Source organism: Athene noctua, chromosome 3 (assembly GCF_965140245.1).
Source record: "Athene noctua chromosome 3, bAthNoc1.hap1.1, whole genome shotgun sequence".
NCBI lineage: Eukaryota > Metazoa > Chordata > Aves > Strigiformes > Strigidae > Athene > Athene noctua.
Window position 1 is genome coordinate 25,339,852 of NC_134039.1, and position 121,896 is coordinate 25,461,747.

The window sequence follows — 121,896 nt, forward strand, 5'->3', positions numbered from 1 at the left end:
TTAGTATGTGCCTAACTTCAATGACCCAGGAAAATGTAATCTTTAAATTGATGGTATCCTTTTAAAAGAATTTAACCAAATATATGTCTTATGCAAATTGCACAGTGTATTACAGTTATATCCACCTTGAAATGACTGAACAGTTTGCCTCCAGATTATAGGAGATTTACATTTTTTAAAGATACAGCACAATAGCACAATGTTCTATAGAACAACAGCTCCAACCTTCCCCTTTCATTGCTTCATATATCATAAGGGTTGTTTGGGTTCACATTCCCCCTCTGGGGTATTTTGCTGCTAAATAGTTTAAAAATGTAATTTTGGAGTTACGTACTGTAAATTCACTTAGCCATTCTTACTGCTGCACAAACAGCACTGCCCATTTAAGGGCCATAAAACTGCCATCAGTCACAGCGTGGGACTCATGTGAGTCCCGCTTCTGGAAGCATTTGGTCCTGAGCATGCTACAGGTTGCAGGAAACTCCTAACAGATCCCTTTCTGTGTATCGATGTAAATTTGTCAACCAGTAACTGGTATAATGGTGTTTGAGGAACATGCCATTCATTTGTTAGGTCTTTTTAGTTCACTGGAGTCAATGAAGGAGTTTAATTTTTCATAGCCTTCGTTAAAAGAGACCACAAGGAGGAGAAATTATGAGTAAGCAGAGCCATAAATATATTACAGATGTGTGGAGTTTTCTTCGGGAACTCTAATCAGAAATCATTTGGCCAGAGCTGTCTGACACTCACACTAGTTTCATGTCATAGCTGTTACACAGACGGATTTCTCCGTTACTTGGAGGTAAGGCCACAAGAGGTGCATGCACAAGACAGATACAAAGGGTACCTGATTGTACCAACAGACTTTGCCTGTATCAGAGGAAAGCAGGTATTTTCTCTCAACAGCTTTGAAAACTAATGCTGGTCTGGGGCACTTCTGTGTCTACACAGATTAGGAAGATGGAAACACATAAATTCACTCAGCAGAAAGCAGAGAGTTTTGATAACATTCTAGGTATTTTCATGATACTGAGTGAAAAACATTTCCTTGACATCCCAGATGATGTCCTGCATTAGCCTGCCATGTAACAAAACAAATCATCACGTGCTGGGGCTCTGAAACTACTGCCAAACCCTGAAGAAAGAGTAGAGAAGGTGAAATTGGCCCCTTCATTTCCTGAAGGCCAACGTGATAACCGTACACTGTCTCAGCCCTCAGATAACAAGGCCTATGAAGTGTCATGCATTGAACATGGGACTTGCAGAACAGGCCACTACTTCACATCCCTCAGCCCCTTGGCTTCTCTCTCACACATTTATAACACAGGTCCCTGGCCTCTCTTCTTCTTTGGGACAATGCCAAGGATAGCTGTTTGTCCTGAGGTACTATCACCCAGCGGTCGGCACCTAGTCCAAGAGGCCATAAACCAGGGGAATGCCTGGGGCAATGAACCACAGGACACCTACCAAGGCTTCACAGGGACAAGAGCCCTGCTCTGAGGCACACTCCTCAGTTGTAATCTATCTGTGCAGGCATCTCCCATGGGATGAACAATAGCAGCACTCATTCACCCACTTGGAAAGCAAATACTGACCATGAGAAAACAAATTAAAAAGGAATACTTGCTCAGATATGCAAATGCAACCTGCCCTCTCTGTCAGTACCACACAAAAAATGAGTCTTCTGAGAAGTCTTTACACTCCATTCCTTTTCATGGAAGAGATGACAGGCTAGTCCTGAGGATGCTGGGTCTCGTGGGTATCTAAAAATTACTTATGCTGGGGGTAAAAAAAACCCAAAACATCAAAACCATCTCAGATGTTTTGTTGTAGCATTTCTGAAATAAAGCATTGATTTTTCAAAGCAATGTTTGGTTTTGCAATTTTTGTCGAAGTTATTAAACACTTAAAACTGGTGGAGAGAAAAACACACCTTATTTGTCCCAAAATTATTTAGAACCTTGTTTTCATGGTGAGTCTCTTGGACAGCTTTGAAAGATGAAATATTCACACAGTGCTAGGCATAAATAGGTGTATGGCTTTGCCAAACTCCCCAAAAGTTTGGTGTGAAACAGGGATGGATACATTGTTTTAGGAAGAGTGCCTCTGGATGAAAAAAAAAAAAAAAACAAAAACTCAGAAAAATAAAGGTAGTTCCACAGCAGGGCATAACTGGCAAATAACAAACAGCATCATCTTCATAACTCTCTCACTATTAAGAAACAAAACTGTGTCTAATCCAATTTCCTTATAGTCAGCCTGCTTTTCTCAAGTAACAAGGCCCTGTTATTGCCGTCTTTCATTTTACAGCCTACAGGAACTATTCTTGCTTGCCCTAAGTGCCTCTGTTTTCAACACCAGCCTGTGTAAGGGAAGCTGAGATGGAGCAGACTCCCAACTCCTATAATTAGAGGCAGCCAAGAAGGTATTGATTAACAGGAAAGACTTGGGGGGGCTTTGTCAGAAAATATCTGTTAATCTGAAAATGTATGTTTCAACACAACTTCCGTCAGGGCTCCTCAGGTGTGGCATGCTTAAAATCAGAGAACCCCAAAATGAGCAAGAAGCCCAACGGTGGTGATTCAGAGCAAGGTTCATCCTCACTCTAAGTGCAGAAGCAAAACAGGGCATTGGCCCCTTGATGCCTTTCTCACTGTGAGCCAGCCCACTTGTCGGCAGGGAAATGAGGGTAGGCTGAGGCAAGAATGAACTAACTGCACCCCTGCAAACTGATGATGGGCAGAGTCAAAAAGACACCTTCTGGTATTCCTGCTCTGAAAGAAAAAAAGCAAGGAGCTTTATTCTGCCTTCCTCTTGTCCTTTCCTGAGGAACGGGGATGCACACTCCAGTATTCATGTGTTATAAGTTTCACTAGACTGTAGGAAAAATTTGCTGATGTTTCTAAAATATTCACTGGACCATCTGGAAAACCATTTCCCACCTGAATCTAGGCAAGAAACTCTTCTGAATCTGGAGATCTGCAAATCATCTCAGAGAGATACCTGTATCATCTGTGTTAACTAAGTGCAAAGGTCTTATTACTTTACAAGCAGTGTTTGTACAGCACAGATAAACATAATTATTATCTTATAGCAGCTTGCCTCTTCGTTTGTTTCTCTCTTTGGTTGAAAGGCTGTCTCATTACTTGAGAAACCCTTTTCTGCTACAATACCTTAAAAAAGTCAATCTTACTCAAGACCTTCTGTTTTTTCAGCTTTCCTTAGTATTACTATCCTTATAACTCTGCCATCTGTAAGCACAGCTCCTAGAAAACAAATTAAAATGACCCCCAGAAAAAAAGACCATTCCATCTTCTTATTTAGGCATGACACAGAGTGACATGAAAAAGCAAACAAACAGCAGAAGTAGTCATGGATGGATTAGTAAAACAGAGAGCTGAGAGGTTACTTAATATTGCTTGAAAGAATAAAAATTGGCCTAAATCAATTTACTGTGTGTTTACTGCTTTCCCACTTGGCACACTGTTTGCCTTTACTTGCTCACGAGATCCTTGAAAGCAGCTTGGAGCTGTGATTTTACAGCAATGAAGAAGAATACATCCAGTATCGATCCAGTTAGTGTCAGAGGGCTGTGCTTGCATTACTTACACCTCCAGTGCTTACACTTCAATTGAACGTTTTAGTGCACAAATGAAATGATGTCTCTGTGTTGGAAATTTCTACCATGTCACATAACAGATTCCTTTACAGCTGAGTTCTTTAGAAAAACATCAATAATTAAACAAAACTATATTGCTGGGTTTTGACCACCTATACTTAATACTATTTTTTTCGCTGACATTTAGCATTACAGCTCCTTTCCTGCTTTTCCACCCCTTTCATTCTCTCTTGAGGAACTATGCTGGTGGACTGTCTGACATAAAAGATATAATAAAGAAAAAGGTGCATCAATAATCAGATTTCAAGAAAATTCACTTATGTAGCAGACTACCAGGCAAGTGTAGGTACTTAAAAAAACAAACGGAGCCATTCTCTCTAAAGCTGTTACTTTTTCTCTTCCTCTGCTTCCTCTAAAAAGAAATTTAAATCCATCATGTTCAGAACATTGGAATATTCATCATTCTGTTCACTGGAGGGTTGTGCTTCAGGCTATAAGGAGCAGTGGGGAAAAAACTGAAACCAGTGATCATTTTTACTTGGTATATAAAATTATAGACCAGATCCTCATTTAGTATAAATCACTGTAGGTCTTTTTGAAGCAAGGCTGAGAATGCGGCCCTGGACACAAAATTAAAATTACACTTCTCCAGCCATTACAGTTATATACATGAACATTTTCAGAGTTTTTGAAGTTTTATTTTCACATATGAGCATGATATTTTATCTTGGAAAAAAACCCACATTATTGTAGATCTGAGCTCACCTGTGGATTTATATTGACGAGAAGGTGCCACTTGCCTTTAGCCACCAGCAGACGGTCAGACCATCAGAAAGTTCCCTCCTACCAGAACTCTGCTCTTCTTCTAGGAATACCCCAGAGGACCTGTGTACTCTGTAAGATGAAGCCCTACTTCTTTGCTATAGGGGTGTAGAGTCCTTACCACAAAGGGACCTTAAGTGGGTGTTTAGGTAACCACCACCGTGTTGGAGTATTAGTAGCAACAATGCCCCTTCTGATAGCTCTGTGCAGTTCACAGATCCTTCCCAGCTACAAAATGATGCGGCTTTGTGGAGCTGCAAAAAGGGAACTGGCTGGGCCAGAATGGGCTTGCTATTCAGCAACAGAGCTGCAGTTTTAAATAACTTTTATAAAATACTTCCCTAGTATAGAAAAGAGTACATTGTGTTCAGCTTATTTCCCGGAAAGGGAGATTAGCTTGGCCTGATCTCAGGTCAGACCTGACCTTATAACGCCACTGTTACAGCTATTTTGTAATGGGATCTCTCTACCATGCTTCAGTCCCTGCCATGAGCACATCCATACCCTAATCCTCAGCTAGCCTGGGTGATACTTTCTCCCTTATATCAAGATGCTGGAAAATGCACCTTTCTTACGCTTCTGTGAGACTGAGTGTTGGCTGTGCAGAAAACAGACTGTGGAAAGAAGTGCCAGTCTGCTTCTTCAGAGATGTACAGTCGAGCAGAGCTTCATCAGGCATCTAGAGCTGCAACTCTGGTTGTAGAGTTACTCTGGTTGTGGAGCGGCCCAGTGCTGTCTAGCTGTGACTGCACACGATTTCAAAGCCTGAAGCTGAGCTGCCAAACTCGGCTACTGACTAGCTGAGTGATTTATAACCAGCCAAATGGTATTTTCTAACACTTGATCCAAGAGAAACCTGGATCTGTGCCCTCTTAGAACTTACTTGCTCAACTCCTGGGTATAATTCCCACCCATCCGTAAAACTTTTATGAACTCCAAAGCAGTGTGAAGGCTTTACCTCATTTATAGTCTCCAAGATCATCGGATATGCTCAAGTGAAAGTTGCTGAAACAGATTTACACTTCGTTATCCCTGGTAGCCCATTTGATAGCTATCAAAAGATCTCTCCTGAGCCAGGAACTGTCAGCCCAGACATGGGTTATGTGAAGATATAACCAGGCAGCTGTGTCAGGACATATGGCAAGCCTGTGCCTGGCATTAGGAGGGAGGTTCACACTGGGAAACCTCCCCATGGAGCACCTCAGGGACCCTGTCTGGCACAGACTCCCCTAGGTTGTGACTCCACATGCATGACTGATCAGATCCATCAGTCCTCCCAGTGTAGGGTGCCCCAAGAAGGACAAGGAATTAGGGTGTTGCACAACAAATCTGCAAGATTTGTGAGCTGGGACAAAAACACGAGGCAAAACTATGGGAGACCTCGGCTGGTCCAAGGGATCAGAATGTAATATTGATCTTGAGCAGATAACCGTGTACCCTTAAAAGACCTGAAAGTCCTTAGAAGAGCTGAGTAAACAAGAATAAAGAACTACAAGACCGGAACTGCCTGACTGCAAGGAAAGGAAGGTTATCGAGGCTGCAACAGAGAAGAGGTCATCCAATCATGAACTATTAGTCTCTAATTAAACCAATCATATATGGACACATATTCTTAATAAAGTTATAAAAAGGCTTGTTAGAACAATAAAGTGGCCATTTTGCACAATTCAGTGTTTGTTGTGTCCATCTCAACAGTCACAATGAACCAATAGTGATTTGCCAGTAAAATAGGTACTTCCAATAGATGTAAGAAGCCAAGATACATGCCCTTAAAAGTTTAACACGGAAACCCCTAATCCAGTGAGGACATGCACAGATCTGTAAATACATGTGTGACTGTGAATGGAGCTTCACACAGGCACACAAGACTTTTGAAGATTTTGGACTCTAAAAAGACACCATGTAAAAGGAAGAGGTGAAGAGACAAGAAAAGCAGCAGTAAGGAAATTAATCCCTATAACAACCAGTTTATAATTTATGTATCTGAAACCTTCTCACAAACCTGCTTTTGCTATTCTCTCTGCTTTTTCAGTTGTGTCTGAAGTAGACAAAAAATGAAACTTCTCAAAACCAAAGTGCTTGATGAGAGGCAACTACAAGTAAAGCCAGGAAAGAGATTTTCACAGCTCTGATTTCCAATAACTTGTAAGGCATCGAACTACCCCATTATCCTAAAGGAGTCATCCAATTTGTTTCTCTGTGGGGAAGCTTGGTGCAACCATGTCATAAGGGTCAGGAAATTAGTTGTTTGTTGAAACCATTTATCTTGCCCTCTCATGTTTCTCAGCTGATGACCACAAAAGCAAGGAATGAGACTGAGAAGACTTTACAAAACAACAGGGAAACTGTTTTCAACAAAGAAATGAATCTGCTGAATTCATGTTAAATACAGACCTTGCAAAGCAAAGCATCAATTTCTGCTGCAACAGATTTGCTATGATGACCTAAAACATCTATTATAAAGCTTTGAAGATCCGTTGTACAGTGACGTTTTAGTGTTTATTCCCAAGCTTTTCTAAAAACCCATGAGAAGAAAAAAAATCTTCTTTTTTCCCATGCAAACTTCTTAATATGGAAACCTCAGCAGCAACACTTTGTTCTGGCTTTTTTTTTTTTTTTTTTCCCTCCATTTTGATGTGTGCTTTTGAAAGCCCTCTAGGCATCTATTTGCATTTTCCAAAGGCTTTGGAAATCTGGCCCTAACTTACTTATGAAAATGGGGCTTAAACTCTGGAATTACTGAAGTGTTTTTGAAATTTTGCCGTCTTTGTATTTTAAAGTATATTAGGCTGGATTTTGCTGCTTCAGGGGACAGGTAATTGCTGTCATTTTCAATGGAGATGAAGTACTGTGCAGTAGGAAAAAGAGGTTTTAAAATGTATTGACTAGGGCAAAATATGAAAGGGCTTAGTATTTCTTTTTATGTGCATGATAGAAATCTGTACACAATTAAAAAGTAGGCATGTCTTTTGCCATACTTTTGCCAGCTTTACAGAAGAATAACAAATTTATAAACTCAAAGTGAATATAGTTATAAATGTATTTAAAGATATTTAAATATCTTGCTCATAGAGCCACGTCTTATACTGGAAATTATAATTGTGCTAAATCATACGCAGTTGTACCATGATAGGCCCTTCAAATATTGCTGTTTCTTGAGCTTCATGAGGGGACATCCTACTATCTTAAAGCTTTGTATCATGCCTGGAGAGAGAGGGGAATTCCTCTGTTTTACAGGAACAAACAAACAAACAAACACTGGAATCACAAAGATTTTACAACCTTTCTGTGTATTACAAAAGAATATTCTTGTCTAAATGTCCTCAATCAAAGAAGGGCACAGATTTCCAGACATCAAGCAAATTAACTCCTACATTAAATATCATACCTGTTTCAAATACACATTTCCAAGATTCCAAATTAAAATCTTTTTCTTGTCATTCACTTCTAGTTAAGTCAACTATTTTTGTCTCAGTCACTGGATTATTTATTAAACTGTGAGGTTTATTCTGTGCTAAACCAACTCTTCAACAGAACACTTATTTTAGGTAAATTTAGGTTTTGATCTTCATGTTTTTTTAGTCTTTGGGTCACACTGTCACCTTTTATTTTCTCTAGGAAGATGGAGGTGAGTACCCAGAGGGATATTTGTTTTAGCTGATATCTGCCCATACTTTATCAGAGCTATAGTAAGTAGTTTTCTCTCTTCTAAATTGCTTGAGATTTATACTGATAGTTCTTGCCACAATCTTCAAAAGAGGATTCAAATTATTTATGTAAAACTCAATAGGCAAAGCATTTAATTGTCATTCACATTAAAATTAAATGTCTAAAGACTAATATTGGTAACTTCTCCCTTCATATCATACATCATTTAGATTTCCTCTTATGTGCATTTTGGTTTTGGGACTGTCAAGGTTCACACCTTTCTTGGTTTTCTTTGTAACCATGACAACTACAAACTTTTTTTTCGAATGAAAGCCAAGATTCTTGTGCAATGATCTATGCAAGACAGAACTTTAAGGAAAATACTTTAAAAAATATGGTTTACAACAGACCATGGCAGATAACTATTGATTTAAACAGGCCAGTGAAAACTTTAAAACCTGTTTCATATGTATTCATTCAGATCTTACAATCTTATGGCTAATGCACAGGAGTGAGGTCTGATAGTAATGTTTCACTTGGCTGAAAAACACCTCCCTCCCCAGATTTCAACACATACTCTTCTAACTTGAGTGAACTGAGCTCCCTCTGAAGGAAGAAGATGACTTCCTATAATATTAATACAGGAAAACCAGAGAAAGAGAGCCATTTATTGATTAACAGCTAGAACCAGGCTTACCTGATTCCGATTCTTGTGCATTAGACAGAAGAGCCACGGTTATGAGTATCTTGCCTGAATATATTCATGCCAAGCTTAGGCAGGAACTGGGAGAGTTACCAGGTATTAATGCTAGTACTGACAACAAAAATAGTATAGGATCACCCTGGTTACTTATTCAAGGATAGTTCCTCAATTAATGTGAGTTAACATACATGTCCAGGTCAGGAAGAAGGGGGAAGAATTTGTTCAGGATTTTTCTGTTTGTTTGTTTAATTTGAATTTCTTCCATGGAACTGAGTCTTGAAATCTGCGAGTCTCTGGTAGCATCCAGAATCTGCTATGTGAAATGAAAATTGAACATATTTCACATCTTGGAATATCAGTCTTCTGGATTTCAATTGTTTTAAGGCAGAGATTGCATTTTTCTGTATACCTAACACAGCATGTCACTCATACTCAATAAACAGCAAATAACAAGGCAAGATCTAGAAAACATGGTGGAGAAACAACCAGGAATTATTGCTCTTCAGGCTCCAAAAAATAAATATTAATTTAAGAGAATAACTAAACTAGGAAGAAAGAGCTTGAAGAATGGACTTGACTTAAATTCTAATCTGATGCTTGTTTGCTTCCCCTAATTTCAGACAACAGCTCTATTTTAAAAAAAACAGCCTCTTGAAATGTTCATTTTACAGTTAAGCAAATACACTGCAGGACATAAATTAATCCCACTCCAAATTTGCTTGCTTTTCTGCTTGTTGAGTATCAGTTCAGTTTTATTTGCTGTGGACCAAATTCAACAAAGTACTTAAGCACATGCATAACTTTGATCATGCAAGCAGTCCCACTGACACTATTCACATGCTTAAATATATGTACACAGTTAAATAATTTGCTGAATCCAGACCTACTTTATTTTTTCTCAAGAAAGTGTTTGCAGAGTTGTTTTGTTCTGACCATGAAGAGTTTACTGCAAATACAACACTGAAAGCTGCGTTGATTACTTGAAACTGGTCACACAGAGATGTTTCTATTCTCAATGAGCCTGATTTTACAGTCTGGATTAGATTTAAAGTGCCCACCAAGACACTGGATTTCTCAAGGTGAAATGACAGTGGAAAGGGCAGCAGTAGCTGAAGATAGATCAAGGAGATGAGGAAATTAAGGAACCTCAGAAACATTCCCTTCCTGGTTTTGGTCAAAGAGGCATAATTCTTCGAAAACTTACATAACCAAAAAGTATGTGGGCCTATTTTCTCATTTTTGCCCTCATTAAGAACATATGTGTGAGACTGTCTCTGTGTGTGGCTGCATGGTGTAAGGAATTCCCTGTGCAACCTTCAGTAATAGCATCATAAAGGGCATTTTACTCTTTTCCTGGTATATTTCAATTACCTCTTTGGCAAAAACGAAGGAGGATCTTTATGGGAAATCTGCCTCCCAAAACTTCAAACGGTGATACAGATCTTAAAACATCTCTAGTTAGATCCTCTACACAAATGTAAGTATGTGCTTAAATGTTTCACTGAATTAGTCCCTACTCTTTTCCAGCAATGTGTGAAGGATTGACTGAAGGTGAACGAAACAAATTATTCAGGGTTACATATAGTGAAACTAAGTTAGGAAGTGATTGGGGTTGGCACTGAGAGCGAGGAACTGTCACAGCAGAGGGTATCCTACAATGGCACAAATCGTGTCCTTGGCTGGTACAATTTGGCATCGCTCAGTCAGATCTTCCCACCAATTTTCTGGGAAAACAAGGCATCTTGTTCTTTCACTATAGCTCAAAGAGCAACCAGGCTGCTATGTTACATAGGAGGGGCATTTGTAGCATATTAGCCCTACTGTTATGGCTGGATTTGAGGCTAATTTCCCACCTTTTTTCTTAAATTACCATTGTCATCATCCCTGTTGGAGATAGCCTTGATCAAATTCTACATGTTTTATGCAATCCCAGCAACAGAGAGATTTGATTTTCTCTTTTTGCTACCACCTCACCTTCCCAAAGATTTCCATTTTTAATGTGAAAAATCACTCTCAAAAATGTATTTGGTGCCCTCCCTAGACATACTGGCTTATCAACCTGTGCAAAAATGATTCTGAAAATTTCACAAACATTATTTTGAAGCAGCAGACGTGTTACCTTCAGTGCCTTCACAACCAAATTACAAAAGGCAAATAGGAAAAAGGCATTTGAATGTTAAAAATGCCAATGCTCTTTCTAGTTACAAAGGCTGTGTCACAGCCAGCAAGTGGAATGTCACGCCAACAGTGAGCATAAACATTTTATGCCTTGTTGTGCATGTTCTGAACATCTTCAACAGAAATGTCTTAATTATGGCCATTAATTTCTCCTCTATGAAAGGGTGATTTTCATTCACTGATGTAAACTTTCTAAAAGGAAATTATATAGCAAGTGTATAAAAATTATTCGTTGAGTTTGAGAAACTAATAGGTAAGCTAGTTTTCAATAGAAAAGGTGATGTGTGATGTTTTCTTGAACACCTGGAGCCGTAAACAAGCTGAATGACTTAACCAAGTACTTGTTTTCAGTAAACCATTATTTCCTTGAAAAAGGCTTTTCTCCGAGCAATAATTTCCCAGTTCATGTAGTTTCAATAGTTTCCCAGATCACTGCCTCCCTGAGAAGCCTGGATTTGGAGAAAGGATCTTCCATGAGTTTTCTAGCTCCTGTTGTGTTTACAGGCTTTGTGAAAAAAGGAAGCAGTGGTATTCTGAGCACAATACTTCTTGGGATCTTTACAGGTTAAATATTTGCAACAAACAATCTACCTGAAAAACTTTTTCCTGCTTTTAAGTTGCCTGCTGACACTCTTGAAAGTCATAGTAAAAAATATGTAGTGCAAACAAATCTCATCCTGTACATTGCAGAACTGGTCAACAGCACCATTCCTTTCTCCTGGAGGCATCTGTCCGGTGATGCTTTTTTTCAGTTTCTTGATGAAGGCGTGTGTGTGTAGCTGACCAAAAAAATCACAAGCTCCCTGATAGATTCACCTAATGTTTGCAATTTCTTCCTAACCATACCTAATTTCATGTTGTCCTTAAGGTCTTTCTGACAGACTGCTTACCATCTAAAAGAGCATAAAAAGTTATAGACACAGGTCAGAACTTGAAGTGACATCCTTCTGTGTCCAGAAGACTTTTTCAGCAGGAACTTTACATCTTGCCAGGTGTGTTTATGGAAAAATATGCTCAGTGGTATAAAGCCATGAAGGAAGATTTGATCATAACACAAGATTCAGATCTACTAGAAATATCTGTAGAAACACCTCCAAACCAAAATCTTGTAAATATTACATGCTTGCATTTAAATTGAAGCATGCATACGCTCTTGAAAATGTTCTCCATGTAATATCAATGCAAAGTCACATGGAAGCAGAATCCTGCTCTCATCTAAAGGATCAGGACTTAATAAAATGGTGGTAACACAACAGGTTTTCTTGGTAAGACTTCTTTAAATGACCAGCGTGTCCTGAACGTGGTGCACAGGCAGTTTTGAAAAGGCCACCAGCCCCGGGAAGAGCTAGGAATGACTCCTACTGCTACTGGTGGCTGAGAGCAGAACCAGCGCAAATGTTTGCAGAGAGTGAAGAACGCCTGTAAATCACAGCTCTGAAGGTCGTTTACAAATAGGTTTAGGGTCTTATTAGGCAAGGTCATTTTTTCCGATTCCAAGTTGCATAAACACGAAACTGATTAAAGCTTACTCAAAACTTTCTGCCCAAACCAGACATTTGTGTAAGAGTATGTGCTGCTCTGAGGGCTTTGTGGTGGTTTTTTTTGGTGGGGTCTTCGGGGAATTTTACATCATCAAAATCCAGAGCAGAAACAACAGAGAACACGGACTGCAGGCTTTCCGCATTTCAATTAAAAACAAGCACCAAAGCCTTTTTGCTTCTTCCAGAAACAAAAGAAAAACCTCAAGGAAAACAAAAAGCCCCCATGTCGATGCCCCAGCCAGGGCTATTCTTCCTCCTTTGGGACCGGGGCTCTCCCCCAGCTGCCGGGCGCCCCGACTCCCTCCCTCCCGGGGCACGGGCTCCTTGCCCGGTCCCGCTCCGTCGGAGGTGGGCGCGGGAGGCCCCACTCTCCCTATCCCGAACTCCCACTGCTCCACACGCTTTATCAGCCGGTCCTAGGGGTTTATTTTTAGGCACGGCTGTCGCGCCGGTCCTTTAAAAAGCCGCTGTCCGCCCGTAGCGGTGGGGGGATGCTGTGCGGCTGCGCCTTCGCCTGGGCCGGTGGGCAGCGGGCGGCTGCGGCTTTAAGAGCTCCCACAATGCCGTGCTGGTGTCCCAGTTCCGTTACATGCCTCTCCCGGTGGAGGGGAGCGAGGGAGCGGCAGGAAGGGGGCGGGGGCGGCCGCTGCGGGCGGAGGACACCCACGCGCGGCAGGGCGAGAGTCGGCGGGGCTGGGGGAGGAGCGGGGCGCCCCGGAGGGCTGGGCCCAGGCGAGCCGAGTTCCCCCCCTCCCGGGCACTGGGCCGGCCGCACCGCCCCCCGCGGGGTGCGAGGTGGAGCCGGCGGCCGTTGCGGCCGTTGGCGCTGCCAGCGGAACCGCCGCGGGACGGGTGTGGAGCCGCCGGCGGAGCGGTAAGTGCGCGGCCAACAGCGGCGCGGTCTCGCCCCGCCGGAGCCCGTCCTCCTCCCCGGCCCCCGTCGCCCTGCTCTCTCCTTCCCTCCGGTCCGTCCGTCGCAGCCCCTCTCCCGTGGCCCGCCCGGCTCCACGTCCCGCCCTGGCGTCTTTCGGCTCGTCCCTGCGGCGGGGTTTGTGACCCTTCCGTGCCGCGTCTCCCCCGCCTCTGCCCCCTTTTCCCCTCTGCCTGCACTCGCCAACTTTACCGTCCGTCTCGCCCGTTTCCTACCTCCCCTCGGATTTTCGGTTGGGGGGTTTTCATGGAGTTTTCGCATCTCCCGTTCCCTCTCACGCTTCTACCTTGCCTGCTTCCAGTCGTTCCTGTCCTTTCGCTTCTTCTCTGCTTCCTCAGCTCCCTCCAGCTTTTCCTCCTGGCATTTTGTCTTTCTCCCCCCTTCGGGCATCGTGTGGAAAAGTACGGATATTTCTCCGTGTCCTTGAGGAAGGGAGTTCGGAAGCTACTTTTCTTCCACAAGGCAATCTTTGTAGTAGTCTTCTCTTTTCCCCCTCCCTCTTACTGTTCCCGAAAAGAAAATGAAACCTATTTTTGGTTTTTTTTTTTCGTTTTTTTTTTTTCCCTACGTGGACTGTTTGTTTTGGTCTTCCCCCCTCCCCTTTCCGATTTGTTTCACGATTAATCTCTTCTATTCCTGCCTCAGTCCTCCCTTTCTTTTTCTTTCTCCCAGTAAGAAAAAAATATTAAAAGAAAATCTATTTCGCCACCAGGGAATTTATGAGTCGGGTTTTGGTTGGGTTGTTTTTTTTGGGGGGGGGAGGGGGGGGGGAGAAGGAGACTATTGCTGAGAAAAGCTTAAGCAAATACAGTACGGTAGGACAATCCAGAGGCATGAACTTTAAGAAAATGGGTTCTGCTGCTTGGTTTATGCAGCTGTAAACTCTGTTGGGAAGATCTAGTGCGTGGTTTAGTTTGGGGCAGTAGCAGTCCCGTGTGTGCCAGCCTGGTTTCAGCAAAGCGGTGGTTTAATATGCCAGCAGAGTGGTGTGCTCAACTGCAGTTCACTATTGCTCGTGGGTTTCGTCAGTGTGGAAAATTAGTAGGGGGGAAAGGTTACAGATTTCAGTTGTCGCTTTTAGAATTACACCTGTCACGGTTTCCATCCCAAAACTGCAGATGTATCAGGGGTTGACACATTAACAAAATTGCTGGAAACTGCTTACCTCCGTGTCAAAAAGTGCTGTTGCATGGTTTATGAAGTCTGGTTCGGACCTTATAAGCTTCTGCCTCAGCTCTAGTCAGTCACACGTTAAAATTCAGAATGTGCAGGGCAGTGGAGAGGAAGTAGATAAATTGTCTAATGATTTCTGCAGAGACCTGTTTAAGGGTTTTCAAGTTCCCAGGTAATTGTGTTTGGTAGTGGTGTGATAGTGTTAAGGGCTGTAAAAGTAGGGCACTATGTCTTTTTCATTAGAGAATATATAGTTTATGAATAAAACTTTTTAGGTGAGAAAGAAACAGTGTGCATCTTGGTTGGGTTGTGTTGTGTTACCTCTTTTGATAGTGTTTGAGAAGTCTACAAGGTTGCACAGCTAAATTGCAAATTAAGCAAGCCCTAGGTTTTTTTCCACTTTAAAGAAAGAAGAGAGAAGATACCCTTTCAGACTGACTTTTGTTTGATACCTGGTTAGAAAGTACACTAGACATTAATCTGGAAGTAGTTCTCTTTGTGTCTTATGGCAAAAAATTACTTGGTTACGTGATGAATTGCTGAGGGAACTGAAATGACTGCTTGGCATTGATAGTGTTTAGCTGTATTGCCCTTTAGGACACTTGAGAGCATTAAGGTGGTTCACTTCTTACACTCAAGTAATCTGTCCGTCCTTCTCCTTCCCCACCCGCCCAACATAATTTGTCCAGTTGTTTCAATTTTTTTTAATCTTTCCTGGAATGAAAAACTTTGGGATAGGGGGAAATGGAGAAAAATAACAAGTCATAATAGTAAGAAGTTTTTTAAAACTGTACCTTGGACTGGTTTTGGAAACACCATCAGTAATTATAAAGAGCTGGGTTAAGTTGATTAGCATCACTTCTTAAAATCCTTTTAAGGGAAGCCTTGAAAAAGAACATGTTGGGTAGAAAGGAGGAGCTTTAGTTGCTGAAGTGCTGAGCTGAGCACTGAGGATGGTGAGTTCTGTTCCTCTTGCTGCCATCGCATGGCAGTATGACTTCTGCCTAAACTGCCTTCGTGCCTGCATCTCATAGGATATAGAGATGTTCCTGAATCTTTACGTGCTTTTACACATGATTTTAAGAATAATTACATATAAACGTATTACTCCTTGTTTAGTTGTGGTTTTGAATGCTGGTTGGGTGGTGGTTTTGCTTGTGCTAATATTAATTCTTCAAAACTTTTAAGTAGAGCTCTTGAGCATTGTAATTTATTTTGAGAAGTGTAAGACTTTTGGATTACTGTAATGGTTTTGAGACTAGAGTTATTTTATCCCCTGTATGGATCTGACAATATTGGTGCATGCTTCTTCTATGCTACCTAAACAGTCTGTCTTAAGCTGTATTTCAACAGCACTGTTGGCCTCTCCAGAAAGAAACCTTTAAATTGAATTGGAGGGTGGAAAACTGTCTTGTGGGGACTGGGCTGAGGACTCCCCTCAGCGTGATGCATGCAATTCCTGGTAATTTATTTTTGTGAGCTCTGCAACTATGAGATTGGCTTAGTACATGTGTGGTTCTGTTTGCTTTCTAATTTCAGGGTTTTGACTGGATTTTTAAGTCTTTAAGATCTCTATCTTGAAATGAAATGTTTTGTGGTTTTCTAGGGCTTTTTTGAAAGCTCAGGTTTTCTTGTAGTTTTTTTCATGTGAGGGTTGGGACTTTATAGCAGAATTTAATCTCAGTGCCCACCTTCCTGTAACTAGCTCCATGCTTCTGAATCTGGACAGATAGTCTAGTTTCAAATTCAGTTTTGTAAATAAGTAATTATTTCTTCCTAACCCCCCTTCAAAGTGTATGGTGATCTCACAGCTTTGACAAGAATAGTTTTCCTGGCTGATGAGAGGATGTTCGTGTTGTTTTCTCTTGTTACTGTTCTGAGGAATGACTATGTCATCTCTGTACTAATGAAGTATGGGGAGGGGGGAAACTGGCTTGTGTGCGCCATGTGGTGCCACGCTGCTGCTTCTCTCTCTGCAGTTTGTTACATGTGAAGTTGAGCTCACACAGTTCAACTGTCCTGCCTGGGAAAGGAAAGTGGGTTTGAGCTGTAGCTTGTAGGGGCTTGTCACATTTGCCACAAGAACTGCAGACTGGACCTCTCTGGGCTGTTACTTAACTTGGATCTTTATAAGCATCTAGTCATCTTTGTGATAACATAAATATGGAGAGTGATGAATATCTGAGAGGACTTGAGGAGGTAGGCACTATAAGCTTTCAGATGCTTACAGTGCCTACCCCCACAAGCTCTCAGCTCTCCACCTCCTTAAAGGGTGGAGAACTCTGTTTACTTTCTTGTCGTGCTTGGAAAAAGGGCTTACAACAAAAGACTTTGTAATGCTTTCGATAGTCCAGGATTATTGATCAAAAGCATCTTGCTGTGCAATATTGTTGTTGTGCTCAATGTTGTATGATAACACATGTTCCTCAGCTGTTGTTGATTCCTCAGTGGCACAGATTTGAAAGGAATGTGCTGAAAGAGCTGTAGCCAGAGAAAAAAACGAGTTTTGTTCCAGTAGCCGGTACCATCCATCTGTTTAAATACTTTGCTGAACTACTCCAGAGTGTTCAGGCATCCAGTTAGGACTGAGAAGCAATTACAGCTGGGAATGGAACCTACTGCAAAGAGACAACTTAGCAAAGGCTTAAATGCTACCTCTCCTCTATGGGTCAGAATCCCCTGCTGTCCCAGCCATTGAGAAGATATAAGGCTTGTCATTTAAACATGACATTGTCTAATTCCTAATGCTATTGAGGATTTATTTATTTTTACTCTCTATGCTATCTTTAGCACAAGAAGGGAAGAATGGTAATGAGGACAGAAGGTCATCTCTGTAGTCTCCTCTTTGTATGTAACAAACTAGGTCTGTAATTTAAGTGAGTAAATACTTATTAAAAAAAATAGTTAATTCTTCTTTCCCAAAACAGATGGGGATAGTTAACAGATCACTCAAGTGTCCACAAAGGTAGCAATATACATTACTGAATTAGTTTTATTTCCAAAACATTACTAGTGAAGTCAAAATTTGAGCCAGTTATATTGTGCTATTTCAGATAGAGTTTGGGGAAACACTCCCCAGTTTAATACATGGTAATAAATAAACACCTGTGTACTCGTGCATTGTGATACGCTAGGGTGCTGCCAATTCCAAGTATTGTAATTTATGTTTTTATTTAAATTCTGATATTGGACTCCACTGTGAATGACAGGTCTCAACTTGTTGTTGCCAACTGAATTTTCAAATCGTGGCCTGTGTGCTCTGTGGCAGTCTTAGATACTGGAACTCTGAGGGGAGTATTAACAACACAACTACAAGTAAACTGTTGGTAACCTGTAAAGATCCTTGAAGTTTTTCTGTGTGGTACTGACATTTTGAGTATTGGGACTAGTACTGTAGACAGAGTAATGTGTTTCAGTTAAGAAGGTTTAACCTTTATGAATGAAAAATGATCATGCAGATGCAATAAGAGGATATTTGACCTTTAAAAATTTGTGGGTCACTCCAGTATTTGTTTTCACCTGCAGAAAAGCAGCACAACTCTAAAGGTAAGCTTGAATGTTGTCCTCTGCCTGTAGTACTACTCCTGCTTTGTACTGTGATTTGAAATTTATACCTTTGAAAGGATATTTCTTTTTCATAGTGATGGCAGTCGTGATTTTTTTTCAATATTTTGAGATCATTACATTTTAATACTTTGCTACCCCTTTGAGCAGAAAGAGTAGGGAAGCTTCAAGAAATGTGTAATGTAACTGACTTCCATCCAGCTTCCCCTTGCTCCAGGGTTGACACTGTAGTTTGAATTAATTTACTTGCTTTGAAAGCTGTACTAGGTGTAACCTTTAGTCATACTTCCTTTACTGCAACAGTACCTGATGTGTTTCCAGCATGCACCTTGCTGCGTCTCTGGATAGTCCAGTTTTAAGATGGCAAGGCAGTGTTGATTCTTTCTTGCTATTGTATGCTTCCCTTTAAGATTAAGAGCTGTAAATTCTTTTTGTTTCAACTGAACTGAAAGTTTTTTGCAAAAAGATTTTTGGACTCCTGAAGTGTTTGTCAAAGTTTTCAAGCTGTTATTCAAAGGGTGTTTGGAGTTTCTGGAACTTTTTGAAACTTCATGTTTTATAGACAGCAGTTTCATGAGCACAGATAAGGAAAGGCAGTAGTTTCACTAGGCAGCCAGATATTTTCATCTATGCCAAAGTGTGGAGGCAGTGTGGCTTTAGGAGCTGGGGGGTCTGTTGTTCTTGTCACTGGGCTGTTTGGGAATCTTCCTCCCTCTCCCTCCTGCCGTGCCTGTACTGATTGTGACCACCTCCTTCTAAGTAAAATGAAGTTGTGAGCAAAGCATTCTTTGTTGCTTTCTAAAAAGTAGCTATTTTTGTTGTCAGTTTGTGACAATATTAAACTTAAAGCCATAGAAAAGCTTCATGTAATTTGGCAATTAGTGAATTTATAGCTATTATCCAGTAGATAATACTAACATTAACTCTGACTAGTGTGGCATTAACTGAACAATATAAACAAAGCAGTTTTCAATGCAAATATAGGGAAGAGTACTCAGACACAAATCCCCTAGTTTCGTACTAAATTGCACCTTTTTTTGACCATTACTTCTTAAAGACTGTAAGATTCTTGGAGATCGATGTCTTGCTTCTCTTGCTTCTGTGTTCCTTGTGAAGGAAACAAAGAAATAAGGGAGCTCATCAGATGTCTGCACATGTCATACTCTTCCTGGAGAAGAAAGTAGAAAGATGCCACAGCTAATATTTAAAAGGCGGCATTGGGAATCAAGGCACCAGATGTTTAAATGTGCCTTTGCAGCTGTATGTCTGTCAATATTAACTAACACCGCTACCTAGAATAATTGGCATCTGGGGAGAAACATACGGCAGTAGCAGAATGGCCTTGTCCTTGCCCATCAAAGTGATTATGTGGGTTGTTTTTAAAACACATTCTTACTTATTCTTACAGCTCCCTCCGTGTTGTGTGTGTACGTGCCCTTGCTTTGGGCTTCATTTATGCCTCCAAGTCAGTCAAAACCTTTGCACTGGTTTCTTTGGGAGCAAGGTCAGAAACTTCTAATGAATAAGCTGTGTGTTTGAGACTGTGTATTTCAAGTAGTAGACTCTGCACTGATGAGCAACAGGACTAACAAAGAACAGTCGCTGAATACAATGCAGTGCTTTCATGCTGTTAATGGGATTGGAATTGGTAACCTGATACTCCAAAGAGATAACAAAAGCTATTTATCATACAAGGGCACATTGATTATTTTTTTTTTAGGGAGTTGATAAATAGCATAGTAAAATCTTAGAACTCATTCTAGTGAACAAGATCTGTCAGAGAATGACTGAATTAACAAGAATTTACAGGACAGTCTGAATAGAAAAGTCATTTTCTGTCTTAGTACCAGTGTTCTTTTACTACAATTCCTGTATTGGCTTACCAGTTTATCTGCTTACCTCATGTTCTGTGATTTTAGCATTTGTTTCAAACTGAGACGTAACAAAAAGCATTTGGGCTTTTTTCTTCCAAGAATGGAAGACTTAAGGAGGTGACAAAATGAAATATGTACAAAGTTGACATAACAAATATGGTATGTGACTGCTGCCTTGTTTCCCAGGAACTTACGAAAAGGCAACCAACTTGCTGTAGAATACAGCAGTGATACATGGGTTTAAGCTATTCTGTGTGAGACTGGAGAGCTCTCTTTAGATGCCTTTTAATACAAGTAGGATGGACATCTGCAAGGGTGATCTGAAGCAAGAAAACTCAGTCTGACTTTGTAACTCGAGAATTAAGATAATATTCTACCTTAGGCCTGCTGCTGACTACTTGCCTCCTTTGTGTTTTTACTTAAGTAGAGGAACTTGTGGTCCCTGCAGGTGAGGCTAAAAGATAAAGGGAACATACTTTCAGGAGGTGATAGGTGCTGCAGGTGAAGACTTCGTTGTGAGTTTGCTGTTGGCAAACAGAAGTTCAGCACACAAGTGTTCTGTAGCAGAAGCTAAGGGAAAAGGCTCATCTTTTCTACCTGGGGTGGGAGGGAGCTGGGCTCTCACCAACAGCCAAGAATCACACTTTTAAAAGTACTCAAGTTTTTGTTTTACTTAAACTCTTAGCAAGACAGAAGGGGTTTTGGGTGTTTAGTCTCTTAGAATTTGCCAGTCTTCTGTTTGTGATGCATTGCAAAACACCTCATCAGCAGCTATTTGTTACCACAGTATTTGAAGGCTTTGAATGAGATCCTGAGCTTTGCTATTAGGCCCTGAGCCAGTGCTTGGCAAGAGATGCTCTGCCCTCCTGTCATGGCTGGAATGGATAGCTGGTGAGAATGTTGACATGACCTGCCCGCAGGGCATGGCAGGGCAGAGCTGGAAACGCAGTGCGGATCTGTGGCCTTCCAGACCAGTGTCCCCTCAGAGGCCACCTGCCTGTGTAGTCTGCTGTGGGTGTCTCTGTAGTCCATAGTGTCTTCTCCTGGTCTGACTTGCCAGATGTTGAATTTGCAGTGTGCCTTTTAAAATATGGGGCTCTTCCTCAATCTGATGTTGCCAGTTTCCTGCTCCACCCGCTTGTCATTCTATTAACACATTCAATTAATGAATTGTTGTGTACTCCATATGTCTGACAGCACAGCCACTTTCTGTTCTGCCTAAGGCTTCCTAGATACTTGTACATGAGCTAGTGTTTTCTAGGTATTCCTTTGGTTGCAGCACAGCATTTGCTTTTTGATGGAAGAGAAAGATACTGGGACTTTCTCTTCATATCTCACAGCTGCAGATAGAGGCATTCCTCCAATTCCTCTGCTGCCGAGATGTTTGGAGCAGGGAGGACACTTGTACTACTGTCTTCTTGTCAAGGTGTTGAGTTTAACTTACATGGAGCACAGCATGTCCTGTTGTGATCCTGACATCCTGTCAGTTGTCTGTCCCCTGGCTCCCTGGAAGATAGTGGGTTGGTTGCTGGCAGCTCTCTGCTTTACCCTTACAGAAAACCCCAATCAGGAATTTTCTAGAATTCTTCCCCTCCGTCCCCTTGTCCTTTACTGGCCTCTAACCACATTTTTATCTTTTTTGACAAGATTCTTAGTTTCATTTATCTGCTGCTTTTCCCTTTGCTCTTTAGCTTTGATTATTTTTCAAGGAGCTTCTTAGAAACATTAACCATTACAGATGTGCAGAACAGTCAGATGCCTTATTTGTTTGGGGTTTTTTTTAGCTTGATTCTTAATACTAAAATGCCTATAGCAGGTAAATATTTATGTACACTACTTTTCATGATTAAAAGATCTGTACTCAGCAGAGGGTAAGAAACTGCAGTGGCTGTTATTTCCATATTACAGTATACCAATATTACCTATTGTAAGAGCCCTATGTTTCCCTCCCTGACCATACACCACTACTACAGCAAGGGCACATAAGTTCAAGCTTTATTTTGTGTAAAAAATGTTAATGACTTTTAAAATGTATTTACATGCTATAAGATAAGAATGTGACATAGCAAAGTACATTTGCCATTTCATTCTATCTTAGGCTTATAGCTTCCTAACTGCTTGAGAAATGCTCTGTCACTTCTAGACTATATTATTTTGTTTTAAAAGACTTAAATCTTCAACTTTTGTAAAAAAAAAAAAAAAATTGTTGTAATTGTGTGTAGCAGAGAAGGTGATGGCTGGATTTATTTAAATATATGCTGCGAGGATATTTTTAACAATTTTGTAGTGCTCTTTGTGCTTGTCATTCTAAATGCATATGCAAAAGCCTAAATAATTAGAAATCTGTATGCTTTCTGACCATGATTTACTTGAATAGTCCATGATGACCCCTGGACTTTGGACAAAGTGTATTTTACTTCAGAAGACAGCATTTCGAACTAGCCTCTATTATCTTTGGTTTTACTCATATGAATGAGGGTAGCATTCAATGTATACATCATTTTTAAGAACAGCCTTCTTTTTCTTACATGGATGTAAAGCATGTGGTAGGCAGTTATGCTGTAATGGAGTACAAAATGAAACCAGAAGATTGTGCTTTAGTATCTGAAAAGTCCTCCCTACATTCCTGCTGTAAAATGTCCTCTGACATTAAAAAGATGCATAATGGCTTCCCAGCTCTCCATCTGATAGGATATTTCTCATCATCTCTGTTTTGAGAAGGGATCCTATTGCTCAATAGAGCAACATGGGTAGGTGGGCTTCTGTGAATACACAATGCTTCCCTCATGTACCATGGCTCTTGTGGAGTCCCAAGCCCATGTGGGATTCCTGTTTCAGCTCTGTGGCTTACAAGAAGAGGTTGGCTTCTGAGCCCTGCAGTTAGGAAATGGAGCTAATGGAAGCTTGGACACCATCTGAAACTGAGATCTCATGAAAAAAAGAAAAAAGGCTGTTTTTTACATCAATGGATGGTATTATTTGAATCCCTAGTACTGATCATAAAAACTTTGATGTCATGATGTATAGCAGTATTGCTGAGCCTCTTCTAACTTGCTGGTATTTCAAGTACTGGGCAGATGAGAATCTCTCTGTCTTGATTTCAATATTAAGAAGGAAGCTATCTGAGATCCTTCATTCATAGTACAAATCTTAGTACAAGATTACAGGGTAAACTTCCTTTGGATATCCAACCATTATTTCTCAGTGGCTTTTTTCATGAAAAAGTAAAAGGTATTGTTACCAGATGATTAATTAAACCTTAACCCAACAGTCCCATCCCAAGTCAGGAAGACTGTTGGCAATCCCGGCAAGATGTAGATGTAATGAAGTCCTACTTGGTGAACAAGTATTTGATTGTGTGTCAGTGTGACTACCTCTGTCAGTATTCTAAAATACATAACAGCAGCATGCTATTAAGAAGATGCGAAGAGAAAGTTATGATGGTCAAACAAGGTGGCACCTATGAGCCACTATAACTGTTAGTAACTGCATTTGTGTTGTGGCTGTCACAGAAGTCAGGGGAAACATCTATAAAAGACATTAAGCTAACCTGATTTACGTAGCACCTTGAATAGGATAACAGCATGCACATAAATAAACATCAGCCCTCTGTGGGCAAGAAGCTTAAGGAAAGAGAAATCTAAACCTTTATGTTCCTCTGTCATACTTGACAACAGAACTTAATGTGAATGGCCTCTTAAGGAACAAGTGTCAAAAGAAAGGTTCATTTTTTAAGTGGATCTAGCTATGTCAAAAGTGCTAACTAGAAGAGTTAGCATTTATACATTAAAAGCTTGTTAATTGGTTTCGGAGGTAGTGGTGAATTGTTAGCTTACATTGTTGATTCTAGTAGTTGCTAAGTATGAATGTAATGTGTAATCTAGGAGTTGGTATCTAGACTCTGCGTGGTGAATAAACTACTGGCTACTTGTACATTTCTCCTGCAACTCCTACTTTAGCTTTTCCTACAAAACAGTAACTGTAATGACCAGTGCTCTAATGCTGTTGAGTATACAGAGCTTTTTATGAGGGTTTGTGTGTTCTTATGCCTGATGGAATGTCAAAATAATCTTGCTGTGTCCACTGTTTTAATCTTGCTCTGTGTTATTTTTTTCCTGTCTTACTGACTTGCGCAACCAGTTTTAATAAATTCATTCCTGTGCTTATTGAAGTATAATTAGAAAAATGGAAAAAACTGTATGGCCCAGCATGGGTCCTTTCAGATAAAGTTGGTGTTTAAGTGAGACATAAAGCCAGTGCAAATCTAGTGAGGAGTTGTGTTCTGTGCATTTGTATAGCCCTCTTACAAAAAAATAATCTGTCTTGGTCGTACAATTTTCTGCAATGGATTTATCCCTGATGTTGAGAATTAATACAGACTTTCAGAAGAGATCACTTTTAAAAGATTGCTTTTACTGTTTAGTTTGTTGGTTTTTTTTTAATTTGTATAGTAGCTAATCAATAGGAGTATCTTTTGAGAAATTCTTTATCATCAGTTTTATAAGAACTTTAGATTGTGTTGTGCTATGCTGAGCCCATCATTAGGGTGTCTGACTGTTTACCTTGTAGTCTTTACCCCGCTTGAGATGCAGATGGTTTCTGTTAATCTCAAAGTCATTATTCACACTAAACCCTGTGGATGTATTGAGATATGTTCTGTGTTTTGTTCATGTGACCTAATTTCACTAAAATGAAGGTCAAGCATGTCTCTGAAATTTGTGACAGTATTATTTGCACTGCTAGTACTTATTTGTTCAGACCAATTTGACAATGGGTGAACCTGAGGCAGAGCTTGAATATGTCTGAATTGGTGACTTGTATCTACATTTGCTGCCTCTTATGTAAATTTCAGGTTTTTTTGTTCAATTCTCAGTTATGTTAAAACTTCTATAATTTTATTACATGCTTAAGACTTCTATTCATGAGTCTGCTGATAGGGACGAGGATACCTTAATCCAGAATGAATTTTCTGAGGACTGCAAAGATGTATGGTGAATCTTTGCATGAGCATCAACAGCATGGGTTGCTTGGAAGTCTTCAAGGAAGAATCATCTTTAGGAAGGGAGTAGAACATTCTTAACTGGCTAGACTAGATATCCTTCCTAGGGTTTGTCCTTAATACTTGTTAATGGGAGCACAAGGATCCCTCTGCAGTCTCCTATGCTGTAGGAAGCTCTTGGGAAAGAAGCCTGTCTCCTGACCTTCTGTGCTGCTGTTGGACAACTGTGTAGTACCAAGGTGCCTGCCTTTTCAGGTTTGGTCTTAAGAGAACGCTGGGAAGAGGAGATGCAGTTTGTGATTATGGGCTAATACTCAGGTTGATACCCTGCTGGCTGATTCTTTCTTTTTTATTTTTTCAGATTGTCAGGTTTTGGTCAATGAGTATTGAAACTCCCAGATATCTCAAGTCACCTATTTTATCTTACTTATATCTTCTGGGTTCCGTACATGAAATGGGCTGCTTTGTACACATTTAACAGATGTGGGGATTTTATTTGAAAAGAGAAAAAAACCCTTAAAGTATGGATTTATGTAGGCCTGTAAAAATATGTTACTTTGTCAGCTTGTGCTATTAAAAATATGTTATATGTAAGAATAGGTATGTTGGTCTTCATGTGAGATGCTCTTACACTCAGTCAGTAAATGCTGAAGCTTATTTGAAACATCAGGAATGTAGTTGGTGGAGTGTTTTGGTGCAAGTCAATTTGAGTCTCCATCCCCAAACAAATATTGTGAAACAAATCACTTATGTAAGTTTGGTATTGTGTGTTTGCTTATTTGGGTTTGACTGTGGGAACTGGTTTGTATTGTATCTTGAATTGGGAGGAAGCAATGCAGTTGTGACAGTTCACATTTAAAAACTAATGTGCAGATTTATTTGTATAGGTTATTCATATAGAATTCAAGTTGACTTATTTAGCTTAAAAACACTGGTCCCAAGCTGTGAGAAACCCAGTTGGTTTTTTTGAGTCAATACTGGTTGCCTTCTGAGACAACTCTGTGTGTACAGATGTACCCATGACTCACTTTTAAATGAACGTAGCTTGATTAAAAATGTATTAAGCATTAATAACAGGGGATACTTTTTGCGCTTTAAGAAAAACTCTCAATGTTTTGGAGAACTGGAGTAATTCTATGGCTCTAAAATTCATTAACTGTAAAGGTATTTAACTAAGAAAATTATCAAGGTTTAGGGCTAGTATTAGTGAATGATCTCTGAACTGTGTCATCATTAGTGACTGTATGCAAAGAATCAGAGGCTTTCATTTTCTAGGGAGGCATTTTAATCCTTTGAGTCAGTTTTCCTGGTGAAAGCAACCTGGTCTGAATAGTGTTGGCCTTGGTTTGAGCAGGAAGCTGGGTCCTTCCAGCCTGAAGAATTTTGTAATTTTATTTTCTTTTTCTTTAACAGGTGTTTGTACCACACAACCACCATCAGCTGTAATGGGTTTGCCTTGCTGATACTTCCAGCGATTAAACCAGAGGTATAAATAAGTCCTCACTCTTAAGGGATTTTTTTAAATTACTTTTTTTTTTTTGCTTACTTTTATAGCACTTCTACTGGATAAATGCAGAACATCTAGGACTTTAGCTGCATCCATTTTTCTGTCCACTGCAGAATCTTTGTTTAAAGAAGTGAAGTAGGGCAAGTTGATGTGACCTTTCTCTAAATTCTAGGGTAAGTCAGCTTTCCAGAAGCTAAATTGTTGTACGGAATATAATGATTCTGTACTTGGATGCAGCAAACAACCAAACTGCTTTAGGGAAACTTGTCATAGATTTATAATATATTGAAATTCCCTAGGAATTATTTAATTTAAAAAAAGCTCATAGTGAACATGAGAGATGATAATGCAAAATGTATTGACTAAGAAGAAAAGAAGCTTTTATTCAGGGTACTTCTGACAAAATTTGATGTATAAATTTACCTGATGAGACCTGTAATGAAGAGTTAAAAATACAGACTTTTCTATAGGAAAGGAGCAATGAGATCTTTCTCTTAATTGGTGTATGTGTGTACTTGAGTAAGGTGCATATGGAGAAAATATATGCCTGATAATGGATCCAGAATTTCAGGTCTGCTTGTTCACACACCACTTCCTTTGTGAAAGGAATAGAGTGGGTGTTCCTTCGTGTATTTAGACTTGTGTCTCCTCTGTCACAGAGAAGCCTTTAATTCACTGCTAGCAAGCAGTTAAAAACAAGTGTATTGGAAGCTCATAGTTTAGCTCCTTAGTTTATTCACTAGAAAGCAATGTATTAATAATCAAAAAGTGACTATCTATTGAAATTTGAGCATGGGACTCTTCAATATGCACAAATTATGCTGATTCCAAAGTCAGTGGCCTGGTCCTAGTTGAGGTAGACTGTGGTGAAATGAAGCCACTGATAAGTTCTTTTGCAAATACCATCAGCTGTATTGTGGAAGGCTGGTGTGCAGGGAACACAGGTTATTGTGCACAGGAGAGAACATGTTAATTGCTCTATATAGGTATATTGCCAGATTCTCTGTATTGGTATATTGCAGGATTTGATTTTGAGATTTTCTTGTAGAAGTCAGATGGGAAAAGAAGAGTTAGTAGTCATAGGCCCTGTGTCTACAGGGATGTGTAGTTGCAATACTTCCATTTAAAGTTGAAATAAACATTGTAGTACACTAGTGCTACCAGCCTTACAATGATATGTAGGCTCATTGGCAGAGCTGGTGTAGAAGCAGTTGTACCGACTTTTGTAAGAAGGTCTTGCAGGTCAGTTAAATGTCTGTCTGGGACCAGTAAGCCATTATTACAGACCATGCTGTGGAAGTAGGAAGTACGAGATCTTGTAGAGCCTACTGTAGTAGTAGTATTAGCTGCAAACCATAGTATTCATGATATTGAAGGCAATGTGCATGGAAGTGCACTGGTATTGTTGGAAACAGTTCTGTAGATGGCAAAGGGTGTTTAAAGATCTGGCAACTCTGAGCTTGTCCAATGTTTCTGTAGCATACTTTGGCCATCTTTTTAGCCACTTGTGTTTGTAGTCTGCTGAAACAAATGGTTCAATGGTGTGTTTCCCTTAAAGGGAAATTGATGGTTATTTGATTGATTAAAGTGTGTTAGCTGTTGCTTGTCTAGTTGACTTATATAAATCCTGTGTTCTTTTGATGTAACTTTAAATAACAGAGCATTTGTGTGCTTGTACATACCTTTTGAAAAGGGAAAAAGAAGCTTCCACACTTTAACAGCAACTGTACTTTTAAAAATACCTATCATTGCCTATGGAGTGCTTTCTAACTGTCTTTTCAAGTAAGAATTTTGCACTTCCTTTACAGTGACAATTAACAGTGGAACAGCATGTTTTACTTTTGTCAACTCTTAAAAGGGCCTAGATTAGGATCTCTGACCTATGGCTGTTGTAAATAAATCTTTTTTGTTATAAAGACTTTTAAAGGTGTTTCTTCTTCGACTTAATTGGTTAAAGTATATGCTGTGTTGGTCTGAGTTCCTCTTGCTAACTAGATAAAATGAAACCACAGTCTAGGTAAAAAAAATCAAAAATAGAACTTCCTTGCTGTGAAGGTTGACTATTATTTTGATGGGCTCAGTTTGCCTGTTGTGGACCTGTATACCTGTGTGTTCTAGCCCTGAGAACCCCAAGACGGACATTGTACTTTACTAGGTCAGTCTGTCTAAATGTTACAGAACAGATGGTTAATTCAAAAATGAGTATTAAAGCTGAGTAGCTAAATCTGATCTCCTAAAAATGAGGTTGCCAAAGCAAGCTGCTGTATTTGAGGTAGCTGCAGAGTTGGTCTTTTATTTGATACAAAGGCAAGCCTCAGTCTAATGTCTAAATGCAAAGAAGTTGGTAATTTCAAAGTTTTTTCAGCTTTTAATTTATTTCAGAACCTATAAATTGAAGCAGTAAGTTGCTTACATGTTGTAGAGCTCCTGGAAGAGAAGGTGGCTTATTTAAAATCCATCGGTTTTTCTGGGTTTATCACTGTAGTCCTGGGTTTTAAAAATAACAAAGACAAATTGCAGCAGTGGAGGAAGGCTGACACCTGATTTTTAACTTGCCATGACTTGCTTTTTTCTTCTACTTCGGTGGTCAGTGAAATGAGAATTAAAAAGCAAATTGTTAGAAGAAAGGATGTGAGAAACGCTCAGTTGCCAGTTATCAACGGTTCAGACAGGACGCGGTGTGAAGCACTCTTTACTATGTTTTTGCAAGACCGGGGCCCCACCAGGTGGACGCGCCTAACAGCCATCGTGCAATGGTTTATATACCTTTCTCCCAACTGCGAGTTCCCTCCCCTGATTCCTCGCTGGCTGAGTACCACAGGGTGTACAGACTTCCCAAACCGCTTACCGATACGCCCCTTCATGTATGTGTTCATACGTCGCATGTTCATGGAAATGAACCTTGGCTTTCTCCAGGGCAGAGACGTTGATGTGCATGAGCTCATCACGCAAGTGTACTAAAACAGAAAAAGTGTGAAATTCAGGTTCCCCAAGTCTCTCGGTATCTGCATCCATCTGAAGCCATTTCTAAGTACTGGTCATCACAGTTGACAAAAGGGCTACCTGTCTTCTCACCCTAGGCCAGGAATTTCAACGGTTTGCTCTTTCAATGAATTGTTCTCGTTAATTGCTTTGGTGAATGCTTCTGCCCTTCCCTTCTGGCTGAATATGCGAAAACAACATTCTTTCCCTTGCAGGATTATTGTGTTTACAGGCAAATTATTTCTCTTGTTGTCATAAGATAGATAATTTGAGACAGGTGTTGTGCCAGGAGAAATGTTTAGATCATCTAATCTGACTTGCACATCGCTGATCCGAGTTATCTCTGGACTGAGCCTAATAGTAAATGAATCCACGCATGTGTGTACTGATATTGTTACTGATTTTATTATCAACTGAAATTAAATTGTGTTTGATTTTAATGTAAGTATAGAATTAAGAGATATTTTAGTAAAAATAATTTTACATTTATTGTATCTTGAATCTAGCAACCGACTGCTACTCTAAAATCCCCTGTACAGCCCTGTACTAAGGCCGAAGGGATTGGTCATAATTGTCTAGTAGGAATGGTTAGAACCTAGGTAACAAAACACAAGGTGATTTGTAAACTGATTTATAATACATACATAGGACTAGAAGAATGCAAGTAGCTGTCAAGGTCCAGGATTAATGGGAACTGAGGGCAGTAACCGTAACAGCTTGCGGGTACCTGACAAGAAAACTGTGTCCTTAAGTAAAAGGTAATTCCGGCAGGGGGAGATCGCGACCACTGACTCATGGACCACCTACTCACATTACACCCCAGAGCCATTTCTAGACATTTCTAACCTTTACTGAGCAGATTCGGAAATAGGAGGAGAATATGTTAATGATTTCTTGGAGGTTGTATGTTTATGTATGAATACTTAATGAATATGTATGAGTAAGTTCTATATAAGGTGTATGATTCTGGTGCTCGGCACGTGTTGTTGGTGAGAGCACTCCCCTACACGTCCGGCCGTCAATAAAGAAGTGTCTGCTTATCTGCATCAAATTGGTGTCGATAAGTTATTTTATCCTGGATTTTGGTGATAATACAATGGGATTAAAGCATTTATTTTCTGCATTCATCCTGTTGGGATTATTTTTTAGGGACACCATTTCACACTAACTGACTTTCAGTGAAACAGATGAGCGGACTCGTGCTGTTTATCTCAGCCCTTGAGGGTTTACATATGATACTTATTCTTCTGTGAGCTGCTGGAAGCTATAGTCACTTCAAGAGTCTCTGACCTTGCAATCCATTTTTCTGTGGTGGATTGAAATATTTGATTTTAAGAGTTTTGTATGTGACTCTTGGGGGGTGTTTTTTCGCTTGTGTGATGCTGTAAGATGAACTGTTGCATTTTTTAGGAATACTTTGTCATAATGCATGACATAAAGGTAGCTTGATCATTGTATAAAAGTTATATAAAGTTATTGGTGTATGCTTCTGCCTTGATAAATGCCTTAAAGTTTAAAAAATTTCAGGCTTTCAAATCGTTCTTTCTTTTGCTGGTTCTTTTAAATGTTTAACTCTGTATGAAAGGTATCAGGCAAACAGGTGGAAACTGAACCCTTCTGTTTGATTTACACTGCAAGTTTTGCAGGTAGAATCGCGCTTCCTTTTTGTGGGGTAGCCCACTACTTGCAGTAGAGAGGACATTGCTTTACTTGCCTGCATTTTTAAATGCTAGGTGAAACCTTCATTTCCATGGGGCTTCTGGGCTTGTGGTAGAAGAATGAGTTTGATTTGGTTCTTTTTAAATGCTGCTTCTCCTAATTGGCCTCAAGACCCTTTTATTTCAGGTATTTTGACAGCTCTGTTGAAGCTATCAGCCATATCCTCAGGCTTCTGGAGGTGATGGTCTTGAGAAGGGGAGTAGTTTTAAATAACATCAGTTTGTCTGCTGATCTATGATTAGGGCATAGGGTTAGATGTTCATACCTCAAGTTCTTGTTCACAACTCGAAATGGCCCTTTCAAATCTGGTGAAAGAACAGAGTTCAGGAACTAGAGAAACCTTGGGAAGCTTGGAGAAAGCAATACATTAGGGAAGAAGTTGGCAGAGGCATCAAAGTGTCTGAGAGCAGATGGTGTGTTGTCATCAGTTCCAAAATCAATGTAAATACTTGCAGAATACTACTCTTCCTCTGCTTTTGCCAAACACAAGGAACAGGAGCCATAAATACCATTGGCAAATTGTTTTAGCTGCCAGGGAGCATCCTGCAGTTGTAATCAACAAATTCTCCCTTTCAGCACTTGGGCAGCAGCTGCTGCAGAAGAGTTGTTAGTAATGATAAAATACACCTTTTTTTTTTTTGTCTAAAGACAATGGATTTTTACAGTTTAAAGATGTCATAGTTTCTGTTGCTGTGCTATTCTGTGTCATATCAATAAAAGTGGTATTTTTTTCATTTACCGTTCCTCGTGGTTGTGTTGTATGGTATGACTTTCCTGCTTTAGTGTGGTTCAGTGTTGGGCTTGAAAGCAGTTCTCATGAGTATTACCATCATGTAACTAGTAACCGATCTGTTGTTTCAAATGCACAGCTTTGGGATACTGTCATGTTTGTAAAATGTGTCTGGCTGCCACTAAATTGATCACTATGGTGCATGGTTTCTAAGGGGATGGCTATCTCTCTATGAAAGGATGAATTACTAGATCACTAATGTATATGGCATCTCTGTCTCTCTTGAGCCTGTGTTGCCCAGGAACATTAATCCTGGAGTGAAGAGTGTTTGGATTTAAATTCTGAAATCTCTGTACTGATCCAAATTTCATTTCCATGAAAACTGAAAGTTCAGTACTTTTGGTTGTCAACTTCAGCTGCTGACTGGCTTTGGGGAGACTAAGTTGTTCCCTTGCACTAAATCTTTCAAGAGTTGTGTTCATATATTAGCGTTACCTGTTTTCTGGAGACTGACAAATTCTAACTAGAAATTATTTAATGCATTTAATTTGAGAGATGCTTAACTCTTAACTGCTTATAAATCAGATATCTTAATGTTCAGAGCTTGTGCCAGGTTATCTGATGTTGAATTGTCACGTACATAAGATCATGGTTTCTTTCTTGATGGGGGTGGTTTGTTCATTATAGTGTAGTTTTACAGATTATGAAGCAAACACAATTCCTTTCTTAGCTGATTGTGCAGTAATGCAGGTGTCCTCTTGCCTTGTAACCAGCTGTGGAATGCTGTGCATTCATCAGCTGCAGCACCAATTTACACCTAAAGACAATGAATCTGCACTCTGAGTGACCCTGGGGCTCAACTGTACCACTCATTATGAAAATTTTGTAAATTCTGGTGATGCTTTTGCCAGCAAAACAGTTTCCAGTCTTGGTCTTTATTGAGTTTGTAATGGCAGAATTGCTATGCTAAACCCAGAGGGGGAGAAGTAGGTGAAGGCTTAGCTTTCTGGAAGAAGACACCAAGGAACTGATGGCTCTTTGCTACTAAGTTAACAATAAGTGTTATCTATTGTGAGAAGGTAACTTTTCTGTTCTTGAAGCTTTGCCTGGTTAGGTGAAACTTTTTTTTCTAATAACTTAGGCATAACTTTATCAGTGTTCCACTTTCACTTAGAGCTGCTTCAGGGAGCATTGTAATCGCTGCAATTACTGTTTGAAAGCAACAGTCTTGATAGATTGTCACTTCTGTATTTCTGTAACTTCTACAATTCACTTTAATGGACAAGAACATGATACGTTAAAAGTATGTTGAGTGTATGGGGAAGCAGCATTACGTTAAAGAATTGTAGCCAGGAATGTGTTTACTTACACTTTCTTCGGTGTAGAGTAGTAGTATAGTGTGGCCTGTGTGGGCTATTAGCTCTGTAAGTTTGGGTCCTGATTTTGCATGTAGACCAGCTTCACCAGAAACACTGATGCCAGTTTGGCTTTCAGCAGGTTCACTGAACTTCAAGTCCTTTTCTCTGAAGGTAGGTATTTGAGGCTTAAAATATTCAGTTGTCAGTCAGGGCAGGTGACTTTCCATGTAGGTGATGTATCTGTGAGCACAACTGGCATGTAGGCTGTCCTGGATGTGTATGAACAGAAACAAGCTTGCAAAAAGAGCTCATTTTTTTGTGCAGTAATGTGGCAGTTTGGAAGAAGATAAATTATTTGGTAGGTAAACAGTGGTACTTTAAAAAAACCAAAAAACCTTCCAGCTTTGTAAATAAGCTACAGCAAGATGCCATTTTGATTTAAAAAAAAAACTAGTAAGGTGGTTCTGAAGCAGTGCCTGAGATCTTAATTTAGCAAAGACGTCTCCCACACATTGAAGAAAAAAATGTTTGCAATTAAGAGCTTAAATCTAATTCTGTGCATTTTAGGGTTTCTTTTATCTGACAGAAGTATCAGTTTGTTCATGAGTATATTTTTTCCTTTAATGATCGTGAGGTCAGTAAATTTAGGTAGTATCAGGGCTGCAAAGGGAGAATCATTTGATTTGGACATACTCTTCTGTCATGAGCTGAAATCTTCTGGTGATTTGTCTTCCTGCCTAGATTCCCTTTTTAATTCCAGATTTCAGTGTGCTTGCGATACAGCAGGCTTGTTTAAGAGGGTTGTCTTGGGAACATGCAGCATTGCTGCTGCGATGGCCTTGTCCATTATCTCTTGAGGTAGGATGTTCCAGGTTCATTCTAAAATATGTGGGGGACTCTTCTCCTGATATGATGGCTGGAATTCAGTTGGAATTTGTCAATATAAGATAGGGAGCTGGTAGCAAGAGAGACATTCATTTTTCTTAGAACATAGATAGAGTGTTGGGGGGGAAAAGAGTCAAAAGTAACCATAATAGAGTAATTCTGTTGCTACCTGTAAAGACTAGGTGTAGCCAAGAAAGTTTTTTTTGGTTTATGTATTAAAAAGTTTACTTTATGATTGAAAGGTGTTGCCATAGTGATTCCTTGGCAGTGGCTTTTGTTCTCTGTTCCAGCAGTCAGTAAAAAGCTAAAGACCAGTTTCAAGATGCCTGGACAAGGTAAAACTTTACTTGGGGAAAATACTCCTAAACTACCTGCAGCTAAATGTAGGATCAGTAAGTGACCCAATGGAGCTTATGATCTTCTTTAAAATGTTGCTTGAAGAGGTGCTGGAACATAGAAAAATCCTTTCAACCTGCTGGTGTCAAACTTAGGCACAACTTTTCTTTGTGTGTAGCAGGTGTTATTTAAAAGGCCAAGCCAGGATATCTGTGTGCTCAGTTGGGTGATTATTCAGCTGCTGCTTATCTCATTGAAAAGATTATTCAACTGCTTGTTTCACCCCTGGTGGTGTTCTCCCATGATTACTTGACCTCTCTCCACTTATGTAGGTTACAGATTCAAAGAAAAAAAAAATTTAAAAATCAACAACAGCGGAAAAGATGAGTAAGGTGTAAAAGCCTTGTGTGGTGCAATTGTATCATAACTGACTGATTGAAAATCTTGTGAGGTTTCATTCCTCTCACAAGCAGAAATGTTGTTCTCACTGGAAATGGTTTTCTGTATGTGTTGTACAATGGTCGTGCAGTTTGAGCATAACAGGCAATGTTTACCAGGGATTTTGTTATTTAAGCTTTGCTTAGTGTATGTAGAAAGTAAGATGCAGGTAAACAACTTCAGAAATACAGAAGTGCCGAATTTTTTTCCTTTTTTCCACACCCATGTAATATATCACTATGTTTGTCTGTTATCTAGACATATAAACATAATAAGATAATCTGGTGTCTGGTTGTCTGACTAATCTGCTATTAGTCAGTTGTTGATACCTGTAAGTAGCTATATCTCCTCCACCCAGAATGGAAGAGCTAAGATTCTCATCCACATCATTCTTGGATGTAATTTATTTACCAATAGGCACCCTGCCTACATTATTTTAAGAAGGCATTACATTGTAACTGAATTACTGTGAAGAGTGATCTGATCCGTTATCTAGCACATACCAAATCCTGGTCAAATGGCTTTTAATGGCATTAAATAATAACCACATTAATACTAGAAACATACATGTTTTCCCCAGAATCATAGTTTGTTAATAATCACAAGCACAGAAAAAACTAGCAGCATCTCATAGTCTTCTTAAGTGACACAGCTTAATGCAAAGGAAAGCACTCAAGCTGCTCAGGGTCATAAATACTTGGCCATTCTATCCCTAAAGTAGAAAGGGACTTGTACTTGACTCTAACTGATTTTACTTAGAGGACTTAATGTACTATGCTATTGGTGAAAGCAGAAAAAATTATAAAGCTCTTTCATGCCTCTTGAATTTTGCTTGAACACATGCAAATGTTAGTAATGGCAGACCTGTAGTTATATTTGTTTCAGAAGATGGTGACTTCTAACTCTGATCTTGAAGAATGAAGACAAAAACATTATTTCATTTACACATTGGTTTAAAAACTGGTTTTGTGCTGGTGACTTAGCTCTAAATCTTATGTTTTTACTATTTCTGTACTGTAAACAATGCTATGAAAGTAACTTTTGGTTGGCTTTTCAACTAATAAACTTAAGCTGCCAATTCTGAAGTCCTTAAAATAGTATTTGTGGTTGGTTTGTGAGCATATTTCTTAAACTAATAGATAGCCCCTGCACCCCTTTATGAAAATGTACACTTCTATGTGTGTAATTCCAGGTTTATTTTAGGCTAAGAAATGTGGTTGGCTAATAGAATCAACCTCTCTTCCCAAATGATACTTCCTTTTGGTGTCTTAATAGCTATTCTGAGGTATTGTGTCCTATTATGTTTTTAATGCGAAATATTCTTAGAGTTTAATATTGATGTCAAATCACGGCTTAGTCTGTTCTTCTCCTTCATAGGTGTCTTGGTTCAGGTAGGATAGGGTTGTTTCCCTAGCAGTCGGGAGTGGGCTTTAGCAGGGTTATTGAATACCATGCTGACGTCAGGTCCATGTCCCAAGCGTGGGAATAATTTCCTGTGGGCTTTTGTCCGGGGAAGCACACACGGTGGGCTGGCTGTGTGTCTTGCAGTATTTCTCTGTATATCTTTTGTCTTGTTTACTGTTATTACTGTTTATTGTTGTTGTTATTGCTATTGTTGTTCAGATTGTTATTTGTTACACTGTTGTATTAAATCTGCTGTTATTTCAACCCTGGGGTTTGTGCCTCACTTCCAGCCCTGACCGGTCCAAGGATGGGGGAGGGACAATGGCAATGTGGTCTCTGATCCCAGCAGGGCCTAAACCACCACAGTGTTTTTGGCACCCAACGTGGGGCTTGAGAGGGTTGAAATTAGGATCAAAAAAGGGACAGATCCTGACCAGAGGGTGTTAGAGAAATCTGTTAGGTGCAATCTTTCTGTTTTCATTTGTGTTCCTTAATAAGAAAATATTTGCAGTGCTGGCCCACTTGCTTGCATGGTGGGGCTGGATTAATCCTTATATCCAGTCTGTTCCCAGTGATGGTGTTTGGTGGAAAAGGTGTAAAGGGGTTTGTTTTGTTATACTGGCTACTGATTGCTTATGATGTGTTTGTATCTCTGTGTGTGGGGGTGGGCTAGTACCTGTTTGCTGCCTGGGCTTTTGTTAAGGGTCTCACTCCCTCTATGGATGAGCCAGGGGAAGAGATCCTCTCAGTATTTGAGAGTTTTAACTATCCTTGGAGCATCCAGGACAGTGTGTTTGCAGCACAATGCTTTCTGAATGCCTGCCAGATCTTGTTTTGGGCCATGTGGCACTTCTCTAACAAGAGCACCACCCAGAAATCTGCCTAGAGGTCAGATACTTATGAGTGGCAAGGTATGTGGGAAGAGATGGGCAAGCACCTGAGTCAGTGGTCACCCCTAGTGCTTTGGAATTTCACTCCTGAACAAATGCAGAGCCCTGACAAACTGGTCAAGTGCTTAAAAAAGGTGTGTCGCCAACCTGACAAAACCCAGGAGAGACAACTCACTGCAATGTGCTGGGGACTTCCCATGCCTACTGTGTCCTCTTTAATACCACCCACTGCCCTCAAAAGGAAGAAGGGTCTGCAGGATCTGAAATTGAACTTACTGATACAGCAGCTGGGCCAGGGGGACAGGCAGAGCCAGTATTATGCACCTCCACCAGGAGAGCAGCTGAGCCAGAGAGACAGCCAGTGCCGGTATCAGTCGCCCCGATACAGAAAACCAAATATACCAGAGAGTCAGTTCGCAAAGTGGGGGATGTGGATGAGCCAGGCCCAGCATGCGAACAGGAGGAAGGGCCAGTGGTGATCATCCGATCTCTACCCCTGACTGAGTTGCGAGATATGTTGAAAGATTTCGGCCGCCTGGGAGGCGAGCAGATTTGCACCTGGCTGCTCCGATGCTGGGACAATGGAGCCAGTGCTTTTGAAATGGAGGGGAGAGAGGCCAAACAGCTGGGATCTTTGGCCAAGGATGCTGGCATTGACAGGGCAATAGGGAAACAGACTCAAACCCTTAGTCTTTGGAGGTGACTTCTGCTCAGTGTAAGAGAGAGGCACCCCTACAAGGATGATATCCTTTGTCAGCTAAGCAAATGGACCAACATTGAGAAAGGCATTCAGAACCTCAGGGAACTGGCTGTGTTTGATCTGTGGTGATCTGAATGATGAGCAGTCACCCATGGACCCAGATCAGGCCCCCTGCACACACCTGATGTAGCGAAAGTTCCTGAAGAGTGCACCAGAAGCACACTCAAAAGCGCTGGCAATAGTGTCCTGGTGGACAGACACACAGACTCTAACAGTGGATGGAGTGATTGGCAAGCTCTGGCAATATGAGGGAAATCTCCCTTCATCTCAGAATTCCTGGTCTCAGCTGTGGAGGAACTGTCTCAGAGGGTCCAGAAAATGGAAGAGGACATGTCCTACGTTCCACCTGCACGGGCTGATGTCTCAGCCATTAGAAGTAAATGTTCCCCACCACCAAGAGAAAGGCAGCAGAAGGTACACACCACGAGACACCCTGTGGTTTTTCCTCCTTGACCATGGAGAAAACATGAGGAGGTGGGATGGACAGCCCACTGCTGTTCTAGCTGCACGAGTAGAGCACCTGAAAGGGAAAACCGTCACGAAAGGGGAGTCCTCCAAGAAAAGCACAGCTCCAGTGTCCAGTCAGAAATCCCCCAGGCAGAATAGAATGGCCAACGTTGTCTGACCCTCTTGAGGGGACCAGTAAATTATTCTTGCAAGAAGTGAGTGATGATGAGCAGGATTAGAGGGGCCCTGCCTCCAGCCAGATGGAGGAAAGGGATAATCGGATTTACTGGACAGTGTGGATCCGATGGCCTGGCACATCAGACCCACAAGAATATAAGGCTTTGGTGGACACTGGCGCACAGTGCACCCTGATGCCATCGAGCTACAGTGGGGTTGAACCCATCTGCATCTCCAGAGTGACAGGGGGATCGCAACAGCTGACCGTATTGGAAGCTGAAGTGAGCCTGAGTGGGAGGGACTGGCATAAGCACCCCATTGTGACGGGCCCAGATGCCCCGTGCATCCTGGGCATGGACTATCTCAGGAGAGGGTACTTCAAAGACCCAAAAGGGTACCGGTGGGCTTTTGGTGTAGCTGCCCTGGGGGAGGCTGAACAGTTGTCCACCTTACCCGGCCTCTCAGAGGATCCCTCAGTGGTGGGGCGGCTTAAGGTTGAGGAGCAGCAAGTGCCGATTGCTACCAGGACGGTGCACCAGCGGCAGTTGGGGAGGATGACCCTACCTGGAGCCTCTGGCAGAGAGCACCTGGGGAAACTCGAGGCCGACCTCTAGTCTTGGAGTCGGGGATACAAAGGTTCTGAAGCTAATTACGCACCAACGGAGAAGGAGATACTGGCAGCGTACGAAGGAGTTCGGGCTGCCTCAGAAGTGGTCGGCACTGAAACACAGCTCCTCCTGGCACCCCGACTGCCGGTGCTGGGGTGGATGTTCAAAGGAAAGGCTTCCTCCACGCATCATGCAACCGATGCCACGTGGAGTAAATGGGTTGCGTTGATAACACAACGGGCTCGAACAGGGAACCCCAGCCGCCCAGGAATATCGGTGGTGATCACAAACTGGCCAGGCAGCAAAGATTCTGGAATGTCACCAGAACAGGAGGTGACACATGCTAAGGAGGCCCCACCATATAACGAGCTGCTGGATGAGGAGAAGCGATATGCCCTGTTCACTGATGGGTCTTGTCGCATTGTGGGAAAACACTGACGATGGAAGGCTGCTGTATGGAGTCCCACACGACGGGTCACTGAAGCTGCTGAGGGACAGGGTGAATCGAGCCAGTTCATAGAGGTGAAAGCCATCCAGCTTGCTTTGGGTATTGCTGAGCGGGAAAAGTGGCTGAGGTTCTGCCTCTACACCGACTTGTGGGCAGTGGCGAATACCCTGTAGAAATGTTTGCAGCAATGGAAACAGAGCAACTGGCAATGTAAGGGTGGGCTGCTGAGGTGTGGCAGGATGTTGCAGCCCGTGTGGAAAACCTCGTGAAGGTGCGCCTTGTGGATGCCCATGTACCCAAGAGTTGGGCCACTGATGAACATCGACACAACCAGCAGGCAGACCAAGCTGCTAAGATTAGGGTGGCTCATATGGACTTGGACTGGCAGCGCAAAGGAGAACCACGAGACCTCGGGCCACCAAGGTAGGGATGCAACATACAGGTGGGCTCGAGATCGAGGGGTGGACCTCACCATTGACACCATTGCAGAGATCATCCATGGACGTCAGACGTGTGCTGCAATTAAACATGCCAAGCGGGTGAAGCCCCAGTGAAATGGAGAGCGATGACTGCAATACAGATATGGAGAGGCCTGGCAGATTGACTATGTCATGCTGCCACAGACCTGCCAGAGGAAGCACCACGTGCTCACAATGGTGGAAGTAACCACTGGATGGCTGGAAGCTTACCCAGCACCCCACGCCACCACCCGGAACACCATCCTGGGCCTTGAAACCCAAGTCCTGTGGTGACACGGCACCCCAGAGCGAACTGAGTCAGACAACGGGACCCACTTCCAAAACAACCTCATAAATGCCTGGGCAGAAGAACACGGCATCGAGTGGATCTACCATATCCCCTACCACGCACCAGCCTCTGGGAAGATCGAGTGCTACCATGGACTGTTAAAAACCACATTGAAAGCACTGGGAGGTGGAACCTTCAAAAAAATTGGGATGTGCATCTAGCAAAGTCCACCTGGCTAGTCAGCACAAGAGGATCTGCCAGTCGAACTGGCCCGGCTCAGTCAAAACCTCCACGTGCTGTAGATGGGGATAAAGTCCCTGTGGTGCGCATGAGGAATATATTGGGGAAAATGGTCTCGTTTAGTCCTGCGCCAGGCCAAGGTAAAGGCAAACCCATCCATGGGATTGCTTTTGCTCAAGGACGTGGGTGTACCTGGTGGGTGATGCAGGACGATGGAGAGGTCCGATGCGTACCACAGGGGGACTTGATTCTGGGTGAGAACATGCCGTGAATTATGCTGTGCCTTTCTAAATTGTTATTTTGTTATTGTTAACTGCTAAATGGCAGCTGGACATGATGCAGATGGTATAGAATAAAGGGGTGGATTATGTCCTGGTTCAGCTAGGATAGGGTTAAGTTTCCCCAGCAGTGGGGAGAGGGCTCTAGCTGGGTTATTTGATACCATGCTGGCGTGGGAAGTTTCCTGTGGGCTTTTGTCTGGGGAAACAGGAGCGGTGGGCTGCCTGTGTCCCTTGTGGTATATCTCTGTATGTCTTTTGTCTTGTTTACTGTTATTATTGTTTATTGTTGTTGTTATTGCTGCCTTTGTTCAGATTATTTATTACACTGTTGTATTAAATCTGCCCTTATTTCAACCCCGGGGTTTGTGCCTCACTTCCAGCCCTGTCCAGTCTGAGCATGAGGGAGGGACAATGTGAACATGGTCTCTGGTACCGGCAGGGCCTAAACCACCACAATACATTGTACAGATCTGGAGTTTTCCCTTCTGTAACTGCATTGTGGCTTGCCATATGGGGTGCTTCATATTTGCGATGGAGCAGACCAAGGGCCAGCAATGTTCATGATGTACTTCCAAGGTATGAGTGATTTTATGTGTAGATTATGTAAGCACTGAACTGGACTGCATGTAGGTTACTTCTTTCTGCTGTAATTGGAAACAAAATAGTTAATCTTCCCCCTTCCTACAGCAACAATAACTAAAATAGGGTGAATGATGATGAACAAGTCCTAATTTGAGTTTATCTAGTGAGCCTTTTGCCTACAGTGTACTGATTTTTGAGATGTTTTTGATCAGTGTACTGATGTTTTGAGATGTTTTTGAGATGGCCAGTGTTTTGTTTAGAAGAATGATGTAATGTACTTCTACATGCTGCCCAGTGTTTTGGTCATGGTTTAGGTTTAATGATTTGGTTTTTATTTTGTTTTGCCTGCAACTCACTTGAACTTTTCCTGGAAAGTATCCCAGAATGGAGTAGCTATGGGAAGGGATATGTGTACATCTCAAAGATGTCTCATTTGTATGGCCTTGGAGACTTGCATTGCTATCTGTGAAAGCTAACTCTGCAAGTTAAGGATAAACTGATTTTCAGCTTCAGTAGTCATGGAGATCTTTGTCCAGACACTGATGAGGCATATTCAGTAACAAACACTTCAGTTGCATTCTCTAGCTTGGTCTGTGTTGATCTCTCCAGTAATAGAATAGCATCACTTTACTGTTTCTTCCAATTTTTGTGATGTTTTCCAGAACACTATGAGGTTCTCAGGTTGATTTTGGGTGAGATTTTCTATAGGGCTATTGCTGTGATTTTTAAATGAGAAATATATGGTAATCTACTTATACAAGGAGCTTTCCGAACTCCGCATTCAGTCTAATTTTTGTGGTTTTTTTGGATAAAACATGCAAAAGACGTTTCTTTTCTGGATGCATTGTTTTATTTTGGTGAATGAACTTTCAGTTCTAAATGGTGCAATGAAAGCTAATATTTGCAGGGGGAAATGGTGCTGTTAAGTGTGGTACATCCTTCAGGTTTCCCTGTGAGGCTACCATTGACGCCTCAGACTTCATCTATGGCAGACCTGCTGCTATGGTCAAGGGCTTTTTCTAGGACATTTCTAGATGCTATAGTGTTAAACACTGTGGAATTTCTATGCATAAACATAAATTATATTTGAGCTATGCAGTAATATCCACTGGATGATGTACTCTTATAGTCAAGTGACAACAGTCTTATTTTTATTGTTAGTCAAGTAATGTAAACCAATTTCAATTAATGTTGGGTAGGAAACAAGCTTAAAACAGAGTAAGTTTTCAGTTGGATTGCTACCAGCATGCTACACTTGCAGTAATACTGCAGAAATTAAATAATTGATCTGTTAATGGCAAACTGCCAAGAAAATGCTGATTCTAATTTTATCGCACTTCAAAAACTTGTTAACGATTATGTGACAATATATTAAATTAATGATTATTTATTAACACTGCAGCTTTGGTAGCTTGGGAGTTTTCACTCTAAAAAATTATTTAAAAAGGATTTTTAAATTTTGTTTCCAAGAGTCAAATATTAAGAATATGGGGTTTGGGTTGTATGTTTTATTTTGGTGTGTTGTTTTTTTTAATATGATAACTTAGTGAAATGTCTCACCTGTATATTTTTTTATTATAAAGAGTTCTTCTGGAGGTGACTGAACCAATGTTTTTTTTGTCTTATCTCACTTCCATCTTAAGAATATTTTGTGTAACAAAATAATAGTTGCATGATGATGCCAGGCCACTTTTTATGAACTCTAGTAACTGCTCTCATACGGGTTATTATGTCCTGTGCAAAGTATGTGCTTTCCTATATCAAATTAATCTCAAGGGCAAGAAGGACAAAAATGACTGGAATAAAGAGCAGAGAAATAAGATTTTATTTCCAAATTAAAAAAACAAGGGATGTCCTTTCTAAAAGGTATCTGAGAAATTAAAGTGAATAATAAGGGTGCCTGGGCATATTAATGCTGGTAGTTTGATGTTTTTTCTTCATCAAATATGGGTAAGTCTTGTTGTTCCTAATCCTCATCACTGTTGAACATAGCCTTAAAAAATTTAGCTACCTGATCTAAAGATCTGGACTACTTAAACTTACATTCCTCTTCTGAAAGTTTTTCTGTTGAAGCAAAAAAATAATGTTTCACTCTGCTACTGGCTGGGTGGCTGCAGACAGCCCCTTTGTTTTCTAGTGGAGAACACACAGCAAGTATGAGCATGCATCCAAGGCGTCTGGAGGTTGGAACTCCTGCTGTGTTTGGCTGAAGATCTAGATTTCAAAAGCATCTCTTCTCTCCATCAGTTGAACAGTTGTTCCAGGTTGTATAAGTACTTTGCTATCTAGGTGAACTCCTCTACCCTAGCCGGGAGCACATCACTTCCATGTGGTCAATGGTGGTGTCTGATGCCCTTGGGCTCTCGCATCTTCTTGGTGAATGCTTGAAGAAAAGCTAGTGTCTCTTTTTATTTGCCTTCTGCAAATACCACCAGCACAGTGGGGAGAGGAGATACCTTAACTTCTGAAGACCTTTTAAAGTTCAGGGTTTTTTGTGTGCAGTGTTGTAAAAGCTGTGGGTCAGCTATTTGGTTTTCCTATCAACTCTACCTTCCCTGTGGTAAGGGCTGACTTGCTGCTGAAAATGCTGGTAAGAGGCTGTGCTAAGCGGTGAATGCAGTCACGTTTGATGTCTGTGTAGCACAGGTTTGAAAGCCAGTGGTCCTGCATTTCTTTGTTGTGGTTTTCCCCAGATTTCATTTCTGAATGCCTCCTGTGAAAGTTTTTAAAATCTTACTGAATGCTTTGCCAACTACATTTTTCTAGTTTTACTAGTGTTCTGGTTTTCTAGTAACTCTAGTGAGAATTACTAGCTTTCCTGTGATAATTGTATCATACGCAGCAAATTATTTGAAAACTACTTACTTGGCCTTTATACCTCTTTTTATTGCAGTCATGCCTGCCTTGTGGATCTAGACTAACACGAAGAAAAATTAGCCACAGCGTTCCTGAAAGAAATTTGGCGAAGTAAGCTAGTAGTGACCTAAACTGTTAGATTTTTGGGAGCAAAGTATGTCTTTTATGTTAAATGGTACACTGGTTGCAAGTTAAAAGTGCTTCTGCCCAAGAGCGTTACCCATGCTTGCTTTGTCAGTGTCCACTTGGCAAGTCAAGATTATTAAAGTGTTGCTGCCCTTGTACCTGGTTTGTAGAACTTTACTCCAGAAATTAGCTTATTAGCGGTAGTTTCAGTTAATCTCTGTTATTGGAAGTAGAGAAGTCTCAACACAATTGGTGCTATGACAGAAAACCACCTTTTGCTTTATGGTATGGTTACTTAGTTGTAGTTGATCAATCATTTTTTGTGCTTCTGTCTGCAAAGAAAATGCTTAATCGCTGCAGGTGAGTTTAATACCACCTGCAACTTTGTATTACATTATAAAAAGAGCTATAGGTCGATACTTTCCTCTTGTGGAGTTGAATAGAATTTCCATTGCTATAGATGTATTTCTTCTTTCCAGCTGAAGAAGATTGTCTTAACTCAGACATCTTCCAGTAATTAACAGCAATATTTAATAAAGATGTGTGAATATTAGTTTTAACAACAGTTAATTAAGATGTCATTATTGAAGAATGCTACTATAAGAAGAGGGAGTAGAGGTGTTGAAGTATCCTTTAACCAGAGAAGTTACCTCTTGGAAAACAGGGGTGAAGTACCTGTCTTACATTATCTCTCTAGCATTTCTAAAGAGACTTGAGAGACTAAGGACTGTGACACACTGAGTTACAGTAGTTTAACAAGGTAATATGCATCTGCTGAGTTGTGGTAACTTTGTGCAGGTTCTTAACCCGTTCTCATTGGAGTTAAAATGCTTTAGCATAAACTTCTTTACTTGAGTTTAAACTAGTATATTTTATCTCATACTTAAAGGGCAACTGCTAGCTCATTAACACTCTACCTTCTTAAGCTTAGTGTTTGTCTTGATAATTGTTTGGAAACTTCAAATGTCTTTTAACCTAGTCTTTGAATGTTGGCCTCTAATACTTTCTAATCTGTTTTAAAGAAGTCCAAAGAAATCTTGTTCAGTGTTCATAATTCATACCACTGTTCCACTGTGAAACTGCTTGTGGTTAAGCTGTTAAGCTCCTGACAGTGTCTAAACACAGTTGAGAGCCTTACTCCAGCCACTGTGTGAGATAGGTTACTAGGTTAGCTGAATGTATGATTTGACCTACATCTAGCCTTCCTTGTGTCCTTAGAAAAAGTAAGCAGGAAATGTTTAAGGTAGAGCTTCTCCCTTAACTCTTTGTTTTGAAACCTTTAGGCCAGGGATAGTCAAAACACTGTGGCTTCAGCCCAGTGCTGGTTGAAATGCTGGTATTATGCTCAACTGCATTATTACCTTTAGTAGGAATTATATTTTCACCTCAATTAAATTCTTCTGTGAAGTTCTCATCACCTTCAGCAATACCAGCATCACCTGGAGCAATACCAGCATCTTGTATGGCATAGTGATCATGCACACACAGTATCAGAGACTCCTTTCTAAAAGAGAAGAAAAAAATAAGGTGCAATCAGATAGAAATGAGTGTTTTGAATAACAGATGGGAATTAAACAGGGGAACAGTGAATTCGACCATGAATGCTGCTGATATTAGCCAAAAATGCTTGAAGTATATTGAAGGAAGATACTATATTTAAAGTAGTAAAGCATCTGCTGGGTTAAGTCCATTTACAGTGAGGTTTACCTAGTGAAGGAATAGGCTGATGAGTTTGCTAGCATGCTGCCTTACAGGGGTCTTGTGTCTCCTCCAATTTGAAAGCTGCCAAAGACTCTTCAGTAGAGACAAATCCAGGCATTAAACACCTACTGGGGTGGTTATAAGTATACCTGTATGTGTTTTGCTCTGGTGGGGTGTGTAGGAGGGAAGTTGTATATTTACTAGTGGTCTATTTCCAACGTTTGCTGTCTCAAATGCTGGTGTGAGTCTTGCTTACCATGCAATATTTGAGCTGGCAGTCATGGGAGAGCAGCCCTATCATGGGATAGCTCAGGTGTGGGGGAACCTTTTTGTTCAAGTAATTTTATTTGTTTCAACTTGATATCTTAAGATCGTTTTGTCACCGAAAACCGTGATAAAAACTTATCGACACCAATGTGATGAAGATAAGCAGACACTTCTTTATTGACGGCCGGACATATAGGGGAGTGTTTTCACCAACAACACGTGCCAAGCACCAGAATCATACACCTTATATAGAACTTACTCATACATATTCATTAAGTAGCCATACATAAACATACAATCTCCAAGAAATCATTAACATATTCTCCTCCTACTTCTGATTCTGTGCAGTAAAGGTTAGAAATGTCTAGAAATGTGTCTGGGGTGTAATGTGAGTAGGAGGTCCATGGGTCAGTGATTGCAATCTCCCCCTGCTGGAATTACCTTTTGCTTAAGGACATCGTTTTCTTGTCAAGTTCTTGCAAGCTGTTACGGTTACTGCCCTCAGTTCCCATTAATCCTGGACCTTGACAACTACTTGCATTCTTCTAGTCCTATGTATGTATTATAAACCAGTTTACAAGTCACCTCGTGTTTTTCTTACCTAGGTTCTAACTGTTCCTACTAAACAATTATGACCAATCCCTTCGGCCTTATATGGGGCTGTACAGGGTATTTTAGAGTAGCAGTCGGTTGCTAGATTCAAAATTACAATAAATGTAAAATTATTTTTACTAAAATATCTCTTAATTCTATACTTATATTAAAATCAAACACAATTTAATTTCAGTTGATAATCAGTAATACTTTCGTTGAGTCATATGAAGCATAAAGGAGAAAATACACAATTTCTCAAACTTGCAGAGGTAGCACTGTACTGCAGCTTTGTGATGGAGAGTTTGGTCATTGTAGAACTCTTCTAATAGTTTGGTTGTTTCTGTGTCATGGCTGTCTGGTGTACTCATAGTGCTACTGTTTGGACGTAGTAGCAAGATAGTATTTTTTAATGAGTTGAGATTAGATTTTCAGAATAGATAAGCTGTGCATCTCTTACTCTAAAAGCATTTTAACTCTTCCTATAGTCTTAGTTACTTTCAAAGAAGGTCAAAATATCCTATTCGGTCTCTTGTGTCTGATATTTGCCATTTCAAAAACTGTTCCGTTGTTTGTGAATGTTGGCTTTGAAAATATGCACACTTTGCCACTGACTATTTTGAAAGTTTTTTATGTAGATGGATTCCATTTGCACTCAGGTAGCTATCTGAAGTTGTTTACTGGTTTTCATTGAAATCCTGGAAATTGCAAGTTGAGGGCTCATCAGGCTTAGTGTAACTTGCATGGAATCTGAATCAGTGTTAACTAAGAACATTTCCAAATCTCAGGATACTAATTTCATTTTTCTTCTGATCTGTTCCTCTCAGCTGTATGCTAGCTGAGGATGATTTAGATTTGTAATACCTTATCAAAAATGTTTGCAGTTTTGCAAACAAGTAACTAGATTTGGGGAGGAGGGGAGAGGAATTTATTAAACAGTGTCTAGATGCAGTTGAAAAAAGCTTTGATAAAAATGCATTAAAAGTTGGCAAAGTAGTGACTCCTCAAAACAGACAGATTTATAATATTTTCATGTATTAGCAGATCTGGACAGTATATTTTTTGGCAACTTAGCTTCAGGTCTCCCTTGACTGAGCAGTACTCTGAAGCCGCTGAGGATCTTCAGATCCTAACGCAGATTTGGGGGTGGGTGTTTGGAACTGCTTCTTTCACTCCCCTCTGAGCGTTTTCACACTTCTGGGAGGTGGCCAACACCTATTGAAGCCTCATTGCATTCCATGAAGCATGTTGTTGTGCTGAAGGAGTAAAACTTTGTGCTGGCATATTAACATTGCAGTACATCTTTACAGCATGCTTGCCTCGTGATCATTTGCAGCTTTTTGGCTTTGAACTGAAGATGTTTGATAAACAGCTGTGGTGCCTGTGTACCTCCCACGTGTTACAGTGAATGGGACCTTTTCAAAGGGAATTTGGGAGGCTTGCTGGCCAGTGCTCTTAAATGGAGAGATATGCTGCTAAAGAAGTCTGAAAACAGCATAACAGATGTGATAGGCTTTATTGCTGCTTTTTATCTTGATGCTTTTTTTGTTTGTTCTGCTAATGGCAGCAGGATCTGAATCCTGCTTTTTAACTTTGATGAAAAGCTTTCCATTTCCTCTGGCCTATGTTGAGCACTTAATTTTAAGTCATGAGTCTGATGGTCCCCTACCAAAATAAAAAGTAAAATAAGTGAAGGGTTGTTCAACAGTAAGGAAAGGACTTTGTATAGAAGTGGTGACTTGGCCTGACTCTGGATTTAATGTGGAGACTTCATTAGTCGGAAAAGTATAAAAAAGATTTCCTGACTTGAAGTTCTCATGAAGAAAGGCTTTGGGGATATGAAGATTGTCTGTTTCCACTGTTCCAATGATCAGAGTCTGGTTAGCCTGAGCTTTATTACATTTATTTTCACTTTACTATACAACATACACTCTAACTAACCCATTATCTTCCTTATTGTGACATACCTGGTTGTGGTTACTTCCTCTTTAATTTGGCCTAGTAATTTTGAGCGGTCATCAATAAAAATAGTTTCTCCCTGTTTCCCATCTCATACCTTGCATTCACTCAAAAGTTTATATCATATCCACTGACCTTTTTTTTTTTCACCTTTTTCAGCAAATTAAAGTATTGAATGGTAGGGGTCATGTTTGTGTAAGAAAACTTGATTTTAGTGTCTTCATTATATCTGTAATTAATTATTTGCTTTTAACAACCACAGTGGTTTGAGATGTGAAGAGATAGCTTTAAAGGTGACAGCAGTAGCCTGTACCATAAGCTGAACTGGAGAACCTCTTACAGGAGAGCAGAAGCAGTGAGCCAATAATCTGCAGGGTTCAATTTTATTTGTTCATAGTGATGTTATACTTCAGAAATTCAGCAACTTGTGATCCATCTTAAACTTCGGCTTAAATTAATGCTATGTACATACATTTAGGGTTTGTTTAGCTTCAAGGAAATATGTTCAGGGTTGGGTTCTTCCCCCTCTACTGTAGGCAGAATATCTTGAGATTTGTCTATCTTTTTTTTTTTTTCCTGAGGTGAGTAGCCTGACATCTTCTCTGTTCGATTACTGAACACATCTGATTTTTCTGTACTTTTAAGTTAGGATCTTTAAAATTAGCCCTGTCGTTTTTTGGTTGATGTTCCCCCACTTGAATGACTTGATGTAGTTGTCATACTAGGTGATATACAGACATAGTCATCCTGTTGTTGAAAACTAGGAACTAAATCCCAGACGTGTTTTCATTAATTGTAAACCTAATGTAATCTGGGACTGTAAGCTGTTTCTTGCTTCTTGGTTACTGGTGGCATTTTTAATGTTGATTTACATTGTCAATCACACAAATTCAGTTTTGTAGTAGATAAAGCAAAAACTTGCATTACCTTTTGAAGTTTATTTATTTGATAGTGTGAAGACGTTAACATAACTTGCCTCTTGGACATTTCCTTGTAGCTGGTGCTTAATTGGCCCTGGTTCTACCAGGTAGTAATTAGCTACCACCAAGTGTCAAACTAGAGATCATCATTACTTCTGAAATTGTTGTGGTAGTCTTGATTGTTTAGGTTTCTCCTGAGTTAATGTCTTTACCAGGACAAATGCTATGACTTTGCTTACTGCTGTTTGAGCCGGAAGCTTGTGACAGCAGAAATAGATTTTTTTTTATTTTTTTTTTTTTCCCCTCCATCTCTCACATTTGTCTTACCCTTGCACCTATGTAAGGTCCAAGCATACTTAAAAATTCATTGCACTGGGAGGATTGCTTCCAGAGTGGTGATTAAACTTTCGAGAGTGCAGTAAAAAATCAGCTTTCTGTTTGTCTTCCATTGACTCATTGCTAATTGCAAGGAAGGAAAAAGGTAGTTTGGCTTCTATTGACTACATAATGAAGTAAGAAATTTAAAAATGTTTATTCCTTTGATTAGTAACAATTAAGAAATGATGTATTACAATCCCACTAATAACATTGCCTCACATACTCAGAGAGGGGGGAGATGATGACACAGGGTATGCAGATGTTGGTTGAAGGTCTGAGCGAGGGCATTTATTTTCAACAAGGACAAATGCTTGTGGAGGAAGCTAGAAATCTGCAAGCTTTTGGGCTCAACTTTGCTCTCTGCAGATGCTGTCTGTGACTGTTTTCACAACCATGAAATGCAGAACAGCTGTATACTTTAGTATTTTACCTGTTATTATCCAGTGTGTGCTTTCACTTAGAGACATTTGAAGTTCATTTTATAGAAGCTAACTATTTGCAGACCTGTTACCTGAGACTACTACTTACAAAACTTGCAGTATTATTCTTATACTGAAATTGAGTTACTCTGTGTTCAAAAATATACAGCAAAATGACATTGTCTTCTACTTTTTCATATGGATCAGCACAAAGAAACTACGCTAGTGAGGTATTTTCAGAACTTCTTTTGAAATAAAGGTATCTATGTATGGATGATAACAACCCTTCTCCATCTTCATTGCCCTTCTTTGGACACACTCCAGCACCTCAGTGTCCTTTTTGTAGCGAGGGGCCCAAAACTGAACACAGTAATCAAGGTGCAGCCTCACCAGTGCCGAGTACAGGGGTAAGATCCCTTCCCTGTCCCTGCTAGCCACTTTATTTCTGATACAAGCCAGGATACCATTGGCTTTCTTGGCCACTTGGGCACACTGCTAGCTCATATTCAGCCGGCTGTTGACCAATATACCCAAGTCCTTTTCCATTGGGCAGCTTTCCAGCCCCTTCCCTAAGCTTGTAGCATTGTGCAGGGTTGTTGTGGCCCAAGTGCAGAACCCAGTGTCCTGCAATTTGATGATGAATATAGGTATGCACAGGGAGGAATTCATTGGCTCTTAGCAGTGGTAAGCCATACGAAGTAGCTTTCACTATAGTTTAATTGGCTTGTGTGTATTGCTGGACTTTTAGTTTGTGAGCTCTGGCTCTTATAAATCTGGACTTGGTTGCTGCCCCAGCTCACTATAAGTTGAAGGGTGCTATGTGAGACAGGAAGAAATGGAGTGGGTGGGGGGAATGGTTCAGTTTTTGGTTGCAGAGCTGACTTCTGCTTTGAAGTGTGAATGGGACTGTGTATTTGAAATAGGGAAAAGATGTGTTTGTGGAATCAAATGTGAAGGCTGTTGTACACTGCATGCAAGATAGCAATCTCAAAAGCACTGTAGGCCTTTAGAAAACATGCAGGTCTTCTCTCGCTCCAACCAGTTTTTGCCACTACTGAGCACTGTCTTAAGTTCTTTGCTTTGTCCTGTGCAATAAGAAGGCTGGAATCAGTGGGTTATTAGGATTGCTTTATAACTCTTTTTGCCAAGTAAGGGTAATTGAAGTTAATCTTTAAACCCTCTGGGAAATCACTGTTTTGGATGAGAGCTTTCTTGTATTGAAACCATTAGTTAGAAATGCAGTGATGTCTAATATTTCTACTAATGTTAAAGACAAAACTGACTTGAAAATGATTTTGAGTTAATGTTAAATGGAATGAATTTGAATTTACAGATAATCTGCAGTGACTGTTTAATATCTTAATTATTTTCTGTTCCTGATGGGGATTCTGCAAACTGGCTTACCTCAGTGCTCATATAAAGACAGGCTAAATCATCATACAGAATGATGTTGTGTAAACAACCTATGGATGCAGAAAATAATGGCCTTTGTTTGCAAAGATAACAGCAGTCTTTCATGATTTTTTAGAAAGTAGAACAGGCTCTCCAGAATTGATTATAAATTGCTATGATGTGGAAGTAGAAGTTATCTGGCAGTACTGAAAAACTGAAGAATCATTTCCTCAAGAGAGGAAATCCACAGGCTGCATGCTAAACTACTGCTTTGCCACTTGTCAGTCCTTATGTTGGCTGGGACACATGCTCAGTGACAAAGTAAGGGAAATCTGGTTTTATTTTTCATTAGTTCTACATGCATGGATGTCCTTAACAACACTAATCCAAGTAAATCTGAATCTTATTCCAGTTTTTTTCAGTTACTGTCAACTGGACTTTTCCTTAAGGAAAGAAATTAAAGCAAATGCCACATCATTGTGCTACCATTTTTATATGCTACCAATGTACTACTACTTATGTCACATAAATACCAGGATGACTTGACCCAACTATCCTTTTCCAGAGATGTGCATGGTGATGGCATACATGTTTTAACTTGAATCGTTCTTTTAAAATGTTCTTCTGTGGTTCTAACTGCTAAGATTAATAGCAGGAGCTAACTCAATGCACTTTCTGGTAACTAGAACCTAAATGGGTCAGGGGTTATGTGAATACACAGACCTAATCCTGATCTCTGCTAAATGCTACTTGACCATGTTACTTCAGCCTCTTTTTTTTTTTTTTGTTTGTTTAAATATGCTTTCTTATACATGCTTTTCTGAGAATCAGTGCAAAATATTTAGTCATATGTAGGTATGGCAAAATTTTGATGCTGTGTTTTGAAGAATTAATAGTCAAGGGTGAAATTGTACAGTTTGTTTCAAGTGTTAAGGCAGGCATGTGAAGTGATGGAGCTGCTTGTCGTACTTTAAATCTACAGAGCAGACTTTGGTTGTTTGTGAGCAAATAAGACTATTGGCAAAAAATTTTTCAGCAGAGCAAATTCTTGCTATGACTTCACATCTTCTCTACTGTTATGTTGTATAATTACATTGTAAAGTGAGCCTGAATGCATCTAACTACAGTACTATAGCCAAGGCAGTGTTTTTGAAGGGAGGTCTCTGGTCAGCAGTTTGCAGGAAATCTTTGTGCTTCTAGGACTGCTGAAAGAAGCAGACAAAAGCATGACTCTGTCAGTAAGTATAACATAGCAATGCCTGTTGTCTTAAGAAAAAACTTGCTGACAAGGAGAAGAGAAAGCTACTGTTTTCTGTGCTATTACCCTCTATTCCAAACAGAGTTGTTCAGAATGCGTGAGGATGTGAGGGAACAGTGTAGTATGTGCACAGTCTGTGGATGAGTCTTGATGGTGCTCTGTTGTATCAGCATGCCCTTTTGATCTTGGAGTAATTGTCAGAGTGGGCTTTAGTGACCAGTGTTGCCAAGTAAAATGTTAGCTTGGTGGAAGAGGAAAACACTGTGTCCTACCTGTAAGTATTCTACTTTATATTACTATATCCTCTTAGCTTATGTGTTGGCACTCTCTTGGATATGTTATTTAAACAAAAAGAAAATAAATCACTTCAAGTGTTCTTTTTTCCCTTTTCTCAATGACTGGAACTCTCAAGGTTTAAAACTGTATTAAGTGAATTCAAGCCTGTCGTTCCTGGAAAGTATAGAAAGCAAATGCCCTTCACATACTTTCAAGGAGAAAACCAACAGGCAGAACTCTTAAGGTCATGGTCAAGACTTTTTTTTAATATCAAGCTGCTTTATAATTTTCATTTCAGTCTTTTTGATTTATATACCAACATAATTTTTGGAGCACTTGTTTCTTAACACTTCAGTAGAGCTTAAGAAACTAGGAACATTTCACTTCGCTTCTGGAGTGAAGAAAGAGTAATTTAGGCTTGGATTTGAAGAGGTGATTATCCTTTTTTTTTCTTCCTGAGAAGTGCTAAATAGGAGTAACAAAGAGGTGACTTCTTTTCTGACTGATGTAGAAAGGGATCTTAGTTCTGCTGTTCCTATTAACACAGGATATGGCTTAAAAAACAAACACACACAAAACTGTTGAGAATCACAGACATAGGCTGCTCACTTAGATATGACCACAGACTGGTGGCAATGTAGGCAGAACTTGAGATGAATGCTCCAGACAAAACGGACACAAGCAGACATGGGACTGAATGATGCAGTGAAGGCAGTGTTGGACCATTGCTCTGTCAATGCTTTTTAAGGTAGTAGGTTGCTTTGGGGAAGAGGGGGAATAAACTTTTGACCTTGCTGTGACTTGGCTACCTTCTACAGTCAAGTGAAGATGGGAACAAGTGACTACAGTCAGTGAAGACGTAAGCAGGTTGATGCTCCTTCTATTGTCGCAAGCTGTCTTGCTTCCGTTTTGCATCAGTCCTCTCCCTGTAGGTAAGAGCAGTATACAAAATAGGCTGATACAGATACTGGGAGCACATGGCAGTTTATTGATAAGGTTACAAAGGACAGAGTAGTGAGCTGGCAGGGAAGGAGAGCTACCTTCTTCTCTCCACTGATATACCCCTAAATTTTCTTGTCAACCTTTCCTATATTCCATCTTGACACTTGATGTGCTGACACCATCTTGAGGCTGCAGACCTTCATATCACAGGTGTAAGACTTCAAGTGAGGATGCTGCTTGCACAAACTGGTTTGTGACAGGGAAGCTTTTTTCTTGCTAGGAGCCAAACACCAATTCCAGATTTATTTTTACACAGGTCATTATATAGCTGCTGGAGGATAACTTTTAATTAGCAGTGATGAGAAGATAATTGGGACCATCTGACCCAGATGTGGTAGAAGGCCTCCCTAGCTTGCAGCACCTGGTCTTCCTCACTGGTCTGTCCAGAACAAACATACCTTTCATCACTGCCTCAAGACACTTACAAATCCATCTGTACTTTCAATATGCTGGTGTATCTTTTTAGATTATGAATAATTAGCCTTGAGGTCACAGTGGTAGGATGTATGGGATGTCTGCAGTCTTTCAGAATTGTCATTACCTTGATAAGCTAACATAATGTATCTCCCATTACCCCAAAGAACTGACCAAAATGTTCTGACCTTGTTAAAACTACAGATGTGTCTCCTTGGAGATAATTACTCAAATCTTTTGAGATTACTCTTTCCATATTTTTTTCCTTTGTGGCTAATTGCTACTTAAACTTCAACAGAGTCATAAAGGATTTTAAAGATATCCTGCTTGTAATCAAGGATGCTGCTTTCCTGTATTAAAAAAAAAAAAACTTTTGAAATGCCAACTTGATTCCTTTTTTTAATGCTGTTTCCCAGTAAGGTCTTTTTCAGTGTCCTGAACTGCTTCATGTTTCTTCTGGTCTTCATTTCAACAGAGGATCATTTTGGTTGGTGTGAATTGGGGCATAGTTTTGGTCATCCAGTAAGCTATGGAACAGCTGTGAAGAAAGTAAGGTTTACCTCATGATTTAAGGTAAAAAGGTTTGTTACCGTGTCAATCCTGTTTTCCTTCCATGTGAGTGGAAGGATCACAGTTGTTTTAGAAATGTGTGACTGAAGGAGACCACCTGAGTTTGAAAGTAATTTCATGTTCTTCCCAATGCTCCTTCTGCACTGCAGACTATTGAGTAATAAAAGTTTAGTCAAAGTAGTTTGGGAAAAAACATCAGTGGAAATGGATCCTCAAACACAGAAATTTTGTGTTTTCATATTCTCTGAAGTGGTGACTAACACATCAGTCTTGCCAGCTTGCTTTTGTTGGTAATGCTGTCATATACTCAGATGATGAATTGTCTTTGGTTCTCCCTTCTTCCATCATAACAGGAAACCCCTTCTTTGTTGGGTAGGCTCCAAGGTGTGATGCAAATAGATGCTTGGGATAGGGATAACAGACTCCACGTGTGTCTCAAAGTGGCATCTGAGAATACAAGAATGGTCTGATGTTGCAAAAAAGGTGTTGTGAGTAAAGAAAATTAGATCTTCGTTTCTTTTATTATCTTCTCTGTGCTCTTGAATTCTCAGCCTTGTTGTACCCTTTTTGAGCCTATTGATTAAGTAGGAAGAAGGGGAATGCTTTACCATACTTTCACTTTATGTGCTTGCCCAACAGTGTATACATATTCTTCATGAATGGAGTTTTACCCTGCAGCAGCATGAAGCTGACATGCTTTTGTTCCCACTGGCACTAAGCAGTCTCTCAAGTTTGATCTGGTGAAGCAGTGAGCCTGCTTAGGTTTGGTTTTAATTCTCTTCTCCCCTCTCTTATATGAGAGTGGGATCTTCCCACCTGCAGGAAAGGGAGTTTTCCATCTACAAGAGTTAAAAATCTTATTTTTCTTTCTGTGCTTCCTCCCTACCACAGAGTTGCTTGCATGTACAGTGTTTATTTCTTCATGGTCTGAGCATAACATGATCACCTGTGTGATTTTACCAGTTTGGAGATGCCAAACAGGTTATGTAGTATGTTGTGTAGAGTTGGTCGTCTTGGTTCACCTTGCTAAGAAATATGACCTCTGGGAAAGTCCTTAGTGTGGCATCTCTTAATAAGCTCATCCTTTCAGCTGCTTCTGGCCTACTTCTGGCATTTGTATGTTTGCATCTCCTCAGAGCCTTGTAGGAATAGAAATGACTTTTAATGTTTCTGTTCTATCTACTTAATTTTAAAAAAAGTAGATTTTGTTATTTTGTTTCTTGACACAGTATGCTAGGCAGCCTAGGCAGCAATTTATACTGTATCCTTACTAACATATTCAGTAAGGCTGGACTCTTTGTTGGCTTGACTGACTTCTCTCTATTCCTGTATCTTTTCACATTTTACCATGTCAGGATCTCATCCACAAATACATACTGGATTTGGGACTCCAGTCTACAAGGCTGCAGTGTGAGAACAAAGAATACTTTAGTATTTTTGGGGGACTTCCATAAAATAAAATACATAAAACATCTCCATTAGAATGTCTGGGTTGATGAAGGGAAGAATAAAAAACCCACCTTTTCCTCCAGCAGTGACTTGATTAATAGATTGATTGTTTGTACAGATTTTGTCAGGAAGCCATATGGCTTGAGGAAAACAAAGAGGAAGTGGCTGATGTTGAGAATCTGATTTAATAGGGGTCCCTTAGGACAGAATGTGGCTCTTATCCTTAGTCCTTCCCACTCACTTTGCAAAGTGGTCTGAGAAGAGCTTCAGTACTTCACTAGAGCTAAAGACAATGCTGCTCTGAGGGGAAGTATTGGTCCCTACTGCTGGATCAGCATCATAGCTATTCTATTCTCAGGTTAAAAATCCAGTATTCTTTGCCTGAGGTGTAAATTATTCTGGGGTAGTTAACAAGGAACAGTAGCTGAAATGTTTACTTCTCATATCTTGGCAGTTGATCAGTTTGCAACAGATGACAACAACTTTAGCATCTTCAAGCTGAACTCTTGAGTCTGGGCTGAGGTAATATTTCTCTCCTCTCTACCTTCCTCCCACAGCAAAATCAAGCACATATGTCTCTGGATTGGCTGAGTCACTATCTGTGTCCTACAGCCAGATTTATTTTCCTAATCTAATGTGTGTATATGGAAACTGATAAATAGCTGGGGCTCAAGCACTGGTAATTTAACCTGATGTGATGGGTTAAATGAATGTTCAGCATTATCTGTGACTGTTTGTCTCTAGTTATGACTGTGTGGTGAATAAACCCAAGCAGAGAATCTAAAGCAATGTTCTATAATATAACTGCAAGTAAACACATTAAGGATGTTTAACAAGCACTTCTTGTATGAAATTACAGCCTCTCAGCTGAGAGGCATAAACTTAGCAAAAACTGGTTATGGTCATTTCAGAGCTAAAGTAAAAGGCTCATATGAACCATTAGTACTTGTTTAGTGGGTTCACAGAGTGAAAAGCACAAAACATCACAAAACTATGTTCTAAGAAGTTGGAAATTTAATGAATATTGGTATGTGAATGAAAGCTACATATTCAGCCAGTGGTGGTGAAGATAAGCTCCTGAATAGTCCTGTCTTGAAGTTTTGAGCCTTAATGAAAGAAGTAATTGCTCCTATAGGGCTTCAATGTGTAGTGTGCGTGATCTAGAATTTTACAACAGGCTAGTCCTTCCTTTCCAGACCTTTAAGAGGTTTTTGTTGCTTTCTGGACCTGTATGATGTGCTTATGCTGGAGTTGGTGCTTATTGAATCTTTTCATATAGCTCTCACAGGTACTAGGAGAAAAACTGTTTATCTTGCCAAAATTCTGTGGCTGACAACAGTGGAAGAGAAGATGCTGAAAGACTATAGGAAAGTGTTTTCCTGATTTAGTCTATCTCTCTATGCTTCTGTCAAACTGTAAAGTTCCCCTTTAATGTTATGTGGAATAGGTTTTATTCCTTTAAAATACTATTCAGGAAGTCTTTGGTGATGAAGGTTTAAAAATAACTACTTCTTATGTTTTCCTTGGCTCTGACATAGTATTAGGCAATGTTTGCCGATCTGTCACAGTGATGCTTTTAAACAATTGTAATAAACATCCCTTCCAAGCTGATTAATATTAGTCTTAATCAGCAGTTTAGGATTTGTTACCCTTTGCCCAGTTTGTTTGACTACTTATGCGTGTGTTGGCCGTGATTCACCACTGCAAGGGAGTCAGGGTGTGCAGTTCAAGAGCACTTGGAGGTTTTTTATATCTGGAACCCCTCCAGTTTGAGGAATATTTTCCTTAAAAAGAAAATTAGGAAAGAAGATTGTGAAATAGTCTCCTATATTTATAATTTAGCAGTGGTAGATGCTCATAAGTACCTAATACAGTACTTAGTTTTTCCTGATGTTCTGGAAAGCTGTTGAGATGTTGTTTACCACACTTAGTTATTTATAGCAGGAAAATGTCACACCAGGTATAAGAGGTAGAAATTTAAGTGCAGTATTCCACACTTCTTTTGAGCTAACTTTTAAAAAACAAAATATTACTGTATGTGTCAGGCTGTTGATATATCCCTATCTATAGGTGGTAGATGAACATTGTGTTTTTCCAAAGCATTAAAGGGAGGAGGGGGAATAGGACTTTACCCTCAATAAGGTAATTTTACTAATGTATAAGAATGTTCCCATGTTTTTCTTCCAGTAACTAACCTTGTCAGTGGAGTTGACACCTATGTCTGGAGTAGCAGATAGCACTTAGCCCACTGCGTAAGCAGACATCTCTGTCTATCTTCATCTACAGGTAAGAAGTTATGACCAAAAAACCTTCATATTACAAGTTTTTCTTCTGAAAGTACAGGCACATAAAGCATGCTAAGAACTCTAAAGCCTAAAGGAACTTCATAAATAGATATTTATCATCTCCTGTTTTTTTCTTCCTAAGCTTAGAAATCTGAGCAAGACCCCAGCTCCCCTGCTCTGTGCAACATGTTTTCTCAAAACAGTTCTGTTCCCAAGCAGACCTCTGGTGTTCCTGACAAATTTCTGTTGCCTGTGATGATGTGATCCCCAAGTATATGCCCCTTCCAACTGTGTAAGAGGGAGACCCAAGGCTACCCTGCTGCCAAGGAATGTGCTGTGAATGAGAGGAGTCTCTTGTCTCCAGCTCCCCTAGTTGTCAGGCCTTCTTGGGCAGCAGCTCTTGGTGCCAGCAGTAGCTGGTAGGTGACTTGTCAGTCACCAGACAATCAGCTGTGGTTGCACATGGGTTTGGGGATTGCAGGCTGCAGCTGCCTCTTGGCTTGTGTCATACGTGTGCTCTGAGCAGAGGGCTCTGATCCTCTTGGGTTTCATAAGAGTTCGTGTGTGTTTAGCTTTCCCTTCATTTGGGGATAGAGACATTTTCTTTTTTCTTCAAATAAAAGTTTTGCAGGAGAAGTACTGTGTCTACATAAAATATCCCCCCATCACACCTCCCCAGCGTTACAGTCTGAGTATTTCCCATTCTTAGTGTGAATGTACATTTAAAACATAGTACTGGGTATAAGGAGACAACCTCAGCTTGGCAAATCAGACATTACCAAAAATTCAGAAGAGATGTCAGGAAAAGAAAACACTAGCAGATAATGTTTTTCCTGACAATGAGATTAATTTTTGATGTAGTAAAAATATCACAACTTGGAATTAAACACTATAAAAATATATACTGTCAGATTATGTACTGGTATTACTTTTCATATTGCTTGGATTTTTGAGTCCTGTGTTTTACGGTGTAAATGATGTTTATTGAAGCAAGTGGAGGAAGCTCATTCTTCCAGTGTGTGCTGGGGTCTGTGAACAGAATGCAGTTTCTTCTCTGACTTGTCACAGTTTATGGCCTTCACTTAAAGCTACTTTATCTTATGTACATATGTAAGCTTTTAAGTGGTAGACTTCTACATCAGTCACACCTTCAGCATTTTCCTGTGTAGAATACCATGTTACAATGACTTCTATTGTAAAGACAGTATTTTCTAGTAGTATTCTGTTGATAATTGAAGCAGGTGAGGGACCAGTATAACTAACAGGACAAAATACTTGGATCATTTACCAGAATGATAACTTGTCTTGTGCTTAAGTTCTGTGTATCTGAAGTACAGTCAAGCATAAAGGTACAAGTCTTCTCTTGCTACAGGAAAGTCTGAAGCATACCATCATTGGTGCTTCTTCCAGCCCTGTGAGGATAGGCAGTAATATTACATGACTGAAAGTATTTACTTTCATTGTCCTCAATATAGTGTAGAATGTCAATTACTAGAAATATATATATATGCACATATATAAAATACATTCTGTATACTATGTAGGAGCTTTGCTGAAGTGTATAGGATGAGAGGAGATGGCCTTAAGTTTCATCAGGGGAGATTTAGACTGAATATTAGGAAAAATTTCTTCACCAAAATGGTTGTCAAGCATTGGAACAGGCTGCCCAAGGAAATGGTTGAGTGACCATCCTTGGAGGTATTTAAAAGGGATGTAGATGTGGCACTTCGGGACATGGTTTAGTGGTGGTGGTAGGTTAATGGTTAGACTTGATCTTAAGGTTTTTATCCAACCTAAATGACTCTGATTTTTACATGTGTATGCATATATACATATCTACAACATTTAAAATGCTCTTTTGCTTGGAGTCTAGTTTTGGAGACTGACACTATCTTAAGTTGATGTGTATTTGTAAGTCTTTTTTTGGTTATTGTCCTGGTTTCAGCCAGGATAGAGTTAAATTTCGTTGGGCTGAGAGGTAACAGCTGGAGGGCCGGGTCCAGATCGGTCACTTGAGTATTCTGTATCATGTGACGTCATGCTCAGTACATAGATGGACATGTGCTCTCTCATGGCCTGGTTTTGGTTTCCCAGCCAGCATGGTGGGATTTCCAGTGCGCTCGGCATCACTGCTGGGGGTGGGCTGAGTACCGGTTACCAGTCAGTGAGTCACTGCTGTATTTTACCTGTTTGGACTTACTAGTGTTACTGTTATTTTGTTAATATTACTAAATTCTTTTTATTCAAGCTACAATTATTTATTTTTTTTGTCCCTCCCCTATTTCACGGGGTGGGGGGGAGGAAGGGAGACTGACGACGTGGTGATTGGCTACCAGCTGAGTTCAAACCATGACAGTCTTTTGACGCTCAGCGTAGAGCCAGGGGTTTGAGGTAACAACAGATCGGGTCATAATGTTTATTGCTTGGTTCCTTAAGATTTTATCACCTCACCTGCCATATGCTGTTGCTCACCATCCACAAGAGTTGGGTTAAGATTTTTTTTTTTTGCTGTACTATGTAATGCTGATCTAGGGCAGAATGCAGTCATTGGTCCTGGAGCTATTTACAATTGCATTTGAGAAATTCAGGAATTTTCAAATATCCTTGGAATGATGACATTAATATGATTGTCTTGCTGCTAGGAGCCAGTGTGTTCCTGCACATAGTTAAGGTTTTGTTTAGGGTTAAGCAACTATTTGGGTATCACCTGGAAATCTACCCCAAGGTTGGAGAATTACGAGTGACTGGGGGTGTGGAGTAGCATGGGCGAGTACCTAGAACAGTGGGCACTTCCGGTGTATTGGAACTTCACTCCCAAACAGGTGTAGAATCCTGAAGAACTAGTAAAATATTTGGAAAAAGTACGTTGTCACCTGGGTAATTCCAGAGAGCACAGCTCACTGCAACATGCTGGGGCCTAACCCAGGCCTACCGAGTGCTATTAAACATTGTTCAACACCCTCAAGAGGAAGAGAAGGGCTCTGGATCTGGTAGCACACAGAATCACAAAATCATCTAGGTTGGAAAAGACCTTGAAGATGACCTAGTCCACCATTAACCTAACAATGACAGTTCCCAACTACACCATGTCACTAAGTGCTATGTCGACCTGACTCTTAAACACCTCCAGGGATGGGGATTCCACCACCTACCTGAGCAGCCCATTCCAATGTCTAACAAACTCTTCTGGAAACAAATGCTTCCTAATATCCAGTCTAAACCTTCCCTGGTGCAACTTGAGGCCATTACCTCTTGTCCTGTTGCTTATTACTTCATTAAAGAGATTCATGCCCAGCTCTCTGCAACCTCCTTTCAGGGAGCTGTAGAGGGCGATGAGGTCTCCCCTTAGCCTCCTCTTCTCCAGACTAAACAACCCCAGTTCCCTCAGCTGCTCCTCATAGGACATGTGTTCCAGACCCTGCACCAGCTTTGTAGCCCTTCTCTGGACATGTTCAAGTAACTCTATGTCCTTTTTATAGTGAGGGGCCCAAAACTGAACACAGTCATTGAAGTGTGGTCTCACCAGTGCCAAGTACAGGGGTAAGATCCCTGTCCCTGCTGGCCATGCTATTTCTGATACAAGCCAGGATGCCATTGGCCTTCTTGGCCACCTGGGCACACTGCTGGCTCCTGTTCAGCTGGCTGTCAATCAATACCCCCAGGTCCCTCTCTGACTGGCAGCTCTCCAGCCACTCCTCCCCAAGCCTGTAGCGCTGCTGGGGGTTGTTGTGGCCCAAGGGCAGCCCCCGGCATTTGGCCTTATTGAAACTCCTCCAGTTGGCCTCAGCCCATCAATCCAGCCTGTCCAGGTCTCTCTGCAGAGCCTCCCTACCCTCGAGCAGATCAACACTCCCACCCAACTTGGTGTCATCTGCAAACTGACTGAGGGTGCACTCGATCCCCTCGTCTAGATCAACAATAAAGATGTTAAATAGGAGTGGCCCCAAAACTGAGCCCTGGGGGACACCTCTTGTGACTGGCTGCCAACTGGATTTAACTCTATTCACCACAACTCTCTGGGCCCGGCCATCCAGCCAGTTTATTTACTCAGCAAAGTGTGTGCCTATCCAAGGCATGAGCAGCCAGTTTCACCAGGAGAATGCTGTGGGAAATGGTGTCAAAGGCCTTACTAAAGTCAAGGTAAACAAAGTAACAAGTAAGCAAAGTAACAGAAACTGCAGCCACTACAACCCCAAGGACTGGTGTTGCAGCTGAACCAGAGAACCAGTCCATGACAGTGTCATGGATACACTCATTATACATTCATACACAAGAAAAAGTATGCTGTGAGGGGATTTTCTTGTGTATAAGGTGACGATGAACCAGTCCCATCACAAGAACAGGAGGAGGAGGCAGAGCCAGTGATAGTCACCCAATCCTTGTCCTTGAGTGAGTTGTGAAACATAAAATATTTCAGCTGCCATCCAAGTGAGCAATTTGTTACCTGGCTGCTGAGGTGCTGGGATAGCAGAGCTGGTAGTGTGGAATTAGAGGTTAGGGAGGCCAGGCAGCTGGGATCCCTGTCTAGGGAAGGGGGCATCAACAAAGCCATTGGAAAGAAGACACAAAGTCTCAGTCTCTGGAGGCAACTCCTGTCAAGTGTGAGGGAGAGGTGTCCCTTCAAGGAAGATTTTGTATGTCATCCAAGTAAGTGGACCACTATGGAGAGAGGTATTCAATACATGAGGGAGCTAGCTGTGCAGGAGACAGTTTACTATGACCCAGATAATGCACAGCTCCCACAGATCCAGATTAAGTCTGATGCACCCAGCCCATGTGGAGGAATTTTGTATATCATTATATGCCAGTGCATTAGCAGTAATGGACTGGAAAGACTAAGAGGGACCAACAGTAGAGTAAATGGGTTGCATTAATCACACAATGGGCTCAAACAGGGAGCCCCAGCCATCCAGGAATACTGGAAGTGATCACAAATTGGCCAGAAGGCAGAGATTTTTGAAATGGTGCCAGAGGAAGAGGTGACATATGCTGAAGAGGCCCCACCATATAATAAACTACTGGATAATGAGAAGTGATATGCCCTGTTTACTAATGGGTCCTGTCGTGTTGTGGGGAAACATTGAAGGTGAAAGGCAGCTGTGTGGAGCCCCACACAACAGGTCGCTGAAGCTGCTGAAGGAGAAGGTGAATCGAGTCAGCTCGCAGAGGTGGAAGGCATCCAGCTGGCCTTGAATATTGCTGAGCGGGAAAAGTGGCCAGTGGTCTGTGTCTATACTGACTCACGGATGGTGGCAAATGCGCTGTGGGGGTGGTTACAGCAGTGGGAACGGAGCAACTGGCAGCAAGAGGCAAATGCATCTGAGCTGCTGAATTATGGCAAGATATTGCTGCTTGGGTAGAGAATCTGGTTATGAAAGTACGTCATGTAGACACTCATGTACCCAAGATGTGGGCCACTGAAGAACATCAGAACAACCAACAGCCGGATCAGGCTGCTAAGATTAAGGTGGCTCAAGTAGATCTGGACTGGCAACATAAAGGTGAACAATTTATGGCTCGCTGGGCCCATGACTCCTCAGGCCATCAGGGAAGAGATGCAACAAGAGATGGGCTGGTGACCTTAACCATGGCTGCTACTGTACAGGTAATCAATGAATGAGAGACATGTGCTATGATGAAGCAAGACAAATGGTTAAAGCCCATTTGGTATGGAGGACGATGGTCAAAATGTAAATATGAGGAGGCCTGGCAGATTGACTATATCATGCTCCCACAAACTTGGCATGGCAAACACTATGTGCTTATAATGGTGGAAGCAGACACTGGATGGATGGAAACTTGCACTGTGCCACTGCCTGGAACACCACTTTAGGCCTTGAGAAGAAAGTGTTGTGACAGCATGTCATGCCAGAAAGGATTGAGTCAGATCATGGGACACATTTCTGAAACAACCTGCTAGACCCTTGAGCCAAAGGACATGGCATTGAGTGGATATATCACATTCCCTACCATGCACCAGCCTCTGGGAAAATTGAGCATTACAGTGGGTTGCTAAAAACTACACTGAGAGCAATGGGTGGTGGAACTTTCAAACACTGTGTAGTGCATTTAGCAAAAGCCACCTGGTTAGTCAATACCAGAGAATCTGTCAAGCAAGCTGGCCCTGCTCAGTCAAACCTCCTACATACCATGGATGGAGATAAAGCCCCTGTAGCACACATTAAGTCTATGCTGGAGATGACAGTCTGGGTTACTCCTGCATTGGGTAAAGGTCAACCCATGCATGGGATTAGTTTTGCGCAGGGACCTGGGTGCACTTGGTGGGTAATGCAGAAGGAGGGAGAATTCCGATGTGTGCCCTAAGGGAACTTGATTTTAGGTGAAAACAGCCAGTTAATTGAACTTTTAAATAACCCTGTTATCGCAATTGGTGGGCCACAACATCTTCCTGCCACATCCAAAGCCTCCTGTTCTACCGACCGAGCCAACTCCACCTCATTCCTCCAGCCTTGAAGACTGTCATGACAGATGGAACCCAAAGTTATGGACTAAACAAACTCAGTAGACATTTTGGAAGGATGGTCCGTAGACTAAGGGAATGATATCTGTGAGACCCGGGAAATGGGTGGTGATTCCTTAGAATGTATTTGGAACCTGAGCATGATGTCAGTGGTGTGGAATAAGGGTGGAGACTGTCCTGGTTTGGGCCAGGATAGAGTTAGCTTTCCTTGGGCTGAGAGGGAGCACAGCTGGAGGTGCAGGCCAGGATTGGTCATTGGAGTTTTCCATATCATGTGACATCATGCTCAGTACATAGGCAGATGTGCTCTCTCACGGCCTGGTTTCGGTTTCCTGGTTGGTGTGGCAGGATTTCTGGTGCGGTTGGGATCACTGCTGGTGGTGGGCTGAGTACTGGTCGCCAGTCGGTGAGCTACTGCTCTATTTTAACTCTGTGTACTTCCTACTGTTACTGTTGTTTTGTTAGTATTACTAAATGATTTTTTTTGTTCATTCTATGATTTTTTTTTTTGTCCCTCCCCTATTTCACAGGGGGGAGGAGGGGGGAAGTAAACAACTGGCCACGTGGTGATTGGCTACTAGCTGAGTTCAAACAACAACAGAAAGAAAATAAAACACATAACGAAGGGTTCAGTCCCTTTTGTACAAACTAGTCTAACCTAGATGATTCTGTGATTAAGTAAACGACTGGCCACACGGTGATTGGCTACCAGCCGAGTTCAGACCATGACAGTTATTCACTGAAGTACTTCCAGTCTCACGTTCTAGGCATGTTACATATCTCTTTAATATAAATCAGTTAGTCATTTCTAAAGCAGACTTTTCCAGAATATTAATTGCTGCCCACAACCAACAATGCATATGTTTGCTAAAGAATGTGATGATTTTGTGTGGTGGAGTAGTACTAGTGAAAACTGTCATGTTTATTGAAACAGGATGCAGAAATTATAAAGACACTGGTCTCTTATTTTTCCCACATAGTGTTTAGCCAGAGTGCATACATATATATGTATGTTAACATGTAACTCCAGGAAACTGAGAATGTGGTGGTATTGAGTCAGGTTTTCTTCTACCAAGATAAAATATTTAAGTATTTGTTGTGACTATTATTTGAGTAAATTCTGTTCAGTGAAGCAAGTCTGTGGCTAGTGTCCCAGTGACTAGAGTGTCGCTCCTCTATTCGTCACTTTGGAATAAGCCATGTGAGTTATGCTCTTTGAATGATTGTATGACAACAGGAGGTATGTGCTGAAAATTTGCCAAGATGGTTCTTACCCGTCCTCACATGGGGGGAGTTACTTACCTTCACTTGTTTTGAATAAACTACATTTTTTTCTTCATAAACATCACTAATCTGGTTTGTTATTATGTGTTTTCAGTTTGTTGTTTATTTTGGGGCACAAGACAAAGACAAACTTGTAATATGTGGCTTAAAACACTTCTTCCAAGCTGAAATCATGGAGTCATAGTTGATTTTTTTTTTTGTACCAAAAAAAAAAAAAATTTTTAAAGTTCACTTTTATACAGCATCAATCAGTAAATAAAATAACAGACGAAAAAGAACATTATACCCATATAGAAATCTGTCATTCCCACGAGATTTGGATAGTGTTTGCGGTCTGGTTCCCTCAGGTCAGTGAGAAGGCAGTGGAACTGGGAAGTGCTTAGAAGAGCAGGGTAAGGATGATGAGAGATAGGAGCAATTAATCAAGCTGGGACTTTTCAGTCCAAAAGAAAGGCAGCTTTAATGTAGGAGGGGAGCCTACAAAGTCATGAATGAGATCAAGACAAGCAGGACTTCATTCACTTGAGCAGCACCAGTAGACATCAAATGAAGCTAATAGGAACCTAGTTCAGAAAAAAGAAAAGGAGGTTGTTCTTCCTACTACAAGAACTAGATCTGTGGAACTTCTTCCTGTGAAGCTGTGGGGACTGAAGAGCAGAAGAGAAATCTAGTTGAGGCTAATAAATATAAGCCGCACCCATGACTACAGGAGCTGGGACCGGTTGGAAGCCCACAGAGGTTTCAAGAGTACTATAAACTATTCTTGCAGCCTTTTTCTTCTTCCCTAGGCATTTGCTACTACTCCTTGTTCTTTTTATTGTTATGGGTTAGGAATTTTAATGTCCAATATATTTCTTGTCTTCTAGCTTACTGAGGCAAGGTCTCAATCTTTTCAACAGCAGCATGAGTCGGAGTTTCAGGTCCTGCTCCATGTTCCTCCAAAGGGCCACTACCCTTCTTGCTTCTGCAGTTTCTTTATGCAAGTCTGTAAGACAGTTCTGTCTTGTGCTGAGACTTTGTAGTTGTGCAGTGTTTCCTTTTGAATGTCATAGTTGCAGTTGCAATAGTGTTTGAGCTGTTCATTAGCAAAGGAAAGCCAGAATAAATCGTGTTTTATGTTACCAGATGGTGAAGAATCTTAATCACCCTCAAGGGTGGTGGATTTTCCTGTCAGGGACTTCAAAGATGTATTGTGCAAGGTCAGTATCAGTGATCTACTCATTGATGAATCCCTGTTGAAGACAGATGTACAGGGCTGAATGGACACTTGGTCTTGGACAAGTATGCCTCTTACTGTCTTCAGGTGCTGTAGATTCTCTGAAATTGTCTTTACAACTTAGAAAAGCAGTAGTTCAGGACAAAGTTCTTTGTGAATAGTAGGTGGTCCAGGACGCCTATACTTCATGAAACTTTTTTCAGTGGATAAATTAGAATTTTGGTCATGTCCCTAGTTGATTTCAATAAAGGAGGGAGTTTCTTGAGAAACTTTTTGTCTCTTCCACAACTTAAACCTTCAGGTATGAAAAATAGACAAAAATTTACCTGTTTTAGAATTACAGACTTACTGTTTCTTTGAAGTTCAGTGTAGGTCTCTTTCAATTGATTTAACTTGCACAAAGTCTTAAATAGGGTTGACAAAACCTTTGTTTTGGGGGACATTTCAGAGGCTTTCACCAGCAGTATACCACTTAATTTTTCTGCGTAATAATTTCTTACTGGATTAGGAGCCTTTGTAAATAGTACTGTTTTCCTGAGCAGCCTTTTCCCTTCCATTTGCATGACCTGCAAAAGTTTTCTGACTGGTTATCCACTGAATGTGGTTTCCAAACACTGAAGGGGAGATTCTACATTCTCTAGGAAACTTAATAAGCAACAAACCCAGATTTTGTTGGTGTTTGAGTATTGAGGCTTCATTTGTATTCTCTAGCTGTAACTGCTGGAGTGTTTTGTGGCCTATGTTGTGCATGGAAATATATGTCTATATATTTCATGCACAAAAAATATATGACCCTCCTGAGCTGAGTTACTTCTGCTATTGGCTGGACTCAAAAACTTGAGTGTGCACCCTTCCAGAACCATGTCATGAATCAGAAAATATCTCATGCGTTGATCTCGCTGTGATTTCACCCTCCACTCCTCCATTTTTGCTTCTGGTATCTACTGAATGGAATGAAGAAATGGGACAAGTTCCTGGGTGCTCTCTAAAAGACTCTCTGGTTCATGGAAGAGTTTTTCTCTGATAGGCCAGGAAGTTCTAGTTGAGGTGAAAAATAATCTCAAAAGAAACACGTTGCCTCTTGTATTGCTTTGCTTGCATGTTTCAACTTACTGTGTATACACCATTCTTATGCTGTCTCTGAGTCAGTACAGAAAAATAGCTGAGATTTCTTCGACATGGTTGTTATCACTGGGATCCTTGAATTGTGCTGCATTCTTTGGATTACAAGAAATGCTTTTCATGTCTTCTGTCTCTCCATTCCTCATTCTGAAGTTGAACACTGTACAGTGTGCCTCTTGTTTCCTTACTATCTGTGTTGCAGGTCTTTAATGACCTTGCACTTGTTCAGACTGGTGGGATAGCGTAGCTGAAGTTGAAGATACCATATATGCATCGCTTTCTCTCCTTTTCCTCACTTACTTGCATTTTTTATTACATGTAGCTTCATGCTTTCTTATTCTAAGTGTGATGTTTCTTCCCCTTCTTACTGTCCTATATAAATTTGTCCTTACATAAAACTCAGATCTTATATCCAGATCTAAATTATTTGTTTACATTTGTAGCACCTGTACTTCACAGTATCAACTAGGTTGGAAAGGACCATAGAGATCATCTAGTCCAACCATTCACCTAACAATGACAGTTCCCAACTACACCATGTCCTTAAGCTCCAAATTGACCCGACTCTTAAACACCTCCAGGGATGGGGACTCCACCACCTCCCTGGGCAGCCCATTCCAACACCTAACAACCCGTTCTGTAAAGAAATACTTCCTGACATCTAGGCTAAATTTTCCCTGGTGCAGTTTGAGGCCATTACCTATTGTCCTGTCGCTTACTACTAGGCTAAAGAGACTCAAACCCAGCTCTCTGCAGCTTCCTTTCAGGGAGCTGTAGAGGGCAAAGAGGTTTCCCCTCAGCCTCCTCTTCTCCAGATTAAACAACCCCAGTTCCCTCAGCCACTCCCCGTACGACCTGTGCTCCAGACCCTGCACCAGCTTCGTTGCCCTTCTCTGGACACACTCGAGTAATTCAATGTCCTTTTTGTAGTGAGGGGCCCAAAACTGAACACAGTCATTGAGGTGCGGCCTCACCAGTGCCGAGTACAGGGACAAGATCACTTCCCTGTCCCTTCAGTTTCTGAAATGCCTTTAAAGTTGAATACTATGTTTCTGAGGAAATACACTGGTCTTTAAGTTTAAAACAACAGTGTGTTTTCAGAATTGGGATTAACCGTTTTCTCACCAACTGAAGGCAAACTGAAAATGGAATGTAAGTGGAGACAGTGTCTGGAAACAAGGACAGAATTATTGATAATAAATGATGGGGAGGGTGGTGTGTGGAAATGCCACTTACATGAAGAGACAGGAAGACCTAGCTTGTCTGCTTCAAAGATGTTTGATTAGTTCTTTACTACTTGAGACATGGGTCACTGCATCCAAGCCCTTGTTGTTGCAGGCAAACCATTTCATACTTTTCTTCAATAATTCATTGAGTTGGCAAGGTTTGCATCCTCTCACTGCTGCACTTGCTAGATAGGCTTTATCTGTAGAGCAGTCAAAAGAATGGGATCATGCATTTCCAATGGACTCTAAATTTTAAGATAGCCTGACTGGCCTTTTTGAGGTCATAGTTCGGTTTTTATTAATATTATCTCTAGAGGTGTAGATGATGTCACCTGATGGATGTCTAATGATAGACAGTTACTAAACATTTGAGGGGAAAAAATACGTGCATATTACCCAAGTTCTAACTGCTCAGAGTTTTTCCACTTGATGTTTGTATAGCAGTAATTCAAAATATAGTTTTCTCAGCCTGCAGCTGCAAAGATAGTATTGATTTTTGCACTAATTGCAATGCACATTAGTGATTTCTCTCTGGCAGGAAAAACTGGTTTTGGAGGAATGAGATTCTGATACAATCTTGTTTATTTTTTCCATGAAAGTTTTGTAACTCTGTAGACTTCTTTCTACAAAGGATAGATTCACAATGTTTAAAAATGAGAATTTCTAGGCTTTAAATAAATGTTTACTTTTTGAATTTTAGTTATTCAGGAAACATACTTTGTAATTGATGAAGTGAGAAAGAAAAAATAGCAGCTAGACATTTAAAGTATCTTAATTGTCAAATCTGCAAAAATCTCATTTACAACTACCTTCAAGTTAATATTCAGAACATTCATCACTAAATATGAAGACAAACATGGATGGCCGTCTTCACTCTTTAAGTCTAGCTTTGTACTTTTAAAAAGTAATTTCAGATTTCTCTTGTATAACCTTTCCTAGGTCTGAGGAGACTTCTAATTGAAGTCTTAAGGCTTCTCCAGGAGCCTGTAGAACCACACCACTTGTCACAGAGCTGGCCAAGCCTGACACCTGTCTCCTGTAACAGGATTATTACGATTTGAACAAAGTGTCCCTTTGAATTCCATATAGCAAGGCTTTGTTTCTTCAGAAAAATGGACTGAAGCCCATGTGCTTTCAAACAAAACCAAAATGTTTAGATTCCAGAATGCTTCTAAAAATAAATATTCTGTGGTTCTATATGTCCTTTTGTGCTGGGTGAGGAATTATTATTTCCAGAGTAGTCATCTTCAGTTCACCAGCAAAGTCCTTTTCAAAATGGAAAAATTTTAAAATTAAGGGGGTTTTATGACACACAGACACCCACACCCCCATCCATTTGTTTTTTTCAGCTTTTTGTTTCATTCCCCAGGCTTTCCCATCAATCTGGATTATTACAAAGGAAAGGAAGCAGAATGTTAGCCTGCCAGAACTCACTATTATACTTTTGTTTAGAATGAGGTTTAGTTTTTTGTTTAGAGGTGAACACCTTTCTAAATAAGGTTCAAGCCTCTACCTTGCCAGAGGGCATTTGAATTGACATTTTTACCACAGACAGACTACAGGATTTCCTAAAATAAATCTCCTCAATTGGGTATGTTGAGAGTTTGCTTCTCTCTCTCTTCACAGCTAAGTCTCTGGGAGATTCCTAGGGTTCAAGTCCCTGCTGCAGGAACATCTTAATTATGCAGGTGAAATGGGAGGTTGTCTGGAAAGATTTTTCTCAAAATCCTGTAGCCTGATGAATTAGCACAATTTCTTAGGGCATGGGAGACCTTATCTTTTTATGGATAAAGATGTCTTAAACCAGGATGTTGGCAAGGAACTGGTATATGAACTAGTGCACTCACGGTATTTCACTAAGTAAAACTATGTAATTTGAGTATAAGTATTCAATCTGAAGTCAGAACATAGTTTAGGAGGTTCATAACTTTATTTCACTTATGATTTGGAGAGAGGTTGCATTTTTAAAGACGTTTGTAGTCAGATCCTTGCTCTCAAGAGACATTATGTGTAGGGTTAACTTTCCTGTACTAATATGTACAAAGCGAGGCACATGTTCAAGCCTGTTTAGGCTTGGGGCTCTCTTGGTATTTGAGTGGAAAATATGATCTTGCAAACCGCGATAGTCTTCATAGATTATGCAATAAAGATTGGCAACGCGTGTTCTCTTACCACGTCTAAGAACCTTACTTGCAAAGTACAAACTCCAACACTGTTACTAATACTAAAAAATACTAATTTAGTATCATAAAATATATCACCAGTAGTTTGCTGTTATTAGTTGAAACAGAGATACCTTATTCTGGAACATGTTTGAACAACAGATGGTTAATTTTGTTGGCAAACTTTTTAATGTAAAAAGAGTGACTAAAATATAGCTACCATATGTATGCCCACTCTTCTTTCCCATGCTGGAAAAAGTGACTAGATGTTGTTTAGATGTTTTTAGAAATCTGTCTGTTCAGACAGGAAGATGGATAATTAATGACACTGCTCAAACAGGGCTTTCAGTAAATGGGGAGAGGAGTGACTGTACAGTGGTGTTTATTTGTGGATAGGTTTGGATTTTTTTTCCTCTGAAAATAACGCACTTTTCTATGTTTTTAACTTGGTTTAGAAATGTAAGACTCTAGAAACACTCTTGATTTCAAGAGGCTCAGACAGAGTCAGATAGCTATAATAGTACTTGAAGAGAAAATGCGATTAGTGCCCTTCCTGTACAAATTGTTCTGATGATTGGTCAAATAATAATATCAACATCAGAAGACTTGCATTTGAAGTAGGTACACAGTCAGGAAGCTGAAATGTGGTGTTCTACTGAGGGTCCAGTAAGGATGACGCTTATTTACCATCTTTAAGTATTTTCAAGTATAATCTAAAATGGAAGAAGCTTGCTAGAGTTTTAAATATAGAAACAAAGCTTTATTCAAGAAATTTTATGTAGCTATTAATATGGCTTTGGCCTTTCAGTGTAACTAGTGATAATAATGTTTTTTCAGTAAATCTTGGAAAAATGGGAGTTGTTCAGTTTTGGAGGTGTACAGTGATGTGGCAGTGGCTCCTTTCCCAGCTAGCTGTAAACAACTGTGAGCATCATATATGCCCTGTGCAACTCCGTCCCTTCCACCATACTGCAGCACTCTCCATCTCTTTCTTTGGAAGTCACAGCATACAAGTGAATGCAAGAACCATGTGATATATTAAAATAGATCTTTTGTTGACTTAATTCTCTATTCACTCTCTCAGTAAACTTGTGTGATTTTCTTGACATCGGTATGTGAGCCATATTAAGGGTGAAGCAGAAAACCTAAATGTGAGTGCAGGCAATCCCTAAAAAAAAACTTGTGAGTAGCAGTAGTTTCCATCTCACAGCTCATGACCTGAGATAGGAGAAAATACAGATTTCTATAAGTAACATATAAAACTTCCCATTTTCAATTTCATAGTGGATATATAAATCTTAACTTGTACGTGTAGTTGATGCAAAGGCTATCGCTGAACTGAAGAGAACTTCATCAAGAAAATATAGGTGGTAATGCAGTTTTAGAGTGCAATCTCAAATGCCTTTACTTTCATGGGAAACGTGTCAAAAGTATCTCCAGAAGTACTTAAATTATCAAATTATCTTTGCTATCTCAGTGCCAGTAACATGTTATGGAAGTGGTTTACGGGTAAGAAAAATAGAGGTTTTAAAATGACATGGAAAGGGGCCTATATGTTACAGTTTATCAGAAGCGGTTTGGAGTCTGTTTTTTACTGTGACATGTAAAGTCTGTTAAGTTAGATTCTAAATTAAATCCACCACTCTCTAATACTAGATCTGAAACATGCATGGCATTGGTAAAATATGCTCTTGAGCTGCAGTAGACCCCTCTGCAGTGATATAAAAGGAGTATAAAGGCATGTGCATACATTATAATAGCATAACTTTTTCCTAGGTTTACCAATAATACTCTATCTGCTAAGTCTGCACAGAAATTTAGGAATAATGAGATAAAGTGCTTGCTAGTCAAATGGATGTGATATCCACTCACCTGAAAGCTTGTAAGAATGTACAAGATGATGCATTTTTTAAAAAAAAAATTGAAGTAAAGTAGCAATAGTCCTTCCTAAAGAGTGTTTCTAAAACTGCTATCTGCCCTTCTGTATGAAACCAGAGAGGTAAACTGGAGGTTGAGCTGTGTATATGTCTTAATAAGCTTGGGCAAGTGGTTTTGATGCTGAATTCCCTAGTTTTAAACTAGGAGGATTTGAGTGCTGCCATGTTCCCTTAGCAGTTAGGTTTGATTTTTCATTCTGTTCACTATTTAACAAAACTTTTGTTTGTCTGTACTTTATCCTGCACTTCACACTAGCTGACATCTGACATTTGACCTACTTGGATTGATTCTTCTATTAAGTGAGAGGAGTGCCTCTTTGACGGTTTTAGATTATAAGGTCCACTGGCAGTAATTTATGCTGAACTGAATTTGAATTGAATTAATGTTTCCTATTTTTAATTAGCCTTTACACCGTGTTTTAGTGGTTTGCATTTTCTTCAGCTTTCTCTTGCTGCAGTGAGCAAACACCTGTGCATAATTAGTCATTATGACCTGTTGGTTGGTTTTGAATGTTACTTCAGGAGTCATGCAGGGGACCCCTGAGACACTGCATGGTGTGGGGTTTGGAGGTTTTTTAACTGCCAACGCTGGCTAAATATTGAGACTGTAGATTGACCTCTGCAAGAAATTCCATGTAGTCTCTGCAGAGGTATCGTCCTAGGCCAGTTTGAGGATATTGGGGCCTGAAGCTCAGTCTGCACCTTCACTGGTACAATTTTAGTCTCTTTCCTTATGTTCTTGCATTGAGCTGGCACTAATGTCACAGGATGTAAGTAGGTTAAGAAAGTTTTGTGCAGATCTCAAGCTCTCCATTGACAAACATTTCTTTGTGCTGGACTATTTCAAGTTTTAGGGGGAATCTGTTGTCTTTCAGCAAGTGTGGAAATAATGTTGTTCTGTTAGACTCCCTCCACGTGAGAAAATGACCGTTTCTACCCCTGTTTGGGCCAAGGCAACATCCTTGGCACTCCTGTCTGACAGAAAACTAAAAGGTTAAAACTAACCATAGATTAGGTAACTAGGGTTGGTCTTCAAGGTAAAATCCTGTTTCCTAAAGTACTTTAAGGGCAATTTGACCTCTGGAAGTTTAACTGTTCTGACTGCTCCTTGGATGCAGAAATCAGAACTTACTAACTGCTTCTGGTGCTGATTCATTTGAAGAGTCACTTTTACTTGATCCACGACTTAAAAGTTGCTTTAGGTAAGCTAAACACTGACTGTTTATCTTCATATGTATGTGTTTGCATTAACCTGCCCTTATATGTTGACAGGCAATAAGAATCAGAGCAATTTAGGATGGAGAGAACTTCTGAGGCTGGTCTTAGATGATCCAGTACATGTCCAAAGCATGTCCTAAAATGAAACTGATACACAGTTTGCCTTGAAGTGTGCTTTCTTCAAAATTTGCTGGTTCCATGGTTTATTAAAATATTGAAAATCTGAAAGATTATAAGTGAATTATATTTTCAGTTTATTGTTCAGTGTGATGGTGTGTCTGTCTTCAGGCACACCACTTCTTTCCTCCCTTGGATTAATGCTTTCAGAACACTGAGTAGTTTTCTTTATGAAAGTTTAACTTTCATTTTTTTTCCTATTATTGAATGACTGATGCAGGAATATACATCTGGTCCCGGTTTTAGTCACTGTTGGACTTTTAGAATGTTTGAGATGGCTTTTGTGAATCACCTTCTGAAAGTTAATCTAATATTCTCCCAGTAGTACCAGTACTGGGGACCCTGATGCACGTTTTTTTCTCTGTGCTTTGGGAAACCTACAGTGTGGGCTTCCTGAGTTCTCACCTTTGCTGCCAGCACTGTCCATGCATTTCTGTGAAAGGTTTTTGGTTTGTTTTTTAATCTGAACTCTGTAAGCAATATTAAGAGCTAAAAATTGTTCCATACAGTAAGAATATCTTTACTAGATTTGTAGAGCTAAAATTCCTCTTGCTTTTTCTGCAGTCTCATGTACGCTGGGGTGTTTTTTCAGCTTCATGACAAGAGGAATGGTATCATCTAACATAATATTGAAAGTAATAGATGGGGTTCGAGGCCCTTCAAGCAAAAGAAAGTCACAGAACCCTGGTCTCCCACTTCATGGGTAAATGCTCTGAGCTACTACATACAGTCTTCTCCTAGTTTCTGGGTCTAGTATTCAAATCCAAAGGAAAGAATTAGGTACTAAGTAAAGAACTTTGAGCTGTGAATGTTTCCCATCCTCACCCAGCCCAACTGAAGAGCCTGAACATGAGAGAGGTGTGTTTGCAGGTGCATCTGTTGCTGGGGCGATTTGGGCACACAAGTGGCTGTCCCCAAATATTACCTCTGTCCTTTTGCTGCACTGACTAGTGACCTCTGGTGCTGCAGGTTTGGCGAAGTCCATTCCTGGAGCCCAGGAAGAATGTAGCAATGTCCGCTATGCCTGTAAGGGAGTCTTCCTCTTAGTCTGTCTTTACCAGAGAATGTAACCCTGCAGAGTTGCTTCCAGTCAGTATCGTTCATTTGGTGTCTTAAATACTGCTTTCTAAAGCTTTCCTGTCCATTCTGGAAGCTGAAGTAGTATCACTTGGAGTTTGGTGTCAGACCTGAAACCATACTGCTCAGATACCTGTTCTGACACTATCGTTCTAAATGTTATTCTTCAGAATGCTTGTGCAGCAGCGTGTTCTGATGCAGAAGTAAGAACTCAGACCCCAATTTGCTTTTGCATTTCTGCCAGTGTAATGCCTGGGGGTGATGGCATGTGGAAGAAAGCATTAAAACTCAGGCAGAGCTAATATCTGATCTTTTTTCCTGCAGGTTTTCTTAGCATGTTTATCCATAAAGCACAGCAGTTACTGTGCAGCTGATAGTGGATTTACAATATTGTTTGTTTAGGATTCAGAAGCCTAGTATTAGATTGCTTCTTGTCAGCAAAGTGCAGGATATACCACATGGTGTTTGCACATGGAAACAGTATGACCCCACTCCAGCAGTGAAATTCAGATAAAGTGATACTGTTCTCTAACTTTTTTTATTTCTTGGGTAAAGGGCTTGAGATTGCGTGAGTATAGCTTATGTCATAGTTGAATATGCCATAACTTTGTGAAAGCAAGTATTTCAGAAATAACTTGGAGGCATATTATGCTCTACCTCTGGATACACCTAGTATTGAAGCACTACTAAAGCAAGAAAGTATATTACAACAGTTGAAAGGTCTCAAGTTTAATTAGTTCAGCCTAAATGTTTCAGTTTTCTGTATCTGGGATCCCAGTGAGCTTTTGTAAGTGGAAGAACTGCAGATAGATAAACAAGCAGGACTTCAGCTCTGAAGTTGTTTTTAATTAAAGGCTTTCTCTTCTGTGGACTACTCCCACATGGAGAGTTGGAAACTTTCAAATTTTCACGCACAGAATTTTTATTTATTCCCCTTGGAGAACAGCAGACTTGACCACCTACAAAGGATACAGAATAGCAAGTGAAAGCAAACTTGCTTCCTCACCAGGCGGAGATTGTCTGAGAAAGAAAATAAGAGTTGAAAGTTTTGACTGTACTTTTTTCTTGCAATCCATGTACAACCTGACTTAATTGTACAGGAAAATCCAAACTACTATCTACCATTGACTATGCAAATTGCGTACACAGCTGGATGTTCAGGCAATGATAGTAGCTATTCCAGGTCAAAGTTTAGGCTGGTCAGTATGTTAAGCAGGGAATTGCACTAAAATTCAGGTTATGGTAAAAACATGTTTAAAGTGACCTTACTGTGATCATTAGGTCAGGGGACTGGATTTCTTCCATTGAGAGCAGGTTTAATCCTTTCTTTTCAAAATGTTGCTGAATTATATTGCTTCTAAAAGCAAAAAGAGGAAACCAGTCAAAACTTCGTGCTTGGAACATTGTGAAGAGCTTCATTCGTATCAATATTAGTATGAAGCTGTCATGGTCCATTTGGATCTCAAATTTATAGGACAACATACTTTGCAAATTAAGTTTTCTTTTATGAGCTTGTTAGGAAACTGTCCTGGTTTCAGCCAGGATAGAGTTAGCTTTCCTTGGGCTGAGAGGGAGCACACCTGGAGGGCCGGGCCGGGATCGGCCATTGGAGAATTCTGTATCATGTGATGTCATGCTCAGTGTATAAAGGAGACATGTGCTCTCCCATTTCTGTTTTCCCTGTCGGCACGATGGGATCTTTGGTGCGGCAGGGATTGCTGCTGGGGGCGGGCTGCATACCAGTTGCTAGTTGGTGAGCCACTGCTGTATTTTACCTTTTTGGACTTCCTATTGTTACTGTTGTTTTGTTAGTATTACTAAATTCTTTTTTTGTCCATTCTATGAATTTTTTTTGTCCCTCCCCTGTTTCACAGGGGAGAGGAGGGGGGAAGTAAACAACTGGCCACATGGTGATTGGCCACCAGCTGAGTTCAAACAACAACAGAAAGAAAACAAAACACATGATAACAAAGGGTTCAGTCCCTTTTCTACAAACTAGTCTAACATGCGAATTCACTAATTCATCACTTAATGAGGTTTCTAACTCATAATTTCTCTAATTCGTAACTCACAATTAATAACTTATAACTCATGTACCTATCAACAAAATAGTTACCTAGCTGATGGTGAGAGTGGTCCTCTGTTTTTGCCCATCACGGTGCAGGCATCCCCTGTATCACATCAGGAAGCATAAAAGCGTCAGCAGTCCAGCTGCTGTTGGATGTACTTTAAAAGCTTTTTGGGGAAGCTGATATATTTACATCTTCCCACTTGGAAGTTTGGTCTATACTGTTTCTATGTGTTGGGAGATTCTGAAGAAACTACCAGAAAAAACAGTATGTATGGATTATAGCTGCAGGAGACAGCAAGCTGCAGATGATAATTACTGCATAATGACCATTAGGTCTTTCTGGCCACCTGTCCTGATAATGTGTTGTCCTTTCTCTGACCTAATGGCGGTGCTCCCAGCATACATCAGGCCTTAGCATGAGCTGGGTTAGCCAAAATCTGATCAGGAGTTGAGTGACAGTCATGCTAGCTGGTAGACAGCAGGCCTGAAAGTGTCTTCTAGGGGTACACAGACCATCTGGGATCTTCCTGTTCCCAGTGGAAGGCTGCTGCCTTGCAATCCTGCCTCTTCCAGTGCCTTCCCTTCAGAGACATACAACTGTATCTCTACAGAAAGTAGCTGTTTCTGAATAGTAAATACCTTTCAAAGTATTTCATCATGGGGTACTTTTATATGCACATCTTACTGCTTCAGCAAGAATGTTCCACTCTAAAACGATAAAGGTTTGAGCAATTCAGTTCTTCTGGTTTTGAATGTATATGGATACATTAAAAAACAGGATCTTGAAATTCATAGAGCTGCCATTGCAAATTCTATTACAACACCCGTTTTGCCATACTTGGTTTCTAGCAGATAACCGTTAAATTATTGTAACCATCCTAATATGTTCCCAGTATAGTATACAGTAGACTTTAGTATAAAGTTAAGCATAGCAACTGTATGTATTGTCTGTACATCTATCAAGTTTCATATGTTCTCAATCATTGTATTGCCTTATTCTGCTATTGTGGAGGTTGCTCAGCTCTGTCCATGCCAATGGTCATTGTTTAGACAGTAGAAGAAAAGAAGAAGGAAAGGAGAGGTGAGAAGATCATGAAAACTTAAATCAGTGTTGGTTCCAGAATCTTATTCTTTGTGTATTGGACTTTGTTAGAATGCAATCATTTTGAGGAAGGATGGTGACACTAGAGGCTGCTTCTATAGCTAAAATGAGAAGAAAGCAGGAGGAGGAAGGTTCTTTAGGTGACAAAATTGCCAGAGGTTTCCTTGGACAACTTGAAGTTCACTCTTCTAAAATAATTAACACAAAGATCGTTTGCCCTTAGGATGAAAATATGCAAAACTTATGGAAAAAAACCCTGGATGATGGTGATCTTAGCAAATGAGATAAAACTTTTGAGTTACTGGGGTACATCTGGTTTAGGCCACTCCCTTTGAGGTGCTTGAAGTTATTGAAGTTGCAGAGCCTGAGGCCTCAGCACTTTCTGGAAATTAAAGCCCCTTGAACATATGAAACAGAAACTATGTGAAATCTTAAATTAGTTGCTATTGAAACTATAGGCATTTATTGTCACCTCTTCAATAACACAGATTTCCCAAGGACTTGCACAGTTCTATTTTTTTGTTTGTGTGGTTTTTTGGGTTTTTTTAAGCTGGCCTACATTATATGCATATAATGTAAAACAATATTATATGTCAAGTGTTCTTGGTTTTCCATGCACAATAGAGAGTACAACTGTGCTAAAGATGTCAAACCACAGAATGCTGAACTGGTCTCCAGGATTGCTAATGCCCAATACCTTCTTTAGAGGAATGGATACCTTCTTTTTGATAAAGATGCTTAGAAGCACATGGGCAAATTGGACACTGATGCTTAATGCAGCTTTTCAAGTTGCTCATTCGAAAAAAGAAGACTTTAATTATCTTTTCTAATATATTAGACTTCTCTAATTGTTTTTTAATTTAAGTGTCATGTTTTGGACGTCTGAACTCATTAATGTTTTGTATTTTGGATAATTTTAGGTCTTCATTTGCTCACTAGCTTACAATTAGCAGAAACGTTATGTGGGTACTTACCCGTGTATTCTTTCCAGGATTTAGATTGTTTGCTAGGTAATTGTGCTTAATAAGCCATTCTAGCCTCCTAATTTTACCTGGTATTGTACGCTTCCATAGCTGCATATCAATAAAGATTAGAAATCCCAGCAGCACTTCTCATTTAAAAGAAAACTGGCCAGACTCTTTTTGTTAAAATCTGTTGCAAAATCCTAATCCTTAATCCTATCTATTAACACATTCACCACTGTTAATGGCTAATAGCTCTCCAGACTACACAACATGTCCTCTGTGTTCCTCTGAAGAGGAGTCCACAGAAATGGATAATATTTTTTTAAGTTTGGTAAGAAAGAGCAGTGGAAACTAAAAATGTCCTAACTGGATTTCTGATTTTTTTTTTTTCCTGTTTCAAGAAAGAAATGTAAGCTGGACTTGTACTTCATAAGCAGTATGATGGTAACCTAGAGCGTACATGAGCACCTCAGCTCTTCACATAGCACTACTGAGCAGCTGAGAGGCTGTTTTGTTTAACTCGGACTGTACGTTCTTCAGTACCAGTGCCTGGCATCCCAGGCATCTCATAATTAAGTTTAGAGACATATGGTGAAGATCTACCACGATAGGAGGAATGATGTTAAAATTCATTCTGGAGGGACAAGTGTACTCCCAAAAGGCTCTATTAAGTCGCCAATCTTCTGGATGCTTTCCAGGAGCTTTTCAAGCAGATCACTGTCTTGGCCTCTCCAAAAGGCAGTAGAGCTCCTGAAAAGAAGATACACCTTGCCTAAGGTGTGTAGGGCATGTGGAGATGAGTAGATTGATTTCTCATGAAAAGTAGGGTCACAAGGTCACAAAGTAGGGTCACAACATGCCACCTGTTGATCCATTGTGTTTTGGCATGCACTGTGCAGAAGTGGTTTAAGGGAGAATTTGAAGGAGGATAATGAGGATATTTATCCAGTAACTTGGTGGAGTTTCTCTTCTATGCGCATGTCTGAGGTGATTTTTGCAAATGAACCATAAAGCAGTACAGTTCACTTGGAAAAATGTATGAAAAATAAGAAGGGTAGAGATGAGTGTGGAAGGACTTTTGAATAAGCAGATTGCATATAATGTGTTAGAGGAGGACTGCTTCATGCTCTCTGCTTTTGGCAAGTCTGCTGACTCCAGAAAACTGTCCTAACATCATTGTTCTGGGCTGATGGACAAGATGGGATCGCTGAGGGTGCGTTGAGGAGGAAGACATAGTCATTAAGACTTGAGATGGATGCCTGTAACTGCATGGCCAGTAACGAAAGGCTGTGTATCTCAGAAGGTACAAAATGTAGATGAAAATATGGGAAGGTAAGTGAAAAGTGGTGCTGGCTTATAAGTTGTTGCAGAAGAGAAAGAAGGTAGGAAGAGGAAAATGAAAACTTCTTTGTTCTTGCTGTATTGAATTTGACCTAAAATCCATTTTTCATTGGTATTGCAAACTGTGACTTTTGTGTAATGGCTGCCAATTTTTGGGCATAGAATCCTATTTTTTCCTAAAGAGCTCTTTGTCATTCAGTGAATGCCATATGTCGTCTTTGTAAGACTGTTTTCCAAGGGGAAGTGTGTTTATGGTGATGTTTCTCATCTCTGTGCTTCTTGCCTCTCCCAGTGGGTTTTGGACCCCTTAGGTGAGTTTTAGCCAAACTTAAAGAGAACTACTGTTTAGAAAGTATGAAGTTTATAACAGTTGCCCTAAAATTATTGGCTGAATAGAGGTGCCCAAGTATACTCACCTCCTGAAGTAGTATTGCAGTTCCACATCCATTTTTGAGACAGTGTGTTCAGTTAGTAAAAGCAGTGTGGAATTAGCTTGGAGCTGGCTGTAGCATTGCCACAGTATTGAAAACAGAAGTATGGGAATTAAGTAATGCAGACAGAGTATTTTAGCCCATAAACTATTGCTGTGTATTACAATTACCTCAGATTTTGCTTTAATAAATAAAATTATGCAAGTGCACAACTGTCTAGAGAGGGGAAATACTTAAGTAATCCAGCTGAGTTCTATAAATAGAGAACAGAAGAAGCAAAGAAGTTCTTTTGTGCTTGGGGAAATATGAAAATAACCATAGCCAAGTGTAAATTTTAGAAAGGGATGGGTTCGCCCACTCCATTCTCTTACTTGCCTTAACTGTTTAAAGATTCCTTGTAGGAATATGTTCTGTTCTGTCTTGCAGACTTTTCTAGGTTGCCAGGAGAGTGACTTGAAATTTCTTAGTTAATGTTTAATGTATAATGTAGCCGCTCTCTGAATAAAGCTTTAAGATTGTAATTTTTTAAAACAGTTATGTTGATTAAGTTGAAAGTGCCTCATCTTCTTTCTGTTTCAGGAATTGCATTTAATTATGGTGAGAGTTCTTTTCAGTAGTCATGTAGTACCATGGCTTTAAAACATATTCTTAGTTGACTTTGGAAACTTCAGCTAATTCAAATTTAAATAGATATTTCAATTATAAAATGTTTTTTATTTCCTGCATCTTTCAGTGCAAGCATGGAAGTGGTGAAATGGCTCATTTGCTTGCAACTTTCCCAAAAATATAGTGGAAGAGAGTGTTGTGTTTTGATCTGTATCTTGTAACGTGGGAAATATAGTAAGGTTTTAAAATGTTTTTCTGAGCCTTACAAAGTTTGCTCTCAGTTCACATTTGGAGTCCAAGGAACACCTCACTTTGACAGCTGTGACTCAGAGTGGCTGTAGTCAAATGACAAAGCACAGCAAATGTTGCACATGAGCTTGACTGAAGTGTAAAGAACAGATTTAGCCTTACAAAACCAAGAGTTAAGCCAGTTCTTGCCAAAACAGAGCAGATGACCTCATTGCTGTTAGTGTAAATATTTGCAATTGTACACAAATGTCTTCAATCCCTCAACTGTCTCTTAAGTGTTTGCAGACAGACTATAAGGGTAGAGGGAAATGTTGAATGGGTGGGACCATGTCTTCCTTGAAACCAGCTGAGAGAATGACCTGTCCTCTTCCCTTTGAAGCTAGGGCATCTAGAGGTGTAAGGCAACTTTGAAGTAAGCTGTGTGTATTGTAGCTTCCATATAAATATTTCTCCTACAATATAATAGCTTGCTTATTCCTCTGCTCTTTGTGTTTTCTTTCACTCCCACACTGTATTTAGATCATAGTAGATATGTATAAACGTGACTTCCACTTAATGTTGCTGTTACTAATAAAGCTGTGATTGGTATTTTCTTAAATGTGCTATATGTTTGATACTAATGAAGAACAAATACTTACAGGGCTTTGGAAGACATTACAGTGTATTAAATGTATGCCTGTGACTTGAGATGATGAATCATGAGATGTTTAACGCATATGATTTTTGAGCTGTTTGTCACAGAATTTATATGCAGTACAGTCTCTTTTGCTAACATATCTGGAAAAGGATATTAATCTGCCACAGAATAAAATGCATCCCAGAGGCTAACTGTCTTAACCGTTGCTGTGTTGCTACCAACTAACCGATCCTTCCTAGAGCAGTGGTGAGCAGTGAGGCTTTCTAGTTTCTAGGATGGGTCCATTCAGTTTTGCCTCTCTAGTAGGATTGCAGTGTTTCATATTGATAATTTTGTTTGTTAGTAGCTGGAATACATTGAGGAAAAGGAGTGCTTTGTGTAAAACTACCTGCAGATGATACTTCACTCCTAATCCTGAAACTGATTCAAGGTTGGGATTTAGTGATTAAGCCTGCTTCAACCAGATTCAAGCTTGTGCCAAAATAAGAGTTGAAAGTAAGCACTGCATTGGTTATTGTTTTGATTTGCTGGGACATACCCTAGTTATAATGCTCTTAACTCAGGTTTTAAAGTTCTGCTTTGAAATTGTCTGACTGAAATCTAGTTAGTAGACGCAAAGATCCTTGGGACTCTGTGACTTGAATACTGTTCTCAATCTCCAAAATGCCCTTGTGTTTTTGTATGTCAAGTCTGTGTGGAGTTCAGATGCTTTTTATATCTAATCCTAGGGAAAGGAGAGTATTATTTCAGAGTTGTTGTTCCTGTTGAATTAATTCAAGTGTGAGAGTGTGAAACTTAACTGTTAAAAATGCAAGGTTATGTTCCTAACAGGAACCAAATAAAAAGAAACTTTAATAAGCCATCTGTTTCACTAAGTCACCTGCTGGTTTGTTTTCTTGCAAACATTTTGTGGTGATTTGAAAATGTTATGGAACACAGTTGGGTCAACCAATGTGGCTTCAAAATTGTGAGTCAAGATACAAGGTGTTACAGACTGTAATAGGTTTTGAAAGCATTAGTGCTTTGGCCATCAACATGTATTTGTTTTAGCAGGTTTGAACTTTTCTATGAAGGCATGTGAATTTTAGACACAGCCTATGATCATGAAGCTTTCTAGCTACCTCATATTCTGTACCGCAGCTCCCAAGCTGGTGAATTCTGTTTTGTGCTGCAGTTAATCATTGCTAAATGGTATCTTGGGTTTCTTCAGTTTGTTACTTATAATCATGAGCCAGCTTAATGAAGTGAACTGATGCATTTAGCCCTGTTAATGAATTTAGAGATGATCTTGGTATACTGCTGTGGCCTTCAGCTTGTTAAAGGTCACCAGGGACAGCAAAGACTTGGATTCAGGGTCCATCTCTTTTGTTGACTAGAGAAGAAAAAAAAAGCGGGGAGGAGGGGAAGAGTCAAGTTGTGCTGAGACCTTTGAGATAGTCACTTGTTTCAGTGTGTCTGAAAAGGAAACAAATTACGCATTGGACAAAGATGGCTTAGAACAGCAGACAGTGAAAAATCAAAAGGTGCAAGGTTTGAGATTAAAATATTGTGAGGGAAGAAGATGCCCTGAAGACAAACACACTCCCTGAAATCACGACATCAGACTGAGAATTAAAATACTGAAGATAAAATCATAATTTTCAAGGTGGAAGAATTATTTCAACTAATAACTCATTTGATAGTTGCCATTAATAAAATTTAGCTTTAAAAGAGATGACCAAATGTATGGATGAATTCTTTATCTCCTCCTATCACTTCCCTACCCCCAAAAGAAAGCAAGTTAATAATTCTTTCTAGCCAGTTCTCACCAATACAAAGAGAAGAGAGCCTTCCAATTTGATTTTTCTGTGCTGTGAAGGTTGTAGTTCAAGGAGAGGTGGGGAATGTTCTGTAATTAGGGAAGATACCTATTGTAGCATCCCCTGCTTCAAAACAATGTTTCTTTCCCTCATTTTTTTCCCTGCCACATTGTTAGCTGCATTGCATCAGAAGAAACTACAAATCAACCAGCAGCTCTTGGACTAGACTCGTTCTTGGATGCAAGTCAACAAGTAATTTGTCTGGGAGACTGAGACTTCTGGGGACTTCTAGGTTATATCTGGAGGCAAGATTTCTAGCAGCTGTTGTTGCTAGAAACAACTGCTTGTAGTTCAGAGTTTATACAAACTTGCATATTGGCGTTGTCCTCTCACAGGTAATATGTGTATATATAGTTTGTATGTGTCTTGGATATCACTTGTGGCATCTGGATTTTGGCCTGTTTCACACAGATGTGTTAGACCATCTTTTGGCCAGTCTCATGTGAAGAAAATTCCTTGGTGCTTAAACTGTCTCCTAAGCTTGTTCTCAACACTATCATCTTTATGGTTGTGGGACTTCTGGTTTGTTTGTTCTAAGCAGTGCTTATTATCTTGAGCTCTCTTCTGGAGTAGCAAAAGAATAACATTGGACAAAAGAAAATCAATCCCACAAAAAAATCGTATGGTACCTCTGTATAAACACTTTATTTTCGAGTAAAGTAGTACACTGATTTCAAAACCACAACCTGTTCCTTTCCAGTAAAATTTTGTGTGCAGAAGATTTTCGTGTGGTATTTTGACCTCAACCTGTCATGAAAGATTTTTGCCCATTCATTGATGGGAAGCAGCATATATTATAGGATATTTCTCCTTCATCAGTCCAAGGGAGGAGGCTTTTTGGTAAATACTAGTTAGCTTGTTTCCAGTAGTCAATTCTGTATTTGCAGTCATCTTTGTCAGGAAAAAGTTACTTTGTTCTATACCAGGATTCTTAAAGTAGGGAGGATCTGCCACCTGCCTCCCTGTTATGGAGGGTACTGTCACGCTCTTCTGGATGGTTTATAAACTCCTTCCAAGTAACTCAGGTGGCTTATTTGTACTTTTTTTTTTTTTTTTTTCTTTTTCAATCAAGCCTCGCTTGCACTAACTATTGGTATTAACAGCTTCTGACCTGGGTAGAACAAGTTGACTCTGTCCAGAGCCCTATCTGGTGTCATAATAGGGAAAGGCAATGAGCACAGCTTGGCCATAGAGCATTAAGATAGCTAATTTGAAGGAATATATGCTCACTTTTAAGTATACTAAGCAGTGTGCTGGTTATTTGTTGGGGGAACAGAAAGTTACTGAAGTGGTTGGTCAAAATTCTGCAGTTGGCTTCAGCTGCAGCAGGATTTTATTTAGCCCTGATTTGAGGTGCAGGCTGCTTTCAGGTGATTTGAACCTTCTAAAGGTTAGAAACAAGGTGAAATCAACATCTTAATTTTAGCTCTCAGAGTTTCTCATGACTTTATATGTCAAGGATAGATAGGTTTTGTGAACATTTGCTTGAAATATCTCTTTTTCTTAAATACAGGAAAAGCCCTTTGCACTGTCAGCTCTGCCTGTCTTCTGTGAAAACAGCATTTTTGTAATCTGGCTGTGAAGAGGCAGTGGAATAGCAGCATGTATGTGCGTATGTATATGCTGGATTTTTCTTTACACTTAAAAAAAGAACAACTATCTGAAAGAGTGAGATATCATCGGCTAACCAGACAAAAGTAGAATTTACAGAAAATCTGCTTAAAGTATGGTAAACAACGTAATTGAGGAGGCTTTCACGCAAGGTAGTGGAGAACAAAAAGCACATGGGAGAGAGGGAGGGGGAGGAAGTAGCTGAGGGATGTCAGATTTCCAATACTTGGTTCCAATCAGAAATACCTGTTGTTGTGGAACTGATCACTGAAAAACTGGGGGGAAAGCTGTGATCAGAGACATGCTTTGGCTTGTGTGCATCTGCTCACTAAATTAGCTTTGCATTCCAGTTATTGCTAAAATAAAAATAAAAAATAAAATGAAAGTTATGCATAAGGTGAACTGGTTTTGAATTTATGGGATTTTTCCCGCAACCCTTTCTATTGTCCTCAGAGAAATTTGTACAGTATTGGAGGTAAGGGTTATTTTGCCTTCTCTATTGCAGAAGCACAATGTGCATCTGGACATAAACTCCAGGTTGAAAAATGTATTTGGGGCTGTCAGAATAGCCCACAGTGGGAAGGCAAGGAAGCTGTTAATGGTATGTAACTGTCAGCAAATAAAGAACCAAATACATGTGAAGCAAAACCAAATGCTAATAAAAAAGTGTTATAGAGTCAGAATTGGGAAGCAGAGATAGACATATGGCTGAAAGGTTTTCTGGTTTTCAGATCTCTCAGCAAACTTCTACTTGCAAAATCATAGAAATCAAACCAATCATAGGTTTTATTTTTTTTAACTTATAGATTAGCTTTGCTTAGAAACTGTAATGAGACACCGTGATTTTGGCACATAGATCTTAACGTCTGTGCATGTTCTGGTTTTAGTGATGAGCCTCTGAAAGAATCATATTAGTGCTTGTGGGACAGGCAGTCCTTTAATTCAGACCTGAATATTGGTTTGATAGAAGTACATACTGCAGGCTGTGTTTATTGGTTTGCTATCGCTATTTAGTCTATTAAAACTATTTGTCCTGTAAGAAATGAGTGGGACTATTTCCCCCGAGCTTGGACTGTTTCAAAGACGCTTTGTTCAGATCATTTGCCGCTTTGGTGAACGTTGTTTTTTAAATTGGAGGTGTCAGCAAGTATTTCATTATTAAATGGTCCGTCTCTTTTAGTCTTTTCCTACTGTCCATCTTTAAAAAAACGCAACACAAATAGATGACCAAAACTGATCTGCACTGAACGCAAGATTGCTGACTGGGGGGAAAAAATGAACTTGCTGGCTTGCTGAATTAAGATAATACTTTGGATGTTGACAGACAGAAAAACAGAGCTATCAGATGCTTTACTGATGGGTGGATTGTCACACAGAGAGATGGCTTGTTTTGTGCCAGTAAATCTGAACTGTTCAACTTTCAGCAAGATATTAAGTTAATTAATAAAGTTCCTTTCGGCTGGGCTTGGAATGTGAGGTCTGTTTATTTGTGAAGACAGCTAGTTCAGGAATAAACAACAGAGGTCACTGATGGGGCCTCTTAGGTGTTTTCTCAGTTGCCCTTACATTATAGGCTAGTAGAAGACTTTCTTCTGTTAAGTTTATTGGTACATTAAAACGGTTTTACCTTAGTGAAGTGTTTCTGTATTTGCGCACTGTTAATACTTGTGCGGATACTGGTTTTCTTTGAAGTATCACAGAATCATCTAGGTTGGAAAGGACCCTGGAGATCATCTAGTCCAACCGTTCGCCTAGCACAGTTCCCACCCACAGCATATCCTTAAGCTCTAAATCGACCCTACTATTGAACACCTCCAGGAATGGGGACTCCACCACCTCCCTGGGCAGCCCATTCCCACGCCTAACAACCCGTTGTGTAAAGAAATGCTTCCTAATATCTAGTCTGAACTTTCCCTGGCATGACTTGAGGCCATTCCCTCTTGTCCTGTCGCTTTCTACTAGGCTAAAGAGGCTCAAACCCAGCTCTCTGCAGCTTCCTTTCAGGTAGCTGTAGAGGGTGATAAGGTCTCCCCTCAGCCTTCTCTTCTCCAGAATAAATCCCAGTTCCCTCAGCCGCTCCTTGTACGACCTGTGCTCCAGACCCTGCACCAGCTTCGTTGCCCTTCTCTGGACACGCTCGAGTCATTCAATGTCCTTTTTGTAGTGAGGGGCCCAAAACTGAACACAGTAATCGAGATGTGGCCTCACCAGCGCCAAGTACAGGGGCAAGATCCCTTCCCTGTCCCTGCTGGCCACGCTATTGCTGACACAAGCCAGGATGCCATTGGCCGCCTTGGCCACCTGGGCACACTGCTGGCTCCTGTTCAGCTGGCTGTCAATCAATACCCCCAGGTCCCTCTCTGACTGGCAGCTCTCCAGCCACTCCTCCCCAAGCCTGTAGCACTGCTGGGGGTTGTTGTGGCCCAAGGGCAGCCCCCGGCATTTGGCCTTATTGAAACTCCTCCAGTTGGCCTCAGCCCATGGCTCCAGCCTGTCCAGGTCTCTCTGCAGAGCCTCCCTACCCTCGAGCAGACCAACACTCCCACCCAACTTGGTGTCATCTGCAAACTTACCGAGGGTGCACTCAATCCCCTCATCTAGATCATCACTAAAGATGTTAAACAGGAGTGGCCCCAAAACTGAGCCCTGGGGGACACCACTCGTGACAGGCCGCCAACTGCATTTAACTTCTTTTACCACAGCTCTCTGGGCCTGATCGTCCAGCCAGTTTTTTACCCAGCGAGGTGTGCAATTTTCCAAACCTTGAGCAGTCATTTTTGCCAGGAGAATGCTGTGGGAAACGGTGTCAAAAGCCTTGCTAAAGTCAAGGTAAATTACATCCACAGCCTTTCCCTCATCCAATAAGCAGGTCACTCTGTCACAGAAGGAGATCAGGTTTGTCAAGCAGGACCTGCCTTTCATAAACCCATGCTGACTGGGCCTGATCATCTGGTTGTCCCACATGTGTTGCGTGATGGTGTTTAGGATGAGCTGCTCCATCAGCTTCCTGGGCACTGAAGTCAAGCTGACAGGCCTGTAATTTCCCGGATCTAACTTTATGTGGGAAAATGTTTGTTAAAACTCTTTGACCTCTTTGGGTTTTCAGGTGCTTACTTATGCCTTACTATTTCTGTATACACTGGTATTCTTAAAATCTGTCACTTTTTTGTTGATTAATTATACAAGCATTTTTGAAATCTGGTTTTACTTACGCATTTGGACTTGGTTATGTTTGTTTTGTTTTCTAAACACCCCCTGTTTGGACAGGGATTTTGGTATGTATGTGCTGGACTGACTTTACAACAGACTTGTGTAGGACTTCTCTGCTAAAGCTTGTCCTGTCAATGTGGTGTGACTCCTCTGGCTCTAATGGGCTCTGAGCTGTGTTGCTGCTGACTGCCACAACTTGTGGGGTGAAGATCCGTGTGTCTTCTGGATCATGTGTCAGTATTTGTCAACTGCTGAGTAAAGTAGTTGGTTGTAGAAGGGAAATCATCTTTCCACTCTAGTTTGGGGCCTGCACTAGTACATCTTTTTGATGCAGAAAGAGATGTTCACTTCACCAGGAGAAAGCAGCTCTGATTAGACTGTAAACGTGAATGGTACTATGTATTTGCTTAGTTTTTCCTGCACCATTTCTGCCTCCACATGCAGTTCTGTTAAATCCGTCAGCATCATCAGATTCCATGTTTCTTGTGTAACCATACCCTGCTTGTGTTTACTAACCTCCTCTGAATCACTTTCAGATTTCTTTTACTCTATTCCTCTGTTATCCATTTTCCTTGTACTTTATTCTTCAAAAATATTGTCTTTAGTTTTATCACTTTATTCATAGTAATCAGGATTACCTGATAACATGAATTTCTTTCGTTATATTATCATGGTTTATTTTTCCTTTATCTATCTGTTTTCCTTTAGCTATCTCATTAGGTTTTGTTTGGGTGGTTGTGTTTTGGGGGGGGGGTTGTAGGTTTTGGTTTTGGGGGGGTTTTAAATCATCATCATTATTGGTGGTTTGGTTTTTGTTTCAGTTTTGGGGGGAGGTTTTATATTTTAAGACAATTCTTCTTGGAGTTTTTACTTTGAAATTTTTGAAATTCAGCATCTCAGCAGTTCCAGTTAGAAATTAACTTTTGTGAGCCATGATGCCAGGGGATCTGTTTATGCAGAAGAAAAACAGCCCTTGGAAAAGCTGAGCTCATAGCAAAACCACTAGAGTTCAAATCAGTAATTAATCTAGAAGTTAACATTAAATAAACCTTGAGCAATGTGACTGTTGGTAACAAGACAGCAGAGACCAAATGGCTGATTGCTAAGTCCTAATTTAGCTCCCTAGGTTTCTAACTTTGTTTCTGTGCTTCAGAGGTTTTTTGGCATTTGAGTGCAGAAAGAATTTTTTGTACTCATGGGATTTCTTTGCTTCTGAAAAAAGCAACCCTCTACCCATTTTTTTAATTTACAAACTTGAGGAATTTTCTCTTTTAAAATTAAATTGGGAGCTAGTATACTATATTAGCAGGTATGACTGGCGTTATTTCAATGAAGGCAGTAGAACAGTGCTCAGAAGTGAGAACTGATTAGACTGGTTGTCATGGCTTGCTTTTATGTTTAGTATCATTGCAGTACCAATGGAAAAACCTAGGATAACACATTAGCTGGAGTCTGTTTCCTTACAGAGCCTGCACTGTGTTGGCAGGGGTTAAACCACCTCTACAACACCTTCCCTTATTCATCTCCTTGTTTTAGAGAAATAGAAGCAATCTGTCTGCTTGCTTTCCTGTCTGGGTTTTCCAGCATTGGGGCTAAACGCACAGGTTTCTTGGGACTAGGAACTTTCAGCTGGTTGTGTGTGGAGAGCAAGGTTGGACTCTCATGGATGGCTGTAATTAAAAATGTTTCCCCCCTGGTTTGCTACGCCACCACCTGATAGGAATTATTGAATAAACACTGAAAGCATCTATAACCAGTCCCTGGAGACATCCAGGCAATATATAAAGGAAGAGGGGCACCTGTTACTCTAAACCCTTAAGAGTTTATTCTGGAGTTGTTTGTTTAATGCTATTTCTCTTAGTGTTCTTTTTGTAATAATTTTTAATATTTTAGGAAATAAACTGTAATGAAACCTCTGCTATGTCTACAGAATGGGTAGATATAGTTAAAGCATGGGATGTTTGATTCCTATTACTTTTTTTAAAGAGAGAAGACTCTGTTGGTTCTTCTACCCAATAGATTTTAAGGTGAATTTGTTACCTTACTTAAATTGGCAATGCCTCACTATAAACACCAGGATTTTTTCTGTCTTCCAGCTGCTGAGATAAGTCTGCTGCATTCTCTGATATAGTTGCAAGTATGACTTGACCGATTGGCACTCCTGGCTCTTGGATGATCTGGTGAACCATGGAGCTTAAAGTATGGGTGGATGGAGTCCAGAGAATTGTGTGTGGGGTCACCGAAGTCACAACATGCCAGGAAGTTGTAATAGCCCTTGCTCAGGCTATTGGTAAGTAACTCTGTCAGCTGGGGGTGTGGTAACTAGGGTGAAGCTTTTTTAGTGAAGCTATACCAAGAGGAGCTGGAGTTGCACTGAGTATCAGTAGAACATGAACATATGATGCACAGTGGGGTAACCTTGCAGCATAAACTTGTAGCCTTTGATTTTTAACCTGCCAGAGAGAGATTAAAAAGAAAGAAAAAAACCACTTTGAAATCTATAAACTTTCATTCAGTACAAATTTATTCTCTAAGTAATATGCTGCTCTTTGTCATTGTAAATACAGCCTGGACTAAATAAGGTGCTAAACTGTAAGTTTTTTGAGTACCGAAGAAATATAAAAGTGATGCAAAATAATCGTTTGGCTTTCACAAGCTAATGATGTTAGTTGAAAATATACACATTGTACTTATCCCTAGTTATACTGAGAATAGTATATAAATCAGTAAAATAGGTCCTTCAAGTTCTTTTACTCCTGCACACCACATAACTCAGTACTAATGGAAAGGTAACTTGAAGTCTGTGTTAGCTATCTGCTGAACAGTTTAGTAGGAAAAAAAAAAATCTTTCAGGCTCCACTACAAGAAAGAATATTCCTTCAGTCTTGTCAGATCTTTCTCAATGATTGAGAAAGAATAAATGAATAAACCTCAACTTCATCCCTTAAGTGCTTCCAATGCTGAATCTTATTCTTTCCTAAAATTTTATAATTGGCTTAGCATACTATTTAAATTTAGGCATTAAAACCTATGTATTACCTAAAATTAAATTCATAATTTAAGGGCTAGCTTTTGCATTTTTTTTAGTATTCCAGCAATTTTGTGAGATTGTATTAGCAGTCTGACTCAATTGCAAAAGAATAATTTTTCTAATAAAAAACAACTTAGGGCCATGAATGTCAACTAGATATTCTATCTGTAAGCATGAAAGTCAATTTATCTGAATTTGTGATTTTTATTTATTTAAATGTGTACTTCTGAACATCATTTCCATATACTTGCATCTAATGGAGTAGAAGACTGGCTTTCTTATATATCTTAAGGGGTTTTAACACAGTGCTAGCACATGTATATTCCATCTATACGCATCAAATATCTTTTAAAGTTTCATTTAAAAATTGTGCAAAGTCAGTATGTCTCTAAAATCTTGCATTCATTGGTTAACTTCTAAGAGTGCTTTTACTGCCTGTTAGTTGCATCTTTTCATTTAATGCTAGTTCATTTGTAAATTGCTTGCTTCCATATCTCATTTTATGCCTGTAGGAGTTTTTTAAGATACAGTTATGGTAGCATGATCATTTCCTAGTAATGATTAAGATGTGTTACGTATTTAGAAAAAATAAACAAACTGGTTGTGATAGATTTCTGTTATTTGCTTTGAGTATCTTTCATCCTGTTTCCTTTGCCTTCTCCCACAATACAAAAAGTGTCAGACTCCCAGTTCTAGACAATAATTTAATATTCTCCTATGTAATTTCTCTTTTTTTTTTTTTTTCCTGTGTCCTCAGTCATTAGTCTGAACTCTGAAAAAACTCCATCAGCCATGGAAACATTACACAGTTTTTGTCAACTCGTTAGACTTCCTTTTCTGTAACACATCTCCAGTTCATCTGGGGCATGCAACTCTGGTTCCGTGCAGAGATAGATTGCTAGCCAGAGCCAAATTAAGATAATCCTTTTAAAACTCCTTACTGAGACAAATATCCTCTCTAAAAATACCTAGAGTAATTACACTCCAGTTTCTCACTGGGACTGCTAGGCAATATTAAACACCATATAAATTACACTTGTGTGTCTTTGGCAGATAGAGCTTTCCCAACCCTCCTGTCAGGCCATTCACCAGAAAAGCAACCATATGTCTGTTCCTTTGATAGAGCTATAGGTACCAGCTTACCAGGAATAATTGTCAATTGAATTTGAATGGGAATTATTAAAATGTATCCCTCTAGCCCTCACCTGACATTTGGTGGTGCAAAGTAGCCAGTCTTAGTTGGCTTCCTCCTTGGTTGGCTCTGATGTTATTTTCCACTTTGCAGTCTGTCTCTTTCAGCAGTTGCATAGCTTATCAGGACTCAATATTATTTTGTCTGTGTGTTGGTATGTTTGCAAAGTTTTTGAGATGCTCCTTTTGTTTTATTGTGTCTTACAGTTTATTGCTAGGTCCTTGACTTAAAAAATCCAAAGCACATGCACACACAATGCAGTCTTCTTCACTGAGCCTGAAATAAGAACTGCAATAAGTATATTATTTGTGTGAAATGCAGTATCTGGAATATCTGCAAATTAGCTTATTTTACAGCTGTATCCAAAGAAAGCACAAACCAAAAATACTTGGATTGACACATTCATAACTCAAGAAGCTTCTCATGGACAAACTGAAGCTGCCTCTATTCTAGAGATATGAAAAGTAAAACTTTACAATCTATTTCAAAATCAGGAAAATTAAAATTATTATAGAATTGGATGTGGTTGGAAGACAACTCTGAACATTGTCTGGTCCAACCCCAGTGGTCAAAGCAGGGTCAGCTAGAGGAGGTTGCTAAGGACCATGTGCAGATGTGCAGTCAGGTTTTGAATATGGCCAAGTATCAAGACTCCACCACCTCTCTGGGCCACCTGTTCCAGTGTTTGATCACCTTAGCAAGAAGAGAGTTCTTTCCTTATGTTTAAAGAGGATTTATTCTGCTGCCACTTAATCAAATACAGGGCATGTCTCTTGATCTCTCACTGTGATTAGAGCAGCAAAAACTTTTCCATCCATTTACTTTTCAACTCTTCCCTCATGTCATGGAAATTCAGTAATAACTTTCTTCAGGATACAGAAGTATTCCTTTTTTTTTTTTTTTTTCTTCACTAAAATGCAAAGACAAGCACTTATGTTCTAGGGCTATTTTAGCCAAACAAAATTAGTAAGTCATGCTGGGCTATGCCCCTTTGTAGGAGGTTCTGTCCCATACTTAACAGGTAGTCTAATCCTTTGGCAGTGGAGTTGTCCCTTAACTTGACCTATTCCTTGACCTGTCTGCCACTATTACTATTTCAGTGGAAATGTCTGCTTGTGTCTCTTCCTTTGGGGCAGTAATCCTGATGGATAACATTAGTGTTACTTGGTCTTGTGCTATGATCTCCTTCCCCTGTCGCCCATCTCTTGACCATTGAGGAATAGGAACTGATTCTACTCCAAGTTTCTGTACAAACCTTTTTTTTTTTAATTTCTGTTTGTCTTGAAGTTAAAGGGTTTGAATTAAAACTCATGTAAACCTCATTCTTTAAAACAAACAAACAGTTGTCTCTTTCAGTGATCCCAGTGAAGCTTATTTTAAAAATACATGTATATATTTTAGTGAATGCAAGAGAGAATAATACCAGTTGGATATAATTTTGGATACTGTAATTCATTGTGTCTGTAACTTAGGAGGATTTAGAAATGCCTTAACTGGGGGGACTGTCGCTGGAATTCTGTTCAAGACAGACATAAAACTATTCAGTTACAAGTTTTCAGAGAGTGAAATTACCTCCCACTGGGATCTTGAAAAATACTCGATATTACCTTTTACAAGTTTTATTCATGGCTGTTTTATTTCTTCTTTTAAAAAAACTCAAGCTGCTTACATGTTACAAAGAGGAAGATTTGTCTTATAATACAAAGAAGAAAAGTGATCAATTAATCATGAAAAACTAAGCCCTCACCAAAATGTAAAAAATATACCAGAGCACACAGGTTAAATGGAGAACCGTGAGTCCTCCTTTAAGAATATTTTTGCCAGGAGAGGTGAGCTAGACTTTATCACATCAATACAAAAATGTACATTTGACAGAAAATTCTGCTTATTTTTCTGCTTCCACTAGCTTTTCTGTGTATTCTGTGAAAATCATGCCACAGTGGCTTCATATAAATGTTTCTTGGCCATTTTGATTCCTCATTTTAATTTGGGTAACTAAAAAATAGGTTTAAAAATGTTACTGATACTTTTCAAGTGTATGTATGACAAGATGGTTGGCGAATGCAATCAGGGGCCTGTTTTGCAAAGTAGTAAACAGTCTGGTGTTTGTGAATCTAGTGGTTTCTCTTAAAAATTCATTGTAACACTGAGGGGAAAAAATAGATGATATCCTAAGAGAAAGTGAGCTAATCACGTTAGCTGATAGTTTAGGCAAATGTACTTTAACTACAGACGGGATTTTTTCAACTGCCTTTTACTGGGCATTTTCCATTCAAATTTAAAAAATAAAAATTTCCCAAAGAAATATAGTGATGAATGGCGCAGTAGCAAATACACTTACCCTGTTTCTTCAGAAGTGTTCTCCCATTTCCAGCCCCTGTGAGGATTTTTACTACATTTGTTGTGATTTTTCTTCTCTCTGGAGACTAGACTCTGGACTCAGAATGACGTATTTGTTTCCTAGAAAGAATATTTCAGCCTAGAGAAGCGAAGCTTGAATTTCTTACCAAAGTGCACTTTTGTTTTCTGTTACTCCCCATAATTTTCTGTGGCAAATAATTAAAATGGCAGATTTGCTTTAGACAGTGCTGTGGATTTTGTTCTTCTGTCTGTAGCACAGTATCAGGAGAATATGAGCAACATTTCACTGAACAAGTACAGCCATCTCTTTTTGAAGTTGAACAAATGCAGCTGTCAATTTTTTTACTGCAGTTGAATATTTTTCCTTAAAGACAAATGGGGTGTATTTATGAAAATAAAGTACAGATTTGTTCATGCTGTTTCAAACATGCATTACAGCGTTATATCAGGAAAGCCAGAGTTGTATCTGGAAAAATCACAGCACTTTGTTGTTGTCTTTTCTTATGTTCGTCCCTTCGTCCAAATAATTTCTGCCAAAGTAAGTGCCAGAGCTGGCTGGCAGACATTTTGAGAGAGAGAAAAGAGTCTGTCTGAGGTTGATTTGAATCATAGAGCTGAGTCTGAAGAGGATTAGAAAAATGGAACAATTCTTGTTGTATACGAACTAAGGTTTTTAAACATTTAATTATTCATGTAGTTTACTGCTAAGAATCGCTTAAGACTTGTGTTTTGACCCCGAAATTACATTCTCTGCTGCTTCAAATAGCAACATTAAGAAGGATAGTAAGAAGTACAAGAAAGCTGCACGCTATGGTGCATGGTGTGATCATACAAACTTTATGGTTCAGAAATCTAGTGACAGTAACCTTACTGAAAGGCATGGTGGTTGGGTGGCATGATTTGTGGCCACCTTTAATGATGTGGTACGTCTAGTGTAGCGGTGGTGTGTGCGGCAGAGACCTGGACTGCTTGATCTGCTTTGCCACATCTTGCTGTTTGACCCTGGCCAAACCGCTCCTCCACATTACCTATTTAGGAAATGGGTCTAAATTAAGTGCAGTACCTTGGGATGCTTAGATGAAAGGCAGTTGAAAGTATGAAATGACTTTAAGTGCTTTGTTTTGTCAGATTGTGATAAAATCTGTATAGCCTTTTTTTGAACACAAAGATAATAGTAATAAACTAAGACTTCAGTCCTAATAAAGACATTGTGAGAACAGCTGTACCTAGTGAACTAAGCAGACCTTCACTGCTATTAGACTTCAGTCTGTATATCTCTGTGGGCATGTTTTCCTAGGACTGGACTCCTATTCTGATTCTTATTGTTTTCTATGGTAGGCATACATGTGTGTGCAAAACACGGCATGAGTTAAGAAATCTGAATAATGAAAACTCTAACCTCTATTTTAAAGGCTTTTTAAACTTTTAATCTTCCTTGGGTATTTAATGAGTTCTCAGGTAGCTAGAATGGTATTTTTTCATATTGTTGTGGATGTAAACCTAAATATCACATAGTGAAGGAGATGACAGCTTCATATGTCAAAGATACTGAGTTAATATCATACTGGGTTTATTGAAATTGCTAGCAATTACCTTTCTGTCAGTGCTGTTAAAGATTCAGGAGTTAATGCTGTTGCTCCTTTGGTAAGGCAAAGCATTTTCTCCCACATGTTCCACATATTAAGAGTTCTTACAAGATTTTACCCATATACAATTATTTTTTTCTTTATATTGCCTTGTTAAGGAAGACAGATGGCATCCTTTAGCCTAGGATGCCTAGAGGCCTGTCTCTGGGAATCCAAGTGGATCAGAAAGCTGTAACCAGGCTGGGGACAGGGTACATTTGTCAGTACCCCCAGAGCTCTGGGCAGTCTGGGTTTGGCTTGAGTATGTGTTGGCATACCTGGCATTACCACCATGGAAACCTGCGTGCAAACAGGTGACAGTATGTATTCTTACTATGCACTGTTGTGAGTTTGGAGTGCTAATTCAGCTTCAGCTTAAGGGCAAGACTAGTACAACTTCCCTTTTAGTTTGGCTGTCTTAAAACTTCTGTCTCACATACTTTTTTTTTTTCATTCAGATTCCATCCAGAGGGTCATCTTTTAGGCAGGTCTTTGGTACAGCTGCTATGCAGCAGCAGAAGTGATGGGATCCCTGGGAAAAATGGGAGCTAGGAGTGTCCCTGCCAGGCAACTCCCCAGGTACTGAGTGCATCCTGGTGGTCTTGGGAAAAGAAGAGAAACTGGGAGCAAGACCTCATGACCTCTAGTGTCAAAGGCCTGCTTTTGCCCACCCCACCCCTAGGAAAGGAGAGGTACTCCCATGTTTAAGACTGCCCGTCTAACCACCTGTCCCAGAAATTATGTGAGACCTGAGCAGTGACTCACCTGCCTGCACTGATTTCACTGCTGTAGGTCCTGTCTGTGAAGCATGGGAGACAATGAAAAGATGGATCTTACTTGGTGAAATAAACTTTTGTAGCATGGCTGGAAAGACAAGGAACAGATACGTTTTTACATGATGTGTCATGTGTGCTACCTGCATACAAAAAACATGTAGTGCCTGTTTCTGAAATGCTTTGCATGTAGAAGATGATGCACTTTTGTGAGGGAGAAAAGGGATGAATCATTTCTGTCCTGAAAGCCAGTACTGATGAAATCTCTGATTACAGTCCTGCCAGAAATGTTGCATGAAAAACACTGGTACTGTTACTTTCCTTTGGAACTGCATTTTTGCAGCAGAACTAGTCACTCCTGTCTACTGTGTCAGCTGCAAATATTAAGACATATACAGAAGCTTAAAGTGAATAGTAGTTATATGGGTCCTACTACCCTCATGGAGTATAATTTAAACATCTGCCTCTTGAGAGTCTTAAAAAAAATTGTTAAATTACCTTGTTCCCATATTTAATTAGTTTAACCACCATTCATTGTAATGAATGTTTAAATTACCAAATTACATCAATCACAAACTAATACTACAGTGGTTGGACACATGACTTGGACACTCAGATCCTGAGCTTGCTGTTTGGCTGTGCAGGAGAGCAGTGGCTGATCCAGGACACTGGCTGTATTTAGCTCTTTAATATCTCATTGATCAAGCAATAACCGGTTCAAACCACTCATGACAGCTAGTTGCAGGCTATCAGAACATCAGCATTCTGGAATCCATATATTTCCTTTTTTGTTCTCTTTCTCACTTTTAAAAACAAAAGGTGGTTTTGAAGCTGTTCCTGTACTAATAGAACCTGTGATAAGTTTGTATGCTTAGGTAGCTGTTAGGTGTAAACTTAACCTGTTAACCTTGACGCTGACCCTTTCTGCAAATGCAGTGTGCTTTATATTTTAAATATATACCTACTTCTGTTATAGCTTGTCATTTGCTGTCTTGCAAAACATACAAATTCTTGATTATTGTTTTGAGATGGTAATATTATATGGTCCATGTGGGGGACCATTATATGGTCAGAGGGTCAGCACAGAATGAGAAGTAGCTGGCCAATGAATGGGGTGTAGAGGCATAGTGCTTTTTCCAGCCCATGAATTCCTGTTTCCTGAAGGGGTAGCCATAGAACACAGCACTGCTGGTGCTTGTTTGGGGCTGTTGGGATTGTTTTCTCTACCATTCTCATTAGTACAAGGCTTTGATAGAAGTATTAAAAAACCCACCCACAACACTCGTCTAATATGTTATAGTTGTACATGTTTTTAAAGAAAAGTTTGATTTTAGAAGTTATAAGGACCGCATCGATAAGGCACATACCCACTGTGAAAATCAGTACAATAACTAAAGCTGTGACTTGAATTGTCTGCTTAACTGCTCATCTAACTTTACCTGGAAATACTTCATAAATCAATGTGTTCAATATGCTGCTGGGAAAAGAACACTATGTTTTAACGAATGCCATGCATTGCTGGTGTGGGGCATATTACATAAATACAACAGTAACTAATTTTTAAAATTGCATGGCTTGCATGAATGACATAGGGCTGAGTTCTGCCAGGTACTGTATAAGCACAGTGTCTATTTTGGAAAGCTTCTGGACAAATATACAAGACAAGACATGCAGGTGTTGAACTGTTCTTTGCCAACAACCCAAGCAACCTGCTTTCTCCTTGTCAGTGGTAGCACGTCAAAACCAGCAGTTTGTTACAAGGATGCCTGTGTTCTGAAATTTTTTTTAATTAGCTTGTTCACCCTTTGTTTGTGAATTAATCCCTTCTAATGCAAGTAAACATCACAGTTGTGGTTGTCCAGGTCTTGTTAATCTGTGTCATACATAAGCTGAACACAGTAAACCTAGGTAATGATCTCAAATGAGGACAGCTTTGTTTAAGACCAATACTGAACTGTAGGTGTGGTGGTTGAACTGTGCAAGTATTACTTCTACAAAACACTTTTTTTTAATGTGGATCTTGAGCACTGAGTTCATTATTTAGGACTGCATGTTGATTTGGAACCCTAAGCTAAGATGGAAATAGTTCTTGGCAGGTGCTTTGGTTAATTCCTTAATTCATTTGTAGTCAAGATTGTTAGCTTTATTATCCTCCTCCCCTTCTTTTTTTCTTTTTTTTTTTTTTTTCTCTTACATTTCTTTTAAGTAATGCATTTAATAGCAAAGTAAATAGAAGTTGCATGCTCATCACTCCCTAGTGGTACCTACTCTTGTTTACAATTTCAAGACTTTTTTGAACTTGGCTGTTTCTGATGCAACAAGAACATTAGTAGAATTGCCATGATTACAAGCTGAAAGCTTTTAAGATTAACAAAATAGAGTGCTAAAGTGCGACCTTTGTCCTGGGTTCTGTGGTATGTTTTTACTACTTTTTTATTCTCCAGGATTTTATTGTTGGTACGATATGGCAGGCAGTACTAGGTTTATTTTTCCTATAACAACACTAATGCCTACTACAAACCATGAATCTTCATGGATCAATGAACAATATTGTGGGTTGGCAAAAATCTTTGATCTTGTATCTTGGTGTAGTAAACTTGTTTCTAAAGTACTTACTGTAATAAACTATAAATCTGTTTCTGAGAGTGTTGGCCAAGCATGTTGGTATGCTGATAGATTTTGTTGTTGTTCCTCCTCTTTTTTTTCCCCAGTGCTTTACTTCAGGTCATTTATTTATAAGGCATTTGGGGTGGTGGATTGCTGTTCCCATGCTGCTTGCCTTGTCTTGCCAACTTATATCGGTCAAATCTTCATGTACTCTTTCATCTCTTGCTCCTAAATTGGAAGTGAACATGGACATTTTGGTCTTTTATTTGGCCAGCCGACTACCACTGGTATGACCCATGAGCCAAAGTAGCCTGTTCTCCATGCGGTGCCTGTGCAGCTCATTTTTGTTGTTGTCATTCTTTGCATCATGAGCTAGCTGTGAGAAAGTGACATCAGAGGAACCATTTCCAACACAGGAGCTCTTTATAAGGCTGGTCTGACAATATCAGATTTTTAGGGGGCCACATAGTGGGTTATTCACCATAGTGGAGCTTGTCCCCTGCAAATTTGAGGTGGTGAGTCTGTGTGAGTGTTGTGGTTAGAGGATGGAGGTAGATCTCCAGCCTGAGATTAGTATATTTTTGTTCTTTTGGGAAAAGTGCAGTAGTTGAGTGGGTGGTGTAGGGAAAAAAAAATGCATCAGATGGCTTACCACTGATAACTACATGTACTCCAACTCTTCCACTCCATAGTTGCATATATGACAGGTATTTTAGGCATTTATGTGCTGAAATAAATCCTCATTTGAATTATGATCTGTCACAGAAATGGATATATGTAATACATTAAAATAGTTAACGATGTTTTTAAAGTTAATGGCAATTTTGGAGCTGTTGAGAAATTGATCAGGATTACATGCTTTAAAAACAGTTCGTCTTTCACACCTTTGTGTAAACAACATTATGGCTTTTAAGTGAAACCACTTTCATGATAAGGGAAAACTCTCTTCTGCATTTGGAGAATGCTGTATCTCAGAGTAGTAAGAGTGTTTAGAAAAGTTAAAATAGTGGAAAACCTCAAATTCTTAATTCTTGTAGCATCGAAAGCATCCAGTAAGGGGTGTCGAGGAAAAAGACTGCTGAGTTTAAGTGTTTAGTAGCAGCACAAATGAACCCATAAACATAAGTTGTACTTCCTCCTAACCTAAAAGTAAACCATATGGCATTAATTGTGTATCTAGCTGTCAGTATAGAGGTCAGAAAACATCACAACAGTTATCAAAGGACTCAGGCTTCTTCCTGAAGGCTGTGTGCCCTGGGGGGGTTTGCAAGTTGCTGTTACAGATGAGGAATCTCTGCAGGTAGCCCATGTTGCTCATTTCAGTCTGCGCAGCCTCTGCCATGCTTATCCCTCTGTTCTGTGCTATGAAGGGTTGTCACGTTGTCAGCACTGCCACAGGCCACGTGAGTTGGTATAATGCTGCTGTGGCCCCGAGCTGGCCTTCCCGGCGTCTGAACTAACTGGGGGGGCGCGAGATGGTGAACCAAGGTTCTCAGTCATTAACAGTTGCCTCTGCCTGATGATACAGTTTAAAAGCAAACACACTGTCTCCAAATTCTGTTTTTACTGTGTGGCTGTATGAAAGATGTGAAACTCTTTCTATTCTTGTTTTCTTCCTCTAAAGACATATAGTTGATGTAATATCAGCATTGCTAGGTCACTTGCTTTAATTTCAGTTACTTCAAATCTGAAAAAATCCCTGGAGTCGTGCAGTTTGTTGTGTGTGCAATGTACATCAGTACTCTCTTGTTCAGTTACTGCTGTGCTGGGGGAGAATTTTCCTGAGATAATTTACAGTTGAAATAAGTAACGTGTAGGGGCCGTGCTCAGCTCAGTGAATGAAGGAGCGTTTACTGTAACGCGAGCAAATGCACTGAGAGCACCAAGTGCCTCCTTCGCTGCCCGGCCCCCGCCCCCCTGCCCGCCCTCCCGCAGACGGGCACCCGCGCCATTGCCGCGGCGCATCTCGGCAGCGGCGCCGGGCGGCCGCCAGGGGGCACCCGCGGCCCTGCTTGGCCCCGCCTGGCGCCCGACGCTGTCGCTGTCCGGCAGCGCCCCCTGGCGGCCGCCGCGCTCACGGCTGCGCTTGGCTTGCAGGTCGTACCGGGAGGTACACGCTGATCGAGAAATGGCGGGAGACGGAGAGGCACCTGGCACCGCACGAGAACCCCATCGTGTCGCTGAACAAGTGGGGGCAGTACGCGAGCGACGTGCAGCTGATCCTGCGCCGCACCGGGCCCTCTCTGAGCGAGCGGCCAACTTCGGACAGCGTGGCTCGCATCCCAGAGAGGACTCTGTACCGGCAAAGCTTGCCTCCCTTGGCCAAGCTGCGGCCTCCCAGTGATAAATCGATGAAGAGGAGGGAGCCAAAAAGGAAATCCCTCACCTTCACTGGGGGGGCCAAAGGGTTGATGGACATCTTTGGGAAAAGCAAGGAATCGGAGTTCAAGCAAAAGGTGCTCAACAACTGTAAAACAACAGCAGATGAGTTGAAGAAACTGATCCACCTCCAGACAGAGAAACTTCAGTGCATTGAGAAACAGCTTGAGTCCAGCGAATCTGAGATCCGCTACTGGGAACAAAAGTATAACTCCAGCCTGGAAGAAGAAATCCTCAAGCTAGAGCAGAAGATCAAAAGGAACGAAGTGGAGATTGAAGAGGAAGAGTTCTGGGAAAATGAGCTTCAGATTGAACAGGAGAATGAAAAGCAGCTAAAGGAGCAGCTGCAGGAGATGAGGCAGAGGATCCTGGACTGTGAGAGCAAGCTTAAGGACTATATGTCTCAGATTCACAACATGGAAAGTGGTCTTGAAGCAGAGAAGTTGCAACGGGAAGTTCAAGAGTCCCAAGTGAATGAAGAAGAGGTCAAAGAAAAGATTGAGAAAGTGAAGGGTGAAATTGATATTCAGGGCCAGCAGAGTCTGAGACTGGAAAATGGCATTAAAGCTGTAGAAAGGTCTTTGGGCCAAGCTGCCAAACGGTTACAGGTAAGAACATCTTTTTTATCCATAGCTAAAGAAAAGTTAAAGGCGTGACTGTCATAAGTTTCTCTTACACAGATTTGGAGCCCATGAAAGAAAGCATGCAAAAGTTCCCGCAGTGAATTGGGGTAAAAGGAAGAAAGCTTGCTTTCATTTTCAAATTATATTTCAGATTTTTTTTGAAGAGCAGATAATTTTCATTTCTCCTGTGTGTATTTTGCTCATTCAAACCATCTGAAAAGAAAAACGGTAGTTAGTTCTTTGTCTCAATATAAGCCAGCAGATGTTTTGGTGGGTGTGTTCCTGGCCATTCAGAAGGCCAGGGTGGCCTGTAGGGTTAGTGCTGAGTGCCACAACACCTCTCATTTATTTACATGCTGGCTCAGTTTCTTTCCCATCAGTTACAGCTTTGGTTTCCTACCATTCCCTGACTACCTGGTGACCTCTGAGAAATCATTCAAAGTATATCTTTACCATGCAGTAGTCCATGATAGAGAAACACCAGAGCAGCCATATTGCACCTGTGGCAGTGCATCTAGCCATCTCGCCCTGCTGAGAGGGGGTGCTCGCTAGCTCCAGTGAGGTGCTGCTCTGCTAGTGGGTCTGGGCTCTTTTATACCTCAGACAAATAATATCTCTTGCATGAACAATAGCACATTTAGGGCTAGTGGGAATTATTGTACTGCTGGGTGCTCGGTGGGGACCATAGTGCTATTGGCCTAACACTTAAAATTATTAGTCTTCAAACCCCTATTGATTTGATGTTAGATATCTTGAGCATTTAGGTCCTAGATCTTGGAAGCTCAGTGCTTAATATTGTTAAATTTCAGGGAAATTTGCACCATCATACCCTCTTTTGAGTCTAAACTTTTGATTCTTGATAGGTTGTCTGTCTGTCTTTCTACTGAAGTAGAATAATTTAAAAGAACAGTCCAAAAGCACCACCTGGATAGATGGATGTAGAGCTAAAATAACTGTTAGCTTACAGGGCATTTGTTTTAAAGAACAACATCTCCCTTTTCCTGTCTGACTTGCTGGTGTTCAGGATTTTATATTCTCTGCACTTCAAGCATTTGTGGCACGTGTCAAAAGAGAATCCAGTCTCTGCTTCCTTGCTAAAGTTAATGGTATCACCTGGAACTTCACCAGAGCATGAAGGAATAAATGAAATGGAAATCCAGCTGCTAGGTGGATGAGATGAAGGAAAGGTTGTGGCTCTTGGGATTTTAATGTGCCACGTAAGGTAGAACACATCAGTTTGAGTTGCAGTTCTTGCTGGGATTCACAGTTACTACATTCCACAGTGCTGCTGTTGCAGTAAGGTGATTCTGCTGTGAATATGTAAAGAGATTTTTCATCCTTACTCCTGAGCACCTAGAACTATGTTAGTATAAGCTGTTTTTACTAAATGAGAGGTAAAAAGAATGTGATCTTTTCATACAAAGCAAAATGGATGAAAACTGTAAGCAGCTTTGGCCATACTTAGCTATCCTAAGTTTCCACACAGGCTGCTAACAGAAAGCATCAAGTCCTCTTTATATATTTTACCTATCCTCAGTAACACTCAGTAAGGCTATGATTGAGTTCAAAATCTTTCTTGCTTTGTTTTTTTCATAGACTAGGCTTTCACTTTCTCAGGAAAGTTCCCTTTAAATTCAGCTCTTCAAAACTTGTTCTAAACCTAAAGTGCACTTATCTGGAAGTCCAGGAGAAAATAAACTCAGCTCTGCATTACACAGTTTTGGGGGAAGGAAACAGAGAAGTATTTTCTTGAGTGCTGAAAGTTAAATACTAATATTCATTTGCTGATTTGAAACTAGAAAAGTCGAGCATGGGTGTTTTTATAGGTCTTTAAGTAAAGAAGGAAAGAATTTAAGTGATTTTAAGTGATAAAAACAGGAAGGTGGCTTTTTTTTTTAGTAGTATGTGAGGAATTTCTAGTAATTTATCCTACCTTTCATTCCTTTTCTCTAGCCACCTCAGTAACATACTTTCCAACAATATGAGGCTATGTTCAGTTAAGGATCAAATGCAGCACTCTGCTCCCCTTATTTCTAGAGAAAGATTTTAAATGGAAAAAAAAAAAAAAACAAACCCAAAAACGAAAACCCAAAATCCCACTCTTCTTCAGGTGAAAGATCTCACTAAAGTTTCACAATTAGATACTAAATTTAAGAGCTTAAACCAGTAGGATTTGGGGTGGTACTTAACATTTTTACCTTATTTCCTGTGAAAGTTGAGAAGTGTCAAGAACAAGTTATTTATTATGTTAGTTCCGCTAACGTGTATTTCAGTGATTCAGGTTTCAAAAAAACCCACAACTTAATTCCTTTCAGTGACAATTTTATTACAATCTTATAAAACACAGAGGTGTAGAATTAACAGTGTAGTAAGTAAAGACAGTTGAGAATTTCCTTGTTCCAGGTACCCCATTGTAGAGTCTAATGGGCCCAAAATAAGTTGATAATTTTTCTGTAGAATTGTCTTAAAATTTGGACATGGCCTGGTTTCCATTTCTCAGTCCAGTTTCTCCAAAAGCTCATAGCCAATGAATGGAAACACAAGTCTAGAATGGAAAGCTGAGACCAACCACATGATATACATTGACTGAACAGGTCAAACCAGCACATTAGTGACAAAGCAATTAACATTTAAAAGATCCTGCTTTGTGTTAATTTTCTTACTAACTGTTGAATTCAGTCTCAACTGTGGCCTTACTGCAAGTTTAAAGTGAATAAGGGCTGTGCTGTTAGAGACTGCTCCTAGAGCAGATCCAAAAAACTAGTGTGAGTTCATGTATGATTCTGCTTACACAAGATAATTAGGGAAAAGGAGGTTGACCCAACCTCCATCTCTTGCCAAAATGAAGATGTAGCTCTGCGTAGAAATGCTGACAGACATGCTGCCTGGCCCATGCCCTGTGTGGCCAGATAGGTGAAGCCCATCCTGGTTGTGCAAGGCACCCCATGTACCTTCTGCTAACAAAGCTGAAGTTGTGTATGTGTGGAAATAATTGTAGTCTAAGACTGTCGTAATCTATTGGAGCTGTTGGTTTTGCATATCACACCAGAATTACAGAGCTTTGAGGAATATCCTAAATGATCATCTTCTGTGCTTGTTGAAAGGGTGGTGAACCAGCCAGGATTTGGCCTCATTGCACAAAGCACAGTATGCTTGCAGAGTGAGAGAGTTCTGTCCATAAAAATTTAAATTTAATTTAAATTTAATTTAAATTTAAATTTAATTTAATTTAAATTAAAATTTAAATCTTCTAAACAGAAAACACAAAGAACAAGAAGAGAAGGGAATTACTCTCCTTTTAGGAACAGAAGAACTAAATGACCTGTCCAAGTCATGCTCAACACTTCTGGCAGAGCTAAGTTCTGGTGCCAGACTGATGCTTAGTTGATGTATTTTTTTCAGAGTGCTCACTATTAACTTTATTTGCTCAAATCTGTTGTGCCAAAATTTTTCTCAGGTGATTTGAGAAACATCCACTAGTCACCCAAGAAGAAATATAAACAGACCAGTAGTAACCCCCAATAAGTGAGTGTTGATTAGCTTTCTAAATTACAAGATTTAAATACCTTTCAACTCTTACATTTGCATTTGAATTGAAAAATCGGAGGCTTTCACATCATTAGGAGAAGCATTAGTTGTCCAGTTACAAATAGTCTTGAAGTGCTGCTTTATGCTTGCTGCTGCTCAGCAGATGTTTTCTTTTTCCTGGCAGGATGGGGAGCAAGAATTGGAGCAACTGACAAAGGAGCTGCGACAGGTCAATCTCCAACAGTTCATCCAGCAAACAGGAACGAAGGTTACAGTGCTACCAGCAGACCCTGTTGAGGTGGAGGCCCCGCATGTGGAGCTTGAGAGAGGTGCAGTGGTCAGAATGCTTTTGATGGGCAGGAGAAGATGGCAAAGCATTTACCTGCTGCATTAATGCTAGCACTCATACATGAAGTGAATGGTCTGTTAGCAAATGAGTTAGCAAAATATAAGAAAGCACAGTGTCAAATGTTTCTTTTCATTCCAAGGGTTTAGCAAGCTATAAATAAAGCACACTATGTAGATAACTTCTCTCTCACTGTGCCTAGGCGTGTGTTTGTTGCATCAGTAATCCATTAGGTCAGTAACTTTCAAGTGTGGTCGCCATGGCTGCGGACATGTAAGCTGGCACGCAGTCTGATTGCTGTTCATCTGGGTTCTTCCTCTTCTGGAGGGATGAGTTGTCAAATTAGAAAAAGAAATGTGTCTGGATCTCAGGAAATCCCACACAGCAGCTACATGGGAATAGGAGCTAATCCAGCTGGGCTGGCAGCCATCCAGAAGTCCTGCACAGATCGCTGCTACTGTGTGTGCAAATTGACTACGCCCCTCATGAGATCAGTGCATTCTGCACATGCTCACTTCTTAATTCAGAATTACCTACACAGAAATTGTGGGAGCTCTTTGAATGAGGATCAGAACTGTGGCACAAGCAGAAGCTCCTTTGCTGTGGTGTGCTTTATCCAGTACCCTGCTTGCGAGGAGCCTGTTTCTCTCAGCATTCTCCTTAGCTGGTTCTGCCCTTCCTCTTAGAAGACTTTCCAACCAAAAGGCATTGGGAGGGTGGGGAGAGAAGAAAAGACAATCAAGCTTTAAATGTCATCACTTGTATGAACTTTCTCTTTAGTGGGCAGGAAACTGAAGCTTTGAGTTACATACAGGTACTCTTTCTGCACATTACTGTATAAATGTATTGCGTGTATCTGTGCATGTTCCTTGTGGGAGGGTAATTATAGTGCGTAGAGTATATCCTTCTGCTCTGAAATGAGTAGGAAGTGCGCACCTTAGATTTCATCATTTCCTCGTCAGGCATTTGAATTTTTTGTTGTATGTGGTATTCTTCTGTATTGCACTAAGCGCACACTGCATTGAGCAGGAAGAAGAGAGGTGTTCTACAAGCATCACCCCTGATGATGACATTTCTAACCACTCTTTTTCTTGTGCAGAACCAACATTTCAGTCTGGGTCACTGAAGCGCCCTGGCTCATCGAGGCAACTCCCCAGTAACCTTCGGATACTACAGAATCCCCTGTCATCTGGTTTTAACCCAGAGGGCATCTATGTATGACAGTACATACCTCTTCTGGAGAGGACCTAGCAAGGTACCCTGGACAAGATACACTTTTGTTTTATTCTGCCAGTGATGAATGGAAGAAGATTGTTAAGCCACCATATTATTTTTACTTCTTCCTCCAACACACTGCTTGGAGCCATACCCTGTGCACTGATGCTAAAGAGACAGAGGAGCTGTCTCAATTCATAATTGGCAAGGATGACCTTGCTGTCAACACAGCTAGAGTGCAAAAACCTTCATTTGGTTTTGCCACTTCAGAAGTGTTTGGGAAAGTACTGTTCCTCGTGTAGGCATAAATAAAAGACTGAGGGTGAAGGAAACTACGTATGCAACTTATCTGAGGTTTAATTTATTCCCTTTAATCTATGGATGTGTGAATGTTGACCTTTTGTATTTTTATTTTTAACTTGTGAATAATCACATATGGCTGTATGTCAGTCTGAAATGGTGACTTTTAATTTGAGTATACAAACATCCACCATTTGATCAAGTACAACAACTTGCAACGCAGAGTTCTGTGGCGTGCTGAACCATTAAAATGGTTTCCCACTACTGACTTTCTTAATTTCTGTTGTGGGTCATAATATGTCATGTTCCATCCACTGCTACCTTTTAAGGCTTGAAAAGTGGAGCTTGTGGGATGTACTTGCTATTGAATCTGCCTTGAATGAAGCACCTAGTGTTCAAAAGATTTATGGAATTTAAACCTTGGCTTGGTAAAAATATTTCCAGAGTATGATTGAGGATGCACTAGTTAGATGATATTTTATTATATAGAATGTATATTTTAAATATTTTGCCACATTGTATATGCCTTTTGAAAAAAGGACAATGTAAGAAGTTGTCTTCATATGTCATACCAAAAGAGAGTAGGAGGCTTTCACTGTGTGTGATTTTGTACTTCATTTTTTCCACTAGCCATTACAGTGTTCTTGTTTTGCAGTAAATCTTGCTGTTGGAGGAGGAAAAAAAAAAAACAAAAAACCAAAACCCAAACCAAAAAAAAACCCAACAACAAAACAAATGAGCAATCCTCTTACGGCCTTCCAGAATTCACTTGAGTTTTGTGGAGGGAAGAAACCTGACAGTCCCATGAAGTCAATAGCAGAGCATCTGCTGACTTGAGTGTGGCCAGGATTTCGTTCCAGATCCCCAGTGTTCAATGATAGACATTTAGCCCCTTTGTAAAACATATTGTTGCTAAGACATATTGTTGCTCAGATGCTTACAGAATATAAAGCTTACAAACAGGAAATTCACACATTTGGTTGTTATTTTTTACAAAACATTTTAAAAGAGAACATTATTGTATCTTGATGTCATTCTAATGCAATCAGAGCTAAGCAAGGATTAGACAAAATGGCTTCCATGCCAGAAGATGCTACCAAGTAGCATGATGGTTACAGGCCTTGAAATTAGACTGCTAAAGTGGACATCAAATTTGTAGAGAAAGTGACTGGCATCAGTGGGACACTATATATGTCATGAGGCTGGCCTCATGGATGAGTTAGTGAAGGGGAATGGGCCTTACTTATTTACGTTTGGATTTCCTGTTCTAACAGCAACTCATACTATCATCCCCACCTTTGAGATCCCCTTGACCTGAGAGGGGTCACCATGCTTTCACTGCAGTATGGAATACCTGGACTTCAGTCAGTGGCAAAATGACAGAACTACTGATGTCTTTGGTAGGGTCAGGGTGTTACCACTGGTAGGAAACTCCAAGCTTTTTGCCATAGAAAATACTTAAGAATTCTTAACTCCTAGCATCCTTCTGTGTTGATTTACTGATGTGCAGATAAATGTTGGGGGTTTTTTTAAAGATAGCTTCCTGACAAATTGAAGTTTATAAGATATAGTGGAAGATGAAGGACTCTTGAGTGTTTAATGCATTTTTTTCTCTTTCCAGTTATTAATGGATTCATATATTCTAAAAATGCTGCTGTATTTAGACTAACAGCAACAGATAAGGCTGTGACTATATAAAGGGCCTTTCCAAATGGACTCTGAATTTTTTTTGCTGTTTAACTTATCGGGTCTATTTTTTTTTTTCCTTCCTTCTCTCCTTGTGAGCATACTGGAAAATGAGATGTTCCTACCTGAGGAATCTTCGCTCACAGATTTTACTGTTAGTTTATCACAATTTTGTGCTCATGTTTACTGTGCTCATAACTTCGTATTAAAAAAAAAAAAATGTGTGTGTATATATATTGAAAAAAGGGGTAAAATATACATAGTTTGGGGACAATATCTGTCCAAGGTACTTGAGCATATATGCCTTACATTCTGGGTTCAATTTACAGAAATAAAATGGCCCTGTCCAGTGGTTATCTTGCATCTTCAGCACCTCTTGATGTTAGAGAACTGAGGCACTCGGCACCTTGCAAAGTCTGGCCCAAATTATGCTGCATGGGAGTGGTGAGGAAACACAAGGAAGAGCCTGTAACAATTTCAGTCTTGTACTGAGATGAAGTTTTTTTTTTAAGGCAGATTGGCATACTTACCCAGCTAATGTTTTTGTCATACTTTCTGACTGGTTCATCTCCCACAGGTGTCAGTTTGAGCTGAATTAGGCTCTTGCATCATAAAAACTGCTCTCTTTCTCTGCCAGGTTATTCTTTAAGATGGAGGGAGGAGGAAAAGGATTAAAAAGAAGGGTAAGAGCAGCTCTGGAGGGCTTGAGTTGTGGCTTTGTAATAGAATCAAGGAAGGAATTTGCCATTTAAATTTAAAAATAGCACCTGCTGGCTGCAGCAGCTCTTTGACAAAGGGGCCAGCCTGGAGCTGGCTCAGGAGCGGCCACTGCATCACCACTGAGTGGACCCTCCTTATCAGGGCTTTGGAATATATGAAGATGATCTGAAAAACATGTACAGCTTCAGCCACTGCTGTGACAAAGGAGAGGCTTTGGTATCCAAACTTGTCATTTGTGAGATGCTGACAAATTCCCTTGCCCCCACCATACTCCTCTTGCTTATTGAATTTCACCCAGGCTAAAGTTCTGTAGCATTTTCACCCTCTCTGTAAATAAACCAAAAAGAAATGGCATGCCCTTGCATTAAATGTGAATTGAACAATGTATTACAGTGATTAAAATTCCTCACATTATGGTGTTAAGAGTTTTGCTTCTGATCAACTGCAGAACCTCACTCTTTCTTTACAAATGTAGAAAAACTCCTTTTCAGAAGTGTTTCAAACCTGCTTATGGGGCATTAGCAGAAAGGAGGCTACACATACTTTAACAAGTGCCATACTATTTACTGGGCAGCATGATAAAAATGGGGGGTTTTGCTTGCATTAAATAGTTGAATACACAAGCACTATTTTCCAGTGCACAGGGAATTTATATGGAGAACTCCTGTAATTTATTACTATTGGAAATCAACTGTGTTGCCTCTCTCATCCATGAGGATACAGTTTATTTTTGCTGGTGATGCTATGTTGTAGGAGAGGGAGGGTTGACCATTTGAAAAGCCAGTGTGTTAAGGCGCAGGTAAATGTTCTGAATGCCCGAGTGAGGGAGAAACCCAAGTCCCCCTCTGAAAAGACAGCTAGGAACCTGCCTTCCATTATCTTTCAGTGGGACTTAGGTTCCCAAGTGCCTGAATTGCTTCTGGAAATGGTATGTTATCTTTGAGATTACTTGCTTTTCTAGACCCTAGCAAATTGGAAGGAAGCTCTTGAAGAGAACTACCTACTAGCATTAGCAATATGCAAACATGATTTCATTGTGAAGTAAGAGGGGAAAGATGCTACAGTGAAATAAAAAACACTTCTTGGGGCAATAATTGCCTTGGTTTTAGCATGAAGAGTGTTGTATTATTTTAGTGAACTGGGATCATATAAGCAAAAAAAATTATCTTGTAATTTTTAGTGAGTTATCTTGAAGTGGATAAATTCCTGATGTGCATTAACTTGAGTGAATTGGGCCTTAATGAATCCATGTAAATAACAAAACTGTATTCAGATATTTTTTCCAGAAAATAGTCTCTAATGGTCTGTACTGTATTAAAATAAGTGTCAAAGTGTTACTTTTATATTACACCTTTTTTTTAAAGAACATTGAAACATGCATGTTTATTCTATTTGCTACAGTATTTTAATGTTTTGGATGAAGGCCATCGGTTGTATGGAGATGACAAAACAATCATTCTGTCTATTTATTCAGTATTGCTGCTTGAAGTTTTCAAAATAAAGCTTTCAATGCCAACATAGTGACTGATTGAAAGCTGTTCTAGATCTCTTCAGGTGTTTTTTTCTATGTTTATAGAAAACTAAACAAGTGAAACTTGGTATATAAACTGATACACCAGCAAAGAATTATTGCAATAATACTGTGGGTTGGGGTTGGGGGTAAGTATGTGTAGTATATACATAAAGCTACACATGAAGCTATACATTTAGGTCTCAAGTAAATGGAGTGCTGAAGAATGTTTGAATCTTTTGTGGCCTTGCGGGCAACTTACATGTGCGATCAAATACTGGTTAGTGCTTCATGCTAGCGTGCGGTGCTTGTGAGGGGCAGAACAAGCAGAGGTGGTCACAAAGGATCGACTCCGAGGCCTTTGAACCAAATGGAAATTAAGCACATTCTTGAGTAATCCATAGATGTGTTTCTGAATTGAGCCTAAAAGCATGTTCTGATACAAAAATCTTTCAGTTACAGCAAGGATGCCTTGTTTCGAGTGTAGCTGGTACCTCTGAAAATTTGAGTAGTCGTGAGATGGAGTATTCCTGCTCTATTTGTAAAAGGTGTCAAAATACAGACAACGTTCACCCTCATGATCACCCTGCAAAACTACTAACTAGAGGTTCTGACTGGAAGATTTGATTTGCTGATCTTTAGCCTAGAGAAGCAACACAAACTAACTGAAAACATGGGTGAGCATTTTACTGCTGCTCAACTTCAATGCAAGATGAAAATCTGTATTCTATGTAACTATTTTCTGTCATTTAAAAAGCTTCTGTTTTTTATTATTCTCACGAATGGTTGACAAGATATTGCATATGCTCCCATAAAATAAATTCCCCTCTGAAACTTTGGGTCTTTACAGTTCATGGTTTGCTGGAATTACACTGTACATCTCGCACACATCTTGTGATACCGCTGCTGGAACTCTCTCTGTCAAAGAACACTTAGCCAGAAAGCAGGCCAAGTTAATACTCAGTTTGTCTTAGAGCTCAAATGCTTTCAAAAATGGCCATGAGTCAAGCATTGGGACACAATGAAGGCTCCTAAATGGCAATTTACTAGGAGGGGTGGGACATACAACTGGTTGGTGTGAGGCCTCTATGCAGACAAGAGAGTTCCTCTGCCATAAAGTGTGCACATGCTGTATTTTTAATCAGTTATAGCCCAGGAACTACAAGAGAATGGAGTAGCTTGTTTTCAGCTAAGGAACTGTTACTAAGATTAATATTAATCCTAAAAAGATAGAATTGGTCAGCAACTCAGAGGAGTTGTAACTTTAAGCAAAGAGGCAGGGGGTTTGTTTGGAGATGATGAGGGTGAGGAATTGAATGTACAGAATCTTCACACAACAAAATACAAGGTGCATGGATGCTTCAAAGAGCAGGAGGACATTAGGCTTTGAACAAGGAACTGAAGACCTGATTCAGGCTTAGTCCTTGTGCTGAAGACCGGAGGGCCCGTGAAGATGGTTTGAGATCATTTGAGTTAAGGCAGGGAACTTGCTACAGTACTTGTGCTTGTACTTGTGGTTTAAGCCATCCAAATGCAGTCCTCAGTCTAATATCCTAACAGATGGCTTTTCCGAAGACAACTGGAGCCTAGCTCACTAGATGTGAGGAGAAACGAGTTAACAGTTGTAGCACTGTTGACTGGTGATAAGGTAAAGAATGTCATGAGCTTCATTGAAACCCTAGCAGGACTGTGTAAGTTGTAGAGGACCTCTGCTCCTGAAAGGTACCCTTCCCTACTGCTGTGCAAATCAGCTGGCTGGGTTTTGTAATTGAGGTTTCCCAGTGTGCTCAGCAGAGCCAGGGGTACAGCTACTGGTTCTGATCTTTTGCTTTGCCTTTAAAGAACAAAGTGGTGTATTTCTGTGTGACTGCTGCAGCACTAACTAGCTCAGTGTAACTGGACCACTAATGACTTGCAAAACCAGACCAGATCAATGGTCCATCTCATTTAGAAGCTATACTGTGTTCTTCTGTTTGTCATATCTTTGTCAGTTAGGTGGTATTTCCTTATAATCCAAATTTTTAATGATTGTTTCAACTAAGTTGTCTAGTGTCTTAAGTAGGACACAATGAGCAATAGTCCCCATTACTGCCTTTCTTGAAAATTATATATTTGCTACCTTTGGTATTGTAGCTAGTGTTAATGACTATTTTCTAGGTCAGCCACTGCTTCATCATTAACTTTCTCCAGAAATACTGGGTGGAGACAATCTCAGCTGGTGTCTTTTGTTCCATTTTTCTAGGTAGGTATGTGGTGTACTTTTTTCCATCCTTTGCAGTGAATTTCCTGTTCCATGTGCTGTCAGGTTAGCAAACTGCAGGGCTGATTTTTTAAATGTGAGCTACTGTCTGGTGGGTGACTTGAGAAGAGCCTCTTTAGTGTGTGCTAGTGCAACAGGGAACTTGATCCAAATGGAGATGATAAACTTAATTGAGCAACCTCACCATTTCTCTGATTGACTGAGACTGCTAGTGTCCTCATGCCATTTCTGGTGGGTCTGTCCATGCCTCCCCCAGACAAGAAACTTCTTTGTTGTCATACAGACAGCCCTGGCATTTCTCTCCCATGAGTGTGTATTTGCTCTGCACTGACTCCTGGCCAAAACAGACATCCAACCCTCACACAAACTAAAGTTTGATTTCTAGAGGTTTTTCTGATCTGAATCCCTGGCTATGGAAAGGCTGCAGGGATCTCTGGCAGAGTGGGAGAGTGTCACCACAGTATCATCAAACCTTTTTGATCAGTCATCTAGAAGCTGACAGAGGTGAGTTACAGCTACAGCAGAATAGGTCTTCAGCTGCAGGAACTGGCAGTTGCTGGTATTTAGTTTCATCCACACAGGTTAAGTATAGGAGATTTTTATTTCAGTTTCCAGTCCTTTGAGCCACAGGTATATCAGCGAGAAGCAGAGTTATGAAAACAATGTGAAGTCCAGCCAATGGGACAGATTCCTGTATGGTAACACATTTGGCCTGCAACACTTAAGATGTTTCATACCCCTATCTTATAAGGTAATTATTAATTATCTATGTATGGGCTTGGTCCCCAATATATACTGTTCTTGCAAAATACAGAATGATGCTGTTGTTCAAGCTGTAGTTTTCCCTTTGTGTACATCTTTTTTGCATATGCTATTTTGTGCTTGTTGTTTCAGCTGCGCACTTTGTCTTGCTTTTACCTCTCTGCAGAAGGAGGACGGCAATAAGTAATTGGAAGATTTAGTGAGAAAATGCAGTATAAAATATGGAATATTCAAGCCTGGGTCAAGGTGGAGGGAAAAAAAGTTTTCTATTATTTCTTTTTAATGAGCTAAAGTTTGAAGAAAAATATACAGAAGAGCTCCAGCTGGGCTTATGAAAAGTCCACTTAAAAAAAACTTATCCAATGAAACAAAAATGAGTGCTAATAATTACTTGCCTAGATATTTTAAAAGGGAGGGCCTCTGGTTAAAAAAAAAAGGGGGGGGGGGGAGGAGGGAAGGGAGATGTACACCACCTTTACTCTGATTTGTATTCACCATTTCACTAGTTATGTGATGGCAAGTGAGAGGAATCATCCAGCTTTAGAGCCAGCAGCATGGTGTCACAGGGTACTGTCAGTATCTGTTGCTAAAATAAAATTCAGGCCAGGCCTTTAAGTGGGGAATAACTGGAATGTCTTTGTTGTCTGTGAAGCTTATCATAAATTACTACCTGACACAACCTGCATATCCTTTTTATCAAGTGTACCAAACTGCTTTTCATTAAATGTTATATGCCCAGAAAAGATGATTTGACTTGAGCAGTTACAACCAACCTGAGCTGAACTTTGATCAGTGAGGTAGAACTGGCCCTTCTGGAAATCTGAAGAGAAACCCAAGAATATCAGTCGACCTTTAACTATGCTTTGTTGCTACAAAGTTGTCTTAACTGCTCTCTTTACATAGCAAATCTGCATCATGGTTACCAAGACTATGACCTGGATTCTCCATTGTCATGTAACTTGTTTTATGTACAAAATGAGTGTTGACGAGACAGTGACAGGGCTAAATGAGAAGGGTAACTGTGTCCATTAGCTGTAGGGCCGGTGGGAAAGGTTACACTAGATGCAGGGCACCTGATAATCTTGTCCTCTCAACTCTGTCACAATGCTGCAATTACAAGGTCTACACGAGAGGGCAGCAGTACATGCTGGCAAGCCTGGAGCAGTGTAGCCATGAAGCTAGTTAAAAAGCAAATTTTCTAGGTATATATAGCACATGGTAGAGAATTATGTAAATCACACAACATTACATCTTTAAATATGTTATTTCAGAAAGGATGCAATAATACTTATAAAGAACCATGTCCTAGTCATAGCATGTGTGTATCTGATACACAGATGCTGCAATTCCTGCAGTTTCTGTGAGGAAGGCTCAGGCCTGATAGCTTTCTAAAACTTGTATAGATGGGGGTTGGCACATTCCATTTTAGGGATTATCCTGTGCCTGGTGTACTTGCCTGGGAAGCTCTTGTTTTATTTCCCATCTCTGCAACAGATTTCCTATGTGTGACCTTGGGCAAGATACTATAATCCCTCTGGATTGGAGTCCCCCAGGTATAATCTTGAGATAATACTGCTTCATCCCCTTTGACTTTGTCTATATATATGGCAAGCCCTGTGGGGAACAGCATCTCGTTTCCTATTTAGTGTAATTTGGTCCTGATCTTGGCTATGCCATCTAGGTACTACTGCAATGGAGTATATTTTTATATTGTACCAAGGGGATGACAAGAAGTCAGTCTGAGTTAGTTTTACCTTGCAGTAAGAGCAAGATGCAGGCGTGCTGAGGGTTTCTGAAGGTGTATTATTTTTTAGCTTTAAATGGATTTTTTTTTTCTAAAGAGGTAAAAAGGAAAGGCAAGTAAAGGAATAAAACCTTCTTGTTTCAGCCTCTGCTCTATTCTTGCAAAGTGATGCTATTACAAGAGACAGCCTAGATCCCTTTTACAAGTGCTGCTTGGGAGTGTGTTGTACCTAACTGATAGAACCAATTAAGCAGGCCAAGATTTGCTTGGTGGTCCTAAATGTTCCAGTGTTTCCACAAGTCTGATGATGTTCTGACAATGTGCAAGCAACTAGCAATCCACCACGACAGGTTGCCATTTCATGGTTTTCTGTACATAACTAAGTGTCCTTTGGTGTTAGGGGCTGAAGAGATAAAATGTGCAAGAGTTAGAATTGTAGGAGGGTGCCTTTTTTTTGTTATTTCTTGATTCCAAAATGTTTTCTACATGCTCCAAATAAATTTAATTAACTAACAAACACCTCAGCTGTACTTACTCTGGAGAACTGCACAGAATAAGCACCCTTCAGCATGCCTTAGCGCAGAGACTCAACCCTACTGCTCATTTCTGAGATTAAAGATCATTTTAAGATGTTGCCACCTGAACCCTTTTAGGTAATAATTAGTGCAACTCCCAGCATTTGACAAGGCAATGAATAATCAGTCCCATGATATCTTATGTCCTGCTTACAATAAAGTTCTTGCTGCTGCCTTTGTCCATGGTCATCTGTGGAAGTGCAGCAGGAAGCACCTACTTCTAGGAACTCATCTCTGCTTTGGTAGGAGAAAGGGACTTGGCCTGTCCCAGGCATGCAGTCACACAGGACAAGCACCTGGGCACTGTGAGCAACTGCAAAACCAAGGCTCAGTAGCCTGAGAAGCATGAGTACCCAGTGAAATTGCTTGTTTGACATATCTTTGATTGTTGTTGGAACACAGTTTTTATTTCTTAGGAATTGTAAGCTATCTTATGTTACTGTAATTGAATAACAATAATCCCAGACATATACATTTTTATAGGCACCTCAGAGGGGAAGCTTTCTCTAACCCTTCAGCCAGAGGTTAAACCTCTTCCTGATAGCAGAGGGTTTATCTCCCTTTCAAACTAAACAATGTAAGCACTTCAAAAGAAATTACTTTTAATCTTTCCTTTTGCAAGTATTGCACCAGGTTTGACCAGTGAAGCATTTACCTTTGAGAGCTGATTAGTCTGTTTTAAAGATTTGCTCTGCAAATGAAGGTTTTCATCTACCATTGTTTTTAGTACGCTTGTTGCAGTATATGCAGAAAGAGTTCAGCTCCTTGCAGAATTAAATCCATTTATTTTATTTGGCAGGGACTGCGAAGTGGGGAAGTGAAAATTAACAACGGTAATAACAAGGTATTCTATGTTAAAATGTCAGGTTTGTGTTTTCTTGTAGTGCAGATCATCAAGACTCCAGTTACCTCCATCAGTTTTTCACTTATGAGATGTAAAATATTCTTAGAGCCTGAACTAAGAATAAGGGAAATCTTCCTGGCATTGTTCCATCTCATTTTGGCTATAGAAATGCACATGCTCCATCATGCACAGGAGGTGGGCTTAGTGTATTTCACTACCTCCATGTCTGATTAAAGCTGGAAGGTGAAAAGGTTACTGAGGGGTATTAGAAAAAGGAACTCCATCTGAGTTGTTCTTGGGTGGCTGGTTGGCTGTTCTTGGGGTTCAAAATTTGAGTCTGTTCTGATTTCTTCTTCAGGGAACTTGTATTTGGCTTATC

At 40.2% G+C, this 121,896-nt stretch overlaps 1 protein-coding gene across 8 annotated transcripts; it reads left to right on the plus strand.

The window, feature by feature from the left end:
- The first annotated feature begins 13,216 nt into the window (after positions 1-13,216).
- On the plus strand, positions 13,217-116,171 carry RASSF8 (Ras association domain family member 8). 8 transcript variants are annotated; one of them, XM_074902346.1, is made up of 8 exons: positions 13,217-13,385; positions 26,466-26,538; positions 44,485-44,558; positions 59,357-59,455; positions 93,533-93,726; positions 105,123-106,012; positions 109,740-109,884; positions 111,001-116,171. In XM_074902346.1, exons 5-8 carry the CDS (start codon positions 93,624-93,626, stop codon positions 111,120-111,122), a joined length of 1,260 nt encoding a protein of 419 aa, XP_074758447.1. In that variant the 5' UTR covers positions 13,217-13,385; positions 26,466-26,538; positions 44,485-44,558; positions 59,357-59,455; positions 93,533-93,623; the 3' UTR covers positions 111,123-116,171. The 8 variants fall into 8 exon arrangements, with proteins under 8 accessions (XP_074758447.1, XP_074758449.1, XP_074758450.1 ...); XM_074902348.1 differs by lacking the exon at positions 44,485-44,558 and adding an exon at positions 88,129-88,227; XM_074902349.1 differs by lacking the exon at positions 44,485-44,558 and adding an exon at positions 88,129-88,223.
- The last annotated feature ends 5,725 nt before the right edge of the window (positions 116,172-121,896 follow it).

What these genes read in the sequence shown, in the direction of transcription:
- RASSF8 (XM_074902346.1), top strand. Translation starts at nt 93,624, where the DNA reads ATGGAGCTTAAAGTATGGGTGGATGGAGTCCAGAGAATTGTGTGTGGG. An exon ending in AAGCTGCCAAACGGTTACAG is followed by an intron (nt 106,013 to 109,739) that starts GTAAGAACATCT and finishes TTTTCCTGGCAG; the next exon opens with GATGGGGAGCAAGAATTGGA. An exon ending in GCATGTGGAGCTTGAGAGAG is followed by an intron (nt 109,885 to 111,000) that starts GTGCAGTGGTCA and finishes TTTCTTGTGCAG; the next exon opens with AACCAACATTTCAGTCTGGG.